This window comes from Brienomyrus brachyistius, unplaced genomic scaffold, assembly GCF_023856365.1.
Source record: "Brienomyrus brachyistius isolate T26 unplaced genomic scaffold, BBRACH_0.4 scaffold86, whole genome shotgun sequence".
Lineage (NCBI taxonomy): Eukaryota > Metazoa > Chordata > Actinopteri > Osteoglossiformes > Mormyridae > Brienomyrus > Brienomyrus brachyistius.
In genome coordinates, this window is record NW_026042361.1 from 268,006 (window position 1) to 378,284 (window position 110,279).

General features: G+C 39.4%; 5 protein-coding genes and 1 long non-coding RNA gene across 16 annotated transcripts; 2 read left to right on the plus strand and 4 right to left on the minus strand.

Moving 5' to 3' along the window:
- Positions 1–357: 357 nt before the first annotated feature.
- Positions 358–17,804, plus strand: LOC125727079 (retroviral integration site protein Fli-1 homolog). 3 transcript variants are annotated; one of them, XM_049003721.1, is made up of 10 exons: positions 358–542; positions 5,573–5,760; positions 6,039–6,208; positions 10,005–10,208; positions 10,904–10,975; positions 13,879–13,947; positions 14,602–14,664; positions 14,864–14,911; positions 15,769–15,852; positions 16,024–17,804. In XM_049003721.1, exons 1-10 carry the CDS (start codon positions 525–527, stop codon positions 16,545–16,547), a joined length of 1,440 nt encoding a protein of 479 aa, XP_048859678.1. In that variant the 5' UTR covers positions 358–524; the 3' UTR covers positions 16,548–17,804. The 3 variants fall into 3 exon arrangements, with proteins under 3 accessions (XP_048859678.1, XP_048859680.1, XP_048859679.1); XM_049003722.1 differs by lacking the exon at positions 358–542 and adding an exon at positions 648–1,098; XM_049003723.1 differs by lacking the exon at positions 15,769–15,852 and having other exon boundaries at positions 359–542.
- A 2,661-nt stretch (positions 17,805–20,465) lies between these two features.
- On the minus strand, positions 20,466–24,508 carry LOC125727077 (zona pellucida sperm-binding protein 3-like). Its single transcript, XM_049003720.1, has 8 exons — positions 24,476–24,508; positions 22,753–22,771; positions 22,399–22,573; positions 22,217–22,328; positions 22,062–22,150; positions 21,533–21,600; positions 21,162–21,442; positions 20,466–21,069 (listed from the first exon to the last, which is right to left on the minus strand). The coding sequence occupies exons 1-7, from the start codon at positions 24,491–24,493 to the stop codon at positions 21,228–21,230; spliced, it is 696 nt and encodes a 231-aa protein (XP_048859677.1). The 5' UTR covers positions 24,494–24,508; the 3' UTR covers positions 20,466–21,069; positions 21,162–21,227.
- Positions 24,509–28,934: 4,426 nt separating this feature from the next.
- Positions 28,935–75,149, minus strand: LOC125727075 (dual specificity tyrosine-phosphorylation-regulated kinase 1B-like). Of its 6 annotated transcripts, XM_049003718.1 has the most exons (12): positions 48,729–49,754; positions 41,227–41,372; positions 40,744–40,863; positions 40,315–40,503; positions 39,738–39,885; positions 39,212–39,498; positions 38,048–38,194; positions 37,636–37,797; positions 34,272–34,575; positions 33,048–33,151; positions 32,510–32,870; positions 28,935–30,997 (listed from the first exon to the last, which is right to left on the minus strand). In XM_049003718.1, the coding sequence occupies exons 1-12, from the start codon at positions 48,868–48,870 to the stop codon at positions 30,993–30,995; spliced, it is 2,115 nt and encodes a 704-aa protein (XP_048859675.1). In that variant the 5' UTR covers positions 48,871–49,754; the 3' UTR covers positions 28,935–30,992. The 6 variants fall into 6 exon arrangements, with proteins under 6 accessions (XP_048859675.1, XP_048859672.1, XP_048859671.1 ...); XM_049003715.1 differs by lacking the exon at positions 48,729–49,754 and adding an exon at positions 74,999–75,149 and having other exon boundaries at positions 28,935–32,870; XM_049003714.1 differs by lacking the exon at positions 48,729–49,754 and adding an exon at positions 73,622–74,981 and having other exon boundaries at positions 28,935–32,870.
- Positions 52,048–65,630, plus strand: LOC125727078 (uncharacterized). The gene is made up of 2 exons (XR_007388530.1): positions 52,048–52,113; positions 65,294–65,630. It is a non-coding gene; the product is annotated as an uncharacterized LOC125727078 (long non-coding RNA).
- Positions 75,150–75,668: 519 nt separating the features above from the next.
- On the minus strand, positions 75,669–79,526 carry LOC125727076 (rRNA 2'-O-methyltransferase fibrillarin-like). The gene is made up of 9 exons (XM_049003719.1): positions 79,369–79,526; positions 78,339–78,458; positions 78,049–78,219; positions 77,804–77,898; positions 77,542–77,712; positions 77,306–77,438; positions 77,035–77,147; positions 76,702–76,847; positions 75,669–76,487 (listed from the first exon to the last, which is right to left on the minus strand). The coding sequence occupies exons 1-9, from the start codon at positions 79,376–79,378 to the stop codon at positions 76,463–76,465; spliced, it is 984 nt and encodes a 327-aa protein (XP_048859676.1). The 5' UTR covers positions 79,379–79,526; the 3' UTR covers positions 75,669–76,462.
- A 12,705-nt stretch (positions 79,527–92,231) lies between these two features.
- Positions 92,232–104,116, minus strand: LOC125727104 (protoporphyrinogen oxidase-like). 4 transcript variants are annotated; one of them, XR_007388547.1, is made up of 15 exons: positions 103,988–104,116; positions 102,419–102,532; positions 101,749–101,883; positions 101,474–101,589; positions 101,186–101,318; positions 99,979–100,123; positions 99,639–99,832; positions 97,570–97,630; positions 97,208–97,326; positions 96,741–96,854; positions 96,451–96,600; positions 94,581–94,623; positions 94,297–94,483; positions 93,437–93,466; positions 92,232–92,634 (listed from the first exon to the last, which is right to left on the minus strand). XR_007388547.1 is itself a non-coding variant. In XM_049003796.1 (13 exons), exons 2-13 carry the CDS (start codon positions 102,503–102,505, stop codon positions 94,350–94,352), a joined length of 1,431 nt encoding a protein of 476 aa, XP_048859753.1. In that variant the 5' UTR covers positions 102,506–102,532; positions 103,988–104,116; the 3' UTR covers positions 94,205–94,349. The 4 variants fall into 4 exon arrangements, 2 of the variants coding, with proteins under 2 accessions (XP_048859753.1, XP_048859754.1); XR_007388546.1 differs by lacking the exon at positions 93,437–93,466; XM_049003796.1 differs by lacking the exons at positions 92,232–92,634; positions 93,437–93,466 and having other exon boundaries at positions 94,205–94,483.
- Positions 104,117–110,279: the final 6,163 nt, after the last annotated feature.

A 110,279-nucleotide genomic window follows, 5' to 3' on the forward strand; every position in this document is an offset into this window, starting at 1 on the left:
GGAGCTTGCAGGTAGGGTTAACGGAGTGATTTTTAGCATCTTGTCCATTAGCGGAGTTCTTTCTTATGATAATGGAGTTGTTGAAAATGGATAGACGCGTTCTATTAAATGAACCTATATCAAATAATGCATGTTTGTGTGCGTTCAAATATGTATAATTATGCCCATTCTCCACACAATCTGTTTTATAGAAAGTGCGGAGCCGGTAAAGTCAAGCGTACCTTGAAAATAAACAAAATAGTTTGGGATTTTCTAAGAAAGTAATATGACTTATTCACCAATAAGAAACTAGCTTAAATGGTTAGTGTGACTTCACTTCCCAATTTTAGACGACAGAGAGCGAAAAAAACCTCGTCATCCGGTTATGGTCTTAGCGAGAATTGTTGCTGCAATGGTTTGCGCCGAAGCTTAAATGCGCCTGTGCAGAGAAGTCGATGTGGTTCACACTGGTCATCAAAGCCAATTAGGTATAAAGGACCAATTAAACCTGATACATGAACTACACAAACTGAGCGCCTGCTGCAATGGACTGTACGATTAAGGTAGGCGGTCGATGTGGCTGTGCTTCTTTTTAATGTCGCTTCTGAAAATGAGTAGAAATGCATAGCCACCCACTGAGTCGGTTAGCAGATCTGTCTGCAGAGTGAGAGAGACGAGGCGGTGATGCGAGGTCCCCACTCTTTCCTTCTTGTACAAAATTTCCTCTTCCTTCCCGTTCGTGGTTGTATGTCGGCTGTTTAATAACACAAGAAACCACTACATCTTTTAGACTCAGATAAAAACTAAATGGTGTCCAGAACCTCTTTAGAATGGGAACGTTGATTTTCTTGTTTCCATTCGTTTTACTTGAGTTACTTTTCGGGTTAAATTGGAATCAGTGAATTAATTTGACAGACAAGTTATATACTTGTAGTTATTAAGTCTGCAACGCGTCGAGAATAGCAATTTTATAAAGAACGAAATGATATTACTTATCATTAAGCTGTCGCTTTGTGAAACTCAAAGGCGCACCCGAAGCAGGTGGCTCCCGCGCAATACAACTTGTGCTAAGGAGATTACTTCCAAAAGACTGGAGGATCTTATTCTGCGATATGACGGGTACATATGTCTTGATTTTCTTTATATATAGTTTTTTTATTCTGCACGGAAAATGCTGTTGCTGAAATGAGTATTATATTTTGTGTCCAAGATAATGAAACAATAGAATTACAATTCATTATAGTCCTTGGATAAATTCAGTTCGTAGATACAATATAGATTGCATTGTATTATCCTTGTTTAGAACTTTGTCAGTCAAGTACGCAGGTTCCGTGTTTTTTTTTTTAAACTGCACATACATTTACACATTTACCCAGTAAACGCTTCTTTATATTTGCTTGCTTGAAGTCGATCATGAGTAAAGATGAGTTAAAAAAAAGACTAAAAGAAAAAAGCAAATTTATATAAAAATGCTAAAATTACATTTTCAACGCATTAATATCACAAACGACCAACTTTTTGTGAAGTTGTTTATCACGTCATTTAATGGGTTGAATTTTACCCAGTAGCTTTAAGAAACTTACTAATCTTAACCGGCGTCACTTCAGACAACTTCCTAGTATAAAATGTTGAACTAAAAATGAATCAGTTTAGTTGTATCGAAACATTAATGTAACTCGTGATTATGTAGTTAAACAAAATTCATGAAATCAACGTCAGTATGACGGTATGAAAAATGCTTAATAAGGCAAATCACCCAACTATGAAAAGTACGACGATATATAGCCAAAGTATGTAAAAGGATTTTAATAATACCAATAAAATATTTCTGAGCGCCGCAAACGTTACAAGCTTGGTAATACCACGATGGCGATTTCCTGTTTTTGAAGCCTAGCTAAACCCTGTTGCTCTACAAGTGTAGCTATATATAAAAAGATATGTGTGCGCGCGCGCGTGTATCGGCAGGCTACTTGTTTATACAGGTGTGGCAATGCTAATATGTGCAATACAACTGGGTAAAGGAAACAAAACTGTGGAGATGCGTGCAATGTGGGGTCATAATTAAAGAATTCTTACAACTTCTCTCTTCGTATATAATCTCGTATTTTATCCCTAATAAAACTTAATTCTTTTGAACGTAATATTTACGGAAAGTTGGCATTAATTGTTTATCACTATTAAAAAATGTGTATATGATTAAATGTAATTATTATAGTTAACACAGTTCACATATTTTCTGGAAATGGTAAAATGTTACTGTACTGCATTTAGTAAGTTACATCTTAGAATTAGTGTGGCTGCATTACCAAGAACTTCATAAAACTCACTATGTATTATATAATGTATAACGTTTTCGTGTTCTGTTTCTAAGCATATTCAACCCAGTCATAAAAAGCATTAATGTATAAACTGAGTTTTCAGAAATTAAACGAACGCGTTACATTGTAATTAGGCCTACATGACCAAGAATTTTCGTTGCCTATCGAATAAAGTAACAAGTCTGTTTAAACGATAGTTAATTATCGTTTTGTTTTGTAAACATATTATCTATTTTAATTCTGACGGTTAGGGGTAAATGTCGCTGACCAAAGCATCTAGATCAATTCATGTTCAGTAAATAACTAATACGTGTTTTTTAACTACCATATGTAGGTACGACTACCACCCCACAATGTCCAGGGGCAGGCAGAGTTATTTAAAGAATAATTTGTACTTTATAGTGCTTGTCAGGTGTCGTTATCTTAACTCAACAGGCTTCCTGTTTCTAAACCTCAGACTTTCCGCACACATTTCCGCCCCTTTCACATAAAAGGGAAAGAAAAAATAAAATTAAAAAGAATTATAATAAACACATAGCCTACGTACACAACCATATGTAAATAAAGAGCAAAAACCGTATTAACGCCGACATTCTTTGTAAAAATTAGTTATTTTTTGTCTCAAAGGAGCAACCCGCGCTTTTTTCACCACCGCTGCTTGCTGCGTGCATGAAAAAAATTGTGAAAACCACATCATGTTTTTGCAGTTTAGGGTGCAGCTGCTCATCCCTTTGCAGAATCACTTCGACCTTTTCATTTACTTCTGCTTTTTTAATCCTAACATTTCTTAATCCACTTGGGAGACTAACAGACAAAAGCCATAGGTCTAATGATTAAGATAGCTCATGGGCGGCGTTAGGTCCGATTATTCGGGGCTATGGCACCGAATATTTTAAGTGTAGCCCCGAGTATTTTAGCCCTGATGACAGTTATCTTACTTCAGAAAAAACTTGAAGCCCCAGGTAAACTTTCAGTAGCATGAAACGCCCCTGTTTTAGCTAAATATTGCCGGTATAATTAAAATTAAATATCCAAATTATTTTTTTCTGTGGCATGATTGCTTTACATGAGCTTCATAAACTTTAAGTGCTTTATCCAAGGGACATTTGCATGATGAGTGATTTTAAGGAGCTGCCCATAAGTTCATGAAAAATCACATGAAAGACTAAATATATGATATAATTTGATAGCTTGTATATATTATGCATGAAAATCAATAAGCTTAAAAACACAGCCAACCCGGTTTGTAATCATTTATTGTAAAGACATGCGAAAGATGATATTGGTAAGGTCTGGAAAATTTCTCATGGATCTTCACATATTTGTAAGTCTTGTAAGTATTTGACAGTTGCAAAACTGACAAAAGAAAATAAACTTTATATGCATAAATGCATAATGTTCTCAATGTTGCACTTAATTACTGATTTTACTATGTACACAGAAACCATGCCAAAATATTTAATAAGGTATTTGCTATTATTGTGTTTCCGTCCATTTATTAGGTAGGTAAAAAAATGGATGAATGAATGGATTTTATTGCATAAAGATTTGCCCCAAGTTATTAATAGGGAGATTGGATCAGGCTCCCATGCTAAAATTGAGTACTATCACTGGTAACTATTTAAAAATATAAGGTATATTTTAAAAATCTTAGTTGAAGTTTAATTATGTTGAATATTAGTTATAATTGTATAAAAATGAAATGACTTTGGAAAATACCTACATTTGATAAGATTTTATAAATGTACAGTCTCATATTTAGTTTTTAAATTTATATGAATGCTTTGTTGTTTCATGGTCAGAACCATTCTTCCAAGAAAAAAAAAAACATTTCAAGAAAACTTTGGATGATTAATCCTGGTTTTGTTGAAACTACTGCAAAAATCTCATCTCACTTGCAGAATTTGTGCCAACAGTTGTCATTGTCAGATAACTGGGACTGAAACTCATTGAACAGGAAGTCTGTTGTGGTAGTGGTGGCCAGGCTTCAATTCTGCATGTGTATTTCAGTTTTAGAGACAGCGAGAAAAGAGGGGCCGAGAGTTCGTGTGTTTGTGTCGGTTTGTGTGTGTTTATCTGTGGCTGTGGTTAGGTGTGCACATGTGCAAAGATGTGACTGCTAGTGCATCTCCAGCCTTGAGAACTATCCATGCTTCTTGCAACAGAATGCATTGTTTGTCATATGAGATGATTTTTCCCCTCTGACTTCAAAGTAAGCTCTGTTTGTGAAGTAAAAAAAATATTTATATTAATAAGGGTAAGGAAAGAACAGCGCTGCTACATTGCACTGAGCATTTATAGCATCCACTGCAGTTTCAGCTCTGATAATCGTACCAGATTGAAGTCATTGTGCTGCCATTTTCTTGGTTGTTTCACTTCTCCAATAGGCGAGGAAAAGGGCAAATCAGCAAATGGGCTATTTCAGCTTGACAGGCACATGCTAAAATGCAAGCCTAAATATATCAATTAATTTGGTTGTAATACACGTTCTGTTGCATTGTAGCATATATTGTGCATCAAGCCAAGGTCTTAGGGTTGTGTCCTTTTAGCAAGTTAGCTCCACATGTGCATATATAACAACGACTTGAAAATAATTCAGACAATGAAGTAACACAGCACAGACTTTAATAAAGGCTGTTTCCTTTCAAATCACATAACACAGCCCCCACAACCAACCTATGACCTATTCAGTACAATTTTGTTTTCCAGTATTATATGACCCACATTTCCCAACCCCTGCCCTGTTCCAAAAGGTTACTGCGCACAAAGAGCTGGAGATTTCCTGTAGGACGGTAGAATGTCCACTCGTGACGTACAGGCATAAGCGACAATGTCAAACACTCCAGCATCCTTCACAGCACTTTACACACAAGTGCGTTACTCCTTCCCACTACTCTAACCCTCACACAGATAACAGCTAACAATTTTAAAGACAGGAAGTTGCAAACGGTTTCTACAATCTTGATTTAAGTCTACTGGTTCTTACCTTCATTGCTCTCCCCTCCAGAGTTTTACCTGTATTTTGGGCTGTTTATTTATTTATTTTTTAAAAAAAGAGTTTGTTTAGATTTTTTTCCAGCTCTAAGTTCTCAAAAGACAAAGATCACTGTGAGAATCCATGTTGCAGACAGTGGAGCATGCTAAGTACTAACTGAATGCTAAGTGAATGCAGACACATGTCTGCCTACCCAGAACAGTTCATCCCTTACTTTATGCATCACCACTATCCATATCTACATGTAACACTTAGCCCATTTTTGTGTGCATGTCCACAGGAAGCGCTTTCTGTGGTAAGTGAGGACCAGTCCGTTTTTGAATCATCCTACGGGCCCCCAGCAATGCACATGAAAGAGGAGATGACGTCATCCAGGGTGTTTAGTCAAACCTCCAAGGAGAGCCCTGAGCCCACAGAGCCGGAGTGGAACCCTGCCAAGACTGAAGCAGAGCATATTAATGGCTCCAGGTATGTGATCCGAAGGTAATGTCTGTCACATATTTAGGATGCTTACATAAATACCAATACATACATCCATCCATTTTTCATACCCATTTGTCCCAAGTTGAAAATAAATATAAAATGCTTTAAATATGTCTAATACTTGCAATGCATGCAACTAAATATATTAATTGCATTGGGTTTTATCTGCTTGGCGAATTTGAGATTCCTTTGGCAATTTATGCAAGTACCACCACAAATACAAATTCCTTATTTTTTCCTGCGTGTTCCTTCCAATTCTATAGCCGAGAGTCCCCTGTGGACTGCAGCCTTACCAAACGATCCCGGCACATAAGCGGCAGCGAGGCCGGACAGCTGGCCTACCAGGCTGCATTCTCGGAGACCCGCACCAGTCCCCAGACAACCGCTGCTCATAACAGCACCACTGATGAAAAGAGGGTCATTGTGCCGGCAGGTATGTCATGCAACTGCAAAGTACATGTAAAAACCCCAGCGGAAGGTAAGGTGTTACAAAATGAATGGAAGTGGTTCTGCGCACCTTGCATATTGATAGTTAAATAAGTAAATGTGCCAAAGCAGCCTTTAGTGTTTAAAAACCACAATTAAATGTGTGTTGAAGTAGAAAGTTTAACTGCAGTTTTGAACCACAGCATCGTTTGTTATATTGGGAAACTAGCATTTTGTTTTGATTGTGCTATTATTTTATGCAAAGTAATTAAATGACTTTACCAATTACTACATAGAAAAAAAAAGTAGTTACTAGGGAAAATAATTTTTGCGTTACTTCCATCCTTTTATTAATGCATACATACCCAGACAGCACACAGATATTGCCATGATGTTGATTTAAGATGGGAATGTCATTAAATTATTGAAATCCAATTTGTCTTAACAATATTTAAATGATTAAAATATGTTAAGGTATATTTCGGCATAATATATGCTATAATACAACAGAACATATACCAGCAACCCTGTGATGGGCTGACTCCCCGTCCTGCGTTGTTCCCTGCCTCGTGCCCATTGCTTCCGAGATAGGCTCCGGACCCCCCGTGACCCAGTAGGATAAGCAGTTTGGAAAATGGATGGATATACTAGCAACCACAACAAATGTACAACCAAAACACATGACATCCAGTCCAAATTAATTAATATATTTAGAATTGCATTTCAACATGTGCCTGACAAGCTGAAATAGCTCATCTGCTTTTTCAATAATTTTGTTTTAATCAGTTCAGTACAAGTGTTACGCCTATTGTTACTGGTTCTCTCATGGCAATATTTAAAATAAGCACAAGGTTTAATCAGGTAAATGTTCTGCATTTATATAGCGCTTTTCATTTTAGATCATTTCTTTTGTCAGTTATAACATTTTACTAGAAAGTACATTTTGTACGGAAGAGGATTAGGGCCACTATGAAAATATTATTTCAATTCTGACTTTTTTTCGGAGTTCAAATAATATTTTCACGGTGGCCCTAATCCTGTTCTGTAATTTTGTGATGTAGAATTCACAATTAATTTCAGTTCAATTATTTGAAACAAGTCTTAGAGTAGATGTTTACATTTTCCCTCCCACAGTGTTTCCTCAGGTATAAATAGATTATAGCGGTTAAAATACTATGTTGAAAAGATCATAATTATATATAGTGGTGATCAAAATTATAGAACAAGAGATATTTTTATAATGTACAAAGTCACAGCTTATCCGAATTAAGTTATTCTAACACGAAGCGATGTATTTTAATCGTATTTCATCAGTGAAAGATATGCCACATCACAAAATAAAATGGTTTCAATAAGAAGGCATGTGATCAAAATTAGCGAATGATTTGTTATACTTCAGTTTTTTTTTATTATTTGATCTGAAATATTTGGCAACCCAAATCTGTTTGCCAACACTGGTAATCGTTTTGCATGATGGTGGATCTCTCCAAGGTGCCTGAAAGCCTGTGGTGACAGGTTATTCAGATGAAGGCTAATGGAATGATCCTCTTAGCCACTGGAAGAGAAGAGGAGAACTGGTCCAAAGTTAATTTCAGTGATGAAAACAAGTTTAATATAGTTGGTACATTATTTGTGGCATTGATTTCAGGAAAGACTCTACTAAAATTGTGTGAAAGTCAGAGAAGTTGTGAGGGCTAAGTGTCATGGTGTGGGGTATGTTCTCTGCCACTGGAGTCAGGCCTTGCATATGTTTACATGGTAAGCTGAATGCTAATTAGTATCAGAATCTCCATCAACAACATGCGGTTGCTTCCCTGCAAGCATTACCCGGTCAGCCAGTCTTTTTTGCACAAGATAATGCCTCTTACCTTACTGCAAGATGGGTGAGGCAATTCCTCAAAGCTGAAAACATTAAGGAGATAGGGTTCAGATGAGGACTAACCATATCAAGAATATTTGGAAGATAATTGGTGACAAAATTATGGCAAATAAAAGTTAACAAAGTGTGGAAGAAACTGGAAGACGAGTGGAACAAAATCAGAGGAGTGTGAGAAATTGGTTGTCTTGTGAGCGCTCATGTACCAACCACTGAAAGCAAGGGCCTCTACGCTTCCTATAAATTTCCAAAAGTTGCAACCATCAAAAGTTGACAAAATTCATTTGTAGGCTTCTTCTATTAAAATAAACCGTTCTCTAATTTTTATTGCGTACCTTTAAATGTGCTTAAGTAATTTAGTGATGTGGCGTAGCTTCCACTGATGGCATAATTAAAATACATCTCTTCTATTCATGTTAGAATAAAACTTTGAATTTGGATAGGCTGTGACTTACCTTGTTCTCCAATTTTGATTACCATTGTATCTTAATCTGAAGAGTTGCATCACTAGTCTATGCTGATTTGTGCTAAACTCATGGGAATACGGATACACCTTTATAGTTGAGTTGTCTGTCTAAAAAACATTTCTAACAAACATCCTATGCAACACCATAAATACAATGAATTTTTACCAAGTTAATTTAGAAAATAGTCTGTACGTGTGGCTCTCCGTTTCAAATCCTGTGGTTGACAGAGTGATGTGACAATTAGATCCCTGAGCAAGGCCCTTAATCCCAACCATTCCATGGACTAGCAGACCCTGCATTCTCAACATGTTGCTTTAGACAAAAATATCTGCCAAGTAAATAAATGCAAGTCTCTTAAATACAAAGCAGAAAATGTAAAAAAAGCATAATAAGCTCTATGTTTATATATGAGGAAGAGAGAAACTTAAGCCTTACAGACATTCCTCCATTAACCCATATTTGAAAAACATGTTGAAATGATATTATCTTAAAATTTGAATCATTCAGTTGTCAGTGTTTCTAATCAGATTACTATCTAACCAGGCTACTCAGATTACAAAATGATTTTTTATTAAGTGAATTGATACTTTGTCATTTGTCCAAGTATGACTACGGGTACACATGAACTCTTCAGTTTATGCATATGAACATGCATATAAACAGGTGAGAGCGAAGTTTGGGGTCTGAGCACATGGTCAAGCCATTTAACTGACCTTCCAGGAGCCTTTTGTTGGGCATAAGGTCCTCATATCTCCAAGGTGACAGTTCACTAGCACACCATCAAGGGTCCAGGCTTACCTTGAGCAACATATAATGACCCAACCGCAACACAAATGTATAGATTTTAGGTGGTGAACTGGCAGCATGTATGTAAAGCCTTCACTTTTCTCATTTGCCAAAATAGACAATATTGTGCGGCATATGGTTTCATATGCAGTCGTTATAGAACAGATTTGAGGGCATTACAATGTGGAGGTATGTGGAAGTGTTATTCCTAAGAGTCAACCCTAAAAACTATTTTTGTCAACATAATACAAGGATATTATGTCACTGTTGTATGCTAAAAAAGAACAATGAAGATGCAGAAGCCAACACCCCAGCTACACCAAACAATCGCCGTGGTAACATTTTTCTGCTTTGGACAATTTTTACCAGCTTAATGAGCTAATCTATTTAAGACACCTCAGACAATTTGCTTTATTATACTTACAATAAAATTATGTCTTGGTAAAAGACACAATAGTGGTGTTGGTGGACTTCCATTTCGATGGTTTTACCACATTAATATCATATATTCAGATTCTATTTAATCAAATTATATCCTTAGCTAATATATAAGGGTCGTACATTTAATTTTGTTGCATTACCCAACATCATTTGAAGACTCCTTGGTCTCTTGGAAGACGTTCTTATGCCTTAGGCTGTATGCTTCATGGTGTCTCCCCCTTCCCCATCTTCAGACCCTGAGGTGTGGATGCAGGACCACGTGAGGCAGTGGCTGGAGTGGGCAATTAAAGAGTACTGCCTAGTGGACGTCGACGTGTCTCTCTTCCACTCGGTGGATGGAAAGGCTCTCTGCAAAATGACCAAAGACGACCTGATGCACCTCACCTCAGAGTTTAACACCGACATCCTCCTCTCACACCTCAACTACCTCCGTGAGAGTAAGAAGCCATATTTGCACAACACTAACACTAGGGTGACCAGACAATCCATGTCAGTGTTTCTGCTAAAACAGGGTCTGTAAATTACCATTTCAATTAAAAGGCTCTGGATTTAACTTAAGCACAGAGTTCTTGCTGTGTGCTGATTGGTCAGTTTTCTATAATCATGCACATGTCACTAATATTAATGTAACACAGCTGGATGAGTCTTTCATTTAAAGAAACAAACTGGTCAATGCACAAGAACTGAACTCTTTAGCCAAGCACAGGAGTCAGTTTTAAAGCAGTTTACAAAATCTGAAGTAGCTGAAACTGTCCTCCTTGACATGGAATTTCAGGTCACCATAACCAACACTAAGATATACAATATATGTTATATACATCGACAGACGCATTTATACATAAATTCTACAGCAAAATACCAGATGCAACCCACGCTTCTATTTTAGCAAAGTACTTTCCGTGAACTAAACTTAGAGAAACTGTTTCTGTATTTAAGCATTTATGACAGAGGTATGTTTTGTTGTTACTAGTTTTGGTTAATCTGATTAATACATCTGTCACCTCCCTACACAGCAGCATTTAACAGTCAGGATGATCAATAGTTTCTTGAAACTGGCATTGCTTTAAAGAGTGGTTTCTCAAAAGCCTACCTAACTATACGTTTCAAAAATCCTTTCTGCCTTTCATTCTAGGTAGCCCCACCTTCTCCTGTACCACAACATCAACCAACACACAGCAGCAGCCCCGCCTACAGGTCAAAGCAGGTAATAGACACCAAACTTCAGCCTCACTATTGCAAAACTAAACACTCCAGGGCAAAAAAAAAAAAAGTGCCAAACCCAAATTGCACAACATTAATCTTTGTCCACCAGAGTGCACAACCTTCCATTGTCAGTGAGATACAAGGACATTTTTTTTAAAGTTTAAGATTTAAAAAGTATAATAACATAAGGTTGTGGTAGTCACATCATCTCAAAACCAACCATACCACAAATATAAATATGAAATTTGGCTGACATTAACATACAAGGACAATTGTGGAGATTGATTTTCAATGCATCTTTCTACCTTAAATAATAATAATAATAATAATAATAATAATAATAATAATTGATACTTTATTGATCCCCATAGGGAAATTGTCTAAATAATCACTCCTGTAAAGAATAACTATGTGAACCCTGTGGAATTACCTAGTTTTCTGCATCACATTCTCTACCCAGCTTATGATGGGGTTATATTCTGACAAACCTATCGTAAGGGAAACATACAGTACATTTAACCTAACAAACATCATAGCCCAGCCTAGGCTACCTTAAAACATGCTTAGAACACTTACATTTGTCACAGTAGGGCATGGTGAAAGCAGGGAATCAAGGTGACGATCCACTGGTGGCTCTGAGACAGAGAAGGGGGTTATTAAACAAAAACAATGCATACTGGGAAACCATAAAATAAAGGGACCACAGGAGGTCAGAAGTCAATAGAAAAAATAACTAAAGAAACTATAAACAAACAAACTAGAACAAACAAGGCAACACAGAAAACACAACTAGAAAGACATATCAAAGCAACTACACACACACAGTAACATGGTAAAGCAGAGATGCCTAATAAATTGACTGACTGAAGAGTAGGACAAAGGCAGGCACTTAAATACACGGAATGCAACAACTAACAAGGGGCAGGTGTGGTTGTATAGCACTAGGGGCAGCAAGGAGCAGGTGAGGACCATCCAATCAATTCATGAATTAAGGCATAGGACAACAGGTGGAATAATGGTGCATTTGATTATCTCTCGGAACTTAGAAATTCCGAGTTGAGTGACATCACTTCCGACAATCTCCCATTCGAGCTACCACAACTCGGAACAAACATGGCTGCCTCCATGAATATGCTGCTTTGTGTTGTTGCTTTATATTTTAGCAGATTTGGGGTAAGATTATTATTTCCGAGAGACAAACAAACAAGAAACACAAACTAGTCAAACCACATTAAAAGCTTTCTAAAATATTTTAGTACATTCATAGCGATATTCTTTTTTCGAGAGGCAAAAAACTACAAACAAACCAAAAACACTAACAAGTCTGGTAAAAATCTGATATTGCATGCTAGAATACAGTTTACGGTCAGTATACGGTATTCTCTAAATCGAACACGTGCAATTACATTTATAATTATTAAAACATTTAACAAAATAAACATTTTTAAAGATTTGTAAAGTAGAATTACTGTTGAGTGTGTAAGCCGCCATGTTGAAATTACGTCACGGGGCAACTCGGACAAGAAAATTCTGTCCGACATCAACGTCATAAAAGAGGCATGTTTCTGACAGGAAGTGACCTTTTTTGTGACGTTTTCGTCCGAGTTCCGAGTTGGAGAGAAATAATCGAACGCACCATTAATTACAAACATAGGAACTAGGGAACATTGACAAACACTGTGGGCTAACACTAAGGGGGTGTTTTTCATACATGGATTACTCGTTTAGCCGGATGTAATTGTTGACGATTTGGCATAATCCTGGATCTATCAGTTTTTCGAAACTCTTGCTAGATGTGTTGTTATAGCAGCACATCCAAATCCTCAAACCTACTCAGAGCAGGTTTGTTCTATGTACACAAGGATTAGCTCACACACCTAATCAGTGTCCGTGCATGGAAATCTGTTCAGTCATGGCCTTGCCATTCATGGATGAGCGCCCAATTGCATTCGGTGCACAAATAATAAGAAGGGAATTTCAAATTGAGAAGGATTTGCGCGCTCCGCAAGATCCTTTATTGTTGCGAGATGATGTTCTTTTCGAAAGATACCGCTTCAGCCGAGATGGAATATTATATCATAAAGATTTATTAGCTGCTAATATATATATATATACACAGGCACACAGGCAGACAGACAGACAGGCACACAGGCAGACAAACAGACAGGCAGACAGACACACACACACACACACAAAACTGGTAAACATGACATTTCATTCATATACTGTATATATATGTGAATGAAATGTTGTATTCACTAGTATATTTTTGTACTTCACTTTAACTTGTTCCCATGTCCTGCATGATTGTGCATTTGATCTGTAATAATGACAAAAAAAACTGACTTATCCCAGATTTCATGGGCATTAACTAATCCAAGATGAGGCATTTGATCGCAGATGATTTAAGCGACGTACTGAAGATACCCCCTAGGAAGGAGTTAAACTAGGAACACAAACACAAGCAGAACAGAATCAAACCAGACACAAGTAGGATAAACTAAAACAGGGAAGCAACGAACTAATAAACACTAAGAAAAACTGTAAACCAATAAACAAACAAAACAAGTAAGGCTGGCCTTGAACCCATGACTACATGGTTACAACACCTGCTGTCCAAATGGGTACCAAACACTTTGGATAGGCATGGACAGACACCAACCCTGACAACATTAGCCCACAGTTGGGCAAATTCATGAACACAAAACCTATTTTAAAATAAGGAATTGAATATCTCATGTAATTTATTGAATAGTCATACCCATCATAAAGTCAAAATGTCGTAACACAGACCATTGTAACCTGGGGAGCATCTATACTACAGCTGTTAAAGTATGTTTGGATGATTGCATGCTGCAATATCTCGGTTAATGCCATTCCATGCTTTCTGTTTAATTGCTACAGAGAACAACTTTGAGGAAATCAGCAGGAGGAACAGCTGGTCAGCCACACCTTTATCCACTGTACAGAAAGGTACAAAGCGGCAAATAGCTCAAGAGTGCAACAGCAGCTGCCTAAAATTAAGAGCAAATTTCCAAAACACACTAAGCTTTTTGTTGTTTTTGAAATGAGGCCACCAATCACCAATGACTAATGATACAGTAACATTGGTGCCAGAAGAAATCAGATGGCTGAGCTCAAGATATTCATGGGGTACAAGTGGCCGGGGGGGGGGGTTGACCAGGGTGGTGACAGTAAAAATTGTTGACTGGGTGTCGTTGGCAAACCATTGGGTTCAATGCCAGTGTTAGAAATCAAAAGTCATTCAGTCCTCATGTAATCCAATGAAAACCATTCAGAAAATTTCCAAAACTCACCATGTTCATAGAAATTTTCTAGACAGCACATGTACACAGGCCTGTCACCTTTTTACCGGTGTTCAAACCATTTATATTGATCAGGCATAAATGGAGCACATGCATTTTTGGTAAACTTAAAATATTGCAGACTTTTAACTTTGAGAACTTTGATTGTTGGATTTTGAGCTGTAACTTTGATGTGTAAAAGCATCAAAATAAATAAGGACTTCAGAATGTAGTAATAAGAATGGCTGACAGGCAGAAACTGGGATTTACAGACTGCTGACATCTTCTGAATCACTAGCATGTGACCATACTTCCTATCCAGGTTCCCCAATAGAACACCAGCACAGCAGCAGAGTGACAGAGACCCAACCTCGACACATAACAGGTACAGATCAAAACTTCTCCGTACTGCACTGACTGCCAAAATACTGACCACTGGAGATAATATATCTAACCACTGGCATATAACGTAGCTGACCGTGGCAGTATAATATACCAGACCACTGGAGTATAAAATAGCTGAACATTGGTCTGTAATGTGATCAGTATAGCTGCAAAACTTCTATAATGTTGTACTTTATCAGATCCTTACCAAGCACTTGGGCCCATCAGCAGTCGTTTATCAAACCCAGGTAAGAACTGACTTAACATATAATGTAAAGCTAGTATGTCCCTTAGACTTACCCTTACACTTAGACTACTGAAATAAATAACACAAAATAAACATTTTCAATCGGAATTAATACTTCACTTTTAATGTACTATAGTCATGTGTCGCTTAACAACAGGGATACATTCTGAGAAATGCACTGCTAGGCAATTTCTTCATTGTGCGATCATAGCGTGTATTTACACAAACCTAGTTTGTGTAGCCCACCTAGGCTACAGTAAACATTTTTGTAAGTAGAAAAAGTACACTCTAACGAAAAAAAGTACAGCATAGTAAATACATAGACCAGTAACATATTTGTTTATTATTATCAAACATTATGTAATGAACATAATTGCATGCGATATACTGTTACATGACTGGCAGCGGAATGTGTTTGTTTACACGAGTATCATCACAAACACATAAGTCATGCCGTATGACGACTACAATGTCACTAGCCAATAGGAATTTTTCAGCTCTATATTCAGCTCTATATTTCAGTATAATCTTATCTAATCTTATCTAATCTTATCTTATACTACTGTTATACATGTGGTCCATCATTGACTAAAATGTTATTATGTGGCGCATGACTGTATAACAAATTAAGTGACAAAAAAACAGTGCTTGACTAAAAGAATGACAAATGTGACCTTTTACTGTCTGCTTTGCCAAAACAAATAACAAGGGGGGATGTGACAGGGCGAAATGCTTAGATAGTACAGATGCAGTTTTCTGTACATTATACTATCTGTCTCAGCCTATGATTACACTCCTGAAAATATGGAGCCTACAGCTTGGGACCCAAATGACCCGTCTGCCCATGTCTCATCACAGAATCCCCAGCACTCCACTCCAAGAGCCATCAAGTTAAACATAATTCACACAAGCTGTCTGACACTGGCACACACAGGATTGTGGGTAGGTTCACAACCAAATATAAAAAAACAATATATTCTGTTTTTCTCCTCAAAGCATATAGCAAAAGTGGTCACATTTGTTTAAATCTTTTGTATCACTTTAGAGCAGTGCAAACCGTAATACAATGAAATTGTGTGAGTTTAGACTTCATTTCCCAACTTTATCTAAAAGGTTCTGGGCAAATCCAGCTATGGCAGTTCCTTCTGGAGCTTTTGTCAGACAACAACAATGCAAACATCATCACCTGGGAAGGCTCTAACGGCGAGTTCAAGATGACAGACCCAGACGAGGTGGCGCGGCGCTGGGGTGAGCGCAAGAGCAAGCCCAACATGAACTATGACAAGCTGAGCCGTGCCTTGCGCTACTACTATGACAAGAACATCATGACCAAGGTGCACGGCAAGCGATATGCTTACAAGTTTGACTTCCACGGCATTTCTCAGGCACACCACAACCACGCTAATGACAGCAACGTCCTCAAGTACCAGCCGGAAACAGCCTACATGCAGCCCTACCACAGCCACCAGCCTAAGATGAACTTCATGACCTCCCACCCCTCTCCTCTGCCAGTCTCCTCTGGGAACTTTTTTGGCCCCTCCTCCACATACTGGAACACAGTGTCCAATCCCATCTACCCTGCCTCCACAATGCCCCGACACCCAGGAAGCCATTCCCACTTGGGGTCATACTACTGAAGGTACATATCCTGGCTGGTCTCAGAGTTCGTTCTCTACCACCCCTGATGTATCTCTCACTTCCTTTTCTGGGTGGGGATATCTAATCACGTGGTGCCAATATACAGGTCATTGTATTTTTACTGTCCTTGATGTAGGAGACTATGGAATATGTAGCTATTGATGTTTGGTTTCATAAGTTGGCGCACTCTAGGGCAGAAATGGACTGCTAGTCTGCTTTCACTGCAGGGATTCTTTCAAAAAACCCACTCTTCAGTGGGTAAAAATGCTGCATATTTTGGGGCCTTTCAAATAAATATATAACTGTGTGCTATTATTATACATTTCAAACAAAGCTTGTATACTTACTGGCAATGTTTGAGTTTAGGCCAAAAGCCATGCTGTGCATTTCATAATAAAGGTGTTTTAATGGACATTTCATGGACCATAACTCTCCAAACCACATACCAAACCTTCATACTAAAACGGTATGAAGTTTGGAGAGTGGCTGGAAAAAACCACGTAACTAGCCTAAGTAATTGTGAGTCTTGTGCAACCTTTTCAAACCATACAGTATAGCGCCCTTCTGAGCACTGTACATCATATTACAAAAAAGTACAATATGTTAATGGAGGGCTCTCTGCACCCTTGATACAGTATTTCAGATGGGGTGGTGACGGTTAAATTAATTTTAATTCTAAGTACACGCTGCTGAATATACACAAAATTAACGTAAATGCCCTGATTTTCAAAAAGTGTTACGTAAGCTATATACACTGGCTCCTGTGGACTGCTGACAGGCAATGCATTATATTATAGGTGTCATATTGAACATAAAAGGACATGGAAAGTCTTCAGTTACTTAACCAGGCTTGTAGTTTGGTCAATTTTACATTAATATGCAGTAATAGTATTTAACTGTCCATCAAAGTGACATATTTCATGACCCTCCACCCCTCAATAAAAATTTCAGAATAAGGTTTTTACTTTGATAAGGATGTTCTCACTATGTGTCATACTAAACACATAGAAAATTTCACATTCATTTTTAATAAATATTTTTACCATCTGAAAAATGTCTGAATGACAGAAGTACCTTCTGAAACAGTTACAAATGCTTAATGTTAGGACTCTACATTGTTAGGTGTCTACATGTAATCTCTGCAATGTAGCATATTTTCTACAGTAATGCATAACGCTTGTACATTTTGAATTCATTACATTTTTATTTTGGCTGTATAACTAATTGTGTATATTTAATAAAATGTTTAAACAAAATGTTCCAGTGTTTTCAGGTAATTTTTTAATTTGCTAGAATGGAATGGAATAGGTATCATACAGCATTGTTGTTTATAAATCCGATCACAGAAACAAATAGCACAGTGCTGTTCCTCACTGTTGTATATTTTTGAATGATATTACACATCAGTGCGACACTATACAGTACCTACAGATAAATTTGTGGTTTGGGTACTTGACATGTTTCAAAACTGTGATTGTACAGGTGGCCTGACACCCAGACCCCAGACCTGTGACTAATTCTGATTAATCTCTGTAAATCTCCTTTATTGTTTGGTTGAGTGTGTAATGTGATGCACTGGCATCCTGTACAGGGTGTACCCTATGGCGTCAAATCAGACTCAACACAACCTGAATTCGAATGAGAGAACCTGGACTTGAATATGTTTACCTCAACTTGAATTAGAGACACCAAATTTGAACTCATTACCCGAATTAAAATTTAAGTTGCTTGTGTGGCAATAAAAATTCAAGTTCGGGTTGTAAAATTCTATTCTATGTACCTTCTGATTGGGAGCATGCTAAAATAATGCCCATATTCAAAAAATGGGATAGAAGTAACCCAGCAACCTACAGGCCAATCGGTTTAGCATTACTGGAAAATAATGGAAGCTATAATCCAAGTGAAAATGGTGGATTACCCGGATGCAAATAACATTCTGAGGGATAGCCAACATGGATTTAGGAGAGATAGATCCTGTATAACGAATTTACTTCAGTTCTTTGAGGAAGCTACAAAAGAAATTGATCACAAAAAGGCCTACGATGTTATCTACGTAGATTTCCGGAAGGCCTTTGATGTTGATGGGGCAGCGTGTGGCTCTGTGGGATAAGTCTCTGTCCCTGTAATCCAAAAGTTGCCAGTTCAAACCCAGCCTCAGCATGGCTGTAGCTCCTTGAGCGAGGCCCGTAACCCCCAGCTCCCTGGGGGCTGCAAGAGGTGGCTGCCCTTTGCAAGCGGCTCTACAAAGAGCGATTTGAGGAAGGTGTAACAACAATTTCCCCACAAGGATAAATAAAGTATCAATTATAAATGGTGAATACCCATATAAATGATGTACTTAAACACAATTAATTTCTTACTTGCCTATAATGTATAAACAAGTCATACAGCATCTGAAAGGCTACATCTAGACAAAACAAGTTAAACTTTTACTGTACAATTCCAAGAAAATGCACTTTGAAATCCATGTTATGGTACAAGTAATTTCTCCGAATTTTCCCATAAGGTATAAACACATCTTATAAAATAGCACACCTGTGAGACTCCAGAGGCAGCTGATGAGTACCAGTGAGCCAAGCGGGAATACTTCGAAGACCTCCTCAATCCCACCGACATGCCTTCCAATGAGGAAGCAGAGTCTGGGGACTTGGGGATGGACTCCCCTTTCTCTGGGGCGGAGGTCGCTGAGGTGTATAAAAAGCTCCTTGGTGGCCAGGCCCCAGGGGTGGATGAGATCTACCCGGAGTTCCTCAAGGCTCTGGATATTGCAGGGCTGTACTAGGGTTCATTTCCCAAAACCATAGTTGCTAACTATGTTAGCAACTTGCATGGTTCGAACTATGCAAGTATGATGCAGGTGTTTCCCAAAACCATAGTTCGAACTATGGAGGTAACGACATTGTGAACTTATGTAGTACGATGCATCGTTAAACGAATTAAGGTGAATTCGCACCTTAATAGTCTTAATATGCGCTTTTCACATGTTTACTTGGTAATAATAATGTTAAATATTTGTGGCCCATCACCTTCACGTAGTGGTCAAAAACCCTTTTTTGAGATTGCTTAATGCAAAATGGATTACAAAGAACACCCAGCATTCACGAACTTACCATGCACAGGAAGAACAAATGAACAATACATAAACAAAAACAATGTACCCACAATGTATGTATTATTACAATAAATGAACAGCTATAAGAACATAAATTTACAAACAAGAGGCCATTCGGCCCAGCAAGCTTGTTTGGAGAGAACTCAATAGCTCAGAGTTGTTCAAAACTCTCTCTGGAACCCAGGGTTTTAGCTTGCACTGCACTAACAAGAACACTATTCCATACTCTAACAACACGCTCGGTAAATAAGCGCTTTCTCAAATCCATTTTAAAATGTTCTCCCTCTAATTTCCACCTATGGCCACGTGTTCTAGTATTTAAACTAATATTGAAGTAGCCATTTGGCTGAACAGCATCCAGACCTGTTAGAATCTTATATACCTAGATCACGTCCCCCCTTAGTCTCCTTTGCTCGAGGCTAAACAGATTCAGCTCACCTAACCTCTCCTAAGACATTCCTCTAAGACCAGGAATCATTCTTGTAGCCCAATATTGAACCCTTTCCAAGGCAGCAATGTCCTTTTTAAAAAGGTATGGTGACCAGACCTGCAGACAATATTCCAAGTGGGGTCTTACCAAGGAATCTTAGCATCACCTTCCTTGACTTAAACGCCACACACCTATGTAACCCAACATCCTATTGATCTTCTTAATTGCTTCCCCACACTGGAGAGAGTGGGACATGGAAGCATCACACACATTGAGGTCTGGTCATTGCTGATAGAAACTCATGAAAATATTTAAGGGGTGTACAAAAAGCAAAAACAGCACATAAAAGAATTTAAAACCACAACTACAAAGAGAAGCATGGCAAACAATGTTTTATTATAATTCAATCCAACTGTTATTGCACAAATTTAATAGCAGCGTACCATTCGGTTTAGATGAAGGAGGCAATTCTTCTCACTATTTTACTACCTTTCAGAGTATTCATTTCAGGCTAACCTCAGCAGGGTTATGGGGGTGGAGAGAGGAAGACATCCCCAAGTTTAAAATGAGAAAACAGTCCAGGGATGTCCTCTATACACCTGCCTGTCCATGGGATTTTTAGTTATTTTCTTGTGTAAAGTCAAACGTTTCAGTACTGGCACCCAAAATCAATTCCCTAGGCTTTAATCTAATTTAACAGAGGTGTTATTGCCAAGTCCCATTAAGCAACAGTAGCAGGAGAGAAAGAGTACACACTGTTCCTAGGGATAGTTAGATATGCTACTCCGATTAGAGCTACAAGATCATCCATTCACAAACTAATATACTCAAAACTTAATTTCTCCCCAGTTTGAGGCTGAGAAATTAAGTCTCGGCTCAATAAAGATGGATTGATGGTTTAAGAAGCCAATGAGTAGAGGAAAACTGTCACTTTAATGAACTGAAAATGTTCCTCATAGAAGTCCAGGGTGGGATGGTCCTGGATAAGAGGGGAAAGGAAAGTTAGATCGGTATGTTTGCATTTGATGCTACAAAGGCTCTTATTTTTATACACACCAAACTTTAATATACCTTTTTATTTAATGGAATACCATCCTCTGTATTTGCCAGCTACTCCCAGGAACTAATTTCATCTTCTTATTTCTCCTGCCACACAGAAGGCTCTCCCACCAACTTCTCTAAGGGGTCTTCCCAAGTCGTCTTTGAAAGATCTTTCAGTAGCGGCACCTTCTCAGCCTCCACAGGATTGTCCCCATTTACAGGGAACACCACTATATCATGGCCTTGTCTGGAGATCATCCAAGGCCCATTAGTGACCATAGTATTTATAGGCGGGGCCACAGTGTCAGGTCCTGAATGCAAGAATTCAATCCACAAAGTGGGAATGAGAACACTTGAAAAGAAACTCATTTTAAAAGCAACTCACTTCACTGTGTACTTACGAAATTCTCCACCACACACAGAATCACAGCAGGAACACACAGAGGCTGGCCCATGCAGCTCCACCCAGCTTAAACAAGACAAGTTCAGTCATGACCACACTTCTACAGAGTATACAAGCAAAAAACTATATTTTGTGCAATAAACTCAGCCCCACAGGTTTCTGTACATTTTAACAATGTGGAAAAACTTTATTTTTTTAATTTCTATACAAATAGAAATCTATATTTATACAAAATAAAATAAATATCACGATTTCGCTGAACGCGGGTAATCGCACGGACAGGCAGGCAGGCAAGGATCATGCAGGATGGCCAAAGTCGGGGTAAACTAGGGGTTTATTCCAGGGACGAAGCACGAACTAACATTGATGAAGGACAGGGGACCAAGGCAAGACACGGACTGAAATACAAAGACTGGGCTAACAATCGGACACAGCTGGGTACGATCAGGGAAGCACACGTGGATGATCAGGGGGCGTGGCACAGACGAGGATCGTACGAGCTGGGCGTGACAGTGTGCATTCCTTACCTTTTAGATTTCCTTTTGAAGTTGCATGACTTAGCACTTGAAGTCACAGCTTTCTTCCCAACAGCAATTGAACAATGCAGGTAAAGTTGCTATAAAACCAGAAGTTGTTAAATGACATTCCAATCACATTGAACGTAAAAGTCAAAGAGATTCACCTTTGCAGAAATATTTGGAAAAGCAAATGCATCGATTGTGAATCGCAGGGCATTCATTTTGTAAGAGAGAAACTTGGACCGACTCCTCCTCCTCTTGCTGTCCACCATGCACCTATAATCATAGTGTGTAGTAAGTAAAAATTCACAAGACAGAGACATAGATGAACTATATGTAACATTACCCAAAATTCTTAATAACATCCACTCGAGGCATAGACTCTGGTTTCTTAGACGGTGAAGCATAACAAGAGTTTACAAACACTTGCTCATTTTTGGCAATAAAATTAGTGCTGGCCTCAAAGTATATAGGTTCACCAAGCACAAATCCTTCATTTGCCAGAGGTCTCTCCCAACGTGCTGTGGAAAGGAAGGCGGGGGGAGAGACTCATTAACAAAACTTCCAGCTGAAACTTCCAATTATGCCAAACAATTAGAGAAACACCACAATTACCATTGTAAGTAGTGAGCTTAAATATACGCTTGCTCTTAAGACTCTTGAAGAGAGTGGTTTTGTTTACCTCAGGTAAGTAACCAACCTTGTAGGTGTAGTGAAACCTGAGAAAGAGACAACAATTATTACCCATGTCCTGCTAGATCCTGAAAAAGCCATGCAGAATGTACCTGTTGTAGCGACACTGTATAGACAGTGAAAGTGGCTGAGCTCTCATAACTGGTTCATCAGCTTCAGGGCTATAATGGAGCATGTTTGAATACACCAGGTGCCCATTCATTGCCTGGAAATACAGCATGTACAGCCTGAAACTTTAACAACAGTAACTAAACAAAAATAGTAGTAGTACAATCTCTCACCATTCGCTTAGTTCCACACTCATTAAGACTATAATGGAAGTAATGGTAGTTTTTAGTAGATCGAGTAACACCACAAGTTCCCAGGTACATCATGGACGACACAGACCTAAAGCCTAGCAATTGCTTATTGACACGCACTGAGAGCTTGTTGGAACCACACCACACCTCTACTCCTTTTGGGTTCTGGACAGGAGCCATTGAACCATGCCACAAATTAAATGGAGGAACCAGAAGACGCGTTATACTGCTAGGTATAGGTCTTCTGCCAACAACAGGCCTGAGGAGCTCTACATCTAAAAGAGGAGCCTCTGCTTGCAGAAACACAGGAAGAAAGTGCCACAATCTGGGCAGGGTGCCATTAGTCTCATTGTCCCATGATCCTGGCCTGAGCACCTCAACTGTTGGCACTGTCTCTGAGAGCTGCTGCTCCATGGAAAGGTCACTGTGATTTGGACTACCACTGCCATACACACCTACTCTGGCCTCAACCAACTGGGGTGCACATAAAAAGAGAGTAAAACAACATGCTACTGTGCGAAACAGCAACATTATTTACACCACCATAAGCCAAAGACTAGACAACCAATGTCCCTAACCAACCTATCGCCTATTAAGTATTTCCAAACACATCACAAAAAAACCTATTAATATCTGACACAGGTGCGTCTCAATTTACTATACAATTACAATCACCTGGTGTCGGAAACCCGCTAAAATTTTGTTCGAACTACTGTATTTAACCGAATGAAATAAGTAATTACCGCCGCAATGTCTTTGCATGGGTGAGTATGAAACACTCCGCTGTTTACGCGCTGCAATTGATATAAGGACTTTAGATTTGTTCTTTATTTATTATAATGACTTCATGTAAAGAAACTCCATTAGTAGAAGCAGAACATGAACCCATATTTCAAAAGGGAAACTAATGAGGAAAACATTCCAATAAAAAAAAAAACATAAAATCATAACTATTTCAAAGAAGACACAATAACCGAGTTCTTATAATAGAGTTAACCTGGGTTCTCCAAGGGGGTATTTTTCGTATGTCGCGTAACACATCCAAGATCAGAGGACTCATCTCTTATCTTCTAATTGTGGATACGTTTTTCCTGCTATTTCGGTTCTCCAAATCACGACAGAATTGGATTAGAAAGGTGACTTTAATCATCTGAGATAATTGCGCACTCCAGCGGTCATTAACTAGGCTACATATACAGACACTTGAAACCATGATCGGCTGTATAAAGTTGCAAAAGCGCAATGCTTCATCCCAGCAAATGATACGCAACATAGGAAACACAGCGTACCAAACAAACGCGGGCAAAACATGACGACGACTAACAAAAAGTGACTAACAAGTACTTGTTAATAAAGATAGCAATATTCATTTTAAGAAATGTCATATAATTTATTAATGAGTCAACGTTTCTCAGCAGTACAGTTTTTTACCGTCTTCATCTCCTGCATCGAAATCTTTCCGCGTCAAGGGTTGTGGGGTTTGTGTATTACCTACCTTCTCCCCAAAAAAAAACTATCCGGCTGCGTTTGCATGTACCGGCATACCCCGTGTGTAATTGTAAATAACCCTTGTATTGTTATAGTTTAGCTGCATTCTCTATTGTGACGCCTGTGTTGCCCGTGTCTTATATGCCCTGTACGATCCTCTCGTGTCTCTATAGTATTGTATAAATTACCCACCGTGAGTGCACTTGACGGTCCAAAGTCTAACAATGTGTTTTACTCTAGTAAGCAGTTGTTTTTGTTCTTTGCTGCTGTCAGGATGTTTCAGTTCGCCTGGGATTTATTATAGAAGTGGGTTCTGGGAAGTGATCTGATTGGTGCAGGTGGAGCGAACTACTCGTCAAAATCATCCGGCAAGTCTGCTCCAGCCTCGTGGACCTCCAGGCAGTGGTGAGACGGTGAAGCAGAAGAGGGTCCCTGCCGGGGAGAAGACATCTGGGGCGGAGATGCTAGTTTGCTGGGCTGCGGCAAGAAGGGGCACCGGCTACGCTGTTACCTGGGAGCCTCCCCCAAGCCCGTCAGTACTATAAAACATTTGTAAATGAGCTAAGTCCTATATTATGCAGTGTATATAATTATATATTAAACTCAGGAGACCATATAGAATCATGGTCAGAAGCAATTATTACAGTCTTACAAAAAGAAGGAAAAGACCCCATGCAACGTAGCAGCTATCGGCCAATAAGCCTCCTATGTGTAGATTACATAATAGAATATTAAAAATGTTTTTGCCTCTTCAAGATGGAAAATGTACAAACTTCCTTTTTGGTATGACTATTTAGCACCAACATTTTATTTTATTTAATTGCATATTTTTTCTTTTACTTGTACCTTAAATTAACGTAATTTTAAATAATGTCGATGAATGTTTGATTATATGGAAATATGAAAAGAAATAAAAGTTAAAAAAATCAAGTGTTCTTTAAAACTCCTTGTGGAAAATTGGAAATTGTTATTGTGTTCATTGAGATATCGATTAAAATCTTACTTTTCAAAGGGGGAGTACTCATTTATACTGAGCACTAGCTGTATGTAGTAATTGACAGGCCTAGACGCGAATATCATTTTTGTAATTCGAATGCAAGGACGTAACACGAATCAACTGAGTCTACGTCAGGGCCCTAACAGGTATAGCTAGCTAGCTGGTAGATCAAAGCTCTCAAACAGGGGGTTTTGTGGGCAATATTGTTTTTTGAATGGTAGTCATATCCCTATATAATGCTAGTTCATACTTCTCCGCATAAGCCCGACACTCGCGTATCCATTCCGCGTATGCGTACATGGAAACGTTCATAGTTCTCCGGTCAAGCCACATACTGTGCACATGAGCACGTGTTTCATTTATGTTTTTATTAATAATGACAATATGAATTATTATTCTCATAGTCCCTGCACACATACCAAGTATCACATACACACGCATTTACATATATGTAACAGTTTTGTTACCATGTAAACAGTCTGTAGGGTTTGCAAACTACCCCAATGCCCGAACAAATGTTGGTATTTAAAGCGGACGCTAACGAATCGATCATGAGTTTGTCCAGAGCTGCACGTACACTGCCACGATGACGTCAAACGCGACCGCTAGTACGCGTATGAAGAAGTATGATACGTAAGGCCTTTAGGTTCGAAACATCTTAAACTTTTCGCCTAGAGGCAGAATTATTTCACACCCACAGACGGAAAAAATACACGCGTAAAGACGGCAATAATTCACACATTAACATTTCATGCCTACAAAAGCGGCAATAATTCCCATGTTAATCTTTCATGCCTTCAGACGATATTTTACCTCTACAGACAGCCATATATCTCCGCATACAGGGGCATTTTGTAATATGTCGATTAAAACAAAATGATCTTTCAAAATAAAAGCACCATTAACGTCTTACCACAAGCACCATAAAAAGTCGAATTCTTCGCTGTTTGCTTATTATCCTGTGTGGCATTTTTATACGTAACCTATGTCAAAAAAAAAAAAAAAAAAACACAAAAGATATTATACTGCATAGACACTCTTCTATGGTAGTTTGTAAATTCTTTCTATACCTTCCTACAGTGAACTATCGGAGAACTGTGTATTTCCCTGGTCAGACTTTGATGTGCTTAGTGCATCTTATGTAAGCTGCCTTACGAATGTATTTTTGTCATTATTTTTATATTTAAATCACTACTTTTTATCTTTTGTTCAATCCTTACCTATTCCACAAGTTCTCTAAATTGACTGACAACCTCCAATACCTTGCACAGTGTATATTCTATCTATCAATGTACACATCAAAATTTGCGGTATGGAAATCGCGAAAATGTTAAAGTACCGCTATTTGAAAGTGTGAATTACTGTCATCTTTACGCGTGGATGCTGGCTCTAGGTGAAAAGTTCAAGAAGTTTTTGCCCTAATGGATTTTCCGAGACCATCTCGGATTTTGGTCGTCCGTGCTGGAAAAACGAATTGTATGAACCAGGCTTAAGGCGACAAAGATACGAAGATTCAATGATGCCCAGAATGATGAGTATTTCAGGAAGGAATTTAATGATCAGAGCCTGGCTTGCAGGATTATCTGAACGCAAAGTAAGTGATGCAAAATAATGGGGATATATTTTCTCTGGAAAAATTGGACATGACGTCAAGTACCTTTTATATGGCGTACTTTATAGAGCTGCAGCCAACGCATTCTTCGTAGTTGATTTTGTGTCGTTTCCGAGACCACCCCGGATTTTTTATTCGTCCATGCTGGAAAAAGGAATTTCATTCTGGGACACAGAATGACCCGGAACCTTTACCTTTCGTCTGTGTGCGTTAATAACGCTCTCATATTCAGTCAGAGGTATAACCGATTAATAGAAAGAAACTATACTGTCTTTTTAAACAATGAAATACGCTCAAGGAATGTACTGTATCTTTAGCTAACCAATTTCATGAAAAGGCACGCACGACACACACTGCATAGTCAGTCGGCATGTTCAAAGCTTCCTTAGTAAAACACAGCTACAATATAAATGGAGCAAAAACGAGAACAATGACCGGCTACAAAATAAAAATCCAGCCAAAAAATAACGTCTTACATCACACAACATGCGATAGGAACTGAATTATATGGTGAAAACAGTGATTGATTCGTAGTTGTTGTATTACCTAGGGTGACTTTATACCGTAAAGGCTGCTTGTTATATTTTACCTAATACTTTTAAAATATAAGGTGGAAGGTATGACGTGGTAGGTCATAACTAATCCAAAAAGCGATTACATTATTGAGTAAGTATTAGTTATCAATGTATTCAAAATACGGGATATTACGCTGTTATGTAGCATTATAATTTTAAAAAGACCTAAACAAACCTTTAGAATGGTATCGCTATGTGCAATATTTTGGTCAATGAATGGGTGTCCAGGAATTCTACAGCAGTGAGGTAGCAACCCTAGCACGTAGTCGAAGAAATTGTGACATTTTTCTGTCTTCCGAAGCCCTCACCACCGCATTACCGTTTCCCCTCGTACCACCTCCCAGAAAGTAATCTGGAGTCGCATGCAACTGTAGCATGTGTTTGCTGCATATGTCGAGAAATGTAATGTTATTTCACTTGCACAACAGTCTGAAATCAAATCAGACAAAGTGTTACGCAAGATGGGTAATTAATGTGTTTTTTATTCGAAAACTGTCGGGTATATCGGATTATAGCCGTCCCCGCGGCGAAATATTCCAAGCATTTGTAAAATTACATAGCAGTACTTACACTCCCTAGTGTTCTTCTTTCTTGAACATCTTAGGCAATTTAATGCATTGCGGAGTTTAACCTTGTATAAACGTCGAAGGCCATAGGTTACATTTTTTTGTTTAATATTTGGCCCGTGGGTACCTTGTCGTACTAGCGTCGTCTCCTAACCTGAAAAATACCCATTTCGGAAAACATCTTGCTTATCACGATTTAACAAGAAACCTAAATGATATCGGTTAAGAACTATCTGGGATGGCGAATATATTTATCATACATATTTGACAGGCCATAAAAAGATAGATTCTCTGCCCCATTCAACGCAACAATTTGTAAAATCGGTGTAGCTTTGCATATCACTTATCTGAATATCAGAATCGCCTAGTTGACGTAAGTCAACAATATAACTGTCCCCGTCTGCCCGTTTTACTACCATACATTCCAATTTTTGTGCTACCGACACAGCTATCTTAAATATACTGTCAGATGGATTGATTGCTCACCAAAACAGATGACTTTCAACTCCGGACTATCGCCCACAGCAGTATTAATCGTTGTCATGCTGATTGAATAAAATGAAAGCTTTTACATGTATAGATGCAGACTGTAGTAGCATTTAGGAAATTGTCTTGTATGTCAGTAAGAAAGACAATATACTTGACAATCACCTGAATGTAGAAAACTAATATGCCAATTTTATTTATAGCTGTAGGTTTTAGAACACTTTGTAGACGTTAAGGTATTTCTGTTATGATAAATGTACAATAAGCTGCTTAAATTTCAGTCTTATTTATATACATACATACATACATATACATTATATATACACATACACACAGCTACGTCAAGTGGTTCAATTAGTTATTCTGACGTATTGAAAAGGTATACATTTTTTTAGGCAAGCTAAGCCGTCAAACTGCCCAAAACTGCTGGAAGATAAATACCAGCCACTATTCAGTGTCTAAATAAGATTGAAGGCTAAAGTCTTTATATACCTACTTCACATTAAAATACCAAGTCCTCCCAAAATATTTACTTATCTGTAAGAAGTAAAACATTCTTTCCCAAGTTTCCTGTGAATAAGTATACTATTAATAATAATGTGATTCATTCAATCACTTACCGTGCATTGACCGTCCCATCCAGTGTTTTCCCCCATTTAACCATATGTGAAAGTAACAATACCTGAAAAAATATTGTCGATGAACACCTTGGACGACGACTTCTGTGAAACTGGTAAACGCAACTCGATGACCAATAAAACATTTCCTCATGCTGGTGTCATGATGCTTAAATGTGTCGTTCACGGGCATACAGGAATATCTATAGGATCGAAAATCAATCTGATACATACAAGAAAATCCCCAATACCAAGTTTCCCCAAAGTGTGCAAAACCATAATCACTGCCTAAGAACATAAATGTTCCTGAGTTTAAGATATACTGTGAGTACCAGATTCAAAAAAGCCTCCTAATGAGAGATGAAAGACACAGTTGGTCCCATTTCTTTTCAGAGCAGTAGCCACGTAAACCAAGCCACCTTGTTATATATAAAAATAGTTTTCACATTTTAGACAAAAGTTGTAGTGCTTTGACATAGTAATATTGGATGGTCTTCAGTCACTGCTCTCCATTACTTTTGACTGTTCACACTCAGCATGTACCCTGAACTATAGAATTGCTAAAATTTCCCCCATCTTAACTGATACTACCACGATTTAACTCATTTAGCTACGTTTCTTTAACAGAAGTAATATAAATGCTAATAAACAGGTGCGCACTCCAGCTGTATTAATTTCATAAAAACAATACCAACTTCCATTCTCCGAACAAGAAGTTTTTTCCCCCAACTGGTAGTAACATTATTATCACAAGGACCATAATTTCACCAAGTCTAACGTAATATAATGGACTCACACCAGAAGGGTTGTTCACTGCTTGCCGTCAGTTGTCCAAGACATGTGGGGGTGGGGAAAGTCTCCCTACAGCTGCACAAGACCTTCAGTTAGGAACACATGCAAATATATCCAGCAACAGCAAGACCCAAAACTGGAACCTCACCTAGATTTCTGCCATAGTCAGACTAATAACTCTCACAAATCCGAGAAGGATTCAAGTGTTTAACCAATGAACACCCATCCCTTCCCCCGAAAGCATTATTGTTGAATGCAGTTTGACGGTGACTGTACTATGGTGGCCACTTTATCATTAATTCCCCTCCCAGTTTATTTCTCCCCTTAAGTTTTGTTTACAAATAATTTAAAACAAGACTGCATTCCTATTATAAACTATATTTTATGCCCAGCTTACCTGCAAAAACAAGAAACAGCAAAACAATATTTCTTTAAATATTAATAAATACATGAGATGCAGTAGCTTATTTTTTCCTTTTTTTCTTAAGCAGGAGGGTTAAAAAGTTTATTAATTTATTTTTATTTATGTATTTATCTGTTTTCTTTAGCAGCAATCCGAACATGGTTGAAAGTGGAGATAGCAGCCAAGAGAGAAGTTTCTTTTTTTGACTTGATGGCAAACTGCACTCACAGGGGGTTCTGAGGTGGGAGTGGGGTTAAAAAAAAAAGTAAAAAAAAAAAAAGAGAACAGAAGAGAGGGAGAAGGGGGTGTTAAGTCAGAGAGTGTAGAGGGTGAGGAGGAGTCAGGGGCATTAACATGTCCTGTAATATTTAAGCCCTCTCCTCCAGCTCAATCCTGTCTCCACAACTTCTCTTCACTCTAACAGAAACAGGGGATGAGAGAAACAGACAGTGAGCGAGATCTGGCTGAGAATAGCCATAGATAATCCAACCCACAGTTTATCTTTCATGTATCTTTTTGTTGTTGAGTCAGGTGTTGAGATGAAGAAAAAACATAACCGAAAAAAGAAAAAAACAGGGAAGCATTTTGGTTTTCCTTCAAGCAAAATGGTTTGTTTTTCATAACCCCCAGTCATATTGTACCCCTTCTCCTAACTTCTGCAAATATTCTTGAAATAGCATCTTTTTTGGTGTGCCCCCCATTGTACTGACATTTGTCATTTAATTTATTCAGTTAGTATGTAAACCAGTTGAAAAAAAGACAAAGAGAAAGGAAAATGGTAACAAAACCTGTGTGTGTATGTATGTGTGTGTGTGTGTGTGTGTGTGTAAGGGGGAGAATTACCAGAGTGAGGGGAAATATTTTTTCTGTGTGTGCATATGTGTGTGGATACACGTCCCCACTTTAGGAAAGAAAAATAAATTACATGAATTGTTAAATAAATAACCCACGAAAACCAAACCCTGCGCTTATTTCTGTTCTCTCCCACATTTTCCCTCCTCGTGTAGTGAATTTTAATAAATTAACAATTTACAATTTACGCCTAGAATTCAGAAAAAAAAACTGACATAAAATATAGCGCAGGGGTATTAATCACACTTCTCTCCATTCATTCTTCACAACCTGTTCCAATTCTTAAACTATACCTCTCCCTTCATGGTTTCCATATTCCAAAAACAACCCAAAAACAAATCTCGCTGCGATCCTGTCCTGAAATCACATAAAATTGAATAATAATAATAAAAACATACTTTCTGAAACTTTTGATGCCACCTGTGTAAACCACCTTTCTCTGCTTCAATAAAAGAAATGGAAAACTGAAAAAGAACCATATTTTCCAAGAACCCTTTCACCACCCTCTGAATCTCACATGCAAAACAAAAACTTCCTTTGATATTTCACAACTTTGTCTGTATATTGGGCTCTGTATGTTTGACCATCTTTTTGTGTTTGTGGGTGTATTTGTCTGCGTGTATTTTCATTATGTTTCATTAAAATTGTATGGCTTTTGGAATTTGTTCAAGATTTATCAAGAGTTGGCCGCATTGGGACCACCCCCTCCACCACTACCACACACACTCATCATGGCCGACTCCTCGGAATCGGGTCGTCCCCCACCACCTATTCCCCTGGGTGGAGGACCCCCGGTTAACATGCTGCCTCCCACCCCAACACTTCCCTGGGGTGGGTTGTTATTGTTGTTACTGCCAGGGTAACATGGGGGAATGTACCCAAGCCCAGAGGCAGCTACCATGCTGTCCTGAGAGGGAGGAGGCTGGGCCAACTGTTGCTGAGAGGCCGTGGGGGGTGGTGGGGGTGGGGGCTGAGGGGCCATGACTGTCCTAGTCCGAAAAGCAGAAAGGCCCAGGTGGAGATTGGAGGAGCCGTATTGAGAGTCCAAGCTCTGGGGTGGCATGATGGAAGACTGACCCAGGTGATGGTGGTGGCTGAGGCTCAGCTCAATGCTGTCCTGCATCTGTGGGGAGGAGACAGGCATCAGTGACTGTGCCGACTGGCAGGGCTGCGACTGGTTCTGTGGCTGGTTCTGCTGCTGCTGCTGCTGCTGACGGAGCTGCCGGCCATTGCTGTGGTGGCTCCCGTAGATGGGATGGGGATGGTGCGGCTCCATCATGCCTCCCATGCCGACCCCAACCCCAGACAGGAAGTGGCGGGAGTGCTGGCTTGCAGCTGGCTTGTGCAGCAGCAGTTGGGGGTAAGGGGGGTCTCCACTGTTGGACAGAGGACCCCCCTCTCCTCCGGGCCAGATGCGCAGCTGCTGCTGAGATGGAGCCTTTGGGGGGGTGGGGGGGAGGAGAATGTTAATGATGCTGCTAGAACAGGTAAGAAATGGTTGTATATCATGTACCATTATGTATACCCAGAACTTATACATTCAGTTACAAAATAAGGACAGACTGTGGGAATTATTTGCAGGGCATATGCTTGTCATTGTGGAAAGGATGCTCACCTGTGGACTCTGCATTTCATAGTCAGTATGAGTGACTGCACTGTTGTAGTACCGGTTGCTGTACCGGTAATTTCTGTTGTCATTGGAAGAACCGCTAGACCCACCTAGGGAGTGGAACAGGAGTTGCATTAGGGCTACTTTACTTAACATAAACAAACAATGTAACCTAATTATTGGATGTGGTTTTAATTGTGCATGTATGAGATTAAAATGTATCCAACATTTCATTTGGTGTGTAATACAAGTAACATTTGATGAAATACAGGTGCCTGAATCTCAGAAGTAAGGCATTTTTTGCTTGTTACTCCGCATGTGATTATTTGCGTGTATCCCGATTTTAATAATGCAGTGGCATTCACTGTTCCCCATTTTTCAGTAGCCGAGGGAATAAAAAAACAACTTCCTTATACACTACCAGTCAACACGTTTTTACCACTTTCCCATTTATTTCAAAAACTGCAGATTTATTATTCTTGTTAAGCTTTGGAAAGTTAAGGGAACAACTATTAATGAAAATATTAGTCAAATGAAAAAAAGATTCCTTCATAACATGGAAAGAATATGTAAATAGTGCATGTCTGACATGCTATAAACTGGTTGTGTGGTAATGGCATAGTCAAATGCTAAGCAGTCCTTTAACTTTAAATGCACTAGTTATCAGTCATCCCATGAAACAGAACAGTATTTAATGCCCCTTGTAGAAAAAATGCCTTGAATTTTCTCTGCTGTTACAACTGCTACAGGGGGTTACTTTGATGAATCAAACATATGATATTTTCTTGCTAAAAAAGGTACTCAAACGGCGAACATGCTGTAAATTTATTTATTAGCAAAGACTATTGAGTGTATGAACTTTTAGTAAATGTTGAGTAACATGCAAATGTAGGAAATCTCAGTGTGTGTAAAACTTTTTACTGGCAGTGTAGGCTGTTACAGGAGTATGCCAGAATGGAATGTCAGGAAACAGCCACTACCACATCCCTATCTATGCAGTCTATTTTCCACATCTCATTTCATTTGTCATCTTACTGTGTCTGCTAATATAGATTCATTAAAGGAAGTTTACAGTCATTTGGCCTGGGAAGAAGGTGGCTCATATTTGTGCCTCAAAATTCTAAATCATTCAATTGTCATTCAGAGCTGGTGCAGAAGTTGTACAGAGCTTTTCTAATGCACAAGCTACTGAAAGAAAAGCACTGCAATCACAGTAGGCTGTATGGTTACCGGAGCTGGACACTGAGCTTGTAGTGGAGGTGGAGTGGCTGTGGTCCATGGCGGGGCTAGTAGAGGTGGAGCTGCTGGTGTTCGTGCCCTCGTCAGTGGTCTTCTTGAAGAAATTGTGCTGCAGAGCATAGAAGGGTGTGATGCGGGTCTTAGGGTCATAGTCCAGCATGCGGAGGATCAGGTCTTTGAACTTCAGGTAGTCGCAGGGTGCGTGGCCCTGCTCTCCGGCCCGCCGGCCCCCTGGCCCCCCTGTTTCCACCCCAAGAATCTCATGGAGCCGTCTTGTGGCAGGGGGCTTATACTCCTGAAAAGAGGCGACAAGATGAGGAAGAATTGAGAGAGAGTGAGAAGGTGACAAGAGAAGAAGACATTCTCTAGAAAAATACTACTATGGACGACGAGAGACAGACGTCCCTTTTTCCATAAGCACTTATCCAACATTCAGAGTTAAATGAGGGAGAGAGAGTCAAACAGTACATGCATTTTCCTGTGTTTTTAAGTTATGCATGTAGTAGAACAAAAATATGGTAGAAATTAGTAAAAATACAAAAACAAGTGAACCTCTCTACATCTTATTTAAATCAGGGTAAGCAGAATCAGTTGGGCAAACAAATAGGCAGTTCAAATGAAAGGTCTGATACATAGGAGCATGTAGGTGACTCTCCAAATACAGGGAAAAAAACATCAGTTTGGTGTTACCCATACAGAAGAAGATAAATGATACAGATACTTAAGGAAACGTTAGAAGAACTCAGGTAGAGTGCAATATTTGCACAACTGTCTGGGGAAGCAGCAATCCCGACCGTAACTCTGCTTAAGTGGACATGCTGAAATAACACCAGGCGTCATAAGAAAAATCAAATCAAGTAAAAAGCAACCCAAATAATGTTACAAAGTTACAAACCTCCATTCTGATATGGAACACAGATCTTAATTTGCATACAAGCAAGGATAGATATGAAGAAGACTTGTTTAAAACAAATACAGTAACCGTTAATCAGCTGGGGGAAACCATCTGTATTACCTGAAAGCTTTCTACAAGTTTCTTCTCATTAAAGGTAGGGCTGGACTGGGATATAAAATAAATAAATAAATAGATAGATAAAAAATCAGTCTTGTACTTCAGGGTGACTATATTTTGGCAAGGTGGGGGAGGGCATGCTAACTATTGCTAAGCAATAGAATTTGTCAGCCCACCGAGAAAATGCTCAGTAAGCCAGATGGCCAGACCAGCTCTGAATAAGAGGGTCCAAAAATTACCTGTAAGGTCACAATTCAATAATAAAAAAAAACAAAAAAGGCAAAAGTACCCATGGCTTCAACAGTATAAAAAAATCAGCATGTCAACCAGAATTAATGCAACATCTGGCCATCAGAAATAAAGCTGGACCAAAAGTGAATACAGCCCAGGGAGCACATGTCAATGGCCAGATCATAAGGCAGGTAAACAATACTGAATCTGAAAAATGCAAGCAGATCTACCAGTCCCAGGGGGAAACTTTGTGTTTAAGCTTGACCAGCTCAGGGTTAACACCCTAAATCCAATTAAGATCCTCTCATAAGAAGTTTGTCAAATAACCTTCAAACCTCACTAAGTTGGCAAAGTTATTTAAGAGGGAATGTGCAAGAATTCTTCAAAGATAAGACAGATTAGAAGCTATGACACTTTAACAAGTCAACACTACTAGGTTATTGATTGAAAGTGTTGATATTTTTTACATTAGTATATCTGAGCTTGTTAAGTCAGTTTAATTTGTTAAACAATGAAGATCACATTTCTATCACAAGTATTTCATTTAGAATAGCTTTATCCAAAGTTCAATTCAAATGTAATAGGTTATTTTCCCATATTATGTGAAAACAATGGCAATTCTCTGCAATACCTGGCACCACAAATCGAGGTTTGGTCAGAAAGTTTGAGCAAACAAGATTTCATAAACTTTGAACCAAGTGGACCAAATCGACATCTACCATCATGTACCTACATACCTTAAATCAAGTCATTCTTAAATGTAGAGGTTGGTATTACCTAGCAAATATGTTTTTCTCTGTGTGCTAATGATAGATTTCCCTATGAGGGTACTATTACCTGTAAAATGCTCATCAATCATTCATTCATGCACATGTGGATTTCATTATATTTTTGAGATCCAAATAAAATATGTAAAATGTGTGTTATTTTATCATTTAGATAAAGTGTGCAATTAACAACTTCATTTGAAACTGACAATGCAAGACCAAGCTACTGGAACCCAGCCAGTGATTGTAACACAGGATGGCTGGTCACTACGTCACCATCCCAGCTTCATTAGTCTTCTTGGGCACAATCTCCATATGACAAAGCCTTCTACTTAAGATTATTTTCTCATTTTTCCCATAACATCTCTTCTTTCCAAGAAAGTGTTGCTTATTCAATTACCTTTTTGTTATTACCATAGAGATAGTACAGGCATACATACAGTGTTGGGTTACATAGTCATTATTAGGGTCAAACAAACACATTTGAAAGGACAAATGCTGCTCATAGATAAAAAGGCAGAATGACTAATGGTAATGGTTTAACATCTTGTTTGTTTCAACTAGTGCATTACTGTAATCTTACAGAAGAACAGCAGCTACCATAGGTATTACTGAACGTACGTTTAAATATACAGTAAAATCCCATTATAGTAGACTCGCTATAATGGACAAGGTCCTGGCAGTGCGCCTTTAAGAACATGCAGAAAAAGCATCGGATACAGTGCACTCGCATATAATGGAATTTCGGACAAAAATTTGGTTCCCTGGGCCGCTTTTAGCTGTAGTTTTGTTCGGCTATAACGGACATGCAGGCTCCGCCTACAAGGTGTGTGGCATGCTAGTGATATCCAGCGCAGATACGTAGTCAAGGTTATTAATAGTCACACATCTGGTCAGGTAAAGTTGGATTCCTACATGTACAATATAATAATCTATTATATATGCTGGGGTGTGGCATGAGTAAATGGTGTCTTGTAATTGTGTTCTGGGCATACTCTGGATATAACGAACCTTGGATATAACGGACTGTTTTGCCAGGTCACTTGAAGTCTGTTATAACTGGATTTTACTGTATATACAGCCTGTGTTAGAGAGGCTACTCCAGTATACTATACTTCACAGGTTGTTGCTGCATTACAGGTCAATAACTGGTGAATAACCGGTTAAGAGGTAAAACTCCAAATAGACCAGCAGTTGAAATGATAAATGCAGAATTTAAGGCGCTAACTATGAAACTGCGCTGTTGGCAAACTCACACTCTCCCTACTATCAGGGATGACAAAATTTGAGAATTAATAGTGATAATCAGAGCCAATGCCAAAAAAGAAGGCAGAGATTTACTCACGCAAGCCGAAGGATAAAGTACCTTCTTTATGTCCTTGTTCTTCTTGACGGTCCAGAGGCCGTCAGACAGCTTGTCAAAATATTTCCGTGCTTTGGGGGCCTGGTCTAGCATGTGGTTGGGGGGGACACCCAACACCTCAACTATTTTATTCATCTGATCCACCTGTTTTGGGAAAGGAGCAATGTTTGTTAGGCTGTGGTAACCAAATAGTAAAGGTGCCAATGAAAAGCTTTCACCAGTCAATGGTTATTTTTTAGTTTGCTGGCTGAACATTCATTGACATCACAACATTACCAATGCATTAACAACAAATGGGCATAACGTTTAGCCAATGCCAAACCTTTAGTCAAAGAATCTTTACATACTAAAACCATGAAATGACTAGCAGATAAGCATAGTGTCGCTGGTGTACCTCATTGGAACCACTGAAGAGAGGCTCCCCTGTGTGCATCTCAACCAGAATGCAGCCCAGGGACCACATGTCAATGGCCAGATCATAAGGCATGCCAAGCAGTACCTCCGGAGATCGGTAGAACCTACTTTGGATGTACTGGTAGATCTGAGGAAACAGAAGGGTTAGCTGATTACATATCAAGGAAGATGTAGGGCGTAAGTACAGTGCTAAATGTCAGTGGTGGATATATGCATCTATTACTCACTAGATGGCAGCAACGACTGTATCTAATAGTAAGTAGAAGTACAGCTGAAAGCCTTGTATTCTCTATCACATGTTCTATCACAAAGCTCATTTCTAATGGTGTACAAGACATGTAAGAGCAGAAAAATTCCACACAAACCCTTTTTCTATATCCAGCTACCGAAAAAAAAAAAATTCTTTATAAAATAATAATAAATAAAAAATACTCCAGGCATGCTAGATAAATGGCTGATCCTGTGTGTCTACAAGATAGGATATGTGAAAAGGAAAGAATTTCTAAATTTCAAATGACAAATAAAGAATCAGTAACTAACATGACTTGTGTAGTTTGTTTAGAAATACAACGCAGTGAATTGCATTAATCCCTTAGTTAAAACTTCTGCTGTATTCCTTCCCCATAGTTACTTTTCTACCAGGCAATTATTTATCTTTAATGAATCACTATACAGCTATAGGGGGCGGCATGGTGGTGCAGTGGTTAGCACTCTTGCCTCACACCTCTGGGACCCGGGTTCGAGTCTCCGCCTGGGTCACGTGTGTGAAGTTTGCATGTTATCCCCATGTCGTCGTGGGGTTTCCTTCGGGTACTCCGGTTTCCCCCCACAGTCCAAAAACATGCTGAGGCTAATTGGAGTTGCTAAATTGCCCATAGCAGTGCTTGTGTGAGTGAATGGTGTGTGAGTGTGCCCTACGATGGGCTGGCCCCCCATCCTGGGTTGTTCCCCGCCTCATGCCCATTGCTTCTGGGATAGGCTCCGGACCCCCTGCGACCCAGCAGGATAAGCGGTTTGGAGGATGGATGGATATACAGCCTTATTAAAGTTAGCTATACTGTCCTTCTTTAGGATTTGCCATCTTGTTGGGGCTTGACCAACAAGCCCTTGACCAAGCCTTCAGTGTTGCTCCGAGCATGCTCACCCGTTGACCCAGCTGGCAGGAGCTTCCAAAATCCACAATTTTGATGGCACTCCTTTTAGGATTGCAGAGGAGGATGTTCTCAGGCTTTAGATCGCAGTGTATGATGCTAAGCTCTGGTGTGGCCAAGAACAACAAGGCTGTGCACAACTGCTGAGCAAACTTGCGCGTCAGATTGAGCGAAACACCACGGAAATTGGTGTTGCGCAGGAGGTCGTACAGATTGTAGGACAGAAGCTCAAACACCAGGCAAAGGTGGTTCCGAAACATGAAGTGTCTCTTCAGGTGCACTGTAAAAAAACAGAAAGAGTAAATATTTAAGGTACAATGCATATGATCTATGTCTGAAGTGACATTATTAAACGCATATTCTTAAGAAAATTATGTACAGGCACCATTCTGTAGCCATACCAAAAGATTAATTCAATAAGTTCTCACAAAAATTTGTATTCTCAGAATATAAGATACTAAAAAATGAAGATTTTATATGCTCCCCCCATCGGTGAAATGAAATGAGCAGGAAACTGACCAATGTAGTACTTCATCTCCGTGTCATGTTTGTTCATGAGCTCCAGCAAGCGCAGCTCAATCTGAGCTTGGTTCAGGAAGGCTTTTTTGTTTTTGATGATCTTGATGGCTACCCACTCTTGCTCATGGTGGTCATAGGCTTTTACCACCTGAACCAAGAACAACACACACACACACACACACACACACACACACACACACACACACACACACACACACACAAAAAACACACATAGGAGTTAGGCATGCGATGCACCACAATATTTATAGCAAACCATGTGAGCCTTCCTCTCTGCTTAATCAATCTCTATTCCTGTAACCTATAGTTCCCCAACTCACTCTCCAACCTCCATATGGATAGAAAATCACCTGTCCATCTGTAAACCAGCATGCCCCAGCATCATAATAATACTGTCACTTTGCCACAATTGACAACAGTCAAAGAACATTGTAAAGAGACACAGGAAAATCCTTTTAAAATCCTTAGGTAGAAGAGAATTTATCTTTCATTAAGATCCATTAATCACCAAATATTATTCCTTTTATGCCAGACAAAAGTGCCCCATCCTTGCTCTTACCTGTCCAAAGGAGCCCTTGCCAATGAGTGAGTCAATCTCGTAACGGTCCAACCACTTCTCCCCATTCTTGACAATGTAGTCATAATTGTCATCATCATAACCATCATTGTACACCTTGCGCTCCTTTTTAGTGCTGGAATCCTCAGGGGGAACCTGCTGGGCACGTCGCTTTTTCTTTGTATAATACACCTACAGAAAAAGGGAGCGAACACCGATATCTACTCTGATGGCTGAAACAAAGGCCAACCAGAATGGTTTAACAGTTGTGCACAGTACACACATACATATACATACACACATACACACACACACACACACACACATATACATATGTATGCACTGTGCACAACTGCTAAATATATATACACACAGACACACATATGATACACATAAATATGTACACACGCAGCATCATTTGCCGTTTCTTACCTCATTGATGTGCTTATATGTCTTGATGAGATCAACCGACAGTTTTCGCAGTGGTGCACTAGCTGGATCTCGGAAGCTTGGGGGGATCCTCCTCTGCAGAATGGTCATGTCTGACAGCACCTGCAGGGAACATGAAACAAAATTACGTAAAATCAGAGAGCACAGAAGATTGTGAAGCAGTTGTCGGGGAGGAATCTGGGGGTCTTTGCCTGCAGGAGGGAGTGTCCCCCATGGTAAGTTTGGCCAGTGGAAGGGGGGGGGGGGTTGTTGGTGACTACTGTTGAAAAGGGATAGTGCTTAGTTCTGCGCTAAGAAGTATTTGGCTTCATTGTGAGACTTCACAAATGTAGGCTGCACTTACAGCTCTGTGGAGATGATCATAGATAAATGAGGGGTCACCTCATGCTCAAATAGGAAAACTCCAAGCCTCTAGCTTGACAAGAGGGCAGGCAGCAGGTCTGGCACACAGGAGTCGGCTGGTACCTGCTGCTGTTCGGCCATGGAGTGGATGTTGCTAAAGGAGGGGTGGCTGTGCTGGCTCGACATGGTTGGCTCAGCGGGGGAGAAGCCCAAGGCTGCAGGCTGGCAGAGGGAGGAGGAGTGGGGCTTGCATCCTGAGCTGCTTCCACCTGCACGGGACCAGAAGAAGAGAAGGGACAACATAGATAAATGACCTGCTGACACGACTATCAAAAGAAAAACCATGGACATTGATGATGTTCAGTTCATTGCCACATGCCACAATGAAGTGAGCTGAAATGTACCAGCACATGAGCCTTGCAACACAAGCTAGGGTCATTTTCACCCTGCCACCTTAGCATGGTATGGCTTTGAATAAGAGGTGTTGGAAGAAAACGGTTCTTAATTGAAAATGGGACTTTGACAACTTCTTCGCAATACATTTTGTAAGATTTCTGTCCAGGAAAAACCATCCATCCATCCATGCATACACCTTCCAACCACTTATCCAATAAAAGGCTGGGGGGCCGAAGCAGCATGAGACATTAGGCAGAGAGGATACCAGTTCATTCCAGGGCCAAGGAGACACATTATAGGCCATTTAGAAATCTCAGCTTTCCCAACTGCATGTACTTGGACTACAGGAACAGACTAGAGTAACTTGAGGAAAGAGACCAGACAATCTTGTATTATTCCAAATACAGTTAAATGAAAGATTACTTCACCTAAATTTCAGTTCAGAAAATTTTTTAAAAGACGAGACAAGCCATGCTAGGTGATCATCATTTGTATTTCTTAGCAAAGGGCACAGATATCAGCCTGCTCTCTACTGAGGTTGAGATAGACCTCATTCTCTGGCATTAATGGTCGACTTAGTATGTTATTTGAAGAGGAAAACAGTTTTGCAAAACTGTGACATCCTCAAGACCTTTCAAGTATTGTTTCATTGGCACAATGACCGACGAGGAGCACTAAATGCTGATATCTGACATCTTGAAAATGATCAATTGCACAGAGATAAAAGAACACAACAGTGGGAGCAAAACTGTACTAAGACAAAATTAAGTGACTACATATAACACCTAACCTATGTCATGACTTTCTCCATCATCTAAAGAAACAAATTTTGTTCAATTCATCATAAGGTTACAAATATTATACGAAATACACAATGAAAGTAGGAAACAAGCAGACTTTTTTTAGACGTAAAAAATGAAGCAATGTATGCTTCACTTTTCCTACTGCTTGCATATCCAGTTATTATAGGGAAATTTCAATTTATAAGCTAAAAAACAAGCTTAAGTAGTTAAATAATCCCACTGAAGCCATTCAAACCATCTCTTTCACAGTGCAAAATGCCATTTCTTACTAAACGTACTATATAAATAAATTGCCATTTCCAATCAGTCCTCTGAGCTGGTTATACACTCTTCAGCTATATGAAGAACCAAACACTGGCATTAAAATATTTGCATGTACACTGAAGCCATGACCGAATAAAGCTTCCTAAAAACAAAGTTTACACATTAATTACTCAACTGGTGGGGACAAAAAAATTCTTGGTAATTATTAAGGATATGGTTTGAATATGTTTATATTATAAAAACAAAAAATACTAGAAAAAGCACATTCTGTTTTGGTCATACTTTGAGTAAGACGCTCCTTGAAACAAGAGACAGTTACTGTTACACAAATATAATAATGGTCTGTTCTACATGTGGATAAAGTGTCTATCTGAGAAAAATATGTTTTTGCTTTTAAATTTGTAAGCTGTAAAAAATAAACATGAGATTCTGAAGCTTAGGAAAAAAAGACCGCAGAATGTCAGAGAAGCAGTGCTCCAAGATGCATATATGTCACACTGCATCTTTAAATCTTGAAGCAAACACACTGAGAACTTCCTGAGTGTGACAACCCTCTTCCTGTTCTACAATTGGCAGAGTCCTACTCCCTCTCTGCCTCTGAATTGGCTGTTGGTATCCAAGGGCTGGGCGGTGAGGTCTCTATAAATAAACTTTGTAGCTTGTGCTGTATCAGCAAGCCGTCCCATAAAGCCTTTTCTCATCCACCCTCCTCCCTCTCCCTGTTACCTCTTCCCATCTTTCTTGCTGTCCATCTCTGTCTCTCTAGCCAAAACACTCTCGCAGAGGTTAAGTTAAAGAGGAAATATGCGATATTAAAAAATTTGTACAGAAACTGTCACAAAAAGTTGCATTGGCAATAGGTGGGTTTGCATACACAGAATAGATTGAATAGGTATAACATAAACAGGATAATGAATTACACATTTCTAGTAATTAATTAGGCAGAGGACATTACATCTGCCACTTAAAAGCTCTTCCCTGTTAACAGGGACTAAATACAGCTGGCAGCTGCCAGTCAGAGTGTCGCCATGGAAACAGGCTTGCATACTCCCTGTAACCAAGAGATAGGGGAGTTTGTGAGCCTAAGTGTATGTGTGTGGCAAATGCCAACAGCTGAAGCCCCTCCTAATCTGTGCTAGCCCTTCGTATATTTCCGGTTAGGGCACAACAAGCACTGGAGGCAGCAAAGCAGACTTGGACACAGGACTTACATCATAGAAGAATGACAGCATAAAAATGGTGAGTAGCTTAAACAATAGGATGAAAAAGAAGACATTTGGCCTTTGGAATCATGCAGTTCTTCTCCCCGCAGTATACAAAGTCTTCCACTCCCACAGTCTGAATGATACCCTGGCAAAATTCATATACATGAAAATCCTGAACGAACATCATAATAGATACAACAGAAATGTCAAATATGGAAAAAGACATTTCCTGTAAAACTGCAAACAGCTACAGTAATGCTGACAGTAAAGCAAGTGCAACTGATAAATTTCATTCTAAAATTAAGTAAGCTTATGACTGTGAATGAATGTCTCTGTGTACATGGCATTCATCTGTACTTTGTTTTGGACACATACTCCCATGGTGACAAATAGGTTATATTTTGTTCATGATCCAAAGATGAAGCAGCTCATAGATTACTTTGTTAGTTTACTGTACTAGCGGTACATGCAAGTGCAACCACATTTAGAAGTGAATGTGCAATTGCAAGCAGGAGTGCAACAGTAGGTCAGCGCATAGGCTCTCAACACATCTGGGTTGGGTCAGGGCTTCGCAGATCAGTTGACTTTGGCTTCTCTTGCTTAACTCTGGGATTAGTATGCTGGTTATGCCAATTCTGAGGGGCAGGCACAGTTGGGACAGAAAGTTTTGATGTGATTATACATTGTCTATTAAAAACTGCACTTGTAACACTATGATTTGTTAGGTAAAAGGTTTTCACTGCACAATAGCAACCATGCCATATTCTTGAATTGGTTAGACAACATGAAATATCTTAGCATTACAGCATTCTATTCTGGCAGCAAAATCATTTTACAAAGCAGAGGGACTACTTTGGTCCAATGCTTCCTGACCACCCACATGCTGACTGAGCAGAGTGTCTGGCAGTAAATCTTCTTAACAGAAGGAGATGAAACACTTCACATCTGACTCGGAGTCAGAGTCAAACTGGAGGTGAAAGAGGAAGGATTAGGATGTCAAGTGTCACCAAATCAAGCACCACAAAGTTGTACAACTAGCCCACTGGCATGACTCATTCAACAATGCCAGTGTAAGAGTTTCCTCGCTAGGAACCAACTGGACCCCTTAAATGAAAATCAATAAAGGATTTTTTTGTAATAATTACTGATGACTGTGATCAAAAGTGAACCTAGGGGGGCTGATAAAAAAGCAATAATAATAATAATAATAATAATAATAATAATAATAATAATAATGATGATGATGATGATCTTATTCATCCTGAACAATCCAATAAATCTCCATTGCCCCTTCATCCTGCACTGAACTTTAGACAGTCATTCACTGAAAGCTGAGTCAGACTTTATGCTATTAATAAAAGCCATCTGGGGCAAGGTCTCAAACAGTGATGCTGGTAAATTGAGAGCTCATAGAAGCCATAAAAATAAAATAAATCCACCAATCAAAATAAGCAGGACAGAGACTGGCAAGAGACTCACACAAATACATTTGTGACCACAAAACTCCTTTTCTTGGACTGGAATTAAAATCAAATCAGGGCTAAATGGAAGGTTCGCCAACTTTTCTAAGCTCTAAGGCCAAATGCCTTAGACACAACTAGGGTGTTCATATGATCTGTAGAATCAGAGGCTCATTTCAGCAACTCACGGGAAAGAAAATTAAGCTGTTTGATACCCCAAAGGCAAATTCCTAGAATTGACACTCCCCATATGATAAATGTCAATGTTATTACTTTAAATTATCCGGTTATACAATTACACCCTGCCCCCCCCCCCAAAAAAGATAGCTTTTTTAGGGGGAAGGCATGCAGTTTACCATTGCATATTTTCATTAGTAGTTATTTTAATTAATAGCTCTAGACCTTTACATCCCATTAACTGAAAATACCTTACAAACCATGTATAGCAGTTATAAATTCATCAAGACCAAATTAATACTTTAAGTGTAGAGATAACTGACAAACTGGAAGCAACAAAATTCAGCATTTACAAATGCCGTAACACTTGTTAAGAAAGACAGAAACAGATGGAGGGAAAGAAAAACAAGGGTGCGCAATGTTTAATGTGCTTTCTGTAATACTTTCTGTGTCAGTCTGAGCCAGCAGGGCAAAGAAAATGACAGAGGAAAGGAAAATGGTATTTGTCTTTTAGAAGAAATGACAGACATGGATGAATTAGCACTTGGTCTCACAATTCCAGTACTTTATCGACAACATGCTTTGCTTTAGCTTGCATCACTGACACTAGCAGTATTTTTACAAGCTCATATGCACACATTAGTCAGACCTTTTGTACTATGGGGACAGTGTTGTTAATAGGTAGGGAAATCAGTGCTGAACTTCACCACATTATATCTGTTAAAACTTAGATTTACTCCTTGACACATACCAAAAGTTACATTTTTATGCCGTTTTAATGTTGTTATTTTGTCTATACGGAACAAAGTATATTGAAACATACAAGAAAATCATGAATCGATGAACACCTCCCTAATCTGAGGGAGTCTGGTGAGGGTGTAGTAAAGGGCTGTAAGCGTAAGCAGTGTTAGGAACACAGGCAGTTATCTGCCACACTTCTTGAATAAAATTTTCTCAAGTCATGACTGTCCACAAGACTGTTAATCACAGCTCAGAAACACAGCTCGTACATATAAGCAGAAATGACCAGAGCAATTTATAGACAACAGCAATGTCGGATATATGGGGAGATTAATGCACAGCATTAGTAAGCAAATTAATTTAAGGTAGAACCATCACCAAAATCTATTTAATGGAAGAACTACTTCACCAGTGTTCACACAAAGAGGATTTACACTAACAATTACTTTGCTTAATCTACAGTAATTTGAAATAAGGGAAAAATTAAGGTTATACTTTTGCATATTAAAATCCTACGAAATTTCTGGTTCTGACAAGTCAAAAAAACATCATCATCAGATATTTATTGAGTTTTGTTGTTGTGATTAACAACTGACTGATATTTCCACTAGAATTTAGAATTAGGTGATCAGTGATCATTGTTGACACACCACAGCACACACCAACGAAATGTGTCTGCTGCATTTAACCCATACGTGACATCATGAGATAGCCAGCAGTGCTTGGGGATGGCACCTTGCTCAGGGTACCTCAGGAATACCTTGCTGGACAGGGATTCAAACCAGCAATCTTTCAATTACAAGAGTGCTCCCCTAACCATTTGGCCACCACTGCCCACTACACCTGCATATTCACAAAAATGATACACTCACTGAAGGATTCTATATTAGTGGTTTCCCTTTTCTAGTGGAATAAGCTACACTAAGATAGTTGCAAAGTGATCTTTGAATGAATGGGGTATTTGCTAAAATCCCACCCATTTATACTACTTATGTCAATTGCCTGCAGTGCATTTCCATAAACTGATACAGAATCTAACCCATACAACAGTTCCAAACAACTGTTGTCCTGTTGACTCTCCACTGGCTTCAAAAGTAAACTCCACTGCTTCATCCACATTTTTAAAGTCATTATTTTCATATACGATTAGAATACCGTCATATTACAGTATTTTAAGCATTGTATTTCAGAACATTTTAATCCAACTTTTAATAAATTTTTTCAATAAAAACAATTAGTTGTTCAATCCAGATAGACATTTCTCATCCAAATTTATACTTGCAGTAGACTCTTTTACAGGCTTTTTTTGAAAATATCCACCTGTATGAAGTATTTATTATTGTTATTATTTATTATCATTGTTGTTGTAATATGCAAGAGAAACATGGGCAGTGATGGCTTTACACCAGCAGGTCTTCAATGAGTCAGATGTTAAACTTGTTAAACTCATGGTGTTAAACTACAAAATTAAGCTCATATAAAACATGGAGAAATTTAACTCAAATTTAACCAAGTAAAAATACACAGGGTGTGTCTAACAACTTGAAAACAAAGGATTAAGAAAACTCATATTACAAACAATGGGACCATGATATTTTTCTGAGCTACAGTAGACACTGACTCTAACCAGAAGCTTTGAAAAACAGAAATACACATTACTAAATTTCTCTGGTGAAAGGGAAAGTAGCAGGCATTATGTAACATACCTGTTCATCTGTGCACAGACAGCCAACATCTAATGCCACAATAAAACCAGCTGCAAAAGCTAGCTTCTCATAGATTTTCATAAAATCAATGATACCAAAGCAAACTGCTGAAAATGAAAATCGGGTCATAAGCTTGTAAAAAATTTAAAAAAATAAAAACATTTTTAAAAAATCTACATTTTTCAAAAACAGAATTTAAAAATTGTTACCAATCTACTAAGATCAGATAATATGAATGGGTGGCTGTCAGGTTGCTGAAGAGCCATGCAGACAGCCATGTACCAGCAATGCTCTGACTCAAAGCACATGCAGCTTTTTCCATCCATCTTGCCTCCATTACATGATACGTCATCACTATAAGGTATACACAACTCAGATACCATGTACTTACAATAATACTTTAATACAGGTTAAGCACTCATTTCCAACCAACACTAGCAAATACTTTCTCCACTTGAACAAGCCTGCCCTACAACTGGAACCTCTGATTACACTCAGAGTCTATATAGAAATTATAAAGCTACAAACCATCTCTCACATCCTACTGAGACAAACAAAATACCAAAAATTCTCAAATGACCCTCAGAATAGCCATATGAAAATACTGCATGGCTAATCTGCTGTAAATCTGTCAGTAAATTCTAGATAAACAGCTATTCAGTGTATGCTAAATTGACAAACTGTCATTTGGTCCAAAGAGTGAGAGGAAATCAGAAGCTAAACCTTCAACCTTTTAATGAAATCTTACAGGTGCCAATACACCTGAATATGAGCACAATAAAAGACATTTTCTTGTTTTTCCTCATACACCCAATAATTTGAAACTAAAATGATTGTAGAGTCATAATAATTTGAATAAAAGTTCATACTAACTTCGTGATGGCTTCCGGAGCAGGTGTGACTGTGGCAGATACAGATTCTGATCTGGGTTGCCGATCCAGGACTCGGCAGGTAAATTTGCAACCATCCTGCTGGAAGGCTGTGGCTTCTCTTCCACAGTTGAAGTGATCACCATCGGAAACTCTTGTGTTTTGGGTTGTGGCGTCCCAAATATCAGGTAAAATAAAAACTACTGGCTGTGGGTTCCACAAAAAAAGAGAAAGGAAAAAAAAAAAAAAAAAAAAAAAAAAAAAAATCACAGAAGCAGTTTTGTTTCAACCATATAATGATAATCCTTGCCAGCAATCTTCATATATTCTGTGACTTGATATACATCCAGTGACTAATCAAATGTCAGTGAAAAGGCAGGAATATAGGTTTAGTTCTGATTTTCCCCACAGAAAAAAAATATTTCTTGATGAGTAACACAATCCTGAAGCAACAGACAGAAGAAGCCAATAAGAAGGCACCAAAAAGCTGTTTCCAAAACAGGCCCCCTTCTGTCCTGGGTAATCCCTTTATTGTTCTTTAATTATATCTAAGGCAATAAAATAGGGTTTCAGGCAACAACGCTTAGACAAAAATATATTATGCTAAACTATGTTATATTTTGTATTTATATTATATATTTGTCTATAAGATATACATGACTATATTTATTTGTGTGTGAAATTATTTGGTTGCTTTAGTCATCATCACAGGCATTACTTCATGCATCACTGTTTCAAGATATCTAAGGGATTTACTTAAAAATATATAGTTCCACTCAAGCTGTAGGAAAGGGAGGCATGTAGCTGGGAAAAAACAACTGGACCCCCAATTGGTTCCGGAAAGTCCAACAGCTGACTAGGAAAAAGGAGCTAAACCTGGAAGTGTTATTGGGCTGGGAGGGGGTCTCAATTTCCAACTTGCAACATTTACCCCATCCCTCTCCCTAAAAATAGTAGCAGTGCTTATTAGAATTGGTGCGTGTGTATATATATATATACGCACCTATGTAAATATATATATATATATATATACACACGCACCTATGTGTATATATATATATATATATATATATATATATATATATATATATCTCCTAATGGGAACTATAATGGGAACTTATACTTGTATACTTGGAAAAGATGCCACTGCACACTAACGTTATTTTAAAAAATATTTATATTGTGTATCAATTATCAAAGCCAAAAGAAATTGTCAATTTTTTAATGTTTAAAGACCCCCCCCCCATCCATTGTTGTCTCCTTGGCGAAACAATTGCCCCTTTAACGAAACAGCTATAGTTCAGATACGTCCATCTTACGCGTAAGCCGAACAGAACTGAAAATAAAAATCACAACGTGAAGACTGTGGTAATTTTTCGTACAAGGGATGCGACACGTGCATAAAAAAAATCAAATAATAATACGCAAAGTGCTGTAGTGAAAGATCAGGCACCAAAAAAGTACTTCAGGTGTGCACGCGACAAAATCTCAAAAATAAGGAAGAGCACATTTGGTTGACCGAGCTTGAGACACGACCTCTCATTTTCGTTTGGCATTGATAAGGTTAATCTTTCTAACAGCGTATAAATTATCCGCCCTTCTTTTTCAATTTGCTCAATGCCAACTTCTTATAGCGATCAGCCGAATTTCCAAACCCACACGTTCGACGATACTGCTCTTTATTCCAGGTTGCCCAGGTCCTTTTTTCCGACTGGTGGGAATATTTCAAATAAGGGAAAATTTTAAACGTCCTGCACCCTATTACATTTATTTCCGCCGATATCCAAAAGTCATAGCAATTGCTCACTAAGGCCGCTTGTACACATTTTCTTAAACAAAAAGCTTCATGAAAAAGTCCGGTCCAAATCTTCAATTCCCTGCTGGAGAATGAACAAAAGCTAGCGGTTTTACTCCATTGCTTTCCACTCCACAGAGCCACCACCGTCTATTCTCTGGCAGTCGCTCTGAAGATAGCTTCCGTGTAAGCTGATTGGCTTCTCATTCGCTGTCCTCGTCCCGTTTTACTTCCAAGTGCCAGTTGGGGTTATTTTGCTTTCGTTCTGTCCGATTGAACGGGACCCCGTTATTCCTTTTTTTTCAAAAAAAATAAAATAAAATAAAATAAATAAATATATGTATATATATATTCCTCCGAGATCCGTTTCGTTCTTGACCAACTCTACCACATACTCACCACTTCACCCGATCTCTCTCCCTGCTAGCTATTCTCTCCGGCCGGCTCCGGATCCACACCCTGCGATGAGGAATGTTCCAACGATAATCCTAAGGCAGGGGTGTCTCAGACATGGAATATAGGGAGGAGATACTTTATTTGACGCAGCTTTCGCGCATAAATGGATAAATGCGGACTGCTGCACTATCTGAAGTGTGGCATAAGGGTGCAAAGCATGTGATATATGTTTATTAAAGTCGATAGACATGTATTACAAATGGCATGAATAATTTCATTTTTATAACCCTTATCCAAATGGCTACCCCCTTTCTACAATAGTTGTGCCACGGAGCCGGTCCTCTCCATTTATAGTAACCCAGCAGATATACATACTATGTATATATAGACCATGGACTACAATTGCGCGACCCCGATTGCGCGTCCCCATACATATACTCGTGAACCCCTGTCCCAACATGACAGCAATAACAGCTACAACTTCATTTTACAACATGTTCTAACCGCTCAAGTACCTTTACATTTAAACAATGAATACGAATGCAAATAAAACAAGTAAATACTGTGTGGATGAGTTATTTTACGTCAAAATAATACATTTCATAAGCAGTATGACTGAGTGATGTCACAATAGTTGGCGCATAAAACGAATCCAACACAAAATATTCTTAATTCTCTATGGAAAGGTTGCAATGCCAGAACAGTGGACATCTAAAACCTCACCATCCAATGACAGAAACCGGTTCGAAATATTAAATGCTCACTAGATTTTTAAAGTTTATTTTTTAAAACAAAGGCAATGTTGTTGGTCAGGCATATACAGCTCTGTTTTGATCAAAATTACTTTAAGTAGTAGTAATTTTAAGAATACTGCTAGCATATATCCTTTAAATAATATTAACTTTAATGTGCTAGAACGCGCACACAGGTTTCTTTCCTCCGCTAACTCCCTCCCCCTCTGCTTTTCAGATCATGAACACCACCCACTCTCTATGTGCGCGATCTCAGACGCTGTTGCTATCCGACGCAACGGCAGCTTATATGCAGTTGGTCAAACAAGGTTCATTGGTAACGTGGATTGGTTAGGTGGGCAAAGTAGGCGGAGAAATGGGAAGCGAATGCCCTGTCCCCTGCTCCTTCCGTCTCTCCCCAACGCAGAGCTACAATGACGTGCCTGAGGAAATGGTGAGGACTTCAGGTAGATACCCGGTAGGGGGGCCGGGGGCGCGGGGGTGAGTGACTCTACAATAATGCCTTGCACCCCGTCCGCTGAAAATGAAAAATTTTAATACCAGTGACTACAAAAGTAGATAAACAATTACACACGCACAGTCTGTCAACAAAAATGGAGTAAACAAATGGAGTGAAATACATGATTGTGCGCATGTATGCCTCACCTTTCGACTGCACTTTCCTCTGTGACGACTCTTCATACGTGAGTGTAGTGCAGAAACTCATTGAAATCCTCAGTGCATCCAGTTAGTAATATGGATGAACACTCAATTTTTACACTCTTCAAAATTAACGCCAAAGCATCGGAACGATTTAAAATAAAACCCATTTCATTATATTCAAATAGTAAAAATTAGAAAACCCCGGCAAGTAAAACTGCCTTACGTATTAATTTAAATGCACTGAATGACTCGTTCCTTCTTGATACCAATTAATCACAAACTAAAGCAAACTATAACCCTAATTTTGTACGCCTATATATTTAGTACGACTGTTTAACAAGCACTGAATCAGAAACACGCAATCTTAAGTCTTAACTTTATTCAACATTTAGATTGAGGAAAGAAAAACAGTAATACATGAAAAAACTAGAAAATGACCCAGAAAAAAAGCACTAACGTGCTATTGTTGGTTTCCGGTGTTTCAATAACAGAAGCACAATGTTTCAATTTATGTCAAAAAGGTTTAATAAAAGCAGGGATTTCTTTGATCCACCTGAGAACAATGTTTAAAAATAATGATGTGGGTCATGAAATTGCAGTGTCTGGATCATTTGAGGTTTAATTCAAAATTTAAAAGGAGCTCTGAGTTTATCGTAGATCTCTCAGGAAACTCATCAACATATGGATCAATTTAACACTATATAGGTTATTACTTATTTCAAACAAGATATTACAAACGACTGCAGCAAGTCATTACAGTACACATTTCACGTACGGCACAGGGGTTGTTCCAGCTGCGAGGAAGAAGAAAAACACTAAAGCTAAAATAATCTAATTTTCAGTTAATATAATTCTCAGCGGCACAAACTGAATCGCAGGAACATAGGCTGTTCATGGAGAATCCTAACAGGGGCGATTTGATCTATCCGTTTTTTTCTTTTCCCCTACCCTTAATGTACAGAAATTAGAAGTATGGGCGGGCGGGGGGGGGGGGGGGGGGGGAACGGGGACAAAACGAGGTTAGCCATGGCGTCATTCATGCCTCCATGGCAGTCAGAATGTGCGTAATTCTCTTTATGAAAAAAGGCAATCATGCACTTCACCGTTGACAGAATTAGTGCCTTCATGCGGGTCTTGGGACAGTATTTATGTATGTACCTTGCTTGTACAGTAACATTACTCGCTTGTCACTGATTTGGATCGTTCTCGTTTGCACTTTCCCATTTTAAGCTAAGTAGCAGGCGGAAAATTCAGTACTGAGGTAGAAAATTTTGCGATCTATTTTGCGATCTGTGCGCAAAAGCTGCTAGATGGGAGTTAGAGATGTCTGTATTACAACATCTAAATACGCCTGACGTACAAGTTAGATTTTCCAGTGTGAACCATGTGGAATTATTCAAGACCCCACCCCACAGGCAGCCTAATATTTAACAAATATTATTCCAGTCCATTTTGGATTTTGTTTGTTTCTTGTTTTCCGTATAGCCTACTTAAAAGTTAGTTGGCTAAGTACTTTCATTCTCTCGCCTCTAGGCGCACCCGAGCACTTTGCGTACAAGTAATTGCGTGCGATTTAGACATTTACAGCGAAAGCGCCGCAGTTCAAAGTAAGAAAAGTCACCTGTCTAATTGCTTTTTTAAAATTAGCGAACAAGTTTCCATAAAGCCATATGTTAATTCCTTCATCCGTCCTCGTATTTGGTATTGTATACGAATATATACATATAGAATACATCACGGTAGGAAATACGACTATTCCAATAAATCATGTTTGCAAAGCTTCCAGACACCCGAGATTAAAAACGCAAGGCGAAGATTCCGGGACTCACGTGCCTCGCAGCAAAATTCCACCCGGCAACTACACACTGTACCATGGCAACAGGGCTGCCATTGGTCTTGCCTGCGTTTTGAAATGACCAATAAGAAGGCCGGCAGTGGCTGATGCGTGTTGCTAGGTAAACATGATGCAGTGGGAAGATATGGTAGTCAAAACGCCACAGAAAAAAGATAGCGAGCGCATGAGGAACGGAGGAGTAACACATCGGCGAATTACAATTACACTGCAGGAAGCTTGCCGGTGTTTTGTTTCAGTGTTGCTAATGCTGAGGAAGGTTACAGAAATATTTCTGTTATTCCCTATTTCATAATTTTCAAATCCATGGAGCGGAATTACACTATTTTCCAGTCAAAGGATAACTAGAACTAGCAATGAACTTTTTGTAACCAGCAAGCTAATGCTAGGAGGCGGGTACACATCACGTGAGGTGCAGCTTCGCTATATTTTCCAACCTTATCTAGGGGCAGAATATCCAAATATATATCATAGCTATCATAGCCAACACTTTCCATTGGCAAACTGCCTATTCACCGACAGGAGAAACCTGACAACTAAATAAGGTTACACAGCGCAGTATGACCCGGCGGTCCTAGAATTTGTGAAGTAGACTTGAAATGTCAGAGGAAAAGTATACAATGACGATCATAATTGTAAAATCAAAGACAAAATATAGCAACCTATATTAACTAAATCTGGAATTAAAAACAGGAAATTGCGAGCAAAGCAAGCTGACCCAAGTTAATTGGAACACGCATGTTAAACGGATTTAATATGTAGAATTTAGAACGGCCGGAGAGACGTACAAAAGCCCTAAATATACAGATCCACGTGACTTCGTAGGTATACAAAAATGAAAATTAAGCAAAGTATTATTTCATATTTGCAACCTTTAAGTGTCTATTGTTTTGCTTGACAATTTAGGTATGACTATTTTCAGGTTTATTTTCGCTGTACAGAATAAGCAGCTAAAGCAATTCCATGCCTGATTAAAATACCATAGTTAAAATGTAAGTTTCTGTTTTGCTTTTACTTTATTACCACTTGATATAAAATTATGTGCTTAAAAATCAATGAAACAAAATTGTTCACAGACATATTTTAAAACTACACACATAAAGCTCAGCTGAAATGCTGCATGCAAGTTAAGATCTATCAAGAAACTGAAGTGAATGAATGGACACAAGTTCAATACTACTAAAGACTGAGGTTCACCCTTAAATAGACACAGGTCCTAGCACAGTCTAGAGGTGAACCACAAATTAATCAAGTCTTTCTGAACAAGTTCCATGTTCACAGTCTTACATATGTGACAGTACTATATAATTGCAAAGTACTATAATAAAATTACCCTGAAATATTAAATAGTCACATGACACTGTCAAGGGAAGCAGATGGTGGTGAGAAGGTCTTGTAAAACAATTTGATTGTTACTCACAACTAAAAGACCACATTTCCATTCAGATCTTACACATTCTTACATCAACCTTATATGCAGTACTGGAAGCTTGTGGGAATTTCTCACTTTTCCTGGGGAGAGAAACTATACAGTCAGTGGAGCCCCACGGTTCTCTGTGTTAGATACATGTCTGTCAGCTTAAGCCTTGATATTGTTGCGAGACTCACAGAAGAATCCTGACTGTTAATCTGCCATGTGGCTTTCACAGTCCCTCCCTCCTGTGCCAGAACAACCTTTCACCTAAAAAAGGGACATGGACTTACAGACAGTGAACAGGGTCTGTGTTGACTTGGCAACAAATGTGGCCCAGATTTAATGAACACATTAGAATATCCCATACAGCATCAGCATCCATATAGCCATGCCTATAAACTATGGAACGGTCAAATATGAAAAATTAGAAGCTATTTTTTCCCCATGATGTCAGCAAGTATTTACATTTATACCAGGGAAATGCGAAAGGTGTTGACAGTAGTTCAGATATAAACAAAGGAAAAAGGATATTATAAATTGTTAAATAACATCAACAATAATAAAATATATATTTTTTATAATAGTTATATTAAAATATCATTATTAGAAGTAGGTGAGAAATAATGAAAGGTCGTATGGCAGATTAAGTTGAGTGATATAGGCCAAAGGTTGAGATGTTGAATGCTGGCAGTCATCTTGGCTGCCTCTAGTGGCCAGAGAAAAAAAATCTACATACACAAAAGTGTGTGTGTGTGTGTGTTTGCATAGATCACATTTGAGGACTAAATTGTCACCAAAGTGTAGTAAAACCTGAAATTTCCCTACTTTTGGGGACATCTTTTGAGGTCTCCATTTGGATAACTTCAGTTTTATAAAAAATCTGTGAATGCAATCAAAAAAGTAAAAATGCCAAAAGCCTTGTATTTGGGTTGGTTATTTATGGTTAAGGTTAGCGATGGGTAGAGGTTAAGGGTGTCGTGACTGAGATTAGGGTTTTCCCATAGAAATGAATGGATGGTCCCCATTTAGATAGGTACACCAATGTGTGTGTGTGTGTGTGTGTGTGTGTGTGTGTGTGTGGGGGGGGGGGGGGGGGGGGTCAGCTCACATTCACAAATCCAGCAATTAACCAAGAATTAATGCAAAACTTACTACTGCAAACTAAATTTAAAATCAACTGCATACAAACCCTTTAAAATCAATAAAAATGTCATTAATATGTATTAACACAAATTCTGCCGAAAGTCTGTTAAGTTTATAAATCAATTCTTAACAAGTATTTTCTTCAGCCTTAAGGAAATGAATAGTATAGACAATGTTTTACCTTAAACAGATTAATATTTTGCAAAAATTCTTTTAGTCTAGTGAAAGGGAAAAAGATATGAAAACGAGATACTGTATTGATAGACAACACATAATAGTTGATTCCTCTTACTTTAATAATGAATTATTAGTTTCGGTTTCTTACCCTGTACATTTCTATGAAAATAATTTCAGTTGTATGTTACAATTCCCTTAATTATTTAATTAGGGGCGGCATGGTGGTGCAGTGGTCAGCACTGTTGCTTCACACCTCTGGGACTCGGGTTTGAATCTCCGCCTGGGTCACATGTGCGGAGTTTGCACGTTCTCCTCCGGGTACTCCGGTTTCCCCCCACAGTCCAAGAACATGCTGAGGCTAATTGGACTTGCTAAATTGCCCGTAGGTGTGAATGTGTGCGTGAATGGTGTGTGAGTGTGCCCTGCGATGGGCTGGGCCCCCATCCTGGGTTGTTCCCTGGCTCGTGCCCATTGCTTCCGGGATAGGCTCCGGACCCTCTGTGACCTAGTAGGATAAGCGGTTTGGAAAATGGATGGATGGATGGATGGAATTATTTAATTAGAATTGTGCATTTTCATGCTATAAATTTTACTTGCAGGTCTTAGGGATATTGGAAAGTACAAGTGATATTTAAAGACAAGGCTTTTGACCCTGAAGTACAGTAGTGGATAAAATTATGGAAACACCTAGAATGTTTGGCATTACTATGCAAATATTGACAGTAATAATTATAAGCAATCAAAGAATGTTTACAAATATATATTGCATGATTAAAGAAGTAACTGAAGCAACTGGAATAAAGTTCTGCAATCTCAAAAAATTGGAAGTGTTTCCACAAGTGTATGTTTAAAATCTAAATATTTTAAGATCAGAATAGTAATAAACCGAGTGCAACCGATCAATGTTTTCATTTTACAGTTTTAGCATTGATTACTATTTCATTTACGTCCATTATGTGTTTCAAAACACTGGTTAATTGATATTAACCAGTGACAATAGTTGCGGTCTAATTTCATGAGGTATGTTCATATATAAATACAAGGAAAAAGTTTGTGAACTCTTTGGAATTATATGGATTACTGTCATAAATGGCATCCAAGTCTTTACAATAAGTTATTCTTATTTAAATACACACAATAATTTACCATTCCATATCTTTATCAACAAATGGTTTTAAAAAAGTAATTGATGGAAAAAGTATATGAACCTCTACAATAAGAAAATGGGTAACTGGAATTAGGTGGTTCAATCCATCTTGATGTGGGGTTCAGCTCCCCTGCCTTGGATGGATGGATGGATGGAAGGAAAAGAGATTTCAGAGGACCTTAGAAGAAGTGTAAGACTGGCATGGGTTATAAAAGTGTTACTAAAGAAATGGGATTCCATTGGTAGTCTGGCTGATAGTTTCCAAATGGAAGAAATTCAGCACCATTGCAACAAATATCAATGCAAAGGCATGCCACAGACTCCTCATTAAAACAAGTGAGAAAGAACCCTAAGGTGACAGCTAAGGATCTGCAGGCATGTCTTGCACTTGATTTTTGTGTTCATGAGTCGATGAACATAGGAAAAAAAAAACACTGGGAGGTTACCATGGAGGAAACCATGGAGACTACCTGAATGCACAACACTACTGGACCGATATTCTGTGGACGCAAAAATTTGAACTGTACCAATACCATCACCTTATCACAACTGTGAATCATGGTGTGGGGCTGCTTTTCTGCCTGAGGGCTTACAGTCATCAAGGGACCAATGAATTGCAAGCTGTATCAGAAAATTCCATAATAGAATGTCAGGCTGTCCGACTGACTTAAAACTTGAAATAAGTTGAGTCTTGCAACATGACAAGGGAACCTAAAACACTTCAGTGAACCAGCAACAATGGTTCCAACTGAAGAAATAGTGTTTTACAATTCCTGCCCTCATGCAGGAGGAGCATGATCTCAAGTTGTTCAAGCAAGATATCCTAAAAATATACATAACCCAAAACAGTTCTGAAAGGTAGGTAGAAAATGGGATTGATAAAGCAAAATATACAAAATCACTCCATAAGGTTGATCAACTACAGTAAGCATCTTCTTGAGGGTATTGCCAGTAGACATTCAATTTAATGGTTCACAATTTTCCCCATCAAAGACCTTGATTGTTTAAAGCATTTCAAGATGGTTTTGTCTATTGATTGTCAAATTGTTCAATAAAGATGTAAAATGTTTACGCTGATTGTCAAAAACTGCCTCCGGTTATTATGTCTTAAATGTAGATCAGATCAAAATTTCTGGAGCCATTTATGCAGAAATTCAGATGATTCCAAAGAGTTTCACAAACTTTTCCTCACAACTGTCTATCAATACTTAACTACTTATCACTGTATCAGGTGGTTAATTGCCTCCCTTGTAGAAGATGTAGTTAACATTCTGTTATCATTCTGATGTTGTTCCCGCAACAGGTGTCAGTGAGCCAGAATTCAAAAAATGTTACAATATTTCCCCCATGGCACCAGCTGCAGGACCAGGAAGTCTTACAGATAATCTTCTTTTTTCAGGAGAACCTCGAAAAATGTCTGCTAGAAATTAAATAATGTGCCTGCAGTTGCTTCTACCTGTACCATTATTGCCTCTATACTGTGCATATTGTGTGATTAATGTTCCATTAAGCCAGCCATAAGCTTTTAAGCTTAGAACTGGTGTACAGGCTGGCAATGGGAATGCAAAGATGGCTCGGATGCACTTTGGGCATTACATTCAAGAGAATCCTGTGTTACACTCCCAGGTACTTTATGGGGTAATCAGCTTCAACTGCACACACATGAACTCTACAAGTACAGATGTCCACAAACACATAGACAGATTCCTTCATATACTGGCAGCCAGACAGTCACACAAGATAATGAATACATTTAGCTGAGACAATCCAAATTCCCTTATAATTTGTGCAACCTATTTATTTGGGCAAGGTTTATCTAGGGCAATCTCAGCAAAGTACTGGGTGCTGCTTAAAGATATAGATCTACTAGTCTGAAAAAGTGCGAGTGGATGCTAGTCACTACCTGGCTACCACACCCCTGGACTCATGATTAACATCAATGCCTTCCTGGAAACCACCTTACTTTTCACAGCTGATTCTCCTGTACATGTACTCAAATCCATTTACATAGGTTCAGCTAATGAAAAGAACAACTTCAGAAAGCTGTGTGTTTACCTAAGAGTATGAATTTGATTATCACTCAGGTGCATCTTAGGTTTGTGTGTGTGTGTGTTTTAACATGAGGCTGCTGCTTCCAAGCATGACCCACTTTCAACTCCCTATGAGGAAGAAACACTGACCCACCACTGTCCCTGTTACAGGTCCCCTACACACTGCACTACTATCCCTGATACAATTCCTACACATTAGCCTACAGGATATTGGCATGCATCCTCTTAGTCTGCAGTATCTGTACAGTATGCTAAAAACAGGTATTTACACTGAATAACATTGATCAGTGTTATCCCTTAAAGATATATCACAGCTTTGTACAGCACATCATGCCATACAGTACCTTAAGAAGAAAGTTTTAACACACAAAGAATCAAGTTTCAGAGAAGCACATATCTGTTTACAGGATCTTCTACCATCTTTCAATAGCAGCAAACAGGGTCTCCCATTCCACATCTACACCCGGGCTGGAGAACCCAAAAACATTTTATTTCACAATCCCAGCTTCTGGGGAAATATAATGCTTTGCATTATTGGTTCATACTGCTAGTGTTGAGACTGTAAATTTCCTTGTCAAAGAAACATGGCCACCTACATGAACTCCTATGCTATAGACTACAGACTGTCCTTTCACTACAAGACAAAAAAAAGACAACCCAAAATGTAACTGGGACATTCACACTTTCTCAGGTCATATAAATCACATAAATCACAATGCATCTGTTCAGCATCTCTTGCATACAGGGAAAAACTGACAAGTTTTGCCATCTACTCTCCAACATTTAGTGCTCACTGCTCTCCCTCACCTTCTTAAACAGTAAGCAAGCACTAAATATCTTCTAGTTTTCACTTCCTATTCATAACTTTGACAAGTCATTAAATCTAAAAGTGATCACAGAGGGATCTTAACAGAACAGAGCCAAGGAAGAAACAAAGGTCACACTCAGTGAGTTAGTTCAGTTCAAATTGTTAAAGCAATAACTGTTAAATCATAAATGAATTAGAATTAGTTACAATTCACCCCAAGGCTAATCTCGTGATTTTTTCCAAATTAATTCAAATAGTCACTAATCACCCTTTAAGCAATAATTACATATGAAAAATGTACAACAGAACTTTTGGGATTGTCAGAACTTGCATCCATCCATCCATTTTCCAAACCGCTTATCCTGCTGGGTCGCAGGGGGTCCGGAGCCTATCCCAGCTGCAATGGGCACAAGGCAGAGAACAACCCAGGATGGGGCGCCAGCCCATCACAGGGCACACTCATACACCATTCACTCACACATGCACTCCTACTGGCAATTTAGCAAGTCCAATTAGCCTCAGCATATTTTTGGACTGTGGGAGGAAACCGGAGTACCTGAAGGAAACCCCACAATGACATAGGGAGAACATGCAAACTCCACACACATCTGTGTTGGTGTGAGGCAACAGTGCTAACCACTGCACCACCATGCTGCCCCTCAGAACTTACAATTCACTGTAATATGCTGCTATCCTCTTAGTTGTCTGAGTCATTATTCTGACACATCAGCATCAGGATTGAGCAAATTTGGACTGACCACCATCTACCATTATAGATAAGGGCATCACTATATACTCTTTTGAAATGCCATGTAGAAAGCCCCCCCTTCCTGATTATCACCCTGAAATAATAAGTAACAGCTGGATTATGTAAGGCGGGTAGGGGTAATGAAGAAAGCAATGCACACACTGAATCCAAGGTAAGAAGCCTGTGGACATCCCAGTGTTTACTGTCTCTGGGTGCTACCACTATGGTCTTCGGAGGTCACACATGCATAGGTTTGGAAGTGAGAAGAGCACTTACAAGACAATAAAAGTTCTGGGCCACACAATTTCAAGAAACTTTCAATATCCTTTATCAAGGACATTAACTTTCTTATTAATGCACATGATGATTTCACTATGTTTAAATTACTTTCATCGTCAACCCAGAAACCCAATAAACAACTGAAGAGGAAACTGGAAAGGGCAACTAGAGGCTGTTTTGCATAAACCTTTGCAAAGACACTCAAACCCCTAGGTTCATTTCAGTGCCCACATCACAGAACAAACAAATAAGAAACTACAGAGTGGGCTGTGGATAAAATATTAATTGACAATGAAATGATTTCATTCATAAAAGGATAATCTAGTGCAGGGCTGGATCAAGGCTTACTTAAGTGATGAAGTAAGTTCTATTTTTAAAACTGCTTTCCCCCTTTTTTCTTATCTTAATATTTTATAGTCTGTCTCTAGTGCTTGGTCTGTCCCCCTTTCCCTCTACCCTCCATCACCCCCTGTCTGGTGTTAGTCATCTTCAGTCCTTCCTCACCCTATTATCATATTTTCCCCTTTGCATGGTGTTTCTTTGCTCTATCCTTTTCTCCATCTCCTCCCTCCCTTCCTCTCAGCACTGTTTTAAGCAGGTCAGCAGGCAGGGCTGATGAGGGGAAAAAAACAGCACCAAGGAGAGCAACCACTTCCTGCATGTGCTATTCCAACTGCACACATACAGTGTCTAATTCTGACTAACAGAGACGTGCATATGCATGCATGCACATACATACAGGTAACTTTAAATGAGGAAATCAAGTGCTGCAAACACACCCCCAATTGCAGCCCAAAACACAACTGTATTACCTGAGACCTGCATGCTTCTGGCCCTGCTGTGACTAGCTTGACTGGTTATCAGAGCAGATCCCAAGGTTTTTGGATTCTGCTTTGGCACATAATTTAGGAACAAAGAGTAAAGGACAAATACAATAATGCAGAAAACTGGGATAATTGCCACAGTGCACAGGCCTATGAACAGAACACAGAAATACAGTAGTTTGGATAAATATCCTTGGATGCTACGTTATAATATATGATATTATAAAGTATTGGTGTAATGGTACAGTTCAGTACAATACAGCAGGGAACACAGAATTTGTTTTGAAATTATTTATTATGAAAACTGCAAACACAAACAGAATTAGAAACAGTTGTAAACGAAAGTCAATGTGTCTTTCAACTTGTCTAAATAAAAAAACTAGACACATACATTGTAAAAATATAAATAGATGAGATAGCATGTCTTGTCGGCTACTCTCTCTCGAGTGTTAGTGTATTTTATTGCGAAGCCAAAATGTTCCCGAACTGCCATCTACAACTGAGTGTGTCCAGCATTAGCCATAACCATCTCATAGCCACAATTAGCATAATGTCTTCAACCTCTACTTGTGATTTTAGGTTCCAATTGTGTCAATAAATGTATTCATTTCATTGGATAGACTGAACTGAAAATTATGTACTGAACAATACATGACAAATACATGTACCGTTACAGCTCTAGTATCGGGTTCTTTGATCACACCTGGACCTCAACATCACCATTGTACTAATCATGACAGAGCACGGAACAGCCCAGTACTGCTGCTGACACTTGCAGCCAGCTGCTGACCCTGACTTAGACCAATACAGTGCAGAGAGACTGCAGAGATTGTGGCTTGGTGGGAGTGGCTCACACAAGCTGTTCAGACAACACTCGCATAGCTTCCTGATACAATGCCACTGCACTAACACTGAGCTTTACAAGCATACTGCTATACTAGTAGTTGCAAAAGCTGCATATTTCAAATAAATATATTCCCCTGCAGGTACTGCCAATCCAATCTAAATGTAACATTAAGATTTTATTGAAACATTGTGCTCCAACTGGGTTCTTACTATTCTGCAATAGGCATTACAGGAGCCTTAGGTACCGCACCAGCGGGCTCAGGAACAGTTTCTTCCATGACACCATCACCATTCTGAATTCTCAACCATTACCAGTCAATAACTGACCTTTGTAAATATCAATAACTTTTGGATGCACTTTTTGTATATTTCACCTGTTTACATACATCTATTCTGCACATAAAAATATTTCATATATCTATATTTATTCATATATAATGTATTTCGCATTTCTATAAAAAATTGGCACTATCCATATCTATATGCGTTGCCTTGTGTGTGTGTGTGTATGTATGTATATAAATACACACACACACACACACACACACACACACACACACACACACACACACACACACACAAATATATATACAGACGCTCCTCTACTTACAAATGAGTTACGTTCCGAACAGCCGTTCGCAACTTGAAATGTTCGCAAGTCATTATTCATCATCATTTTAAAGGAATTGGCGCACAGAAAAAAAACTGTTGAGGATAGGAAATGGGAGCCCAATGAACACAATTTGGATTTACAGTCCTCTTCGTTCATATGTCTGAAAGTTCGTAAGTTGAAAATTCATAAGTAGAGGAGGGTCTGTATATGTATTTTTTTCCCCATTCTCATTTGCATATTGCCTTATTGCACCTTACTGTGTTTTGTATTATTTGCACCCACTGCACATTGCACCTTACTCTGCTATTAGCACTTTCTGGTTAGATGCTCAACTGCATTTTGTTGTACCTGTGCAATAGGGTGTCACTTAAAAATAAAAGTCTGAAATACACATCTCTCACCACATAGATCTATTCTGTTAGTGATTAAAAATTGACCCAGAAAAAAATTTCACTTAAAAATATTAACATTTACAGGTAGCCCAAGGCCTCTGAATGTTAGCATTGTAAGCTTAATTACACCTCATGATGACCACGCTTTCACAGGTATCTCTCGCTAATCTCAGTAACCACACCAATCTCTTACTTATTGATTATATTCCTGACAGTGATATTTTATCTATTCCATGGAAGCAGAAACAAAAGTTAGCCATCTTGTTTTCTGCTGGTGTTTAATTGCTATTTTTCACCAGTTATTCAGTTTGCAGTGTAGTGTCGAGCGCAGTAACGTCAGAAGGTAATTTATGCATTGCAATAAATTAACAAGCAAGTAGCCTGTTTTACTACAGGGCTATGGGTTAAGACACAAAAAACCAAGTTAAATAAGCTGGACAATGGAGAGGAACTTCATGTGTCCTAGTTTTCATCAGTCTTAACTAATTTCTAAATTTAAAATGTAAGATTTTCAATATTTCAAAAATTTTTACGTTACATTAATTTTCACTTTTCATGACTTATTGACCTGTAATCTGCATGCATTGACAGTCTGTTTGTTGTTTAAGTTTTAAGTTCACTCCGGATCAGTTTGTAACCTGCAACTCCATGAATCTGTTTCATTACCTCAACTTGCCAACTGACTTCCAGACCACTGATCCAGATACCTGGGCATCACAGGAAGGATACATTCATGCAAAATGTTGCCTATCGACACTCAAAGTTGTCAATGATACTGCAGAGAGGGGAGTGGCACTGATCCAGGAATACAAGAAGACACACACTAAGGATGAATATGACCAGCAGTTTCTCTTGCAGGTTGTTTTTGATCATCGTCAGCTACATGCTTTAGTGACTATGACACCACAGAACTGTGTATTAAAACAGAGTTTGTAGGTTGACTATAAGAATCACATTTAACTATAAGTGTTAGTGCAGTACGCTGTACAATTTATTGCAAATAAACCATTATTACATGTTCTATGTTCTTGAGCATAAACAAATTGTCTAATTGGTAAATATACTGTGTATAACATCGTCTGTTTTGTGATATTAACCAAAATGTAGATGGGTGACCTGTAAACACACAATTACGAAATAATTTGGCACACATTAACTTTTGAACACATGGAACAAATCTGGGGGGCGGCATGGTGGTGCAGTGGTTAGCACTGTTGCCTCACACCTCTGGGTCCCAGGCTCGAGTCTCCGCCTGGGGCACATGTGTGCAGAGTTTGCATGTTCTCCCCATGTCGTCGTGGGGTTTCCTCCGGGTACTCCAGTTTCCCCCCACGGTCCAAAGACAAGCTGAGGCTAATTGGACGTGCTAAATTGCCCGTAGGAGTGCATGTGCGAGTGAATGGTGTGTGAGTGTGCCCTGCGATGGGCTGGCCCCCCATCCTGGGTTGTTCCCTGCCTCGTGCCCATTGCTTTCGGGATAGGCTCCGGACCCCCCGCAATCCAGTAGGATAAGCGGTTTGGAAAATGGATGGATGGAACAAATCTGGAGGGTGAAAGTAAAGAATTTATGTTTTTTCTTTCTTATAGTAAGTAAGTGACACCCTACTGTACAATGACAAAGTTTCATCTAATTTAATTTAATTTAATTTAATGTAATCTAAAATACCATAAGAACAGTATTTTCTTTCAGTAGTAGGCTAGAAGCCCACATACTAAAACCCATTACTGCTATAAGTCATATTCCAGCACAGGAGCAATTCACTTCAGCAGAGCGTAGATATTCACAGACTACACCTCAGCATCAGTGGCCTATGCCACACCACCATATATAATCCAAGGATCTGAGAAGATCAATGACTTGAATGAATGAAAAATACTGAAAAGCAGGGGTGTAACAGTACATGTATTCATACTGAAAATTTTCAGTATGGATCTTTCAGTTCGGTATGCCTATGTACTGAACAAACGCAGAAAATGCGGAACCTTTCTGTGTTTCCCCTGAATCACATTCGGAAAAGGGCGGATGAAGCCGCACCACTACTACGCGAGACAATATTTCTGTTGCACAGTTCTAATAAGAAGCTGAAAGCTGCTAATGTGAATACAGGTCAGGTCAGGTACAGTTAATTGTCTAAATGTGCACCTTAATGGATATTTATCTTATTTTTTTTTCTTGAGAGGACATTTATTTTTGGGGCGGCCTGGTGGTGCAGTGGTTAGCACTGTTGCTTCACACCTCTGGGACCCGGGTTTGAGTCGCCGCCTGGGCCACATGTGTGTGGAGTTTGCATGTTCTCCCCATGTCGTCGTGGGGTTTCCTCCGGGTACTCCGGTTTCCCCCCACAGTCCAAAAACATGCTGAGGCTAATTGGACTTGCTAAATTGCCCATAGATGTGCATGCGTGAGTGAATGGTGTGTGAGTGTGCCCTGCGATGGGCTGGCCCCCCATCCTGGGTTATTCCCTGCCTCGTGCCCATTGCTTCCGGGATAGGCTCCGGACCCCCTGCGACCCGGTAGGATAAGCGGTTTGGAAAATGGATGGATGGATGGATGGATAGATATTTATTTTTGATTTACTTTTAAGTAAATTTCACTTTTTTATTAGTAGATTACAGCAGTGTTGACAGAGACTTTATTTAAGAAAGACAGTCATACTTTGTTCAGTAAACCACCATTTAAAAAAAGAAAAAAAATTATGTTTTGTTTGCTGTACGGAAAACGTACCAAACTGAATTCAAAATCGAGGTACGTACAGAACTGTGATTTTTGTGTACCGTTACACCCCTACTAAAAAGCCACCAGAATAAGCACCATGTTTGAAACAGTCATGGGCAAGTTTGAAGTCATACTTTTGCTTTGATGTATTCATAATATTTTGCTGAACCACACTATATTTACATGCATATATTTCAAGTTTTGCAAATGCTTTTGCATCTAAAAAGAGAAAGAAAAAGTTGAACAGGTGAGAATCTGACAACCACCTGTAGAAACCTGCAGTTCACAGCCCCATCACAGTATACCAGTCAAGAACCAGGACTGCAGATATTTTGTTAAATTAGGGTAGCACTTTGTTGATCCTGCCTTTCTCTGCTAAAATGTGAGCGACTTAGACAAAACTGTGTTGAAGGTGGAGACGATACTGTACAATACAGTTAAGTTGGACTGGAACCAAGTGACCTCATCCATAGATGCATGGGAATGATTAGATGGACTGTGGGAAGCACAGTAATCCCTGACAAGATTTTAATATGCTTAATGGTATAGATACCCTTCAAATATGTTAAACAGAAGTGTTTTATCTGGACAACTTGTACACTCAATTCTGCATAACAAACTGATTTTACACACAATATTGAAAAAATACAGTGAATAATATATTTCAGCCTTTGGGCCTGTATGACCACTTTCAACACAGAACCCACATCAGAACACGGATTTCAATGAACGCCAGCAGAACAAGTGTATGTACCGGTCAGTTGATCCAATGCGGCAAAGATCTCACCAAACGCTATAAACTTCCCATCTTAACTCTTAATAATATGAGATAGTAATAGGGAAGAACAAGGAATAAGGGAAGAAAGAAACCTGGAGAGGTCATCCATCCCTTGCAGCTTGTCTGGTTGCTCCTAGCAACAGCAGAGGGTGAGTGGTATCTCTGAAAGTCTCTTGGTTTTCTGGCTTGAAATGGAGATTTCCCCTAGACTCACATGCATTCTATATAACTATGTTTGCAATACTGTCAAATCTAACCATTACAAATGACAATACCAAGCACATTTCACAATGCTTAGATAATGTTTCAGAGTTTAATGGCTTTTTAAGGTTCACACATGAAATTCTTTTTCGACTAGACAGAACTCCAAAAACGATGTGTGCATGCACATTTCTATTTTACTTATTAAAGCCACAAATGCTATTACTAGCAGAAGGAGCAAACACTGAGTACAATGTCACTGTTTAGTATATTTGGCTGATTAACTATCCAGTATTCAAACACATACTTGTGCATTAGTGGGGAAATGCGAGACAACGCCTTTTAAGTGAAGGTCAAGGATAATGTACTTTTCTGCAAAATACACCAAAATAATCAGTATATATCAATTTCCAATATTTGGTTATGCTCAGAGCTACTGGTGTATAGGTATGTTTGATGAACAGCAGTACTAACCACAGAAACTCATGCCATGCAAGAGGTTACAAATTACTACAAACTAGGGCTGGGCGATATATCAGGTTTTTACGATATACCGATATATTTTCATACAAGACATATGATAAGACAATATCGTTTATATCGATATAGTTTGTTGCTTTAAAATTATATTCATAGTGCTGCTACTTCGCCTATTTCTCCTCACCCTGTCTGTCTCCTACAAAACTGTACCCTGCCCCGCCCCTCTCCGAACACAACCCACCCCTCCCACTCACTCGCTCGCTCGCTCACTCACAAGTCCTGCATGCAGCGACAACATGGAGACAGGCACAGACACGAGGCAAGCTAGCAAAGAAGAGCTGGGGGGTATTTCATGAAGCAGGATTTCTTGTTTAGCCGCATAACTTGCCAAATTTAAGGTAGTCTGAGCAACATTTAAGTGAACGATTATATAGTCCATTTAGCCCAGATTAACATAAACCCAACAAGTTATCCGGCTAAGCAAGAAATCCTGCTTAGTGAAATACCCCCCTGGTTGGTAAAATAATATATGCTGGTGTTCTAACATTTCATCCTAACTTATGGAAACTGGATACTGCGCATACACATAATGAAATCAAGCCCCTTTTCTAGTGCTTGAAGAACCACCCATAGATCTATCCTACCTTGCGTTGGAGTTATGGCTTATTTCTGCGTTTCATACATTTGAAATATTTTATTAAAATACATTGATCACACTTTACTGTCAGCATCACGCTGATTTACTATGCTGTATGTCGAAATACCTGACGTTTTAACACTTATTAAGTATTTCAGTACTTATAAAGTATTTCAGACTCGCAATGCCTGCTTACATTACATTAGTTCGTGTTTTTTAGACAAGTTACATACTTATTTTTTGGATTATCCGCTTTAAGTTTCAGTCCATAAAAATGACAATAACATTTTTGATGAGGTAGCACCGATCGACAGCTATATCTGTAGAAACACAGTAAGGTAGGACAAATCAACATTTTTTCTATTTTTTCATGTACATGTACAGCTGTCTGTAAATAAAAGTGCCCGTGTGACACTGAGGACATTTGCCTCTGACTTGGAACTGCCTGTTTGTTATTACTTTATGGGAAAACAATATTGAGATATATATCGTATATCGCGGTTCAGCTAAAAATATCAAGTCATGATTTTCGGTCCATATCGCCCAGCCCTACTATAAAGTGTTTTAAAACATCCACAACAAATGTACTGCACATGAAATTAACTAAAACATTAAGAAACTAATCACAAAATGAAATATATTTATCAGGTACAAGACAGTTGGGGTAGCCATCAGGATGGATGTAGTACTATCTACTCATCCAAGAGTTGCTATACGTAGCCTGTGTTTATAAGCATTAAAACTAAAGAGTGATTCATCACTGAATTTAATCTACACTTCTAGTTTGGCTTCCATTGGTAAGATCACCAAGATGAAAAGTGGATGACTGTTTTATAATCTGACAGGCAGCATACAACTTGTATACTCTAGAAATGACTTGTGTGATACTTTTGTTTACATTTATTTAACCTACTATATAATTATCTCTTTGATAATAAACAGTTCAGTTAAATGGCAAAATTAGGATTACAAGTCAAGTGTACCAAAGTGATTGTGGTTGCAATTCATTCATGAATCAACCCACAATTTTCTTAAACCTTTAAAGTGAACTGCTACTTTAAGATATATAGTATAATGAATATTGTTAAATATTGAGTAGTTACTTTAACCTTTGCAATTCATACAGCAATTTTACAATTTACAAGAACAGCAATAATTTTTCAGAGGACTCATACCAACAACATTCACACCGTGTATGTCAAATCTGAAACTGACAGATGTGAATATGCTGAACTAATCGACATACTATAAAGACCCTATAAACCAGAGGTTCTCAAACTTGGTCCTCGGGACCCACTGCCCTGCTTGTTTTCCAGCTATCCCTGCTCTACACACTGCTGATTGACTGAACACACCTGATCCAGGCAATCAGAAGCTGAAAGACAGCTGGGACTTGTGTGTGGGGCAGGGATAGCTGGAAAACAAGCAGGGCAGTGGGTCCCGAGGACTGAGTTTGAGAACCACTGATATAAATCATTTAAACTTTCCAAAAAATATGAAAATAAAAGTTAACAAATTAAACATCAAAGAGTGTGTTAGATTTATAACTTGATATGAAAATGTACTACTACAATTAATGTTCACTGGATATCCTTGCAGTTCAGGAACTCCCAATCAACTCTCTCTATAGCCATGAAAAATTCATGAAAAATTCATGAAAGCCATCAAGACAGCAAAAGCTTCGATAGTTCAGCAATTCATTTATGGAAATAGTCCTTCCTACCAAAGACATATCTGAAGAAGTTCATTTGGAGGCACAACCAAATCAACTTTTACAGAGAGAGAAGCTTTTGACAGAGAGGGAGGTCAGGAACAGGGACAAAAATAGAAGGAGGGGTGCTGATAGTTTGTGTACAAATGTCTGCAGCTGAAAAAAACTTGGTCAACTTAGTGCTTCACAAGACAGGAGCCATCTCCCCATCCAGAGATTTGCAAACAGTGTTAGCCTTCCTGACATTGTTTTTAATTCCTTCATACTCAAAGTGTGAGTTTCAGCAAATTCCTCGGCCAGTACCATTAAGACCCTGTAATTCAAGTTTTTAGTATGTTTTTTCTTCCTAGAACAAACAATAAGGCACGTGTATGATAAACAAATTGAAGTTGCAATGTACATTAAGAAAGTGTTTCCCTGCTTCACCCAAGCCATCAAATTCAGAATAAAAATCAATGGACGAACAAAGAAGCCATCTCAAGTAGTCTCCGGAAACACAATCAAGAAAGAGATCTGCTCACTAATTTTCATCCAACAGGAGAAATCAAGCAAAGATGTGTACTGCATGGCTTGACTGGGTGATGGGGACATCAAACAGATGTTGTAAACTTTGGCAATTTTTCCTGTCACCAAAACAAAGCACTATATACTGACAGACTATCAAACACAAGCTTTGCATGTGTACTGCAAACTTTTAAAACAAGTGCTATCATGTGTACATACAACATAGCTGTCACACAAAAATCTATCCCCAAAACTATGCAATCTGGCAAAAATTACTCAGAATCACACACGTTACATCTGTACTTAAACCACTCAAAAAAACAAAACAAAAATGGGAACCAGTTTTAGCTATAAACCTCACAGATTCACAGAAGTCCAGCACTCTGCAGACCGAAAATACCATACAGTGAAGCCACTCAGTCCATTCAAACATCGTTTATCGTTATTAAAATCACTCGCAAGCTTGTAAGTTGTCCTGGGCATCCTCCTCTATACTGTACAATACCGGAAATTTCTCATTTTAGCAAACCAATGTATTCTCTTCACGTTATAAATGAATGCCCAGTAGCATTCAACCCTCCACCATAAAACTGATTTAGTTTACTCAATCCACTCCCTAAAACAAAGTATGCAGATTTAAATATTAATTTCATTATATTTTTGTATTATCGTTTACGGAGTCAATGGTTATGCGTAATGAAATTATAAATTGCCTCGCAGTTGTCCAAAGAGGCAGGAAATAGGGAAAAGTATCCATTTTGACCCGGCGTACTATTTCAGCACCACCTCTAGTCCAAAGCGTCTTGCAACATAGCGAAACGTTCACACAAGGTTGTCCATAGATCAGCTGGCTGCCGAAGGGTGCACTTTACCAACGGGACAAAGGCATTAAAACCAAATACTAATCTAACCATAGACTTCCTCTCTGGGGAAGTGGGAAATTCGGCCAGAATATGCAAATCTAACCGTATGCATGGGTACGTATGGCGATCCAAACTAAAATGTTGTCCTTAATACCGATATACCCCAAACACATAAATGTTGGATTTCTGAATAAATAGCGATTCCAATAGTCATCAAAAAAATATTTCCTCGGGCTGGCTGCAATTTCCAAAATTCAATATCCAACGCTGGACTGGATCTGTAGCAATCTTTACAAAACCAAATGCATTACATGCAACACCGCAGTTTCATACGACAAAAATATATTCAAGCAAATAAAATGCTGTCCAAAATAAAAAACGTTTTGTTGCGTTTCAAATATACCACCTGGTTTGCAAATAAACGACTGAGACCGACTGATTAACACCAAAATCGACTCAGTAAGCTTAAGTACCTACACATGTGACACGTTAAGCACACCAACATATATCAAATATGAATATATGAAACTGCTAAGATTATTAGCATTTTGAGCTCTACATAAAGCGAGAGTCGTATTTTCGTTTTCCCACAAGATAATTTCCCGCGGCGGTGAAATTAACATACTTACCTGCTAATTTGCTACCTAGCTGATCATCTAACTTATTAGATGCCTAGCAGGATGTGAGCGACCCAACATTTACGGTACTGAGGCTAAGTAACCAGTTGGTCATTTCCATAAGTTGCCGTCTAAGGCAAATCCATCAATATACCGCCAGCATGTTAAGCACATTTAAATACAATTAATTATCAACTTGGTCCTCAAAACACGGGAACACCTACTTGTACCCTACGTAAATGAGCAGACACCGGCTTGTGACAAGTGACAGCGCCGAAAAATCTCATTGCTCTGCTCCGCTCCCCTCCCTGTCTCCACGGCACAGAAACGGCCTGCAAAGCCGTCACCCATTTGACAGAAAACGGCGTTTTCCTCATGCAAGACGGACAGCCATGCCACGGTAAAGCAAAAGACAAGACAGACGACCTGTTCCAAACCCAGTCAAACACAGCAGCACATTGCCACTTTCTTGCGGCTGTACATTTTTTGTAAAGGTTTAGCATGTTCTTACCTCAGGCGGCGGGTCTTTTCCAGCTTTCCGGGGCAGCCATTATCAGTATTCCCTCTCACTCCGTCCTAACCTCCTTTAGGTAGCTAGCTACGGGACTGACTCAAAAAACCGGTCAGCGAACCCCTCCCCCCCCCCCAACCTCCACCTTTGTAACGGTTATAAGCCTTGTTACAATCCAAATAACTAGCTATTTGTGAAATGACGCCCCGCTCCTGTCTGTGTCCCTTTTAAAGCGCTCTCACTAGCACCGCCACTGAAGCACACAGACAGCTACCGATCTCGGCGTCCTGAGCCCGGCGCAGCACTTCAGCGGACTAGTGCTGGACAGGTACCCGGCTATACGTTAAGTCAACGGGCTTTGCTACTTTAAAGGACGTGCACTGCGGCAAAACGCTTTCTTCTCCATTCTTCGTTCTCAGGATAATCTTTCTCAACCCTTCTCAAAGAAACCTTAACTAGCCGGTTGGGTAAATCGGTAATCGATAACTAACAGCCACATCAGTTAACCAGTTATAAGAGAAAGTGTTTCTTGCGGTGTAGGAAGGACGTGAAGGGGGAAAAGTCTTTTTTAATAATACTAAAAAGAGAAAATAAAATTGGGGTATTTATACTACACCGCTACAGCTAGCGATGTACAATCGCTAGGGGACCCCCCCCTCCCCCTCTGACCGATAATCTCGTTCACACTAGGACTCGCTTCGCAGTGAGAGGCTCTGGCCGGCTTGCGGGCTCCCGCGAACCGCGCTCGTGCCCGCTCGCCTTGTCATTATGCTTAGTTCAGTGAAGTTTTCCCCCCACAAAATGGCGGCCAAAACAAACCCGTGCCTGACAACAGTAGCCACCTTTCATACAAGCATCACGGCTGAGATAACCCCACACAATGAAAAATAAATCGCGAATGGCCGATTTTCATAAATGCGCGTTATGATGTGCGATTCATTTGTTAAAAAAACCTGTTAGCCACACACAACCGTGTTGTTATGTAGCCAACACATTGCGTTGCCGATTCGTGTGCTACTGACTAGCCATTTAGAGGCACTTAAGATATATTTGAAAGTTCTCTCTTCTCCATATCATAGGATCAAGACAAAACTCGGAATTATATTTCACAATTCAATTTTTATGCCATTAGTGATTATAGTTGCAGCCAGCATGACTATTAAATATTACATTTACCTGGTATGTTTGTGTATCCGCAGGCATTTCCCAACGTGGAAATAAAATGTCTCTCTTTTGCAAATATCTACGTTCCAAATACATGTTTAAAACAGTTTGCGGATACTAGGTTTTCAGCGTTTGAGAACACCAGAGTATTACTGGGTACAAGTATATGACTTACTTGACCTCCTTTTGTAGAATCTTATACTACCAACTTACCCAGAATACAAGTACTGATATCCTCACCGCCTGAAAATCTGGTTCATCTAATTGCTGTATAGCTTAATATGAGACGTATTAGGACTACTCTTAAAAGGATTAGTTTCGCTGATAATGAAAACATGACACTGGAGGCATTTCCGATTTTTCTTTTGAATTTCCCGCCGTGGACTTACGTCATTCCTGCTCGATCACGCACATAAAATGGCGGCGATCGCCTATACAGGAAAAGCTGTAGTTTCACCCCCCTTTGGTCAATATTTCAGACACCACGCGGTTGTTTTTTATATTGCGCATTTCACCAATGTTAACGTTAGGCATAATGAAACTAGTAAATGCAAAACAATTATCCATAGTGACAACCTTTTATTACAGCTTATCTCGGCAAAAGGAACACTTCCGTTAACATCACAGCGCTTTCATCCTTTAAAATGGCGCTGTCAAGACTCCAGAATTTATGGTCGTTGACAAGATCAGTACCATTCAACGCAGTTTTGATGGACTGATCACCGTCGCTAGGACGTGGTTCTTAAGATTAAATCTTTCAGATCACATACAGCTCACATTCTCAGGATCACACTTAAAGAATACTGTGGTCACCAAGCAGCAAAACTGAAGAACGTACATTAAGCATCACCATGTTTGAACCATTTAAGGCGAAAATTTGCGGTTGTTTTCCAAGAATGTTTATTATATTTCCTTACCCACATTTTTAAAAAATCATGTAAATGAGCCACAAACTGCAGAATGGCCTGTGAATTTTGTGCAAAAAAACTGTTGAACTGCATACAGCAAACAATGGGCACTGTCATAGTATTAAAATTCGATTTAAAAGGGGAGGTGACAAAATTATATAATTTCTGGATTAAACCTACATTGAAAGGCTGAATAAGCAGGTCCAATGTTACCCTACTCCAGGCCATTTTAACACTAAGGAAGTGAAAAGATTCTTCATTAGCAAAGGACCACAGAGACTCAAAAAAAATTCTTTCCCAGACCATTGCCAATGTAATATCACACCACATATAGCTAAAACATCTGGTACTCTTCCAAATTCTGGCGAATCCAAAACCGCCTTTTAAATCCATTACAGGGGTCAGCAACATAAATTTAAACTTAAGAAAATATAACTGAATAGCGAGACAAAATATGCTTCATAATCCATAACACATAATGGGGGGGGGGGGGGGGATATTTGAACATTATTCTTACATTTCAGAGTAAACATCTGTTTTAAGTGGAGAGCTTTTTACATGTTCAAATTGTGTTCCCTTGTCCACATTACACTGCATTTTGAAGTCCTACATACAAGCAGTGAATCTTCATTTTCTGTGTGAACACATGCTCAGAGATGGAAGGTATTACAGGCAATCAGTACTTGGCCATAGTTCTGTTGGAGAACTGTGTCAGCCTCAGGTTACTGGAACAAAGCATCCTATGCAAACCACTGCCACCCATTCATACTTATTTCTTCTGTTTTGGGGGGGGTCTGGAGGAGAAAGAAGACAAGGTATTACACAAACTATGCAATTTCCATAACATTACATGTATCATCTACATCCTTGAACACACACAAACGTTATAGCTTATTCAAATGCTCCTTCTTCAGGCTACAGCACACATCTTTGCAGGCACCAGAACACCTCTGCACTAGGTCTGGAATTTACTGGCATTAGAAAATATTTTTGTTGTTATACCCTTACCTGTACACACCCACAACAACAGCATGGTCTCTCTCATAGGGCTCCAGTGTCAGCTGTTCCTGAGGCTTCATGTTCTCAGCACTCATTTTTTTGACCTCTGCAGCAAACACTGCCTCAGGGGCAGCTGTTGAGTCTATGCAATTGGCCTGCAGAATATAAGCTTTGTAAATCCAGACTCATTCTAGTACGGTATAAAATGTGAGTAGAATACTGACATTCAAAGTGGGTGGTGACACTTATATCAAAGATATTGCATAATACCAACAAACACATGCCTCAACCATGATGCACCAACATATTCCATCGTGAACTCTTTATATCGTGGATGTTTACCTTAATAGAAATTACAAAGTGGCCTCCATTCTTGAGGAAGTTGTGTGCATTTAGAGCCACAATTCTTGTCTGGTCAGGCTGAGCCACATCAGCAAAGATCACATCTACCATTCCTGGCCAAAAACAACAACAGGGGAGAGAAATAAACTGAACATATACTGACAAGAGTTGACATGTACTACAGATGGGAGGTGGACACACAAGACCTACCTCCCTATTGTTTTCGTGAATAGCACAAGAAGTAACAACTTGGGCCAGAACAAAACCTTACCCACAAGCATGCGATATTTGTGTGGATGCCGGGCATCCTCAATTATGGGAATGATATTGGTTCTCTTTTTGGCAACATTGAGCAGATCTCGCCCAGACCGATGCGAGAACTCCACTGCATACACCAGACCTTCCTAAAAACACAGAGGAGAAAATAAACAGAAATGCTAAATATGGCTCAAACTCGATTCAAATATGTATTTATTATAGGGTTCCATGGCAGGTAAAGTTACTTACAGGACCAACAATGTCAGAGACATGAGAGACTGTGGTCCCAGATGCTGCTCCAAGGTACATGACCTTAACTCCTGGTTTTATGTGAATTTGGTCCACTCCTCCCAAGATGGCTGCAGCCAATTTTGAACGGAATGGGTTCCATGCTCTGTACTCAGTCTTTGCTTCCCCCTCCTGTTTGTCGAGGAAATTGATAAATATATCAAAACTGTATTTGCTAATGGTACGAAGATTAATTGTGTGACAGGATAACGAGTAATCTTACCTCTACACTAATTCTTTTTTCACCATAGACGGAGTCTCCAATTACCATATTTTTGGTCACCAGTGCATCTTCTTTACCACGGCAAATAAACACTCCTGAAAACGAAAGATATATTTCTATTCCCAAAACAACACAATACAAAATTTTAAGCTCCAGTTCCTGCAGCAGACATTAAGTATTTAAAAGGAATATATACATTACAGACTGGGTAATACAGCATAATTGTAAAATTTCAAGGTTCCTACCTTCATGCCTATGAGGTTCCACTGTCACTTTTTTCCCACCTCTGAAGCCCCCACGACCACCTCCCCTTCCTCCTCTACCCCTGGGAGTTCCGCGACCTCCTCCACGGCCACGGAAGCCACCTTCTCCAGGAGACCTGAAGCCACCTTCTCCAGGAGACCTGAAGCCACCCCCTGGTAGTAAAAGGAGGATACTTTAGGTCTACTTGCTACCCAAATTAGAACATTACTTCTACACAATGACCGCATTTTTAGCAGCTCCATGACAAGGTGCAGAAGTAACATTAACTTACCGCCTCTGCCCCCTCTGAATCCTCCTCGCCCACCGCGATCTCCAAAGCCTCCTCTTCCACCACCACCACCACGACTACCAAAGCCACCTCTGCCACTGCCACCACCTCTGGGACTGAATCCTATCCAGGCAACAGCAGAATATTTTGAGAGAATCTGAAGACCAATGGCCATTAATCATACAGATAACCAATTTCTTGGACAATATATTCAGGGGAATGTTGACTTAGAGCATGTTAGAAAACACGCCCTATTTGATATGCACTTTCAGAAAAACACCAGTTTGATTGCTGGACATCACAACACACACAATCCCGGTATTTGCTTTCTAAAAAGCGTCAATCTGTGACCATACGGACAAAGGAGATAGGAGGAAAACGTTTTGATTGAGAGAGAAAAAGTTTTTTAAATACCATGCTAGTTGTAAAAAATGTATTTTGATCAAAACGTCATTCGGAATTCACCATAGGGTTCACTCCAGCTTCTCTAAGTTACTCTTGATCTAATATATAACAGATCATGCACAAAAATACATGTATAAATTGAATGTGTTCAAGTGAAATTATGGTATTCCTGCCAGATCCCGCAGTACTTATTAAAATCCAGTCTACCATCGGTTCGGTTGGTCAGTCAGCTCAAAGTACATGACCAAGGAGAAAAGCACACCACTTCGCAATTAACGGAATAAATGAATTGACTTAATGGCTAAAAGTCAAAAACTATATTTTGACCACAGTATATCGATAAAAACATAAATAACGAAATCACATTAACAGGCCGCATATGATACCCTACGCAGACAAAAACGAGAAGACACAACGTGGAGCTTTCTATAGACAAAACCAACAAGATCGTCACCACTTTAATAACCAACGTAGTATTATGTGCCAACAACATGTCTACATTTTACCAGTGTTTTGCAAAAAGGTACAAGTCAAAACTTTCATCCACTAGAGAATTTCCGCTAGATTTAATCTTCACTTCTACAACTACAACCTTCCACAATAACAATACAGTTTATAACAGTCATACCTGGTCTCATTATTGTTGCACGAACAAAGTTTAACTGTTCTCTACTTTCGTAAACCGTACTGTTCCCGGCTTAGCACACGACTAAAATAGTATGCATTCACACGCGACTAGCACGCTGTCTCTCCCTTCCCAGAATTCCCTCCCCGCAAACCCAAAACGCAGTTCAACCTGTATCGCCCCCTATCTTGGATGACTGGCAACACATAGCGTTCAAATACGCAAAGATGGGCGTATTTGAAAGCTCAATATGCTAAATAAGAAATATATTTGAGATATATTTCTTCTTCCCCAATATTACGTGTATACGTAACGCAAATTAAGCTTAATATTAACACCCTTTTGAGTCTTGACCAGGGTTCGAATTCATATTATATTCAATCAACAACACAAATATGAATGGAAAGTTAAATCGAAATGCAAATCAAGACCGCTGTTTTCTGCAAGAACGAGAGTTTAACTCTAAGTGGTCTAGCATAACATTCTGTTCCACATTCTACCCTCATGTGGTAAAAATATGGCATAGCAGTTATCGAAAACCAAAATACAATCTCGCAGAATAAAGGGCATGTAACATGTATGCCTCCGAAAAATCGGTATATGTAAGAAAAATACCTAAGAATACATTGCTTAATTATGATGTCCGAGATGACAGTGCTTTTACTCAAAATTATGAGAGAAACTGATAGGTTTTTAAAGACGATCCTTTAGTGTTATTAATTGTAGGGCTGCAATTAACGACTATTTTTCTATTGATTCATTTATCGACTATTTTAACGACTAGACGATTAATCTAAACGACAAAATTCTTAATTTTTGGTAAATTATATGCCATCACAGGGCTTTGCATAATTTAGACATATGTTTTTTCGGCACGGTACATTATGTTCGCCCACATTTCAATAAGCAAATTAGTAGTTCGCCTAAAATATTAATAAAATGCATATGGTGATGCCCAAAAGTGAACTGCTGCAGTGAGAGCCGAAGGTCACAGTCTGATGAGGCCAACAGAACCACATCATCTGCAAAAAGCAGAGACCTAATCCTGGGGTCACCAAACTGGACACCCTCAATGCCCTAGCTGCGCCTAGAAATTCTGTCCATAAAAGTTATGAACAGAATCGGTGACAAAGGGCAGGTCTGGCGGAGTCCAACCCTCACCAGAAATGAGTCCGACTTACTGCTGACAATGCGGACCAAGCTCTGATGCCAGTTGTACAGGGACCGAACAGCCGGCACCCCATACTCCTGGAGCACTCCACGCAGGACTCCCCGAGGGACACGGTCAAATGCCATCTCCAAGTCCACAAAGCACATGTTTACTGGTTGGGCAAACTCCCACGCACCCTCCAGGACCCTGCCGAGAGTATAGAGCTGGTCCACACTGCTGAAAACCACACTGCTCCTCCTTAATCCGAGGTTCAACTATCCGACGGACCCTCCTCTCCAGCACCCCTGAATTGACCTTACCAGGGAGGCTGAGGAGTGTGATCCCCCTATAGTTGGAACACATTCTTGAAGAGGGGGACCACCACCCCAGTCTGCCAATCCAGAAGCACCACCCCCGATGTCCAAGCGATGCTGCAGATGCATGTCAACCAAGACAGCCCTGCAACATCCAGAGACTTCAAGAACTCCAGATGGATCTCATCCACCCCCGGGGCACAGCCACCAAGCAGGGATAGGTGAGCCCATCCCCAAGTCCCCAGACTGTGCTTCCTCATTGGAAGGCATGTCAGTGGGATTGAGGAGGTCTTTGAAGTATTCTTTCCACCACCCCACAATGTCCCGAGCTTAGGTCAGCAGTGCACCATCCCCACCATAAACAGTGTTGATGCTGCACCGCTTTCCCGGCCTGAGCTACCGGACGGTGGACCAGAATCTCTTCCAAGCCGTTCGGAAGTCGTTTTCCATGGCCTCCCAAACTCCTCCCATACCAGAGTTTTTGCTTCAGCGACTGCCGAAGCCGCGTTTTGCTTGGCCTGCCGGTACTCATAATCTACCTCTGGAGTCCCACAGGCAAAAAAGCCCCATTAGGACTCTTTCTTCAGCTTGACGGCATCACTCACCGCCAGTGTCCACCAGCAGGTTTGGGGATTGCTGCCGCCACAGGCACCGACCACCTTACGGCCACAGCTCCAGTCAGCCACCTCCACAATGGAGTGTTGGAACATGGCCCATTTGGACTTAATGTCCCCCGCCTCCCCTGGGATATGAGCGAAGTTCTGCTGGAGGTAGGAGTTGACGCTCCCTCTGACAGGGGATTCCGCCAGATGTTCCCAGCAGACCCGCACTGTATACTTGGGTCTGCCAGATCTGACCGGCTTCCTCCCCCACCAGCTGAGCCAACCCACCACCAGGTGGTGATCGGTTGACATTTCCGCCCCTCTCCTCAGCCGAGTGTCCAATACATGCAGCTGCAAGTCCGACGACACAACCACAAAGTTGATCATTGAACTGCGGCCTAGGGTGTCCTGGCACACTTATGGATACCCTTATGCTTGAACATGGTGTTCATTATGGACAATCCGTGACGAGCACAGAAGTCCAATAACAAAACACCACTCGGGTTCAGATCGGGGGCGTTCCTCCCAGTCAAGCCCCTCCAGGTCTCACTGTCATTGCCCACGTGAGCATTGAAGTCCCCCAGCAGAACAAGAGAGTCCCCGGGAGAAGCTCTCTCCAACACCCCTTCCAAGGACTCCAAAAAGGGTGGGTATTCTGAACTGCCGTTTGGCGCATAAGCGCAAACAACAGTCAGGACCCATCCCCCCACCCAAAGGCGAATTCACTTTAGTGACAAGAATAACTGGTATAACCCAAATACAAATAACCTTTCAGAGGAGGACAAATTAGAATTATCTGAGCTACAAACTAAACTCGATAACTTGTATAGGCAGAAAGCAGAAGGAACTTTTATTCGCTCAAGAAGGAGATGGCTTGAACGTAGGGAGGATGAATTCACCTTACTTTTTTAATTTAGAATGCTGTCGCCTTAAAAATAATTCTCTCAACAAATTAAAAATGCTATTATAACAGATGATCTTAAATTAATTTCTAGTCGCTGTTATAATTTCTATAAGAATTTATATACCTCTAACTACTGGAATATAACTGCCGAAGCCTTTAAGTTCACTTTATGTCAAATGCATTGGAAAAGATGATTTGGAACTTTGTGATAAATGCATTACTTCCAAAGAAGTTGTAAAGGCAATCAGCCATCTCAAAAATAACAAATCTCCTGGGATAGATGGTTTATCTGGGGAATTTTATAAACAGTTCATTAAAGAACTCCCTTTTTTAGTGGAGGTTTTCACGGAAAGCATTAATGAACGATGTCTCCCAACAACTTTAACAAAAGGTCTGATTACACTGATTCCTAAACCAAACAAGGATAAACTTTATTTAGATAATTGGCATCCAGTCACTTTATTAAATAATGACTATAAGATATTGGCATTGATATTAGCTGGAAGGCTTAAGTTAACTTGAAATTCAATAACTGAGGAAACACAATCGGGCTTTATGAAGAAAATAGCAATTAAGATTGGTTTTGAATATTTTATATTACTCAGAAGTAATTAATGATAATGGTTTTATTGTTTTTGTTGATTTCTACAAGGCTTTTGACTCCAACTGGTGGAACATCAGTTCATTTTTGATACACTGAGGAAATTTGGTATTGGAAATTACTTTTCAGCAGCTATCAAAACTCTGTTTAATAATAATAACAGTCTGTAAAACTTGTAAGGGGTATCTCCCAAAGATTTGACATATCTAGAGGAATCAGACAGGGTTGAACAGTTTCTCCATACGTTTTTTGTTAGTCAACTTCTTGCTTACCATATAAAGGCTAGTACTTTAAATGGCCTCTCAATATTGGGCAGAGTATTAATTATAACCCAATTAGCTGATGATACTACTATTTTTATACAGGATGAGAAGCAGATTCCTCTAGCGATTGAAGTTATACATGAATTCTCCAAAGCATCTGGAGTGTCTTTGAATCTGGCTAAATGTGAACTTATGGCTGTCAAAGACTGCTCTGAATCTTATTATTGTAATATCCCAGTTAAGACAGATTTTGTTTACTTAGGAGTTACTGTCACAAGACAAATATAGAAGATGTTCCTTAAACTTTGATCCTGTTATTCAAAAAAATAAAAAAAGACTGAATCAATGGTTATTGAGGGACCAATCATTAAAGGGAAGGGTCCTAGGCAGAAGGGATCTCTTGTTTAACCTATCTTACACAGTCTTTACATCTTGACAGTAATCCATCCATCCAGGGACGGATTACGGACCGGGTCAGCGGGGCCGCTGCCCAGGGGCCCTTGGGGTGCAGGGGGCCCATGGGGCCCCTAGCCCAAAACAATTTGCAACGCTTATCAACAATGTATTTTTGTTTGTCTATTTTAGAGGGCCTACATTCTTTGATCCTCTGCCTACAAGGGCCCCTGACCATATAGGGAGGCTGTTTGGCTGCCAAGGGCCCTTGAATTGTGGTGGTTGTGGTGGTGGTGCTGGTGGTGGTGGGGGGGCCCTCGCGAACGTTTTGCCCAGGGGCCCACACAACCCATAATCCGTCCCTGCATCCATCCATCCATTTTCCAAACCGCTTATCCTACTGGGTCGCGGGGGGTCCGGAGCTTATCTCGGAAGCAATGGGCACAAGGTAGGGAACAACCCAGGATGGGGGGCCAGCCCATCCCAGGGCACACTCACACACCATTCACTCACACACGCACTCCTATGGGCAATTTCGCAACTCCAATTAGCCTCATCATGTTTTTGGACTGTGGGGGGGGAACCGGAGTACCTGGAGGAAACCCCACGACGACATGGGGAGAACATGCAAACTCCACACACATGTGACCCAGGGGGAGACTCGAACCCAGGTCCTAGAGGTGTGAGGTAACAGTGCTAACCAATGCACCACCATGCAGCCCCTTTTCTTTTTGGCACGATGGTTGTAATTTTATTTCAGTGTCTATTATGATTGATTTTGCTCTTTTGTGGAGACATGTATTATTTGGGATGATTGAGATTTGTTGCAGTCCACAGGAGTATTTGATAAATGTCATTCTTTTATTAGTCAAGTTTCACATTCATAAAAGTAAATGTCTTCACGGGAAACCCTCTTTTACTTCTTTTCAGTTAGAATTGAAGCATTATATAAATTCAATTAGACCCAATATAAATAAAAAAACTGTAAAATTAAGTGATTTATTCAAAGATTTTGTATGGATTTGTATATAGCACCCCCTGGCATGTTTACCTTATTACTGTACGATATTTATTATTGTACATTTTGTTTTAGAACATAAGAACGTAACATATCACTGTTCCGTATTGAAAAAGGTTTTTTTTTTTTTTTTTAAAAAAAAGCACCTCTAAGCCAGATGCACAAACTGGAGCCGCCTCTGTAACAACACAACTTTGCCCTTATTGGCTGAAGATTTTAGTCACGCGCATGACGATGTACGCCATGCAGTTCTGATTGTCTATAGTTCTGATTCGTTATCTGATATTTCTCCCGCAAAGCACATAATGCAGTGAAAACTGTTTTTCAATTAATTTACCTGGTAAAATAATGTTTAACTAAATGCTGCAATAGTACACATAAGTTAGTTGTTTAATTGTTAGTTACTGTAATGTTGCACTGCTTTATTTGTTTCATAGTCTATTCTGTAAGGAAGGCATTCAAGTAAGAATTGCATTGTACACACATGACAATAAAAACTTTGAATCTTTGAAGTAAATGTATTTGATCTTTCTCCTGGCAGCTATCTTTTTACACAGGACCAGGATACACAATAATTTACTTTTTTCACTGCTAACAGTTTGGATCAGGAGTTGGTTATTGTAAAAGAAGTAATGTGCATGCGGGTGATTTGTATAGATTTATCTACACCTTCCTGGCAGTGTGGCCATTGCAGTCAAGTGTCACACTCTACGACAAGAAGAAGTTGTCCGACTTGGCTGCAGTCGGACAAATAAGCTCGTTTGGGGAGAACTCAACTAATAGTAAAGGATTATTAAAATCTTATCTAGCTCTGATTTAAAGGAACCCAGGGTTTTAACTTGCGCTACACTAGCAGGAAGACTATTCCATACCCAAACTATACGCTGTATAAAGAAGTGCTTCCTCAATTTATTTTTAAAATGTTCTTCCGCTAATTTCCACTTGTGGCCATGAGTGCTAGTATTTAAATTAATATTGAAGTAGCCATTTGGCTGAACTGCATCCCGACCTGTTAGAATCTTATACACCTAGATCATGTCCCCCCTTAGTCTCCTTTGCTCGAGGCTAAACAGATTCAGTTCAGCTAACCTCTCCTCATAAGACATTCCTCTAAGATCAGGAATCATTCTCGTTGCCCTACGTTGCACCCTTTTCAAGGCAGCAATGTCCTTTTTAAGGTATGGTGACCAAACCTGTACAGTATTCTAGGTGGGGTCTTACCAAGGAATTATATAATCGTAGCATCACCTCCCTTGACTTAAACTCCACACACCTAGAGATGTAACCCAACACCCTATAGGCCTTTTTTATTGCTTCCCCACACTGGCGAGAGTGGGACATGGAAGCATCAATATACACACCAAGGTCTTTCTCATAATCAGCTACCTTTATTTCCGTGGAACCCATAAAATATCTGTACTTTATATTTATGCTCCCTGCATGGATTACCTTACATTTATCTATGTTAAATTTAATATGCCAGGTATCAGCCCAGTCGCTAATTAAATCCAGATCCCGTTGTAGCCTCTCTGATAGATCAGTATCTGCTACACCACCCATGTTCGTGTCATCTGCAAATTTAACCAGTTTACTGTACGAATTGGTGTCAATATCATTAATGTAAATTAGGAACAATAGTGGTCCTAAAGTTGAACCCTGTAGTACCCCACTATGAACGCAGGCCCATTGTGACATTGTACCTCTAATAACTACTCGCTGCTGCCTGTCTGTTAACCAGTTTTCCGTCCAAGCTGCTACAAATCCCTGCAGCCTTGAGCTTAAGCAAGAGCCGTTTGTGGGGGACAACATCAAAGGCCTTCTGGAAATCTAAGTAGATCACATTGTAGGCTTTTTGTGATCAATTTCTCTTGTGGTTTCCTCAAAGAACTCACGTAAATTAGTTAAACAGGAGAAATAAATGCTGTTAAATGAACAATTCATGCCTGAGATTTTTTAGTATATAAAATTGCTCATTTCTGTCCATGCAAAAAAGTTCAATATAAAATTTGGGTATGGTAATTTTAAAGGAAATTTTAAACACTTAATTTATGATACAATGTTCTGATTTCCAGTGCTCCCTGGCTGATTTTTTTGTCCCCCTGTGCCACCCTATTAAAAAATCCTTTAAGTGCCGCTGCATGGAAATGCATAAATGCAGTTCTGTAATAGTTGTCACTATTTAGCTAACACAACATAACTAACATAATCAACTCCAACATAGCTTACAAATTCTACAATAATTATGCAGAGAGATATATGTATGGGTAACGGTGCACGTATTCGTCGTGTATGTATGGTAGACCTACGTAAATTTTGGTTCAGTACACAATGGAAAAAATCAATACATTTATTGATAGTGGTGGAATCTAAATTCACAAGTGGATGTTCAATATGAAAAATATTATGCCCATTGTAGCTGTGACTTGTTATGGCGCTGTTTACAGTTAGCAATAATCGGCGGTTTGGGAACATTTTGGTTTTTCAGCACAGTGCAAGACCAAGTCTGTCTGTCCGTTCTGTTATACCGAACTGGGATATGTTGCTGGAAACTTTTGCGACGACATCCGAGTGTGTACGACCGGAGCAAGACTGAAAGTGCAAGTTAAGGCAGAAATATACTTGCTGTTAACTACGTACGTATGTACGTACGTACAGCCGCGGTCCGTATCCTGCGTTCTTGGCGTCGGTTTTTGTGCACGTACTCAAAAATTAACGGAACGTATACGGAGATGCAATACCTGCGTAATTTATAGGGGGCAGTGTTGCAAGATTTGCACTGAACGGTCAAGATGTTCACCTTTGAGGGCTTGTTGATTGAGCAAGTCCGCAATTATCCTAATTTATATGACGTGACAGAACCTCTCTACAGTGACAAAATAGCATGTAACAATAGTTGGCAAGAGATTTCAAACATCCTGAATATTAATTCGGAAATTTGTAAAAACATACCAGTCTCGACAAGTGCGAGACTGGTATGTTCGAGCGCGGAAAAAAAAGTTTGCCGCAAAACGAAGCGGTGATCCTGGTGGTGTTTTTCCTCGTCAATGTGTCTCATTGGCAAAACCAGAGAAAAGTATTTCCCATTTTGCTGACAAGATCTATTAATTGGTCGAATGTACCATCTCTGCGATTTGCGTTTTCTTCTCTGGTGCCCTCAGTATATTGAAGATTAATAATTCTTCAGTGAAGACATATTTATTCGCAATAACAGATGATAATTTTTAAGATACAGGTATTCAATAATTTATTTGGTTTGTGGTATCGACACTGATCCCTGGTGGTAAGGAGTACACACTACAGATTACGACGCACAGTACGGACCCAAGTATATCAGCACAAACGTTAACAACGCAACTGTGTACGGATACGCATACGTAGCTCACAGCAAGTGTATTTCTGCCTTTAATCTCCCTGTTGCATTTAAGAAGCTTTTGCCAGGCAAAATAATAGGCTTTATTAGAGCAGGGCTGCCCACACTTTTTCAGCTTACGAGTTACTTATAAATAACCAAGTCAAAAGGATCTACCTGCTATAAAAATGCAAAACATATATATTATGTATAAAAATATTGAGCATTCTTTATTGTTATTTTCTGAGTTCCAGTGTTCCCTGGTATTAATAATAATAATAATAATAATAATAATAATTTACCTTTGGGATAAATAAAGCATTTTAACTGAACTGAGATTTTAGTTCCTTCACCTTTCTCTTTCTCGGCTCGCTTTTCGGAGGGAAATTAAATGTCGTAGTTTTTATGAACAGTCGGAAAGTACCGCTCCACATTTCCCTTCTTTGGAATAGCAATGGTAGACTGACAGATGAAGCAGACGCACTTCGAATATGACATTGCGAAAAAAGGTCCTCCTTCCATTCCGTATGGAACTGGTAGTTTTTTTTGCTTCTTACTTGGTCTAGCTCCCCCATTCATTTGTATAGCCTTTCTTAAGTTTAGTAGAAATAAATTGGAGGCGACTCGGTCGCTTGCTGGAGTTTTGCGGCAGCTGGCGCGGCTGAACGCGTCACCCATCCTAAAAAATTTTTGCCGTGCGATCTACCCACTCTACCTTTGCGATCAACCAGTAGACTTATTGACCCTTTGTAGACACATGACCATGGTCACGTGACGGCGCCACGACGGACGGCGGAAGTAATAGCTGGCGAATGTGATCACGTAGTAGACGAGCGGGAATTTCAAGTAGAGACAAGATTACGATTTGTTTTTGTGTTTTTAGTTGTGGCCCGACTTTTACTTAAGGAATGACTACAAATCAGGTGCAGTTGTCTGTGAAGGTGGGTCATCTTATCGGTGCCCACAAAGAGCGTTATTTGGAGAGGCTGGCCTTAGTTGGGTTGCAGACCGATCCGTATACCTACTGCCTCCGGACTTATTCGCCGATCTAAGAAAAGCAACGAATCTGCCGGATTTCAGTCCCCACGATCTATACCTTTATGTAGTGTACGGCGTTTCATCATACACAGGCGCAGATTTAAAGGGCTATAAAAGGCTGGATGCATATCTGTATTTTGTAGCTGGTTGGGTGACCGATGCGCAGTGCTACGCTGGCGGCGGGGGCTACCTCATAATGGCAAAGGTAAGACATTCGCTTATTTCATCAGTCATTTTATGTAAATATCAGAACACGTGTTTTAGTGGACACTGTCATGACTATCCACATACCGTTGTACACTTGGTCGTGCCTATTCACATTTTCATTGATGCCTATGAACCCGGCATTGGGTAGTGCAATCTCGTGAGTTATCTAAAGCCTATCACGCGCAAATGCATACCCGTGTCAGAGCTGGTTACAATGTGATAAATAATATTTATCCCACACACAACTGTAAAATGATCAATTATAGTTATTTTAGCTGTACATTAAAATTTGGCCTTCAGTGGAGGTTATTATATCTTATGTTATATATTGTTATATAATAACAAGTCCAAAATATTAAAATATGTTATGAATTATAACTAATCTAATCATGCAACTTTATGTTATTTCAGGTTAATCACAGTCAGTTACTGTCAGCAACCCAATTAAAACCATGGGTGTTTCTGAAGAAGGATGTGATAGTCGTGTGTGGCCACTGTACATTTACATTTACAGCATTTGGCGGACGCCCTTAGCCAGAGCGACTTACATAAGTGCTTCAAGACGCCGCGATGAATTTTTCCGATACTAGCTCAAGAAGGACCCAGGCTATGAATACCATCTATCTGAATACTGTACATGTGAAGCAGACCTGAGAGAGGCCTGCTCCCACATAACGGCTCAGCTGTATGCCCTAGACTCCGCAGTGAAACATTTGGCAGACAGAAGCTGCACTGATTGGCCGAGACAATGGGGACTACCTCCTGTAAAAGCGGGCAAAGCGCTGTTTGAGGAGGGATAAGGAATTGATTTCTCAAATCCTGCAAAAAAGCGTCGCGGTGCGTACAACAAACGGGATACAGGTAGGGCTGCAACAACCAATCGACTAATCGCTTATTAAGTGTTTAACCTTTTATATGGTACTTGGTAATAATAATAATAATAATAATAATAGTAATAATAATACATTTCATTTAAAAGGTGCCTTTCTAGCACCGAAGGACACCGTACAATGACGCAAATAACCATAAAATACATAGAACATATAGAATAAAACGAGTTTCATAAAATAATTGTAATAATAATAATAATCAAATAAATAGAAAATTTAGAGAGAATATGCTAATTTGAAAAGATGGGTTTTGAGGGCAGATTTAAAAAGTGAAAGTGAATTGATGTTTCTGATATCAGGTCGGAGTGAGTTCCATAGCCGTGGAGCAGAGCGACTGAAGCCCATCCCAGCCCTTTGATATAAAGGCGATTACTCCTTGAGGAGTAATACCTATTAGGTATTTCATGGTGTTGTGAACTTTGTACTGGGAGTATGTCTGTATCCCTAGCTTTGAAATATTTTGGTTTATCGATGGTTATCTCAAAACAGTCTATTGCTAACATACAGTGTTGAAAGATTTTCGTTATCGTCAACGACCTTTATTTTCAGACTAAAACGGCAGGATAACTAAATAAAAATGATTTCGCGAAGACTTGAGCGCTTAACTTAAGCAGTAAAACCCTGATAGTCGTTTTTATAATATATGTTGGTGTTCGTTGACTTAAATATTTGTTTCGATAATCCCACATCGGTAATAAAATTAAAGTCTCGTTTTAATATAAATAATACCGATTGAAGTGATAAGTTCGTATGTAGAGTAGGAAATGGGCGGACCTATTATTTCCAAAAGATATAAAACGTGACATATTTTTTCTCATATTAGCTTTATATTTGTCGGAGTAACAACGCAAACGGAATGACAAGCAGTTTTAGGCGAAAACAGTGCATTTTGTTTTTCATTTCAAATAAAACGCGGGGTTGCCAACTTCGGCCAGTTGACTGGAGTGAGATTTTCAATTCGAGATGTCTGCACACAAATGTAACAGTTCTTACCTTGTAATTAGTTTGCTTTTGTAGTTAACGGTGTAAATACACTTTTGACGCAGTTAATTTTAGGTTTATAGTTGTATGATATGGATTTGCCATAAGATTTCCTGCGTGTGTCTGAAAGCGTGAGTTTTATGCCAGATGCTTGAGATTTGGAAACTCTGAAAACGTACATTTTTTTGTTTCACCTGAGTTGATTTATATAACAAATAACATTACTTTATACAGTTGTTAAAAATCGGAAACTTCAACGAACATGAAATCACCTGAAAGAGGATAGTTGATTTTTGGCTCTGTACACTAGTATAAATGTCTGATACCATTATTGGTCTTTTTTTCTTTGAACATGTTTCACCTGAAATTCTCAAATATTTAACAGCAAGGAATAGCAAATAAAAATATTACAAATATTTTAATATTTTTAATTTGAATATTCAGAGAGAGCAGGCCCGGTGGCATTATAGCCAATGCACGTTTTCTTTGAAGTGATTTTATTTTTGCAGTGATGGCACTATTGATTTTATAGTGCTTAGTTTCCGGGTAAATAAACATGTTTCAAATAAGAGTGAAATCTGTGTATTTGTGTACTGCACAGTCAGACCTTAATACCATCCCTTAATATTGGTTTCATTTCATCTTGAACATATTGACTTTCAGAAATCGAAGGGAAACCGTTTAAACATTATACTTTGCACTTTTACTTTTAGTTGACTACATCAACTGTAGTTTTAGTCGCCTGTAATCTTATATTTAGTTAACTAAAACAAATAATTTAGATAACTAAATTATGACTGAAACTAAATTATATTTTAGTCAAAAGACTATGACTAAAACTAAAACAAAAAAAATTTGCTGTCAAAATTACTGCTGACATGCAATGCTTAAAGACATTTGGATGTCCTCTCTCTCTTAGGCCATAACACACACACAGGTACTAACACTTCATTTAGAACATTAATCACATTTGGAAAAATTCTGGAAATGGTAGAGCTGTGAACACCAAATACGTAGGATAAAAATACAACTCATAAGTTAAGCCTGATTCTCATTAATGTTAGAAGTAGTGTTGGAGGGATGTGAAGTGTGCAGGACCTTTGAGGGGTGGCTTTACAAGGTCTCGCACTGCCATAAACACGGTGAGATTCGGCAGTTCAGTAAGAGCTTTCAGCTTGTCTTTATTTTCAAAACTGCTCTGTTCAAGAAGATCTAAGGACCTCAGCTTCTCTTTCAGTGTAAAGGTCTCGCCCCGGAGTCGCTGACACTCAGACTGAAGTGATTCGATGTCCTCTGAAGTCTGGTCTGTTTGGCACATTACATCACATTTTCAATTAGCACTTGTATCATTGATACTAGCCTCATATTCAGTCTCCTCTTCAACCTCAACTAACACTGGTTCATTCATCTCAGCTGAGAGATTGAGGAGTGCTCTGGCAGCTTCACGTCTAGATGACTCGTGTCTCTTTTTTTTCATTGCCTCCCTCACTTCATCCTTCTCAAGACTATCCTGGGCTCACCTCTTCACAGGGGACTTGGTGTGTGCAAAAACAGGACTCCTGTTAAAAAAAAAAAAATCAGTAAAGTCGGTTGTTAATTGCCATCCAAAGCATGAAGGCCTCGTGCACATTGCTTCCGGGATAGGCTCCAGACACCCCACAACCTAGTAGGATAAGCGGTTTGAAAAAATGGATGGATGGATGGATTCTCTTTGTACCATTTCATACCACATTCACTGCAATTTCTGAATTGCCCAAATGTTCCCCTAATGGAACAAAAAAAAAAACTATCCTACATCCAAAAAAGGGCAATGTTGTCTTGTTGTAACACATAATACAATTTGTAGTTCTGCAAAACAAACCAAGGACAATAAAACCATTTTACCCAAGTAAAACTATAAAATATATTACATATGAAATATTAGGCAAACAAGTTCCTTTCATAAGCCTATCACCACAAATTCTGATATTGTTAACGAACTTAAAGGTGCAGTAACGTAGAAACCAAATGGAATAGCAGGGATAGCAGCAGTGTGGACGACAATGGCGGGAGACAGCGACAACAAATCTGTCAGTATGCATGAGAGCAACATCCGAGTCTAGTGTTTCTTTCCCTTATACCCTTGGGGTGAGAAACCCAAGTACAGCATATAAAAAGCTTAGTTGTTAATGACACGCATGCACCCACACAGACACAAATGTACATACAACAAGCTAATTTGAAAACATGTGTTTTACCTTCTCCCCAAAATAAGTTAGCTCGTTGTATACATGGATGTAAACTGAGTTACAGGCCCAGCATTAATTAAAGAAGCTGTTATAGGATTTACTAGTTTACAGAAATCCATTTGTAAGTTCTCACCAGCAAGTCTTAGGAACCAAGGCTGAAGCACTATGAGAGAGGAAATGCAATACAAACACACAAATAAATAATGCAGCAAAAGGATAAAGTAAACACATAGACAGTCACAGATTAGGTATCTATATCTGTGAGCATTCTCCATTTTCTGCAGAAAACTCTAATCCCAATTACTACAATTAACCATAATTAATCCAACAAAATGCAAGACTTCTGGCTTTTTTCATTTTTTGATTGCATTCAGGTTTTCTATACAAGTGAGTTTCCCCTTATAGCGACCAAAAAAATGTCCCCAACAAGGTAAAAAGTTACAGGTTTTTAAATCACATTGTGGGGACATCTGGTTGCCACAATGTCATATTTACATGATCCTCCCCGCCCCACCTGCACACCCACCCACAACTGGAGTTTGATCAACGAGATTATATTGATTGGTTGCCAATTATCACCATAACAAACTTTTGTTTAATCTAGGACAAATATCAAATTTATTGATCCCAGGTGGAAATTCTGGATTAATGTACTAGTCCTAAATTAGTGTGACCTAAGAGAAATGCAATGGAGCTAAGGAATAAATGCACACACAAAGCTCTTTGACAGGACAAAGACCATTTGTTTCTTGCACTCTGAAAAGGATTAAGGAGCAGAGATTCAATATTGTATAATGGCACAGTGAAAACCATTACCATAGGTAATTAAACCTAGTATTCATTCAAGTAAAACATATTATAGTGTATATACAAATTACAAAGGTTAAAATTTCAACATACATACATGAAATACACCGTTTATTGATGCAAATCAATTTTCTTCCAATTGGCAATATCAACCCCAAAATCACAAAAGGCATAATACATACTTACATACACACCATACCACTGTTTGCAGTAAAAACTAAAAAACACAAGTCAAGAGTTCATATATTTCCCACAAGGTTCTCTGCTGCCTTCTTTCCACTGAAGATGACATCATTGACTGAGACACCATCATAGGAAGCCCCTGCCACAGTTAGTGGCAGACCATGGTGACTGATGTAATTCCTTATTCTTTCTGTGGAATAAATCAATGAATATATAATGACATGAAATTGATACACACCAATAAAACTAAAAAGTAGCTACATTTAGAATACAAACTTGGTTCTTACCAAGACGTTTCCAGTGTCCTAGATGGTACTGTGGAATGCAGGCCTAAAATGGGGGGAAAAATATTATTTCTCCCCCATTAAAACCCATCTTTCAATCAAAATATTTACAAGACTGCACATCTAATTTTCTGACAGAATAAGTGTTGTCACGATATCAAAATGATCACCTTGACACAAATACCATTTTAAGTATCACGACACCAGTACTGCTACAATAACAATGCAGAAAAAACAGTTAAGTATTGTTCATGGTAAATTATGCACTTAAATCACTGAATCATATCACTGAAACTAAAACACTCTTGAAATCAGAAACACCTTGAATGACTGAGGAACATTGAGCACTATGCATAGAAAACACAAGATCCTAATTACAAGACTGAAATATTAAACAAAACGATAAGACAAAGCCAACCATGCAGGGGAGCATTGGGGTCTATTGGGGGAGAGGGGGATGAATATAGACTTTGAGAGGGGACTGCACTGACAAATGGGGGGGGGGGGGGGGGGGGGGGGGGGGGGCACACCTGAGCACGCAAAACCGTACAATGCATTTCCAACTCATCACCATTACTCTCCACTGCATATAAGAAAAAAAAAATAATATGAGAAAAGCACCCATAAAGGGTACAAGAGTTTTTTCTGCTTTCTTCTGTTCATCTGCTCAATTAGCATAAAAGAAAAGCTTCTCCACAGAGCATTTAACTGCTTCAAACAAAGCATAGCATAATAACCTGTAGGTACAGATGCTAATTTTATGTAGCTTCTCTGTTTGCCCCCTCATGACCATTCAGGATTGTGCACTATATTTAAACACTTTGATTTGCTTGCGAATATAACATTATATTGTAATAGTGCAATTAGTACTGGTACTATGGGAAAGATGCACCAAACAGCCTTCAAAAGTGAGGTAAGTAATACATTTTCAGTACTGGAATCTCATGCAGAACCAGATACAATGCAATAAACTACAAAAAATGCTGGGGCAATACTGATTAGGTCTCTTGGAACAAGAAATTACTTTAAACAACGGAGAAGGTAAAGGGAGAACAACAGAAAGTCAGTCACACCGTAGTACAGCGTAGGATTTGCAGAGCAGAGATGGTCATGGCAGTTTTAAGGAGGCTTCTAAGAAATAAGCAAATTCGGTTGTATTAAATCAGCTAGTCGAAAATAATCAAGCATAGCCATTTATAGAAATGATTGCTAATGTATACATGACAACACAGACACACACATACACATGGCTGTAATTATGTCTTTGTAGGGACTCTCCATTTCTATAGGGGAAACGCTAATCCCAACATGGCAACCCTAACCCCTACCCAGCCCTAACCTTAACCATAAGTAAATAATACAGGTGTTTTAGATTTTCGGTTGCATTCACAGATCGTTGTGGGATCTGACTAATTGTCCCTACAGTGTCAAAATAGCAGCTTTTATGGTCCTGAGAATGTAATATAAACACACACACACACACACACACACACACACACAGAATATAGACGTGCTTCCCTGCATAGAATCCAGGAACCAGCAGCATGTTAAGTAAAGTACACCTAACTCCCCCCCCCAAAAAAAAAGGGGATAGCAGGAGTGTCACAACAAGCCAGCATGTTACCCACCTAACCTTACTTTGAAATGACACCTCCTTCCACCTTAAGAGCCCCGAACTGTGTTATAATCAATGAAAGACATTCAAGATTCTTAAAAGACTTAGTATACTGACAATGTGTACATGAAGCCAAAGCTTACTTGCTATTTCCAGCACAATTCTATAATTTACTCATGATACACCCTTTAGCCTGAGCTTCAGTGTCTGTATTCTCTTAAACTAGCAGGCTGAAGACCGAACAAGATCACGGATCACCTTGTGTACAGCCACCGAGCTCCACAGGGGCTCTGCTGTCACCCCCAGATGGCAGTTCACTGCTTTGGTCGCCCGGCTCAGGAGTCTCTGCGATGTGTGATCCTCAGGAGCACCAAACTCCTCTTGGAACCAGGCCCCTCCCATCATCACCTACAGTACACAGGATATTAGCATCAGACTGGTCTGACTCATATAGCTCATGATGTACAAGTACATGGACAGTAATTTTTGGTTCTGTTCCCAATGCTAATATTGGGAATATCTGCATACAAGATGACAAAGGATCTCACGGTAAGTCTAGTGGTGGATGCGCCAGGCCGATCATGTTGTGGGAACTGCACAGAATCATAAACCACTCCAAGAAGGCCACTATCTTCTGAAGAAGGCACAAGGTGGCCAAAGCCCTGAAGGATCACACACAAAACTATGATAGTAGTAATTAAAACAGAAGATAAGAAGTTATATACTGCAGCCCTGTAACTCCCCATTGTTGTTGCATAGTACTAAAGATGTGCACATAAGCAATAAATACATGCATTATATTATTACTAGAAACATTAAGCAAGGGAAAATATTGAGAGAGAGTGCCAGTCAATGAACGTAACATGTGATATTATGGGATACATTAACAGTTTGGGTGTAACACCTTTGTAGGACATCTTAAATCTTACCAAAATGTCACTATAGAATTAGAGTTCTTATGAATCTGCATTACTAATTTCCAGCTCTTATGTAGCATAAGGAGGGAGTTTCTCACCAGGAGAGGCAGGATGGAGCCCTCATACTCCAGGTTTACCACCACAACGGACACCATGGCAATCTCAAGTAGTAGCTGTGAAAGGAACCCAGCAGCAGGGGGCAGCAAAGGCGCAAGAGCTGCACACAAGCATACAAAAGGAGATTAAAACTCCAAACTGGATGCAGCTGGAAACTCTAAAATGGATGCAATTACCACCAGCAGGTCAGGTCTGATGCCTGACAGAACTTGTCACATTTTGATAAGCAAGGGTGCAACAAACATTACATTCTACATTGCTGATATTCACACTGTTACTCAGCAGAATAAGTGTTAATGAATTATGCTAGAAAAGGGATACCAGACATTTTTGACATTTTTACCTTGAGCAGGGAGTGCAGATATAATATGGTCAGCTTTCACAGTCCCATCTTCCAGTTGGATCTATAACAAAAGCATGCCATGATTATAAAATGCTACATCACGTTCATCAAGTTTCAAAAACAGTATGAAGTATCATATTTATGTACATGATCATACAGGCCCATACAGGGAGTTTGTGACCCTATCACACGGGTTTGAGAACACATGCCATGTCTCAGTCAGAGGAGATTTGAGGACCTCAGAAAAGTTGATTTCCATCAAACTGGAAAAGGTTACAGAATAAGACTGAGTTTCACCAATCCACTATCAGACAGACATTGTAAAAACGCAGAAAATTCACCACCATTGATATTCCAGGACGTTCCCAGGTACCAGCACTTTTTGCCAGCTGTGGCGAGGGTGGGGGGTCCCTCAGTAAGTTAGCATAATCATGGTCCCTTCAGTAAGTTAGCATGTTCATGAAAGCCAATTATCTGATGGGAAAAATCGGGCCCCTGGAAGATCACCTGGCAGAGGTGGCACTCTGATTTGTTCAGGTGACAGTGACAGGTGTTCAGGCACTGCACCCCCCCCCCACCCATAGCATGAGGCAAACACTTAACAGTAAGTGTGTATGGCAGGACAGCAAGAATACTGCTTCTTGGTTTTTGTAAGCTTGCTAATGACCATTATTCATATGCAAGCTTAAGCTCAACATAAGGTGGATCCAGCAGAAATGTTATGAAGACCTTATGAAGGCTGGAGTGCGTGAAACCCAATAGGGCTGCATGTGCAATCATCGGGGCGGCATGGTGGTGCAGTGACTAGCACTGTATGGGGCGGCATGGTGGTGCAGTGGTTAGCACTGTTGCCTCACACCTCTAGGACCCGGGTTCGAGCCTCCGCCTGGGTTACATGTGTGTGGAGTTTGCATGTTCTCCCCATGTCGTCATGGGGTTTCCTCCGGGTACTCCGGTTTCCCCCCACAGTCCAAAAACATGCTGAGGCTAATTGGACTTGCTAAATTGCCCATAGGTGTGCATGTGAGAGTGAATGGTGTGTGAGTGTGCCCTGCGATGGGCTGGCCCCCCATCCTGGGTTGTTCCCTGCCTCGTGCCCATTGCTTTCGGGATAGGCTCCGGACCCCCCGCGACCCAGTAGGATAAGCGGTTTGGAAAATGGATGGACGGATGTGCAATCATCACCAGGGCTTTAGATGACGGGTAAAACACTTATCCTGACGCCGGCTTTTCGCTACTATACGAACGATTACTTACTCTCACAGTTTGGTAAGCAGTTTAGTAGTGTGCCTAAGATATTCATGAAATGTGTATTGTGACACCCAAAAGTTAGTGATCTATATTAATTCTGCATATCCTTATGTTTCATAAACATGTCGGACTTTAAACTGCAAAAGGTAACGCAATATCTCCTCTTTTAAAAGATGCTGTAGCTGTTGAGCTGTTCTTTGCTGCAGTATCACTTCAGTGCTTATCGCTTCCATGATTTACTAAAGCAATAGCATGTGGCGTGCTCTGCTAACTGAATTTAATCGGAATAAGAATACACTGAATCTGTACAAACCCCTGACTTTTGGGTGTCACAATACACATCTCATTAATATTTTAGGCACACTATTAATCTGCTTACGAAATTGTGGGCATAAGTAAATATCCGGACGAATGTTTCACTCGTCATCTAAAGCCCTGGTGGCTATTGCACATGTAATCGTGATTATATGGTTTCCATCACAACGTGATTGATTCAGCCCTAACCCACTAATTGACTGAAGCATACAGATAGACAGAGCGATAGATAAACATTTTATTGATTCCTGGAGGGAAATTCGGAAAGTAGTTCTGTAAGGAGGAACGCATCAAAATTCCTCCAAACCTGGTGTGTGGGACAGTTACCATAAATGCTTATTTGAAGTCACTGCTGCTCTCGTAATGTTAAAGCTGGATCATTAACAATGGTTAATAATGGTTTCTGGATGACTTAGAAGATATAATCACATTATAGGTGAAATCTATGTAGAAATTTAGAAAATGCTAAGGGGTTTACAAGCTAGCACCACTGTTTCACATACCTCCCAGCCACAGTCAGCTCTAGTCAAGCTCTTCACTGAAGCATTTCTGTGAATGTCAACATGCTCTGCTTGCTGTAATGCCTCTACCAGGGCCTCAGGCAGGGTCTGCATGCCCCTTCTTAGAGACCACAATGTCCAAGATTCCTTAGATGATCTCTGAGCCAGCTGTGATGTGGGAACATCAGGGCCACCGCCTGCCAGCAGACAATGCTCGGTGAGTGGTCAGCTGATAAGCACCCATGCGGAAAGATCATTCAACCAACGGGTCTGAGTGCGAGAAGAGCATTGCATCAGTATAAGCTGAGAAGCATTTTTGTAATTAAGGGCATTTGTGCCTGACCTGCCCCCAGCACCATTCCTAAGAAGATGGAGCCCATGGTCCTCTCTGCATTGAAAAGCGGGGGGAAGCAAGACCTCATGCTCAGCTGGTGACAGTCACCAGCAAACACCCCCCGACACAGACTGTCTATGGCGATGTCTGCCAGCTAAAGGGTGACATGGAGCAGAAATACAAGCAGAGTTACTAAGGGCGCTTCTCCACTGCACCAGGTACCCTACTTTTGGTACTTCGAGGTGTTGGTTTTCCAATGGCATGAAAACTGGTACCGGCACCAAATGACATCACAAAAATGAGATGGAGCATTTTCTGATGAATAAGAAAAATGGCTGTAGTATGTTATATGGCTGGACGATGTCTGATATTAATACCAGCATTGCATATTATACAGATGCAGTTTTTACATTGCTAGTAAGATAGATTTTTTTATTTTTAGATCTTTTTTTTAACTTTCAATTCTATACATGGACATTATACCGTACGGGGTTAAAGTTTGGGTAAATTATTTTTACTCTGTTATTCTGTCACAGAAAAAAAAAAAACTTTGCAAGCTTTGAAATTCTAATTATTATTCCTTTTATAGATAATCTAATATACGTTTAAAAATCAGTTTAAAATTTTACCTCCGCCGCTTTTGCATGAGCGCTGCATTCTCCTAGACAATTGTAAATCACTCAAAGACAGGTTTGTGAGAAATTTAAACTTATTTTTTTGTATACCCCAATATATATTACAACAAAATCACATCACTAGGACAGCACACTGTATGCTATATGCATGCTGTCCTAGTATACTAAACAAAATGCTTTTTATAATTTCTTGTCATGCTATCCTGATCTTTTTTTGTATCTGTTCTTCCAACCAGATCGCAATATGTTTTTATTTAACTTTTACTGTTGTTTTCTGAGTTTGCAACTGCTATCAAGGTGCCGTTTGTATTGTGTTTCAGCGGCAGCCTATTTGCATAACCAATCAACAAAGAAAGCATTTCAAGTTCCATTCCCAAAGTACCGAAGTTCTAAAGAAGTACCCAAGTTGGTTTGGCACTTATGGTACTGGTACTCGACTGGAAGTCAAAGAAAAAGTGAAAGTACCAAAAAATGACTGTACCAAAAGCACGGTACTTGGTGCAATGGAAAAGCACCCTAAGTGACGTTACAGCCTTTCAAAGCTCTTCTTTCTCTGTGATACAACCAACAACCCCTCTCACCTCTGTTCCCAGTCTCCTCTCAACAAATGCATGGACGGTCTCATCTTCCTCCTTCCCTCTGCTGATAAAAATCTCCTTGAGGGCGCTCTGCAGCAGAGGGCGGGAAAAGGGTGGGACCGTCCACACCAACCCCCTGAAAAACAACAGAGGCAGGAAGAGGGTTTCACAACAGCAGGCATTTATCTTTCATAATTACCCTGTACGAGACAAAAAAATGGCTCAAGCAGTTAAACTTCAGGTATTCAAAATTTACTGGTGAACTGCAACATTTCTGCAAAATGCCCTTACCCTAAACCAGAGGGCATTTTGTGTAGCTGTCCCCTCAGGTAAAGGAAACGATTCTTCGAAGCCACATGATCAGAGGTGATGGGAAGGACCTCACTCTCCAAGCCCAACTCTGTTACCTATCAGGATATTCCAAAGGATATCATTTTACTCCTAAACTCTTTAAAACATTACCAGTGTTTCATATTTTAATCGTGGTATTTTGTTATGCTCAGCATCAGTGCCTGAGCCAGAACTGAGATGGGACAAGTTTTGCTCAGCAGGCGTCTAGTAAGTACCATGTTCAGGGTATTGCGGCCCAAAGGGCCTGCAGGTCGCACGCCTCGGGGGCCACGCTCAAAGACTGCACCATCATTTCTTCGAATTGAGCTCAGCCAGCCCCCAAATCGATCTCCACCTTCCAGGAGCAATATCTGCACATGGAAGGAAATACAACTCAATAAACAGTAAAAATAAAAAAAGTGGACTTGGTGTTTACATATATTTTACATATAATTTAATATATATCAGAAAAATGTATTTATGGCAGGACAGTAATCTCACACTAGGGTCATTCCATTTCAAATCATCCGGAGCATCCCAGGTTACGCTCTCAGATTTTCCAGAAGAAAAAAAAAATTTTAAAAATCACACGTGCTCCTATGCAGAACTTATGGTGAACCCAAATATTAGGTCTGTATCTTTAATAGTTTTGAAACTACAGTCTTTTGAAATGTAAATTATTTTTGTATATTTTGCCAAACTACTTTTTCAGTTCAGCTTCCGACATTCATAGCTGCTTTGCAATGGCACGTCCAGCTCAATACGAGAGGGTGACCTGGAAAACTTCTCAAACTGGGTAATTTGATTTGGAATAATTCATTAAACACCCTTAAATCCTTAATTTTTTAACATAATGATATGCTCAGAGTTCCACACCCAGTGTAATGTGGTGGCAGGAGACCTCACCTTGGACACCTTGGAACTTCTGCTAAGGTGATAGCAGGCAGAGAGGCCTGTCAACCCTCCACCCAATACTGCCACTAATTTCTGCATTCAGTACAAAGCCCCTGTGTGCTTCAGCTGTAAGTAAAGTTGGACAACCAATTAAACTGAAAAAGAACTACAAGACATACAAGATAAATTACTAAAAGAAAGCCACCCAGTAAAGATACTTTTGTATTCTAGTATTAAGATTATGCTGAAGAGTAAATATAGAATATATGCAGTGAAATTTGCCTGCCGGAGGGGGGCTCATACAAGAATGTCTTCAGTAGGAGCAATGAATGTGGACCCTTGAATGACAGTTTCAAATATTGAAGAGGGCGAGAAACATCTGGAGGGTCTTGATAAGATTTCTTCTTAACGGTGCAACAGCCAAAGCAGATAGCCCAGCTTAAAAACCAAGACAACCTCTTTAGGACCATACATACACACACACACACACACACACACACACACACACACACACCAGCAAAACTCAGGGATCCATCCATCCATCCATTTTCCAAACCACTTATCCTGCTGGGTCACGGGGGGTCCGGAGCCTATCCCGGAAGCAATGGGCACGAGGCAGGGAACAATCCTGGATAGGGGGCCAGCCCAATGCAGGGCACACTCACACACCATTCACACACACATGCACTCCTACGGGCAATTTAGCAACTCCAACTAGCCTCAGCATGTCTTTGGACTGTGGGGGGAAACCGGAGTACCCGGAGGAAACCCCACGACGACATGGGGAGAACATCCAAACTCCACACACATGTGACCCAGGGGGAGACTTGAACCCAGGTCCCAGAGGTGTGAGGCAACAGTGCCAACCACTGCACCACCATGCAACTCAGTGATCAAGTTAAATACTATCAAGTCCATGAACAGGACTTTTTAATGAACTGTAAAACCCATGTAATGTCTCTAAAAAAACAGTTATTGACCTGACAGGCACCGTGATCTGTAACACACATTTTAATGGAACATATCTAAGGTTCCAGCAAGTAATCTGTTTTTATGCAATATTATTTGCTAGTTAACACACACTATAATAAAAATTTGCAGCAATAACAATAATTCGTAGACATTTACTCTGCAAGGAAGTGAACTAATTCAATAATCATATACGACCAGATTTGCCGATTTTCATTCTTCCAGATTTTGCAACTTTTTAAACCTCTGAACTCAATTCTTGGGAATTCTAAGAGAATGCGTTAACTGGAATAGTAAAACGATTAAACACACACAATTCTTCATTAGTTACAACATACAAAAGCTCTCGTCGAAGAAGTAACAAAGGGTGCATTTCTCTAATTTTAACTTAACAGTAAATTACAATTTACTATACAAATCATGCAAAATACACTTAGCAACTGAGAAAGAAAACAAAATACAAATGTTTCGTTAACTTTCTATTCGCAGTGTACAAAAACCACACCACATAATCACTGACAAAAGCAATGCATGGGCCGATATGTCAAATTACTTCAATGCCCAATCAACTGCAATTTACTTCCATTTAAAAAGTAAAACATTTGAACTTACCACACACCCAGCCTCCAAATGTAGAAACTACTAAAGGACGAATCAAACTTGGCTACAGGAAGTTACATAAACATTCCTAATGTCAGTATTTCCGGGGGCGTGTCAAAATATAGCAAGCAGACCATTTTTGTAGTGGCAACCTCAAGCGTAATTTACTTGGCAGTTTTCTATAAATCAGGATTCAAAAGGGTTCTCTTATGATATTGCCGTTATACTTATTTTATTATAAGATTACTATATTAGTGCTCAAAATTAAATTACTTTTCAGCACTCCTTATTTGCTGCCGCTGTACGCAGGCGCGCAGTTAGCACTAGGGACGGATGGGATGGGTCCCCTTCAGATTCAGAGTGACGTCAATCCGTCCTCCCCACTCTAGGACAAAAAAAACACCATCTGCCGTCTTTGCATAAAGAAAAGATATCCCGTCAATACTGCGTTTGTTGAGTTGCAGCACAGACAGTTGGCATTAGTGTTTACTGAGAAGCCTGTATACCGTGTCACGTCAGCATCAATCCACATGTGCGCAACACTGATGGACCATTCAGGGAGGGGACAGGCTAAAGCACTGAGTGATGGCTATAACTCATACTCCTGCTTTAGGGACTGAAACATTTTATTTCACACATCTTAAATGAAAATCTGAACATGCTTTATTACGGCTACCTTCTAGCAGCACTGCTTGTGTTTTTGTTATTGTTAAGGGGTCCTGAATCGTACGAGCTGCCTCATTGGTGCCTGTCAAAGTTGTAGCAGTAACCATAGTGACCACTAGGCCCATCTGATGGATTGAATAAAAGGATGAAGCCAACGAAAAGGCAAAAAACAATTACAGCTTTTTTTCAAAAACCAAATGATGTAAGTAGGCTATCCCTTACTGGTTGCCTGTTTAATTTACAACAGGCAAAAAACAATTACAGCGTTTTTTCAAAAACCAAATGATGTAAGTAGGCTATCCCTTACTTGCTGCCTGTTTAACTTACAACAGGCTAAATATGAATGTCTTTCTAGGGTATCGATATTATGCTAATGTTAAAATTAGTGCTGTCAGGTTTAATGTGTTAAGGCTGTTTTAAGTTTTGACGCAGATTACTCTGACTCTCCGTGCATAATCGAGCGACCATAGCAACGTTTCGTTAGGAAAATGAGCGGAGAAGTGTGTTCTGTTTACAATTTTATGTAAATATGTTGTTAACGTGTTTGCAAGGCACACTAAATGGAGAGTGAATTATTTCAGTTTTATTATTTAGTTGCTTTTTGTACATTCTATTTTCTCAAAGAATTAGTATGCTGAAAATCAGTTAATGTTTAAATAAAACATGTTTTGAATTAGGCATAAGGATTTGGTTGGTGATTGGTTGGCACACTAACAAATGAAAGGTTTATCCTATATGGGTAGCGTTTATCAAGTAGGACTTTGTTGACGGTGTTCATTGTTGCTCTGTGGTTTCAAATAAGTATCTCATTTTTGTTTTTTATTGCAAACCATTGGCCTAAATTACACAAATATACTAATTAAGCACCAGTTAAGGCCTTTATTGCACAAAAAAATGTAAGCACTAATTCTAATTACGGTACAGTTGAAATGCTGACAGCTTGGTCTAGCCTGATGCATCGGGCCCTTTCACATTATTTCACTTTGTGAACCCTGGTAATTGACATGTGTTCACTACACGGTGCCAGATACTTTCTCTATTTCAACCAATCACTACAGTTTGGTTGTGACATATGATACGTGCTGTCAGTGCATCGTTTGTATTCAGCGTTACTGCTTTCAGCCCTCCCTCTGCTGACTGGCCCGGCTCCCTGACGCAGTTCCTAGAAGTGAATGAAATTGAGCGGCGTTTGCCTGGCTAAACTTGGTCCCCCCAATTCAAAAATCCTATCTGCGCCACTGCATAGAGGTTCCTGTAGTGAGAAAAGAGCGTCTGCAAATAATAATAATAATAATAATAATAATAATAATAATAAAACAAATACGTGAGCACCTTACAATCCATTAGATTTACTTATTATTGTCTTTTTAAAGTTATGTTAAGCCTTTTCACATTAAGGTTGTCAATGGAGGCGGAAAACGCTTAACTTAGTATAAAGTCCATATTCCTGGTATTTCGGTTTTGATTTTTTTGTCAGGTGAAAATCTTTAGGACTAGATACAGTGATGACCAAAATTATTAGAACACCTGAGAGATTTGAAAATATTTACCTTTTTTTGCCTCCAAAACATGATTTCATTTCAGAATGTTCATGAAATATGCAGATGGTTGCATTAAGTACAACAAATATCAGATGAAGTGAGTCCTACTGTTTTCATACACTTTTAACTTTAATATTTGGTGTGTCCACCTTTTGCAGCAATTACAGCAGCACATCTCTCTGGCATAGTGTCAATTTCCTGAGAACATCAACACTAATATCATCCCATGCCTTCTGCAACTCAAGTCAAAGGCTTTCCTTTGAATGTACAATAGATCTGACCAGTTTATTTTCCAACTCGCCCCAAATTTACTCGATGGTGTTGAGGTCCGGACTGTGGTGCGATCAAATGTTTCAATAGGTCATATTCCGCGGCACCCAAGACACTCAAAAACACCTCAGCCTTCTTTGCTGCCTCAATATCATTGCCAGACAGCCATCTTTCAAAGTGCTCCAAATATAAGTTTCCCTTTTGCGATAGAACTGGCTCTCTGTTAATCTCCGTTTTTTTTTTCTTTCAATGTCTTTCACTTTCCTGTAACTTGCAAGACTATGTTTTCCATCCGTTTTACCAATATTGACCACAAGAGGACACTCCAGCTCCTTGAGGAATCTTTCCCTCCTGCTAAACTTGGCTGTTTCAGGCGCTAGCACTTTCGGTTTCTGCAAAACTCGGAAACAGACGAACTACCGTATATAAGATGAGAAATCTTGTTTATCTCTTATTAACGTGGATTCATTCACTTTGTTACCTCGTTGCCACTGTAGTATTTGTGCAGTAATAAGTGCAGACGGAGACATGAGCCAACGGAAGTACTGTTTTACTGAGTCTGTCCATGTTCAGCCAACCTGCAAAGATGAACTGCTAGAGTTGAAGAATAGTGCTATCGTATACGGTATAATAGTAGGACCAACATTACGGTATTAGCTTTCTGTCATCTACTACAGTATGAACATTGAAACTCGAACACAGAAATAAGACATAACTCCAACGCAAAGTAGGATAGATCCATGGGTGGTTCTTCAAGCATGAGAAATGGAGCTTGATTTCATTATGCGCATGCGCAGTACCCAAAGGTTGGACATTTCCATAGGTTAGGATGAAAAGTTAGAACACTGGCATATATTATTTTACCAACCAGGGGGATATTTCACTAAGCAGGATTTCTTGCTTAGCCAGATAACTTGTTGGGTTTATGGTAATCTGGGTTAAATGGACTATATAATCGTTCACTTAAATGTAACTCAGACTACCTTAATCTGACAAGTTATGCGGCTAAACAAGAAATCCTGCTTCATGAAATATCCCCCAACTCCTCTTCGCTAGCTTGCCTCGTGTCTGTGCCTGTCTTCATGTTGTCTCTGCATGCAGTTTTTGTGAGTGAGTGAGTGGGAGGGGTGGGTTGTGTTCGGAGAGGGGCGGAGCAGGGCGCAGTTTTGTAAGAGACAGAGTGAGGAGAAATAGGCGAAGTGGCCACACTATGAATATAATTTTAAAGCAACAAACTATATCGATATAAACGATATTGTCTCATCATATATCGATATATCGTGAAAACTCAATATATCGCTCAGCCCTAATGATGACCATCTAGATGGTTCAGATGAGGGATCACGCACATCTGAACTGAGTATATTAGTGCATTGATTTAGACTTTATCTCCTTTGAGACTATTGTTTGTGTCAAATCATCAGAAGCCATGATGTCTGCCAGCACTGCTCACAGGAACAAAAGAGTCACAATCCATGAAATGCTGGCTATTGAATTCCATGAACACAAGTGGAAGCATCTAAAGGAGGAGCATGAAATGAAAAATGAAGATACTTCAAGTAGAACTAGAAATGAAGATGGAGAGCGAGATGCAACTGTCTTATACCAGCAATAAATAAATGTTTATTACATCATATTGAATGACTTTCTTTAATATACCATACAAAAATGTACACTTTTTAGAATACATTAATTTGACCATAACATGTGAAAATGTATATTCCACCAGAACAATGAAAAGGTAAATAATGTCAAAAATAGCTATTTAAAGTGGCACAATGCAAAAGCATCTCTATATGCAAGTCCTTCTCTGTGGTTTGTTGTAATTGAAGGTATATCTGGAATGTCATCTTCTAGTATTGGAGGGTCTGGGGCATCCATGCTGTTTCAGGTAGTCATGAAGAACAGCTGTTGCAATAATGACAATGCAGCATCTTCTTGGCATGTTTTCCAAAAGCAAATGACTCTTCCAAACATGTGCTCCACTAGATCCCTAGTGGGCGTATGAGCTTGATTGTACCAGCTTTGCTCAGGCGTAATTGGGTGCAAGTATGGTGTAAACAAAAAAATCCTTTGAGCATACCCACTGTCATCAAGCAGTATTCCATTATGATCTTTTTCAAACTGAGCATACTAAGTAAAATCTGGGAATCATGAGTGGCACCTTTTCAACGTGCAACAATGTTCGAACACTGTAACTGGGGAGTGCATACACCTTGGACATTAATGGAAAACCAGTTCTTGCGATACCTGTATTCCTCAGCATCTAGGGTAAAGGGATGTTTTATGGGAATATGGGTTCCGTCGATGCAGCCTACGACTCCTGGAAAGTTCCCATATTCATAGAATTGTACCTTGTAATTAACCTGGGTTGCAGCATCTGGGAAGTTTATGTCTTCTCTATGCAAATAGCATACTCCGTGAACGACTTTACACACTGTTGGTTCACTGACCCCACATAAATACCCAGTTTCTCTGTGAAAGGTACCACATGCCAAAATATGTAAAGTTGTGAGCACCTGCAGATTAACTGGAACAGGCTGTCCTCTTTGGGTAACAGATGAAAGACTGGGTTCCAAAAGAGAAATTATTTCCATGGCATTTACTTAATTCATTCGAAAACGATCTCGAAAACTGATTTCATAAAAAAATTGCAGTGGGTCACTTCTGTCAACAAGAATTTGTCTAGCAGGTGGTATTCATTGATCATCATTGACATACTCTAAGTAATCTATGTGTCTTCTTAGGCAAACAATGTTAATCTGAAGTTAAACCTGCCTGTTGGGAGGTTTTATTTAAACCTCAATTTATTCCTGGACTACCTCTAATCCCTTCAGGAAACAAGCTTAGTTTATTCAGGAATAGGCTTAGTCTAGTACTGTTTTATACAGTACTTTTATATAGTACTGTTTTCCGGCAGATTTCTGTTATTCTGCATTAAAAGGCTATTTAAATCTAGGACTAGCTTGAATCTCTGTCTGGAAAACCGCCCCTTTGAGTTTTAACCACTTGTACTTTGAAAATTTAATTTTAACTAATGCTGAAGATGATTAAAATATTATTTTCATCACTGTAATTTACCTGGATATTCTCTGCCAAATTGAAAGGCCTTTGCCAAAGTCCACTGCCTCGGGGGTTGGGGGTCTGCTTCTGTCGAGGCCAGGTTGTGTTGGATTTATCACCTCCTCTCATTGTTTCTGTGGCTCTGCATTTTCTTTTGAATGATTTCTAATATGCTTGTATAAGTTCGTTGTATTACCACTATATTTCACAGCCTTTTTACAAATAATACAACTTGCCATTGATTGATCTTCACACAGCACTCCTCTTTCTTTATGCCATAATTTCTTACGCTCTGTATTGTGCGTGTGTGTGTGTGTGTGTGTGTGTGTGTCTGCAAGTGAGCCTGTTTGCTTGCCTGGTGCTGCTGAGTCAAGTGATGGTACAACATCAAAACACAAGAAGAGGAGCAAAGCCTGTGCCGCGCTGTGGCAGCTGGGAGCAGCAATTGAGAGGAGCAATGCTTACACAGACAGCCGCAGTGCATTCAGGAGAGAAATTGAAACTAAAATATCGATCTCATAAAACTGGTCTTGATCAAAATCAATATCAACATTATTATCGATATTATCGATACTTGGATCGATCCGCCCACCACTACCAACCCAATAGTTCCCAAGCACCATCAGGGTATAAACTGCGAAACAGAATACATCTCCAGGCATTTTTACCCTCTAGATAAAAAATACCCTCTTGGTAAAAAAAATAAAATAAAAAATACCAGTGTTTCGGCAGCATAAAACTATGCGTTTAAAAAACCCATATAG

Coding starts and splice junctions, on each gene's coding strand:
- LOC125727079 (XM_049003721.1), top strand. Junction 13,948..14,601: donor TTTATCCACTGTACAGAAAG/GTACAAAGCGGC, acceptor CTTCCTATCCAG/GTTCCCCAATAGAACACCAG. Junction 14,665..14,863: donor CCAACCTCGACACATAACAG/GTACAGATCAAA, acceptor GTACTTTATCAG/ATCCTTACCAAGCACTTGGG.
- LOC125727077 (XM_049003720.1), bottom strand. Junction 21,601..22,061: donor TTCAAAAGGAAATCTAAAAG/GTAAGGAATGCA, acceptor GTCTTGTTTAAG/CTGGGTGGAGCTGCATGGGC. Junction 21,443..21,532: donor TGTGTGTGGTGGAGAATTTC/GTAAGTACACAG, acceptor TCTTGCATTCAG/GACCTGACACTGTGGCCCCG.
- LOC125727075 (XM_049003712.1), bottom strand. CDS start 48,870: ATGGTGATCACTTCAACTGTGGAAGAGAAGCCACAGCCTTCCAGCAGG. Junction 38,195..39,211: donor CCTGCCAGCTGGGTCAACGG/GTGAGCATGCTC, acceptor CTGTTTCCTCAG/ATCTACCAGTACATCCAAAG. Junction 32,871..33,047: donor ATGAAATGCAGAGTCCACAG/GTGAGCATCCTT, acceptor ACCCCCCCAAAG/GCTCCATCTCAGCAGCAGCT.
- LOC125727076 (XM_049003719.1), bottom strand. Junction 78,220..78,338: donor ATTCAGAGGGGGCAGAGGCG/GTAAGTTAATGT, acceptor TTTTACTACCAG/GGGGTGGCTTCAGGTCTCCT. Junction 77,148..77,305: donor CAAATATCGCATGCTTGTGG/GTAAGGTTTTGT, acceptor GTTTTTGGCCAG/GAATGGTAGATGTGATCTTT.
- LOC125727104 (XM_049003796.1), bottom strand. CDS start 102,505: ATGCAGAAATTAGTGGCAGTATTGGGTGGAGGGTTGACAGGCCTCTCT. Junction 101,884..102,418: donor GAAGTTCCAAGGTGTCCAAG/GTGAGGTCTCCT, acceptor TTCCATGTGCAG/ATATTGCTCCTGGAAGGTGG. Junction 96,601..96,740: donor CATCCACCACTAGACTTACC/GTGAGATCCTTT, acceptor TGTGTACTGTAG/GTGATGATGGGAGGGGCCTG.